The sequence below is a fragment of the Dermacentor andersoni genome, chromosome 2, assembly GCF_023375885.2.
Source record: "Dermacentor andersoni chromosome 2, qqDerAnde1_hic_scaffold, whole genome shotgun sequence".
Classification (NCBI taxonomy): Eukaryota; Metazoa; Arthropoda; class Arachnida; order Ixodida; family Ixodidae; genus Dermacentor; species Dermacentor andersoni.
In genome coordinates this window covers 47,165,446-47,309,624 of record NC_092815.1, presented here as the reverse complement: position 1 = coordinate 47,309,624, position 144,179 = coordinate 47,165,446, and the positions used below count along the sequence as shown (strand labels likewise).

Sequence of the window (144,179 nt, the reverse complement as noted above, 5' to 3'; positions counted from 1 at the left end):
CATTCGTGCTCTGCAACGCCGGCTTGACATTCCACCATTTTGGAACACAGAGATGAGTTTCTCATTTGTGCATCGAAGCAAAGTGACGCAGGCGTAGAGGGACCTGGAATTCGTACCTCGTCTTCTGCTACTTCCATGCGCGGCTGTAACGTGTGCACAGGCACGCATGACTGCACTCGTAAGGTAACAAATCCTAGTTCAACAAACGTTAAACTACTGTGCAGTGTTCGCGTCGCGAGCCCTCAGCTGATCTGCGTGCATATTATTTTATGAAGATAACTGGAAGAATGAAGCGAGCATTGCCGCGGACCCGTAAATATCGGCTATGTATTGCTCAAGACGCGGTAGGACTCACGCAGGATGTAAAACTACCGCAAGACTGTAGCTTGCACAGCACGCATAAAGCGCAATAACCAAATTACAAGGGTGAACGGTTATCGTATTAGCTCGCAAAAGCGGTCAGATATGGTTTTTTGTTTACTTCTCGTGTTCAACATCCAGCTTTGTGAACACAGGCATGGATAACTAGACAAGAAATTTTCGCACACAAATCGCTGCTTTTCACGCCGTCGATGTAAAGGACTTCGGTCGCGCGACACCAGGAAGGTTTCTTTTTTCTCGGCGCGGCGGCTTATTCAAGCGGTCTGAGTAACAACTTGCAGAGAGCACCACATCGTATAAAAGTTCATGGTACCCGTTCAAAGAGGTTAAATTAATAGAATAGCAAATAGAAAGCACGCTCACTTCAATTAATAACACCGTCGCGGCAAAACTGAAACCACAGCTCGTGTGGTTTACTTGGAAGCCGCGAAGTTCGTATGCAAAGGCTTTCAACAGTCACGGACGTCGACGTGCACACTTTTATGCCGCAACACACAGGATCACCAGTGTTTAGGACTTCCTCGCCTTCAAGCAGGCTTCGAATCTTGCGTTCTGCTCGCCCAATATGAGCCATTACGCAGGCTAACGACAACGGGCATGTAAATTGAAGAGAGATTTCAACATGACGACGCGAAACAACATGCCACTGAGCAAGACGACCGCAGCACTGCACCGACTGTTCTAGTTCTTAATCTCTCGGACAGCCATGTTGGATTTAAGGTGGTGCCCCCTATAGGCCGTGAAAGTTGCGAATAGCATATTAGAAGGCTGGATTTGCGCAACATTTCGACAAGACACACAGAATAGAAACACACACCACAGAGCGCTACTTGGAACTATCGTTTTATTCCCTTGTCAGTGGAATAAGTACAGGAAGATATTCAAAGGGGGAGAGCGACAAAAAAAATCAACTTTACAAACAGGGCCTATTTCTAATTATCTAAAAGAATTAGATAATAACATTACTTTGAATGTGCTTGACCACGTACGCGGTTGTAGCAGGCGTACTGCATTTTGTGCATTCTTCGAGCCATAAGCCACCCATGCGCGCTCAGACCTGCCTGCATGAACTGCTTGACAAATATGGGAAATACACTGTGAAGGTGGTCACACGCAGCCGACGTGCTACCCGCCTATCACTGTTCCCAGATATTGAGTTCGACTGCATGGTCATGCATAAATCGATATATATATATATATATATATATATATATATATATATATATATATATATATATATATATATATATATATATCGCGGCTAGTTGCCATGTGAAAAGATGTTTGGCCATTGATGTAAACATAACATGATCTATCAAGACGATATCTGCGCAAGAGATTGACAATTGACGAGTCAACACCAAATTGCGTAAGCTTGATCAGAAGCAGTGAGTGGCTGACTACATCAAACGCTTTGCTGAGGCCACAGTAAATGGTGTCAACTTGCCCCTTTTGTTGTACCGGCGCTAAGATATTTGTCATGAAACTTGCGAGATTTGTTATAGTGGAGAGGCCGGTGAAATCCATGCCAATTCGGGATCAATAAGTACTTCACAGTAAAAGACAATCTGCTGCGAAGAGCATGCTCAAAAACTTTAGTCGTGGCACTGAAAAAAGAAATCGGGGGATAATTCGAGGCATCGGTTCTGCAGCCATGCTTAAGTACAGGAAGAACACGAGCAATTTTCTACATGTGAGGGAAAGTGGAAGTATTCAAAGAGTTAATAAAGTTAAATGCCTATACTGGTGCAAATGTACTGCCGTAAGCTTTTAGAATTGCGGAGAGGATGCCATCAGCGCTGCAGGATAGAGAAAACTGCGAGCGCTTAAGGGATTCGCCGATGAGGTTTTCATCAAACCACACAGCGCTAGATGTAGGAACCGTCGAATGCTGCTGATTATAATGTTGAGAATAAATCATTTAATAATAATAATAATAATAATAATAATAATAATAATAATAATAATAATAATAATAATAATAATAATAATAATAATAATAATAATAATAATTTATTAGTAGTAGTAGTAGTAGTAGTACATATTATACGCAATAAACATAATGAATAGCCCATCTTTGCCGCGATCACTGAATTGGTACTCTCTCTGTTAATATTAATGGCGTGAGTGGCGGCGCTATTTTTTTTTCTTCTCCAATATAAGAAAAAGAGACTCATTTACTCCTAAGCGTTCTTATCACCTTCCGGTAATAACATATTCTTCTTCCTTCTACTACTGAGCTGCCTCGGACCGTCGCACAAAATGCGCACGGAGGATAAAACGTCCCTTCGAACATATCCGCCGCGCCGTGCGCACGGTGGAGACGTTCCGTGCGCTTTCAATCAGGCTGCTCCAATGGCAAACTCGAAGAAGGCAATTTCCACTGTCCGGACGATGGGCCTACATTCTATCAGCGGGAAAGACCACCCGCAAGCTTACGCGGTAATTACCTCGCTACTGTCGCGGCTACCGCTTAAACGTGGCGTCATGGTGTTTGCGCTGCCCATAGTTTCTATTCAGGTGTGAGTGCAACTGCCGCAGGCCAGTGGCTGTAGAGGCCGGTGCGCATCCTTCCAATAGTCTCCACGTGGTCTTTATGCGATTTTCCCTTCTTATTTTTTTTTTCTTTTTCATACACATCTCGAGGAGGTCAACTCTAACGTTGTTGTTGCTTCAAAACTCATTGAATATGGATACTTTTGTAAAGACTTTGGCGATTCCTCCTGATCTGAACACATCGATTATGACAGCAGCAGATTCAATGACGATAATTTCGTCAGCATGACACAAACCCACACGACAGGCCAAGAACCAGGAGGTGTGATGACAGCAAGGAAATATAATTGAAGATACGAATGAATCCGATACTAGCCAAAATAAAATAATGTGCAGTAGATATATAGTCAGCCTTGAAAATGAACACGGGACAAAAATAACTTAAGAAGCAATAATTAAGATTGCGCAAAGGATTGAGATAAAGGACTGTACTCAGAAATACCGAACTAATTTTTGTTTATTTATCCTTTGGCATTTTAATTGCATAATTTCACACCGCCATCTAATCGAGAACAACTCCTTCTATACGATGCGCGCAACCTCGTATTCGTCCGCTGCAGGACTGTGCGCTCTGGCCTCCGAGATACGTGCGGAGACTCTCGGTGTCTGGGTGGCCGAGGCATGTGTTCGATCTCCAGTGGTGTTACTGGGCAAAGTTGCGTTTTTCTTCGACGTGTGGCGAGGCTGGAGCTGAGGACGAGGAGGCGGCCTGACGACGTCGACACGACAACGACACGACGACGACTCAACGGACGGAGGGACGGACACGGCAAACCTGTAGGGCCGAATTCCCAAAGCTTTTCAGTTCGCAAGTGCTCTTTGTCATTGGTCATAGTCGCCTTCGCTGTTATTAAAGGCATAAGGATTGACTGGAACTTGCCCTTGCGAACCGTTCTAGAGTAAGGACCCTTTGTGGATACCAGGACCTAGTTTCAATTCCTCAACTGCTGTCGCAGTAACATTCCGCTACGATGTTCCTTCGGGCTATATTTGGTATGGTCTTCAGTAATAGAACATGTCATCCGCAGAAGACACCACAAGTTGTGGTCCTTTTCGCGTAATAGAAATGATAATAAGAAATATACTGTAAGGCAAGAAACATCATAAGTTCGGAATATTTAGAGCATAGTGTGATCAATGGAGAGTAAATGAAGACCGCCTTCAGGTCGTAGAAACAATGGAACATACGGAGACGCCATACAGCATACACTGAGTTCCGATATACGTATATGTATACGCGTATACTGAGTTCCGAACGCTCTTCATAGTGGTATCCCTTCCGCGCCCAGATTGTTCGATTCTAAAATTGAGTGTTTCGGAGATCATACAAAATAAAGAAGTTGCGTCAGAACTGTCAAGATGACTTCTCCGCAATACCGGAATTCCCGCGCAAGGACGTAGCAGCGTAGTGTTCGAGCGGAAATCAGGTGCGGCATTCATGCGTGGCCGACCAGCTTGATTCGTGTCGCTATGGCTTCCCTCATAGTCAGACCACTTGAAAGGTATGCAACCAAGCACGTCATTAGTTCTCTCAGATACTGCTAAAGAGATACTGTTCTTTCAGCTGTGCGAGCGGCTCTTCCTTTTTCGTACAGCCTCCGCCCGCGATCCGCTGGTGAAATAATTTGAGATAACTCCGCGGTTCTCTGGGCCGAATCGCAGCCACCCTATAGTGAGATCTGAGTACACTGCGTGATATGCGCTTTGTCGATAAGATGCCTGTAGAATGAGATAATGCCATCAACGCCGAAAAGCAATGGCAGCTGCTCTCGTTCGACAAATAAATAGCGCTGCGTTGACTCAATCAGGTGGTTTGAATTATTCACATTGTCCGCGTAAACTATTGTGTCCTAGCAGGTACGTCACGGGGACAACTCCGTGAATATGAATGGTGTACGATTAGTATGCAGTGTGCTCGCCTTACCAGTATGGCGTAAATACTTAACAGGAAAACGCGAAAGCTGTTCATCAATACCGACCGAGTTGCGAGCGCATGCGCAAGCGAAAGCCGACGCTAATTAATAAAGAGATAACTTACAAGCCGTCTCGACAGCAAGCGTTATCTATTTCTACGCGGTACCTTCTTTCTACGTGACCCATTTTAGCCCTCGAAGCTCGTGTCGCTGACAAGCGGTCTATCTCTCACTTCTGAACTCGACCTTAAGGGAACGTGAGAACGGAAACTCACGCGGACGACGGCGGCTGACGCATGCACTCGAGAGAGTCTGAGGAAGCCAGCGAGCGGTGCTCTATGGCTTCCGCGAACCCAGTCTGTTTTCGGGCAAAATTACAACTGTACGAGCTCGCGACGTACTCGGGAACAGCGGCCGGGGCAACCAAATGCCTCGCCACGACTCCTGCAGCCTAAGTGGGCGCAGTTCCTGCAGAGCACACGCTTTTTTTTTTTCCTGGCCGCTCCGTGAAACAGCTGGCGTACGGCAGTGGCCAAGGACCCCCCTCCCCCCTTAGCGGAACGCTTGTACATATAAACGCGTACACACACACACACAAACACTGCGGCGGTTGCTCGCAGTGGGAGTCTGGTCGTTTATAACGCGAAAACCCTTCCACCCCCATCGCCCCCACATCTCCCCGTTTTACTCGGCCTGCGGTTGCTATGGCCGCGCAATGCAACCCTGCTCTTGCTAATGAGCCGTGGTGCCTCCTTCTTGCGACGTGCGGTTTATGTTTTTTGGGGGATAGCCATGGCCTCTCCGCTCACTCGACGACGCAGCAACCTCGCGGGCGAGCTGAACCAGCTGCGTGCGGTCGCCTCTTCCCACGAAGGGAGGCCGCGGCAAAATTTTCCGGCGTCCTCCGGTGAGGGCCCGCGCTTGTGAACCGAGCGCACGGACGGCGTCGCTGTTGAGGCAGCGATTAAACTCCAATAAGCAGGAGGGTAAAGCACAACAGGCACAACACCTTTCAGCGCCAGCATTAGCGACGCGGCAGCGTTCACTGCTGCCGCTGTCGTATGCAGGTCTGGGATCGGGCAGAGCTCAGAGAAGTATATGGACTAGTATTTTCCGCCGTGGCACTGATTTCAGTTAACGGAACACTCCACTGTTAACATTATTTTAAATCTTCGACTTGTGGCGACATTACTCAAGCCCCACACGCCAACGAACGAAGAACAAAAAAAAATGTTTTAATGCTTCCGGTTAGAGCAAATATATAGATTATTTTAAATAAACACGAGGTAGCAGTCAGACGGAACGGTGCCCGACGTGCGAGAAAATAATATTTCAAAAAGCCTGGCTGCGTCATGCCAAAAAAGAAATAATAATAAAGAAAGCTGTCACCTTTTCTTCTCGTGTATTGTAACTTAAACACTGTTTTGCCTTACTACGCGTTAGAAAAATAACCAGGGGAGTGCAAATATTGGAAATTTCGAATAGGAATAGAATAGTATTTGCTGCTTGATTCATGCTCGATTCGAGAATTCAGAATTGGAAGTTGTCGAATATTTGTTTCGTTCGAACAGTACAAGGAACAACAACAGTTTTTGCAGTCTACTGGGAGACTAATGCAAGTGGAGATTCGTTTGAATCATACTGGTTTAGCAGGACCTCAGCTGTTGCGCAGGCGATCGAGTTCCCGAACAAACGGAGGAGGTCGCCTATGCATAATGGTTACCAGCCGTTTAGTAAGCATGCCTCTATTTAGGCAGCCCATGAATTCGCTGTCTCGACTTAGACAAAAGCGTTTTGCCATTTGAACAACCTCGCCATGTTTGAATTACTTCGAAGTGATGCCCAGCGCTGCATAGTGCTGTAGCAGCTCTTTCAATGGGCACTACCGTCTACTACGTGCACTTCCGTAATTATTTATTTATTTATTTATTTATTTATTTATTTATTTATTTATTTATTACTTGTCATCGTGCTCTACACGTGGGCGTAATATATTACATCCGGTGTACATGCATCAAATAATGTAACAGGCCTTTTGTTACCGAAGTTTCAATGGAACTTCTCATTTCACTTTTTTCATTTCTTTTTTTTTTTGAAATTAGGAATATTTTATTCGATATTCCACAGTAGTTTTCTCGAATGTTCTCATTCCAATTGATTCGAAAGTTTCGGTATGCGAACACCCCTGATAATAACCCCAATCTCGCACGCGTGTGAGCGGCGGCGGGGCAAGGGAAGGAGGGAAGTGGATAAGGTGCATGCGCGCCTGCGAAAGCTGCACGAGCCAGATCAAGAATTAACGAATTGCCTCCGACTGCTATGGCGAAAAAGAATGAGACACAATTCGCACCTAATTGCACCGGAACACATCCCGTCTGAGTCACGTCCTTAACACGCTCCTTCGGTCATCTGTCGGGTTCCTCGCTTCGTTATCACGCGCGCGATTCCCGATGAGGTGACGCACTCGGCCGCGCTCTCTGAAAACTCTCCTGCTGGCTTCCTCTTTCGCTTTGCAACCCATACCTTCCGGTCCCACGCGTACACCAATGCGCGTGACCATTCTACCCGCGTTCCTCGTTGAAAGGAAAAAGCAATTTAATGGCGGCGCCGGGAGATTACAGCGGGCTTATGAAACAACGCACGTGCTCACGCCGCGTACAGGTATGCGAATAAACATTCCTTCGTAAGACATAATGTTTCCTAGTCTGTGGGACGTACGTACGCTCGCGTTCTTGGTGTACCGTTCGGGCTCAGAAATGAATAATTAAAGAAAATAATTGAAGTGTGCGCAGGCGGCTCTTGCAGAAAACATATTTTGTTTGCCGATTGGCCGCAGATGTGTCCTTAACATACTAGCACAGGAAACGCTTCACTAGAAGAGGGCTGACTCTGCAACAGCTGCATGGATATACGGGAGATCGACGCAGCTGTTTTCAGATATTCTGTACCTGCACAGCTGTTCGTGCGTTCGGAGAAAGGAAACGAAATGCGTAGCAGTGTTGTAGACTACCATTATTGATTTCTTTAGCACAAATATTAACAGGGTGTTTACGCGATCAGAATGACGTTAAAAACAGCCTTGACTCTATAAGGCTGTTTTTAAAAAGTGCGGATGCCATCAATGAGCGTGATGGATGCCGTGTTCAATTCCGGTGTCGTAACGTCGGCAGGATCTGGATTGACATGTGGCCCAGACACCCAAAGCCGTTTGTCCTAAGCGGTACACCGCGAATACGGGTACCGGCGGGCCTTGGCAGCGACGTAGCTAACGGCGAACCCGCTGCCCAATGACGATAATTTCTCGCGAACTGAAAGCTTCGCGGATTCCGGCCCCTATTCTAACAAAAGCCCTCACAATTTTGTTTTCGTTCTCGTGGTGCTTTGACTGTCTTGTGCTGGGCTGTCTCAGTCGAGCAACAGTAGCGAGCTGTCCAGCGAGGAACTACCCTTATTTGAGTTAAGCTTTGTGAATCTGGCTGCCGTGTTCCATAACGTATACGCATTAAGTCAGTAGAGCAGACAGAACTTGCCTCACGCTGCTATTATTCATTCGCCCAGCGCAGCGAGCACCCTGCGCACGCTTCGGCCGCATGAGCTTTCATCGCTGCATTCACGATCGCCGGGAAATGGCGAAATGATAGCGGCCGCGTGCGAGGGCCACGGGAGCACGCGGGAGGGTACGGATCACAGGGACACGTCAACGGCAACTGACCGTTGGGAAGGGGGGGAAGGTCGTCACCGAAAGGCGAAGAGGCTTTCATCCAGCCGGCCCTGGGAACACAGGGGCAACGCGACGGACATTACTGCCTAAGCTCGCGCGGCACGCCCCCTCTGTGCGCGCGCTGTGACACGAATATGGGCTGCCCCGGACGCGGAGCGGCGGCGGGTACACGCGCGCGGCGCCGTATGGCAGCGACACGCGTGACGCTGATGGATGCGTCTCCAGTGGGCAGCGCTTGCGCGCGCCTGAGCGATGCGCGCCAGCCACTCGCGCCTGAAGGAGGCCCACGTCAAAAAAGAACGGGCAGACGGAGAGCAGCCGGTGACCGCGCAGTATGCGAGAGTGCCAGCCCACCCACCCCTCCCGACGTGTTCCCAAGACGGGACCACCCCCGCCCGCCGGCTAAGAGCACGAAGGATGGCATAGCAGTAGCGGTAACAGCCGAGCCTGCATGCAGCGTATCACACGACCCGCCGTGATGCCGTGATGAATTGCCCGCTCCGCATTGCTCTTTTTCTATTTTGGCAACCCGGCCCTCGGCGCTCGTGGCAACCGGATGGCGCACCAGACCAGCTATGGCCTGTTTTCGGTATTCCCTTATACCGTCACCTGAGCAACTCGCTGCGGAATATTTCGGGTAACGGTTCTCGAGTCAAAGCATGCGCAACCTTCAGCGAATCCAGTAGAGCACAGGAATGGTGCACTGCAGCAGTTAGCTCTGTATTATTTGCGCCATGTGTCCGAGGTAAGTGGATGGAGACAATTCGCCTCTCGACGAGTGGGGCACGAATGGCAAGCCAACGCTATAGACATGATACCCTGTGCGCAGCGAAGCTATAGACAGCCGCTTCGGTTAAGCGACCGGTTGTGCTCGGTCATAAAGCACGTGTTCGCTTGGCCCTTTGGACACCGCTGAGCCTTTCCTTGCGCGGGGCGAAGCCGTTGACAGAAGCGAGCAGTGAAAGTAAATTGCACGGTGATAAGAAGGAAAAGCAGCGAGCTGCCTGCAGGCAGTGCATGACCCAAGCAAGTTATGTCGAATCGCGCGATTTAATCAAATTATTTCCGCGGAAATCTACAAGCTGGGGGGAGATTCACGGAGAGGAAAGTTATGATTGTATCCGTCTGAAGGCAGCGCAAAACCGCAAAGGACATCCATGCTGGTTCCTCAGAATGAAAGCTCTGCGGTTGAAGTAAAAGTTCATTGTTTTCCTAGAGAGAGAAAGAGAGAAACGTGGTGGGAAGTTCAAAGACGTTAACAGAAAGAGATTCTGGTTTGCTGCCCTGCATTGCGGGAAGGGTAAAGGCAAATGAAAGAAGGAAAGAATAGAGGAGAGATGAAGCAAATGCCCGAAAAAAATACAGTAGGTGAGAAACGTCAGTGAGAACTATATAATCTTTCTAATCGGCCACTACAATACAGAAACTTCAAGAGTGTCTTGAGCAACTTGTGAGAACGAGAAGAAAGCGAGTTAACCAAGGGGCCCGATTTTTGTTATTCATATCATGAGAAGCCAACAAACAAAGACATGTGGTGTGATGATTGCATGGGCCGGCGTTCCAGGGCCGGTATTTTGTAGCGATGCCTTTTCCGATTCTATGCTTTTTCACGCTTTTCGCGCTTGGCCAGTGGTCAGAGCGACGGTCTGCCCACATTATCAACGGGATCGGACGGCCGTGTGTGGTGGATGATAAGAATAGCATAGAATAAGGCATAAGGCATCGCTACAATATAGCGCCCCTGGACTGTCTGCTCCGATCGAAAGCGGCCGGTCGTCAAGACGCGCCAGCGCGGTCGCGATTGACTGCCTGTGTGCGCTGTATCGGCGACAACGACAAATACTTCCAACAGTTTCCATTGTGGTACATAGGGTTAATTTCAGGCGGACGGGCGAGTTTTCCTTTTCGTAAAGATTCCTCCGTTCTGAGGATTCTGGATTCTGCTTCTGGTTGTCCATTAATTCGCCGTCGTCCGCCCATCTGCTACCCTCCCGGTTGGCTCGAGCGCGGCTGCTCCGGAAAAGCGGGGTTGTCGAGGTCGTTCTCCAGAGTACAAAAATATAAGCCTCAAAACTGGGTGGGCGGGGGGGGGGGGGGGGGGGACGTTGTGCGGGTTATGAGGGTTAATATATACTGGAGAGCTCCGAATTAATTTTCACCACCTGGGGTCCTTTAACGCGCATTTACGTCTATACACACTCGAGAGTTTTCGCATCCCTGCGGGTCACCGCGGCCACCGCGGCAGCGGCACTCGAACTGGCGACTTCGTGCTCAGCAGAATGCCATGGCTACTCGGCCTCAGCGGCACGTTCTGTTTCCGGAGCGGGACGAGTTCTTCGTCAACTGAAGATTGGTTACGTTTGTGGCATTGCACAATATACGTGTACTTTCTTGTCCCGTGTCAGTGGTATACCGGGTGTTTCAGCGAACACTTTCATATTGTTTTAAAGTTTGCCTGTGGCAGATAGCACAATTCTAGTTCATGAGCTGGTCTACTCGAAGAGGCGAGCATTGCTTGCAAAAAGAAAATTGAAATGCATAATCGACTAATTAACAAAAAATACTAATTATTTTGGTCTAATGACTTTATGGCCCACATTGCAACTTACAAATTCTAGCCATGGAGTTCGCAAGGCGGATCCACTCGGAACGAATTCTCAGGATGGCCCAAGTTTCAAGATATTAATTCCCGAACTTTGCGGAGAAATGCATTGGCGTCCCAGTTACTTTCTTCATGAAACGTCGTTTTATGCATCCAAGCACAAAAGTAAGTAAGCTTCATGGCTTCTGACTTTGTGTGAATTAGCTACGATGACACCACCCCTGTTGTCGTGGGTAATTTCAATGTGGATATGTCGGTGTCAATGGGGATATTCTGTAAAGGTGGTTGTACTCTGTAAAGGTGGATACTATGTAAAGACGGTTGACCAACGAACCTGGTCAACCATCTTCACAAAGTGGAATGGCTAATGATTTTTGGAGGTTATCTTGGTGAATATTTTATATAATACTGGAAGTAAACTAATGGGCTTATAATTTTTCAATTCTTTAACGTTTCCATTTTTGTGAATTAGTATAATGTTGGCATTCTTCCAATTCTCAGGGAACGCTGAAGTCGATAGACAGTTCGTATAAAGGGCCGCTAGTTTTTCAAGCATTATGTCTTCTTCATCTTTGATTAAATCGACTGTTATTCCATCTTCTGCTGCCGCTTTCCCCCGTTTCATGTCTTGCAAGGCGGTTCTAACTTCATCTCTACTCTTAGAAGCAGCCTCTGGAGTCGGATGTCGGATGGAGGTATCGTGGCTTCTCTGGGTAATGTACAGGTCAGTATAGGATTCTTCCGCTGCGTTTACTACATCTTCGAGATTGCTGATGATATTACACTGCTTGTCTTTCAATGTATACATCGTGGTTTGTCCTATGCCAAGTTTCCTTCTCACTGATTTAATGCTGCGTCCATTTTTTACTGCTTCCTCAGTTTTCATCTTGTTGATCAGTTTTGACAGTTCCGCGAATTCTATCTGGTCTCTTGAGTTGGACACTTTCATTCTTTCTCGTTTCTTTATTAGGTCCTTTGTTATTTGGGAGTGCTTGCGTACTGGTTGCCTTGGTGCCTTACCTCCCGCTTCAATTGCTGCTTCTAAAGCCCGCCTAGTTACGGTTTCATTCATTACCTCTATATCATCTTGATATCTGAACTAGCTCATGAACTAGGATTGTGCTATTTCTGCCACGGGCACCCTTTAAAAATGTTTGAAAGTGCTCGCTGAAACACCCGTTATATGATAGACCGCACAAAATGCACTTCTCAGAACGCACCGTTTGCGCGGCCTATTATAGAAAAGTGTGCATATATATAGAATCGCGCCGACGGGCTGCGTTCCTGCCAAAGACCGGAAGAGTTAATGTGAACGATTTCCAAGGATTGCAATACTGACATCTGACTCCAAAAGTACTTCGTATATCCTGTAGTGCAACGCGACTCGAATAAACGCACCGCCGTCTTATAAGGGTTGCTCTGTATATGTGTGTGGCTGCGTGCTCATGCAATTTATTTTTGTTCTTAAATCAGGTATGATACGACAGGGACAAACTTAAGCTGTTTTTTTTTCTCGCTAATTTGTAAAGCGAACAATTTTCACCGCGTTTCCGCTTGTCTTTTATTTTTCTTTCTCACACAAAGCAAGTGGCCCACTGTCCTTGGTGAACTCGTGTCATTAGAAGGTCCGCTCAAGCAGGAGCGAAAAGAAAAGAAAGAAAAAGAGGAGAGAAAGCGGAAAGTTGTGGGCGGGTGAAGCTGCCAACGCCTGTGTGTTTCGAAATTGATCACCGGAAGAACCGTTATAAGCCACACGGGGCAGCGAAAAGAAGAATAGGAATCTGTGAGCCATACCAAAGGTCAAAACGTGGACAAAGGACAGCCCCGCGCACCCTAGATCGCTGTCGAGTCGTTCCTTTCTTTTTTTTTTCGTATTTGCTTTTTTCTTGCGTGATTTCTTTATGTACTTTGTGTCGAGCAGGAGACGGCCGCCGCCGTATTCGTTTCTCGATTTCGTTCTCGGTTTCCTGTGGTTCTGCCTTCTTTCGTTAGTTTGTTTGTCTTTCTATCTCTCCCTCTGTCGGCTATGTCCGGTATTTCGACGGCGTCACCACCTCGTGTTCGCGTGTGAACTCTTTCGTCACGAGAGCTTGCACTGGCAAGCGGAACAAAGCCTCAAAAGCGGCGGCACTTCGGCCTCAAGTCGATTCCAGGTGTCAGTTTCCCCGAGGTGTACTGTGTACAAGGTCGCCCCGCAATGGGGCAACGGGGTGCGTTATTTTGCAGCGTTTGTTCCCCTTTAAAAGTGGGTCCGAGCGCAAGCAATCCGCCGGTCACGCGAACCAGGTGCGGATATGGACCTCTTTAACGAGTCACGACGTGGCGACGTCGATTGTTGCGCACAAAGCCGCGGAGGCGTTGTCCTTTAGCTGTTTACTATGTTCTTTTCCTTCGCCGTTTCGAGGTGCCGCGTGGACCGCACTCCTCCTACACGCGTGCTCTGACCGACCTTCGTCCGACGGAAACGTTCTTGTATACTGATTACACGCTAGGTATACGTGACTGGAAGCAACGATGTGGTTAGTGTTTGCGTGGTGCAGACGTCGCAAAGGAGAATTAGAACATGCGATGCCAGCAGCAGCCGAAACTCGCTTAAAGGGCAACTCCGGCGTTTTTTTAACCATATTAGGATATTGTCCTTTTCAAATGGTATTGTTACGTTTCGCCTACAACGCGCGGTAATGCCGGCGCGGATGCAACGGACGCCGGGGCTTCGTTCAAAGCGGCGGACATTTTGGCCCGTTCGACGCCGCCGCAACGCCTCCCCGCCAAGCGTGTCCAGGCGTGTTTCAGTGCCACGTGTCTTCGTATGTGCGTGTGTGTGTGTGTGTGCCCACGCTTGTCAAAGCGCGGCAGCCGGGGAGCGGAGCTCCCCAAGTGAGGTGCCAGGAGGTCTGTCCGTCGGCGGGTTGGCGATGCGTCACTACACTCGGCTCACCATGTCTCTCGGCTCGACCGTGCGCGCCGTCGTGGGCTCATGCTCCGCCGTCGCGTGGGCTCATCCCGTGACCTTCCTTCTGGCCCGCGACGCCGAGAGTATAAGAGCAGCTGCCCCCGGACGCCAGGAGAGAGGCTCCGATTTGTACTGTTGAGTTACGTGCTCTCCCGTCTCTCCACTTCGGTCGACCTGACCGGCCGCTCTTTGCTATGTTAGAATAAACAAGTTGTTCTGTTACCAGTCTTCTCTTGCTTTGCCGGGACCTTCGGATGCTTCCAGTGCCCCAGGCCGCCAGGCCAACGCTACCCTTGGGGCTTGCGACCCATTGGCAATAACGGGCGTCAGCACCGAGACCCCAACAACTGGTTGCCAGCGGTGAGATCGCGACAACGGAGGCCAGCAGCGAAGAGATGCGGTTGAATGTATGCTGAGCAGCACAACGACCATCCGGGAGCAGTGCAACGAGCCCTGTGTGATGACTGGTTGCCTGCAGCGGAACGACTGCGCTGAATTCTTGGCTGCGAGGTTTGGTGAGTGCGGGACTTTCTTCTTCTGAGTTTTGCCAGGCTTTTCTTAGTGTCAGAAACAGAGCTGGTAATTGTGGTTGTCGTTGCTGCCGGGTTAGTTTGCGGCAAGACAATAGTAGGCAGTAGAGAAAGCAGCATTAAGAGCAGCCATGGATTTGAAGTCGTTGCGCAAACCGAAATTGCTGGAGCTTGCAAGAGAGTTGGGTCTGGATGTCTCAGACAAACTCAGAAAACCAGAACTGCTAAGGGCTATTCTTGAGTTAGAAGCTGAGGATGACGAGCTGTCGGAATGCCTTGAGACCATTGAGGAGAGGGAGACGGCAAAAAGACAGGAGCGCGAACTAAAAGAACAAAAAGAGAAAGAAAAAGAAGAGCGCGACCGTCAACACGCTTTGGAAATGAAGCGTCTCGAGTTAGAGATGGAACGCGCTCGTAATGGAAGTCAGGCACACGGTGCAGGAGAACGAGTATTGTTCAAAATGACTGACCTGATGCGGCCGTTTAAGCTTGGAGAGGACATTGGTTTGTTCCTGGTTAACTTTGAGCGAACGTGCGAGAAGCAGGGGTTCTCTCGGGAAACGTGGCCACAGCGCTTGCTCACTTTGTTACCCGGCGAGGCGGCCGACGTAGTCGCTCGCTTGGAGAGAGAGGAGGCAGAGGATTTCGACAAAGTGAAATCGAGTCTGCTAAAAAAGTACAGGCTGTCAGCGGAGGCGTTCCGTCGGAAGTTTCGGGAAAATGAGAAAGGCAAAAGTGAGTCATATACAGAGTTTGCCTACAGGCTTATGTCAAACATGCAGGAGTGGCTCAAAGAAGAGAAAGCGTTTGGTGACCACGAGAAAGTTCTGCAGTGTTTCGGGCTAGAACAGTTTTATAGTCGGTTACCTGAGAACGTGCGGTACTGGGTCTTGGATAGGCCAGACGTTAGTACGGTGGCTCGAGCCGCTGAGCTAGCCGAGGAGTTTGTGACGCGTCGGGCTCGTGGAGCTAAGGACGGTCAAAAGGGTGAATTTGGCTCCAAGTTTGAGAGGCCGAAGTTCACACCCATGAGAGCAAAGGGGGATACACGTAGTGCGGATGCGAGTGAAAGCAGTCCGACCGAACGTAAGGAGACGGCGGCAACCGAAGCCGAACGCAGAAAGCGGTTCGAGACGAGGCAAGCGCGCGTTTGTTATACGTGCCAGAAGCCGGGTCACTTTTCGGCGCAGTGTCCAGAAACAAAAACAAAAGTCGTGTTTTTGTCTTTATGCAGCACTGACGAGAACATGAAGCTTCTCGAGCCTTACATGCGAGACCTCCTCGTGAACGGGAAAGAGTGCCGAGTGCTTCGCGATTCCGCAGCTACAATGGATGTAGTTCACCCCTCTTACGTAGAACCCGATATGTTCACGGGCGAGTGCGCATGGATCAAGCAAGCAGTGGAAGCTCATAGCGTGTGTCTGCCGGTAGCAAAAGTGCTTATTGAAGGACCTTTCGGAGCACTTGAGACGGAGGCCGCAGTGTCATCTATGCTGCCCCCCCAGTACCCGTACCTATTTTCGAACAGGTCCGATTACCTCCTGCGCGAGAAGGGGCTTTTGTTTGGTGAGGCTAGCGTTCAGGCCTTAACCAGATCGAAGGTTCGGGAGCTCGCTGCAAAGGCGGTAGTTGCGGGGCCGACGTTGTTGAACGATGAAAAAGGGTCAGAGGCGCAGCAAGCTGGTATTCAGAGCACGCCCGAACTGAATAAAATTGAGCCTGTAGCGTTAAAGGCACCAGATACTGGAGAGGAAAATCCCGACACGGGAAGGTTAGAAGAGCTGTCTCCAGATTTGCTCATCGCGCCTACGTCAGACGGACTTAACAGGTTGCTAAAAGTCAGCCGGTCGGCTTTGATAGCCGAGCAAAAGAAGGATGGCAGCCTAGAAAACATACGCTGCATTGTCAAGGAAGGTATCGCCAAGAAAAATGCTCGCTTTGTGGAAAGAGGTGGGGTCCTGTACCGGAAGTATCTAGACCGCAGGGGAGTGGAGTTCGATCAGCTGATCGTGCCTCAATGCTATCGTCAGGATCTGTTGCGCTTGTCGCATGGGGGTTCGTGGTCCGGACACCTAGGAGTTAAGAAAACTAAGGACCGTCTCTTGCAAGAGTACTATTGGCCAGGGTGTTTTCGGGACGCAGACCACTTTGTGAAGACATGCGACACCTGTCAGCGGGTGGGCAAGCCAGGGGACAAATCGAGGGCGCCGTTGAAGTTGGTACCTATCATTACGGAGCCTTTTAGACGGCTCGTTATTGATACAGTGGGACCTCTGCCGGTAACAGCCACGGGGTACCGACACATTTTGACTGTGATCTGCCCAGCGACAAAGTTCCCTGAAGCAGTGCCGCTTAAAGAACTCAGCTCAGTTGAGATAGTCAATGCACTACTGTCCATATTTGCGCGAGTTGGTTTTCCTGCAGAAATCCAGTCAGATCAGGGTACAGTGTTTACTAGCGCTTTGACGACAGCCTTTCTCGAAAGGTGCGGGGTAAGGCTGTTACACAGCTCAGTGCACCACCCCCAGTCGAATTCCGTTGAGAAGCTCCACTCCGTCATGAAGCGCGTGTTGAGAGCATTGTGTTTTGAACATCAAACTGACTGGGAGCTGTGTCTGCCTGGAGTGATGTTTGCATTAAGGACCGCGCCGCATGCGGCTACGGGGTTTTCGCCAGCTGAGCTGGTGTACGGTCGCTCGCTGCGATCTCCGCTTCGCATGCTTCGTGAATCATGGGAAGGCAGGGGCGACGACCCAGTCGTGGTAGAGTACGTGCTTAAGCTCCTCGAACGCTTAAGAAGGGCACAGGAGTTGTCAGGTGAAGCAATGGCAGAGGCCCAGCAGAGGGCCAAGGTTTATTATGATCGGACAGCCAGGGCCCGTCGTTTTGAGGTGGGCGATGAGGTCATGATATTGCGCACATCGCTAAAGAACAAACTCGACGTGCAGTGGGAGGGCCCAGCACGGATTGTTCAAAAACTGTCGGACGTTAACTACGTGGTGAGTCTGCCAGGAAAACGGAAAGCACAGCAAGTTTACCACTGTAATCTGCTCAAACCCTATAAGCAACGGGAAGCAGTGGTGTGCATGATGGTAAACGTTCCCGAAGAGCTTCCGGTCGAGCTTCCGGGACTAGGCTCAGTGACGAACAGGAAAGACACCGATCAAGTCATTAGTGACTTAATAAGTAAAGCATCGCTGTCGCCTGAGCAGAAAACCGAACTACACCAGCTCTTACAAGAGTTTCAAGGTCTGTTCTCTGAGAGGCCTGGTAGGACTTCTGTCCTTACTCATGACATAGAACTTACCTCCCCAGAGCCAGTACGATCCAAGGCGTACCGGGTGTCACCCCGCCAGAGCGATATTATGGAGGCTGAGGTAAAGAAAATGCTACAGCTCGGTGTTATTGAAGCGGGTGAGAGTGATTATACCTCCCCTTTGATTTTAGTTGAGGTACCGGGCAAGGAACCTCGTCCTTGCGTCGACTACCGCAGGCTTAATTCCATCACTAAGGATCAAATTTATCCGATCCCTAACATCGAGGAGCGCCTTGAGAGAGTGAGTAGCGCTCAGTTTATTTCCACCCTAGATCTTGTCAGGGGTTATTGGCAGGTTCCACTTACAGAAGAGGCTAGTAGGTATGCGGCGTTCATTTCACCAATGGGGACATTCCGTCCTAAAGTTTTGAGTTTTGGTTTGAAGAACGCGCCATACTGCTTTTCAAGCCTCATGGATAAAGTGTTGCGGGGACAGCAAGAATTCGCTTTACCGTATCTAGACGACGTAGCGATATTCTCCGCATCCTGGCCTGAGCATATGGCGCACTTGCGGGCAGTGCTAACCCGCCTGCGCGATGCGGGCTTGACAGTCAAGGCTCCCAAGTGCCAGTTAGCACAGGCCGAGGTTGTCTACCTCGGACACGTGATTGGTCGGGGTCGTCGCCGCCCCTCTGAAATAAAGGTGGCCGCTGTGCGAGACTTCCCGCAACCGCGCACGAAGACCGATATTCGGTCGTTCTTAGGTGTCGCCGGCTACTATCAGAGGTACATCCCCAGGTACTCTGATATCGCGGCTCCCCTAACGGATGCTCTAAGAAAGACAGAGCCGCAAACAGTCGTCTGGGACGAGACAAAGGAAAGAGCTTTTAGCGCCCTAAAGAGCGCCTTAACAAGCCAGCCTGTGCTACGATCGCCCGACTACACAAAAGGGTTCGTTGTTCAGTGCGATGCTAGTGAGCGAGGCATGGGCGTTGTACTGTGCCAACGGGAAAATGGAGAAGTAGAACACCCCGTCCTGTATGCTAGTCGTAAGCTGACGAGTCGTGAGCAGGCGTACAGCGCCACCGAGAAAGAGTGTGCGTGTATCGTGTGGGCCGTTCAGAAATTGTCATGTTACCTAGCTGGCTCGAGGTTTATCATTGAGACGGATCACTGCCCTCTCCAATGGCTGCAGACCATCTCTCCCAAAAATGGCCGCCTCCTGCGCTGGAGCCTCGCTTTGCAACAATATTCCTTTGAGGTGCGTTACAAAAAGGGGAGTCTCAACGGTAACGCCGATGGCTTAAGTCGAAGCCCCTAACGTGGGAATCAGCCTCAAAATTGCTTGTTACTGATGTTTTTCTTCCTGAGGCAGGATTTTTAACCTATTGCTTTTGTGTAGTGTTTCAAAGTGATGATGTGCTTTCTAGTGCAATTTTCCGATTTATGGACGCGTTCTGAGTGCTGCTAAACTACTGTAAGGAACTAGGCAGCAGTATAAAAGGGGAAAGAGCCTGGCAGGGCTTAGTGAGGGTTGTGCCGTGCTTGCTGACTGAGCGGTTGACTTTCGGCGTAGTTCTAACGCTTGCCGGAAACGAGAACAAAAATGTCAACTCTCCCGAAGTCACTTTGCAGTGTCCTGTGTGAACGTGAACGTGAGAACGAGGCCTTCTCTGTGCGCTGCGCTCAAGAAATGCCAAAGGACGCCCGACTTCGGTTATGAGCATCATCGAGCGACATCCCTCCGGACAGCGGATGCAGTCCCCTGACCATCGGGATCTCCTTCCCCGGCGGGGCGGTCTGTTACGTTTCGCCTACAACGCGCGGTAATGCCGGCGCGGATGCAACGGACGCCGGGGCTTCGTTCAAAGCGGCGGACATTTTGGCCCGTTCGACGCCGCCGCAACGCCTCCCCGCCAAGCGTGTCCAGGCGTGTTTCAGTGCCACGTGTCTTCGTATGTGCGTGTGTGTGTGTGTGCCCACGCTTGTCAAAGCGCGGCAGCCGGGGAGCGGAGCTCCCCAAGTGAGGTGCCAGGAGGTCTGTCCGTCGGCGGGTTGGCGATGCGTCACTACACTCGGCTCACCATGTCGCTCGGCTCGACCGTGCGCGCCGTCGTGGGCTCATGCTCCGCCGTCGCGTGGGCTCATCCCGTGACCTTCCTTCTGGCCCGCGACGCCGAGAGTATAAGAGCAGCTGCCCCCGGACGCCAGGAGAGAGGCTCCGATTTGTACTGTTGAGTTACGTGCTCTCCCGTCTCTCCACTTCGGTCGACCTGACCGGCCGCTCTTTGCTATGTTAGAATAAACAAGTTGTTCTGTTACCAGTCTTCTCTTGCTTTGCCGGGACCTTCGGATGCTTCCAGTGCCCCAGGCCGCCAGGCCAACGCTACCCTTGGGGCTTGCGACCCATTGGCAATAACGGGCGTCAGCACCGAGACCCCAACAGTATTGACGGTCCTGTCACCTGTAGAGTGGTTCAGTTTGCTTAGAAATTCATCAATAACCTTAAATAACCAATAAACGAGATATCGAGACCGAGACGGGTAGCTGCTTCGTGTGACGCCACGATGAGTCAATGACGTCAGATCCTACACTACCATAATGTAAACACGCAGAACGCGTGCTAAACAGTACACGGGGCGCTAACACCAAAGAAGCGAAGCTGATGATGTCTCCTGACTGCACAGGGAACTTTTAGAGTTTCCAAACTAGACAGCGGCGATTTAGGCGATCATTTCAGCGACAGTGGGGCGTAGTCTCTGACTTCGCAAACACAGGGTGGCCAGTAGAAAGTCATGAGTCGGGAACACAACGAATTCTTAAAATTCATCTTCAGGAAAACTGAATGACTTGCAGCCATATATAGTTTGGCGCAGATAATCAGAATGCAAAAGAGAACATATATTCAAAATTTTCTTAACATCAGCGGACATCGAAAAATGCCGGAGTTGCCCTTAGGGGGAGGATGTGGTTAGGGTTGCAAACGTGAAACTTTTGATAGCGTATTTTCGTCTGAGAAACTTATACAGTAATCGGCCGTCCCCACAGATTTTTTAAAGCTACTCCGCCGCGTATCCTATACATAAGAAAGTTGCGTCGAACACGAAGCGTCAAGATGGACGTTCGGAAACCTAAACTACTTCTAAACGATGCCGTGCACTAATAATAACAATAATAAAAATCTGCACTTCTATATCACTTCAGAGCCAAAGTATCGGCGAACACCGATGGTATGCGTGCAATGACCAGTCCCAGGACACATCGAGATCATTCGAGCGTGCCAGTTAAAACTTAAATAGAGGGAACGGCGACCAGAAGGCGTCTTTTGATGCAACATTCTCAAGTAGGCAACGCGAGGATTTGGAGATTTATGTGGACGGTAGATTACTAGGTGCGTTCGAATATGTATTCTGCCTCCTGCTGAAGTCTCATTTAGACACACAGAATTCTTCATCGAGCGCTGATGTTTAGCAGTACTAGCTTTAATCGTCATCAGTCACTTAATCTAACAACGCTACCCAGCGGGTGGATTTGATTTGGGAGTGCAGGCATCCTATCTCTGTTTCGTCTAATCACCTCGCGTATCTCTCTTGGCAGCGTCATTTAAACGTGGCACGATCATGCCACATATAACTATCTGGCACGTTCATCCCCCCCCCCCCCCCCACCCCACACGCACACACTTCCATACACACAGCATGCTTCAGCATGTCTTTGCAAGGGCAGGTCCGTCTGTAGCTAATACGATCCTCCTCCAATACAGGCGCATGGTAGTGGTGATGCAAGTTTCGCTAACGATATTGACAGGAGCTTCGTGGTGTGCCATAGGGCGAAACGCTTCTAAGTTAGAAGAGAATACTGGGCTCTCTTAGAGAACTGATAGTTGCGCCAAACGTCAACGGCCACGCAAGACATGATGCGAAGGATCATGCTTCTTTCCACTCCCTTGAAAGTGATAGATAGATAGATAGATAGATAGATAGATAGATAGATAGATAGATAGATAGATAGATAGATAGATAGATAGATAGATAGATAGATAGATAGATAGATAGATAGATAGATAGATAGATAGATAGATAGATAGATAGATAGATAGATAGATAGATAGATAGATAGATAGATTGATTGATTGATTGATTGATTGATTGATTGATTGATTGATTGATTGATTGATTGAAGAGGAATAAATGCAAGCTGGAAACAGTTGGCCGAGGGAGAGAGAGAGAGAGAGAGAGAGAGAGAGAGAGAGAGAGAGAGAGGAATATTTAATGAGCTGAAAAGTGAAGAGGTTGGCCGGAGGAGCGTGCCTCTGGCCTTCGATCTACTCCACACAAGGGCAAAAGAGAAGGAGAGAAAACAGGAAATTAGTGCAACTCGAAAACAGCAGCAGAAACAGCATTCAGCACAGCATTGCGTTTCTTTCTTTGGTCTTGCTCACTCAGCTGCGTGCCAGCAGCTACGCGCACGTTCTGTTACACATTCCGACAAAATATTTCTGAGGCCTAGCCACAATGAGCCCTGTTCGCGTTCAAGTCTGTCATGTGCCCTATTCCGCACTGCCATTTGCGCTGTTATAATTCTCATTCAGAGATATATAACTACGAAAGCTGAGACCTCGATGCTTCCACTCGTCTTAGGATCACGATCTCTTCGCGTCGACTCCGCCCCCCCCCCCCCTCGCCCCTGTTATTTTTTCTTTTATTTTCCCCGCCGCAGAGGTATGCAACATGGATTACGAGGCCCTATGCGTGCCCCGAACTGCTCCTGCGCGCGTTCCAACCGTCCTTCTGGAGTATGACGACGCCTGCCGGAAATGTTCGTGCCAAGATTATACGTTTGCTGCGTGTCTGCGGAAACAGCCAAGTGGTTTGCGTTTGCGCAGTAAAAAACCGGGGAAGCAGAAAAAGAAAGACCCGTACGTACATATACGTGAAGCCAAAAGCGGTTAGGAGCTTGCATTCTGTTAAGTTGAAGAAGGAACGTCTTTATTATTCCCTCCAGTGCTGCCCTTGCCCCGGGGCATTCGCCGCGGTGGGAAAAGCGGCTGGACGTCCAATTTCTGTGAGACCAAAAATAGCCGCTGTCGAGCATAATTTATCGTTGATTGCGTTATGGCCTTAATAGCCTAAACGCTGAAGATACCCACCACTGCGCCACGTGGCCACATATAAAGCGAGTTTTAGTCGCACGCGGCTGGCACATATGCAGATGAGACAGAAGCGGCGCATATATGAAAACTATAGACGCCGTGCCATCTGTCGACGACCCTCCGTCTCGCCGTGGCGATGTCCGTGCTCTCGCCAGCTGCAGCTACAGATCCTCGGGCCTGACTATTTGTGGAAGCCTGCTGTAGTGCGCCGATTGCCGCAAGCTTTCACGTTGGTATATAATTGTTGCGGGACAGTCTGCGCCGATAAGCAACTATAGGGAGAACAGGTGTCATCCTGACGACTAAATGGAATTTTTAAGGCTTATACACCGACCAACGTTTTTTTTTTTTCGTTTTTTTTTTCGGTTTTCACACTATGCAGGCACCTTTGCCTGCTTCTTTATCTGCATGCATGTGTATTAAAGCGAAGACTCCTTTCGCTCTTGAGTATATCCTGGAAACAGTGTAATCAAAGCTGGATCAATCCCGAAGACGGTGTGCACATAGTCCAAGCTGGCGACTTGGTGGGCCGATCTCTCGATAACAGTGCACAGTGTGCGTCTTCGAAAAGGTTTCGTCTTGGCTTGTAACAGTTGGGCCGATCCTGGAGGCAGCGCAAGGTCGCACCACTCACACGACTCGTATGACGTTAAGCAATAGGGCTAACCAACAGGTGTGCCCCGCTGCCTATCTCAGTATAGGTCTACCGGGAAGCTATTGCGCCACAATTATCCTGAAACATTCTTTTCTTGGCGAGCTTTCTATAGGTAAACAAGAAAGCTTTCAATCCCCGGCTGGTTTGCTTCGGTTTCCTCCTTGTTACACTTGGTAGGAACTACCTGCATTATGCAACACTATAGAGTCGCATCAGCACGCAACTCGCTATGAAACAACTGTGCACGTGTTAGTTTGCCGTTCGATCGGCTGTTCGGAAAAGCAGTGATTGAGACGGCGTAGCCAGACATTTCCGCGCTCTGACGTATACATTCTCTCCTCCATTCCCACAATCTGCCGTTGCGCGTGCTTAGTTTGCGAGTGGCATATATACAGGCAGACAGAGACGAAAAAGACTATAAATGGATCGGAGCTAGATGCATGGATATGTAATACTATGGGCGATAGATTTTTTCGCGCCTTTATTCCCAGGATTAAAGATGATGGAAAATATAAAGTGTTTTGAGAATCAGTCACCGCCCAACCTTAAATAAATGCACAAGAGGTCAATCTGTGGACGACAAGATTTCCCTTCGTGGAGAATATTATAATGGAACCGAATCTTAAGTTTGGGTTGACAAACTTGCGCTTGTTTCTCGCATCGGGGTTCGCGGTCCCGATCCGGACCGGATTCCTTGATCGCGATCGACAATGGTCGCTGTTACACGGTCCAACGATCCGGATAAAATTTTCGTGAGCTGAAGCGCAACAGTAGTCGTTAGGTGGTCCCAAGCACTTAAATTTGCATAATAGCAGGTGATCAGGAGCTAGTCTACAACGTCACTACCAAAGTTTAACCGCTGAAGGTCGTTCCATCTTGTTTTAAGCTCCTCTTCGTGCATATATAAACTTGGTATTCCTCGTCCAGCGCCATCAATATAGCGTTCGATTCTATCGGTATAATGACCAATTTCTTTTCTGTATTTCTTCAACCACTTCCTACCCTATTACAGCCAGTGGTCGGTCCCCATCAAATTTTGATGGTGTCCCCTCAGCCACCCTAGACAAACTGGACAAGCGCCAGATGTCAGAAAACAAGATCCTTGGAGCGATCAGTACGATCTGTTATGAAGGCGCTGCTGCGATACTTGAAAGACACGGGACTTTCTGACAAATTGTGACTGTACACTGTGTGACGTAGGACTGTACAGTGACACTGCATAAGACTAGGAACGTCTTTGCGGGCGGCGTGACAGTGCCCACAGAAACAGTTCGTGTGTACGTGCGTGTGTGTGTTTAGGTTTTTCTTTTCTTTTTTTTATCCTTCTCTCTCTCACCTATTGCATCCCCTTGCGCCTCCCCCAGTACAGGGTAGCCAACCGGAGATAATCTCGGGTTAACCTCCCTGTCTTTCCTTTGCCTTTCTCTCTCTCTCACCCGCCGTGGTTGCTCAGTGGCTATGTTGTTAGGCTGCTGAGCACGACGACGCGGGATCGAATCCAGGCCACGGCGGCCGCATTTCGATGTGGGCGAAATGCGAAAACACCCGTGTACTTAGGTTTAGGTGCACGTTAAAGAACCCCAGGTGGTCCAAATTTCCAGAGTCCTCCACTACGGCGTGCCTCATAATCAGAAAGTGGTTTTGGCACGTAAAACCCCATAATTTAATTTTTTTCTCTCTCTATCTCTACAGACAAAGCTATAATATGTGCATAAAATATCCACTCACAAAACATTTTCGTAAAACTAAGACTACATGCAGTTACCGCTTCGCGTAGTTGTGTGCGTATGTGTCTTATTGAACAACGCATATACCGTTACTTCATGGATCACTCTCATAAAACGAAGCACCGGGCCGATCCGAAGGCAGTGATCGCTGGTTCTCGTCTTCTTTGTTGTTGTTGCTGTCGTCGTCGTCGTCGTCGTCGTCGTTGTTGTTGTTGTTGTTGTTGTTGTTGTTGGCGGTCACTACGAAGAGGAACGAATAATCCTGCTATCTGGCCAACGCTAGCGAGAAAACAAAATATGCAGCCCTGGATGTTCAAGAGTGGGCGAGTATGTCGTACAGTACTGCAGGTGCCCCAGTGGACCGGATCGAGCGCGTTCGCGATAACGAAAAGATAGTTATCAGAGGGGGCGTAGACGAGCAAGCAGCTACGCATCGGCGACAGGTGTTGCAGAGCGCCTTAGATAACTTTTGTTTTTCTTTGGAAGTGCATCGGGCCGCATGTTGCCGCCTGGCATGTAACAAACCGTTTGTCGGACGTCTGGCCTCGAGCATGTAACGACCGCGTGACGTGACTGTTCAAACATGAAATGAGGGACACACAGGGACGTCGGCCGGCGCGTCGTAAGCGATTTCCGACAAACAGTCCACGGGGGCGAAGATAACTCGCCGAGTACATAGCAATGATGCTGATACGGGCCTCGGAGAATTCCAGCCCTCCACTTGTGACTGCTCTTATAAACAACCCACGCGCGAAGGAGGTCGCACGGGCTAGCAAGTACAGACACGTCTTGAAGACTCATTATTTTCTTCTCCTACATAGCCGTATTAGATAGAGGTTCTGGGACGGTGTCGTTAAACGCATGGCTGCATATCAATTAGGACTGATCCATTGCTGGTCGGGTGCGGCGACGCCGACGGCTTTACACGCTCGGATTCACGCGTTAATTCTATTGGGTCTACTCAAAAGGCATTCAGCCAGAAAGAACGAGCATGGGTGATCGGCGCGGAATTCGGGGAACTGCATGCTAATTTTAACCGTACGCAAACGCAGGGACGAACGCGCTGGCAGCAACCGCACGTATGGAATTAATAGTCGACCCAATCGATTTATTACTGAAGGGCCAATCCTTCCCCGGGCTGCTCGGAGCGCAGGTATGAGCTCATCATCACGTTCTATAAGGCCGGCTCCTCCAAGTTTATGCACGCGCTACAACACGTACATATACAGCGATCTGCGCCGTCGTCGTTCATTGTGCGAAGCCGAGATGCATGTGTTTTCTTGTGCTCTTTAATTTTTAAAGCACTTCCGCTGCTGGAAGTATGCTCCCACGTGCACGAGGACGAGGAGGGGAGGGGGGGGGGTTAGTTCTGAGAAGACACACATATTGAACGCCGCTCCTGCTAGTCGACGCGGATGAGAGAGACAGAGCGAAAGAAAAGGAAATAATGCGGCATGCTGTAGGAATCATGGAGACACTTATGGTGTAATGTGGCCTCCGAGATCGCAAAAGCATGCTTGCAGAATCTTGGAGGCCACGGGTGTGCATGAAACGTATGCACTTTCATGAACAGCAATCCCAGACAGTGTACCCATGAAGGCCGCCATCAGGTATTGCGTGCAGTAACATCTAGAGCCTACATAGGTATACCGTGACGTGAAGTTTTCATTAAGTCACTAATGACTAACCACACATTCATTTTTAAACCAGCGTGACGCAACGCGACACATGAAAGGAAGTGACGCCAGTCGTGTTCTGACGCGCTTGTTTGAGAACTGGTCTAAACGAGCTCGTTGAACTGTTTGTTTTGTCGGGCTCGGGTAAATGCGTTTTTTGCTCCACAGATATTTATTTATTTATTTAATTTATATTCTTTATTTATTCTTTTGTTTGTTTGTTTGTTTGTTTGTTTGTTTGTTTGTTTGTTTGTTTGTTTGTTTGTTTGTTTGTTTGTTTGTTTGTTTGTTTGTTTGTTTGTTTGTTTGTTTGTTTGTTTGTTTGTTTGTTTGTTTGTTTGTAGGAATATGCAGCAAATGTTAACAAGAAACTTGGCGTACCACAGTCTCAGTCTTGACGTTATTGAAATCTGGGATTAAAGCGATGGATGGGGAAAGAAGGTGATTCCAGTCGATGCTTCTTCTAGGGATCAAAGCTTCTCTGAACAGATTCACTTCAAAACATCGTCATTCCCGCTTCCTGTGCCCCAGGCATCGCCACCACCACCAACAACAACAAGAGCCGAGATTCCGTTGCATTACCAAAGATCGTCGTATACACGAATCGACACGAGCTTGGCGTTGTCTGCGTCCCGGAACAAACGTTTATGCGCCCGCACGGCTGAAGGCATGCAGCTATGCGACCAATCCGCCTGACGTTTGTTACAGGCGCAGAGACAGCCGGCGTATTAGGTCCACGCACGTGGAAGGGGGCGCTCTTTTCTTGAGCAGCGGGACCATAGTAATTTCCTCGTCGGCGGCATCAAAGGCGGCCCGGTGTGTCTATCGAGGAATGGCCACAAACCCCCATTCAAATGGGCGACCCCCGCCGTAGCGCGCGCTGCGCCGCGCGCCGCGTACATATAATCTCGCGGCCACGCGAAATAAAGGCCCGTAATGGTCGCCGTCTGATCCGTCTATAGCTCTTAGCATATCCACTGCGGCTTCGTGTGCCCGGCGCGTTTCGGTGTTCCCGCAATGAGGAAGGCCTGCTTACGTGCGCAGCGAAAACACCGCAACGTTTATGGCTGGACGTTCTTTACAGGCGCAATCGAGGATAAATTTGGTCAACAGACGTAGCTCTGTCGGCAAAATTTCGATAAAGTTCGTCGATGAACACGTAGCTGTGTTATAACCTACGAGATGTCACTGGGTGAGTTGGTTGAGCGTGGTGAGCTCGAGATGCGCTTAAAGAACTGCCGGACGATGTAACAGTACGAAATAAGCATTGCGCACGCGCACATATGCGTTATGTATCTCTCTTCCCCCTTTTTTTTATGTTTACTGACATGATGTAATAGGAGAGGGTGGCGCCTTTGTGTCGCACCGGCTGCTCCTCGTCGCCTGGCAAAGAAAAATATTGTCACAAAGTTTATACCAAAATGTGGTCACAAAAGTATCACAAAAACAGTCAGCAATATCACAAAGTTCTGTACATGAGTCCAGAGACCCACAGAAGGTGAACATGTTTACAGTTGCATATGTGAACACGTGTGTTTCGTATTTTCTGAGAACACATAAAGAAGTTCAGTTCAGAAGTACCGACGAGTGCAGCAGACAGTGTAAGTATACCAATACATAACATACCACATAAAACTTTGACGAACTACCAAGTGTAGACTTACATCATACATGTATCTTTCAGCGGACATTAAAATTTAATATATAGATCTAAGATACTTCTGTTTTCTAAGAAAGCTTTTATAGCGACAAGCGCTTTTCTCTGAAGCACAGCTTTTTGGCCATGAGCCAACTATATCTTTAAAGTGAATCGATCTTATTGTCCACTTCTGTTAACCTTGTAATGTCCAACGTATCACAAAGGATATGCTGTTATGGTGCCTAAGGATTCTTGTTTAAGCAAGTGAAGTTAATGCATAGCCTATAGCCATAGAAAAGCTAGAGTGTATCGAAAACGCTCCATCATTTTTGATGCGCTGTAACCATTTTTCACTCGGGGATAATTTAATAAACTAATTATTAATTATTTAGTAACTATGCTAATTAGGTTATATCTCTAATAACATTAGTGGTTTTCTCTCTTCTTTTTAAAGATAAGTACCCTCCATGGCCAGAAATAAGGCTGGACAAGTTGTTCTAATTTTCAGCATGTGGCACTGTGTTTGGGCATTACAGGGTTGGGCGCGTTTTACGCTGATCATGAAGACAAATGTTGCGCCGTGGTCTCAACCTTTTGCTCTGGTCCTCGGAGCTCCGACGGAGAAAAGTTAAGCAAGTCAAATTTGATTGAACGCAAAATATTTGTGATACCACGAATTTTTTACTCGCGTAAAGCTAGCTTTGCACAACACAGCCACCGCTGGCAGCCGCCGGTGCTTTCAGACATTTATGGAGCCAATTCACATGATGTGTGAGAGGAAGACGCAAGGCAGAACGATTTTAAATGACCCGTCAGGGAACGTCTTTACAGCTAGGATCTCCGCTAGCATACATCGCATATATGGTGGAAAGCTTGCGCATGCGACTAGATCTTCAGCAAGGTGTTTAATGCAAGTTATATCCGCTAAACATAACGTCAAACTTTTATTTCAGTTCAATAACAGCGCAATCACCGTGAGATATCACCGGTATAATCTATGCGCCGGACCATCAAAATAAATTACTTTTTGAGATATCACCTCCAGCAGCAGTTCGTACCGCCAGTCGGACAGCGCATAGATTGCACGGGCCAAAAGGGTAAAACAAGAACAACAGGTTCTTATACGTATGTATACCGCCTACGAGGGTGCAACGCATGTGCAAGAGCGTGAGAAACGCAACGAGTATATATATACTGGGCTATATATCTCGGACCATTCACAGGCGACGCAGCAACAGTGCCTCCACGGAAATGCCCAGGCCGCGGGTCCCACGATACGCGTGCTCTTGTCGGCCAGAGGAGCCGCGATCCGCGCTGTCTACGGCAACAGGCCCGCGCAACAGGCTCCTCGCGCAACAACAAAGATCGAGAGAGGGCCCGATAAAGACGTCAAACACGGCGATACTGTCGCCGATGTCGACGAGGCTCTCTCTGGTGAGCGCATATCTGGCTGGTCCGGAAAGCAACGCGAGTGCGTGCCACGGCAAGACGCAGCGTGCGCGCGGTTACCGCTTCGTGCCCACGCAGAGCCGATCAATTATTGCGCGCGCCCGCCGACTCGGCGCCGCGATGTCGACACGCGGACGCCCACGAAGACGCTGCACGCGGCTCGGTTCCTGGCCGCGAACGGACGGCGTGTGTCGGGACTAGCGCGCGATAGAGGCACGAACCCACGCTCTGTGGCATTAAATCCGTGCAGCATTGTGATGGTATATAGTAGGGCTGGCTTCGGCCACTCAGAAGCTTATTCTTTTCTTTTTTAGAGCGCAGCTCTTTGGCGTCCGTTCCTGGGTTTCGCGTCGTCGTCGGCGTTGTCGTCGGCCTCGTAACCAGCTCCGCCCCCCTTTCATCCCCCCAGCGCTAGCAGCGACCGACTGATACCGCTGGATGCCGCTGACGCCGCTAGAGAGTCAAGATAACGCGACTGCATAGAACACCGTCGCCGCCATGCAGAAAGAGGAGGAAAGGGTCCCCCCCCCCCCCCCCCTGTTCTTGTGTGGCGGATAGGGTGCTCTTCAGTTGCCGACGCGCCGGTTATTTCACGTAGGCCCCGGCACGTCGACGAATACGTGACCACCTTCCCACGGCTAGACCTGGTTCTTAGCGCTGCGGAAGCGAGGGTATCATATTGTTTGTGTCGGCATCGGCGGCGTTGTCCCTGAAACCAACTCCGCAGCTGGGGTTGACTCACTATCGGCGTCAGCGGCATCAGTCAGTCGCTGCTATCTCTTCCCTCCTCCCTTTATCGTGTTGTCCGCTTGCTGCGCGCGCTTCTGCCCCCATCGTTTGCCGCTGGGTGTACACGCCGCCCCCCTCCCCCCTCTTCCTGCGAGTCTCCGGTTGTCAAAGCGCCGGCTCGAACTTAATTCCTTTCTTCGCTCCTCCTCCAATGCAACCCCTGTGCGGTGGCAATCAGAGAGCCAGATCGGTGGCGGCGGATGTGTATATGTGCACCGCCCGAGCCGAAATTGCCGCTGCCGTTCGCCCTGTGCGGTGGCAATCAGAGAGCCAGATCGGTGGCGGCGGATCTGTATATGTGCACCGCCCGAGCCGAAATTGCCGCTGCCGTTCGCCACTGCGAAATTATCTTGCTGGTAGTAGCTGCCTACTTCGCCCCTACCGCACTCACGAAAGACGTCGTGCACTTCCTGCAACTCGCATTAACCGTCCATCGATCCACACCGATGTTAGCAGTGGGGGACTTTAATGTTGACATAAAGACAAACAGCAATTTCCTAACACTTATGCGGGAGAACATCCCGTTCCTCTCGCTCGTAACGCGTCCCACGGCTGTGACAACCTCGCGAGGCACTTGTATAGATCTCGTCTTTGAGAATCAAGCATTGGTGTACCAAGTCGAACATATATCAGTCTATTTCTCCGACCACAAAGCTTCCTTCATGACTGTCAAGAACTGTTAGTGGAGTCTTTGTTAAAGGAATACGTGTGAAAAAAAAAAAAAAATTCTGTGATAGCGCATACATGTGTTGCTCGATTTCTTTGCCTCAATCTATCGAAAAGGTGAAACAGCTTATTTGCTGCGCTCAAATTTCGCATTAGGAAGTAACGTAATCGTCGGTACTTTTTTTTGATATAGAAACGATTCGCGAGTAAGACGGTTCGCTTATTGGACGATTACCATGAGTTGACCACTCTCGCTATAAGAGTCATCGGGATCTGGTATATGCCGGAACCATTCATTACAATATTCAAGCAGCCCGATAAGGACGCAATTTAAAGTACATCAACGCTACCGCGGTTACTAATGATGAATGAATTCTGGGTTTTCGCGTGCCAATACCACGATTTTGATTACGAGGCACGCGGTAACGGGGCCCTCCGGATTAATTTTGACCACCAGGGGATCTTTATAACGTGCCCCCAGTGCACGGGACATTGGCGTTCTTGCATTTCGCCCCCATCGAAATGCGGCCGTCGCGGCCGGGATCCGATTCCGCGATCTCGTGCTTGGCAGCGCAACACCATAGCCGCTAAGCAAACCGCGGCCGGTGCGGTTACTAATAAGGATGAGTGAAGGGTTGTATACGTAAGTGGCTATAGAACTGTCGAAAATAGTTTACAAAAATTTGGTATTAGATTAACCACCATAAAACTAGTCGTGACCGGTACAAAGGCCAGTAATTTTTAGTGTTACCCGCCGAAGCTATGTGGAATCACACCCTCTATTTCTGCACTAATTAGGTTACGTTTCCATAGTTGAAAGGTCCCGTTTCCGTATGTGGCCTTTACTTTCATGCAACCCTAGTAGTAACGCTGGTATGCATGTGTGGTATATACAGTCACTATAGCCAGCGAGAGAGAGAGGATAAACGTTCATTGAGCGAGGATGGCTGTCGTTGCCTCAGCAACGGTGCTGTCGAAGAAAGGTGTTGTAAATTTTATCCGCGACTGGCTTATGCCTGCGCTATATCCATGCGGAGCGCATGTTTCGTAACCTCCCTGTGGCAGGTTACAGACATCGAGATCAATAAAAAGAAAGTAAGAAAGCAAAGAAGGAGAGAAAAGAGGAAGATCCAGAATAAACTTTTGATCTTCCGAATAGGCAAGTCGCACCGTAATCTGGGGTTTGGAAAGCCAGAGAAGAAAGCGAAAATGAAGCACATGCTGGCGGCGCCGGCTTGAGTTTCCCAGTCGTCATAGATCTTTAGATCATATATTTCCTAAACTACAAGCCCATTTCCTTGACGTGTACCAGCTGTAAAATACTCGAGCATATTGTCCTCAAATTCATCACAAAGTTTGTCGAAGACAATGATCTGCTACACCCCAACCAGCACGGATTTCGGAGAGGCCTATCGACCGTAACGCAACTCGTCGAGATAATGCACGACTTGGCCCAAAGCATTAACGAACACTCCCAAATTGACATAATTTTTATGGATTTCTCAATGGCGTTTGATCAGGTTTCCCATGAAGAGCTAGTTTTCCAGCTGGTCCGCAAACTTGAGGACGGGCCGATAACTTGATGGACATCAAGCTATTTGTCCGGCCGTCAACAATTTGTGCAATGCAATGAGCACGTTTCTGACACATTAAATGTCACATCCGGTGTGCCCCAGGGATCCCTCTTGACACTGATATTATTTTTGTTGTTTATAAATGATCTGGCAGTCAACATTAACGCAAATATAAGGCTATTCGCAGACGACTGCGTACTGTATAAAGAGGTTAAAAGCTACAGTGACCAAACTGAGCTCAACATTGCCATGAATGTAGTAAGTTGGTGCTCTAACTGGCAAATGGTGAATAATTCAGACAAAACAGTTGCAATGTCAATAACAAAAAAGAAAACAAGCTTAGCGTTTCCTTATGATTTTAATAACGTCACGCTCCGAAATGTAAGCCAGTACAAATATCTTGGCGTAACAATAACTTCTTATCTCAGTTGGGCAGTTCACACGGAAGCTATAACCGCGAAAGGAATGAAAAAATTGTTTTTCCTTAAGCGGACGCTGCGGCACGCTGACCGTGACACTAAGCTTTTAGCGCACACTTGTCCGACCGATTCTAGAATATGCCAATATAATCTGGTTCCCCTTCACAAGTAGCGGTATCAGCATGCTTGGAAACGTGCAGCGCAAAGCGATTAGATTTATTTTTAACCGCTATCGATGCCTTGATTCCCCGACAGAATTGCTACGCCGTGCAGGTTTGCCCTCACTCCGAAGTCACCGCCTGATATATGCTACTGCACAACTATTTTAAGATAGACCACACAAGATACGTCGAAACTAAACAAACAAGGCACCTACGTCATACACATCATCTCACACTACAAGAATATTCGTGCGTCAACAATACATTCTATTATTCTTTTCTCCCTAGATGCATTCGGGAATGGAATACTCTTGACCGACTTGTAGTCGAATAGCAAAGAATTGGTGATTTCCTTGACATGTTAAATAGCTCACTTAATACGTACTCAGCAGCCTGCTATCATTTATTTGTATTCTCCATATAATTATTTGTTTTTTCTATTGGCATGCATGTCAATACCCGTATTCGTACTTACTGTTGTACTATACTTTTTCTTCTTGTTTGTACTTGTTTAGCATACCTGCCCCTGACAATTACTATTATTACTGCTTCTTTCTGTACCCCACTCCTGTTATAACCCTGTCAAGGGGTTGACAGTATGTTGAAATAAGTAAATAAGTAAATAAATAAATAAATAAATAAATAAATAAATAAATAAATAAATCTTGGCAGCGTTTGCTCTGGGGTAGAAATATTTACCAATACAAATTTATTACGTTGGTTTTAAAAGCTACCGATGAATTGGTCGACGTTGACTTTTTGTGAGTAAGGTGGCCTTTGATCAATTTAGTAAAATATCATGAAATCCATGAATCCAAGCTGACGTCGTCGGTGGCGCGCTTTTGGGGACGCGAACTCCAACGAGGGAAGCACGTCTTTATATTGGAGTCCTGAACTCAGGGATTCCACTCAGTCTAATGAGAGACATTAAATAAAATATTCTGTCTCTCTCCTCCAATAATAACAAATTTATCCAAAGAAAAACAAATAGAGTTTTGAGAAAACAAGTAAGTAACCAGTCAAATTTTATTTAGTACGGTTCTCATAGAGTGCCTCTTTAACGACGCAATAAACGAGCTTACTCGGACAGTATACAACAAACGTATAAAGCGTAGCCTCGACGAAGCGCTGTGCTGCTTGACCTGCTCGCTGCTTGGGGCCGTGACAAACGCGGAAATGCGAGGGAGACGTGTCGCTCCAACGTTGAAACGCGCTTGTATTCGTGTTCGCGACGCATAACACATTTTTCTGTGCGCGCACACGCGAAGGGGCAGGCAGGGAGCCTCGGCCGAAGAAGACGTCGCCGCATGCAAATGCGATTGGTGACGGTGGTTCCTAGTCGTCTTCAGCGCTGCAACGAGCCTCGAAACCAAAGCCCGGCGGCTCTAACGTCATGTACTGCACAAAAAAAGAAGTGAAGATGATATCGAGCGACTGGACGTGTGGGCAGCGGCTCCGAGAAAGCCGTCTTCACGGATGGCGCATCTTCGGAATGAGAAGAAAAAGAAAAAAAATGACGCGATGGACAGATAATAAGGGCGCCGGCTGGCTGTTTATTATTTAAGTGCGACGCATCACATCGTTTTCTTTGGCTGCGGACACGTGGTTTAAGCGACACTAAATAGGGATATACACTTAACTATACTAGTGAACCACTCTTGACAGCTATAGACTGAACTCCTTACGAATACTTTCCGCATTTCTTGTCAGAGAAAGCTTTGTTTATTGGGAAAGAGAACGTTTGAAAAAGAAAGAAGGCCAAGCTTAATGAGAATTTCTGAAGCCTTCCCAAGAGGTCATGCGTCCGTCAGATGTATTATGGTATTTTCGCCTACTTGGGTCGTTTTTAGTGCTGGAAAAGTCTACGAAATCTGGCAAGTTCGCGCACGTCGTAGAATTTATAAAGGAATATTTATTTGTTATCATTGATATTTGTAAGCATTCAACTCGGCCAGATGCTGTCGTAATCTGCGACATCGCGGAAAACTGGTGCTGGAATTTCAACTATAGCCGCTCGATGAACGGCCCTTTGTTAATGCGTCCTTTCTGACATGTATGTACACCGACTCCTGTCCCTCTAATATTGACGTATTCGCTACTCCCGGAGTGCAATATATCAATCTATAGCATAACTTAACATTTCGCTTGAGGATTCCTATCAAGGTAATTCACGCGGTCATTACTCATCCTCACAAGAAAAGTACTACGTCACTACCTTATTCATATACGTATATAGTTCGCAATCAGTGTTGTGAATCTCCATTCATAGGTGACATGTTGCAGTATGCTCCCTTATCGAACCTCTCGACTATCTCGGAAAATGGCCGGTTTAGTTTATAGTTAATGCAGAGACTAAAAGTAAACGGTCATTTTCCGAGAACGTCGAGAGGTTCGATATATATATATATATATATATATATATATATATATATATGTGAATTTGAGCCATTGCAAACGACTATTTGTTGGCCGAAAGAAGAATTTCGCTGCGTTGTCCCATTTCACTAATGGCGTGCGTGCGAACGCGGTCGCGCGTGTTATCGCAATCGTGTCGTCATTTCGAATTAAAATAAAATTATTTGCTGCAGTTGAATTTCTGCCATCCACGGTCATCTAAAAATATCTTTTTGCACCACTCGTCCTTAGCAGCTTCACACCTCGTGCGTTTTTTCCCGACTTCCACGTAAGAGAAGTTTTCTCAAGATAATTTCGGTTTCAGACTTTCAGAGACGGGTCTTCGTAATAATATCTGTTATACGTCCTCAGTGGAAGCACCAAGCCCTGCTTCAAGCACGACAAGCATGACAAGCATTGTCATGCTTGTCATGCCAAGCCAAGCACGACAAGCATTGCTTTAGCATGACACTTTCAGCGTAGGCTTCCTAGCTCGACACGTCCACGATGGATATGGTTTATAAGCGATATGACGTTTCCCACCTCGTAAATATCTAAACAAGCTTATAAACAAAAGCGAGAATTCATATACTAATCACACGAAATAACGCCTTCCATGCGCTTAATAAATCCGATAAGGGTGATTCAGCACGCCTCTGCAGCTTCTAGAGAAGGGCGCTCTCTCTCCCGTTTTCATATTGCTGCAATAGGGCACAACATTCAATATATCAGCCGGCGCGCTTGATCGTTTCGCCTCGTTTACACTTGCTCCCCGTTCATAAGAGGAGCCACGACATATCTCCTAAAAGCACTCGGGTTGAATTTCGGGCAGCGCTCTCTTTCCAAGCCCATCTCCCCGCATGGCCATGCCTATATAGGACTCGCTCGAATCCACTCCCGAGCAGCAAAGTTGATTTTCGCACGTCCGTCGCGTGTGACTTCTCCGTCACCAAAAAGGAAGAGGCGAAAATTAAAAGAGAGAAGCAAAGGCCCGGCGTTCCCGTTTCCTCGCATCTCTGTGTGCATGCACGCACGCATGCAAGCACACGCTCATGCAGCAGCAGCTCACATTGAAAAAAAAGAAAGAAAGCACGAAGTTCAGCGGCGTCAGCTCCGAAGTGGAGCGGCAATGCGATTCTGACGTGCCGTGTCGCGTCGACGCCTGCACGCGCCGTTGCTGCGGCTGTCGCCTGAATGAACCGAAAAAGGGGGGAGAGGGAGAATCCACGCTTTTCCCCGCCTCCCGTCCGCTGTCCTTTGCAGGAGCTGCGGCGTCGTCCTCCTCTCTTTGCGATCGCAGCGGCGAAGAGTCCAAGTCGCCCGCATACAGCACCGCCGGCAGCGCTGTATGTGCCACGCGACTAGGTGTTCGTGGGCCGCGTGCAGTATAGCAGAGCCCGCCGCCGCATGCGCGCACACCTCGACGAACCAAGCGGAGCGTCAACCCTGCGAATCGATCAAAAGGCGCGGACGCCCCCGCGCGCTCGAGCTCGGGCACGGGGAAAGAAGTGTCAATCTGGCGCTAAAAAGGGAAGCGGTGGGAGCGAGATTCAGGAAACGGCGCGCGCAGCTGACACGGCGCTGAGGAAAGAAAGTTGTCAGCTTTGTTCACTTCACCGTCCGTTTCACTACGGTTTCGTGGTTTCTTTATTCTTGTTTTCTTTTTTATTGTTTTGTTATTCGTCTCTCAGTCTAGAACGCGAGATTTCAGCTGGCTGACAGGCACGTGCATAAAGTCAAAGCACAGGAAAGACGGCGGACCGGGAGCCCAAATTTGGAAAATAGGAGGCGGAGATTCTCAATCGTTTTCTTTCTTTTCTTTTCTCTCTCTCTTCTTCGGAGGAGAAACCCGCCGTTAGTCTGGGGTTCGCGTAGAAAAGCGCTGACACATCAGCTCACTGCCGCTGACTCTACACGGTTGCGGCCCGTGCCAGGAAGCGCTGCTGCTGAGTAAACGTTTTTTATTCTTCCTCTTCTTCTCCCCTTCCGACAGCGCCTCTCGCCTTCGTTCCCAGTTCTCGCACTGTCGAGAATGTACGACGTCGTAGCCACCAGATGGCGTTGCTTCAGCGATGTTTTGCAAGGCTTGAAAATATATGTGCCCAGCAAAGGAGGCGTTCACGAAGTATTTGGTTGCTACATCTCTCTCTCTCTCTCTCTCTCTCTCTCTCTCTCTCTCTCGAATTCAAGCATTTCGCAGCCGCCAAGGAGGTTAAAGTGTTATACTGAGAAGCATGATTAATGCGGCCTACGTTGATGATGCAAGGCCCACGCACACCGAACTCCGTTCCTGAAGTTGGTTCAAAGGCCCTATAATGTCCCCAATTTTCATTCGTACTCTTCCGCAAAGTAGACTCTCATATCGCGAGATTGAAACGTGTTAGGTAATGACTTGGCCTGAAAAAGCCGGAGGCTTCCTCTTCTGCCTGGCTATATTTGAAATACACGATGAAAAAAAAAACACAATAAGTGAAATTCGCGTGCCTATACCTTCCGTGTTGAGATCAAGAGGAAGAAACGGACTTGGTCAGAACATGTAATGCGTGCAGCAGATAACCGGTGGCCTAATAGAGTTACAGAATGGATGCCAAGGAAAGAAAAACGCAACCGATGACCACCGAGAATTAGGTGATGTGGTGAAATTACTAAAGGTGTGGTGCATAGGATGGAATAAGCTAACCCAATAAAGGATAACTGGAGATCGCTTGGAGACGCCTTCATCCTGGAGCGGACATGAAATAGGCTGATGACGACAGAGTGTGTTATGAAAGTGCGAACGCGACCAGACAGAGTTCCTTGCCTATAAGACCTCGGTTTCGGAACGAAGTCAGGAATACGGACGAAAGCGACTGCGAGTCTGGCGCTTTGTATAGACTTCGCGTATTCCATCATCCCGAAACTTTTTGTGTGACTGTGCTCCATGCAGACGGCCAGGTATCCAAGACCGGCACTCGTTAAAGGAAGGCCGGTGGCTGGGTCTGCCGAAAACGAGAAGCGAGCAGTAAAGCAGCTGGCCGCGGACAGCTGACGATGCCAGCTGCCCAAGAGCAGTGGCCACGTGATCGACGACAGTGACGCTGCTGCTCACGAGACCCGAATAGCCATTCCACAAAAAAGCGACTGCTCAACAAACGACTCCGTCGGAGAGCCCTGTCATGCGGTATGCTAAGAGGCAGACATTTGCATTGCCGGTGTTTGTACGTGATTCGATCGGGATCAACAATTCTAACTGATGTTAAAGGGCCACTAAAGGAAAAATGTTCGGTCGAGCTAGATTGAAATATTAAGCTTCTTTAATGGCCGATTGGTCATTCGTACCGCGAACAGAGCTTTTGAACGCTAGAAAATGACATGGGGAAAACGCAGCGGCGCCACCTGTTGTGGACTATGGTACCTCAAATGTGACGTCAGCACTGGTTGATTCACTGAGAGCGGCATAGAGGGAGACCACGTGGAGACTACGCAAACACGTTCGTTTTGGCACGGGTGGTTCAAATTGAGGAGCAGCAGCGGTACCTTCAGCGGCAATTTTCTACGCAACAGAACGATGTATTGGCACGGAGAAAACTATGACAGACTTCTAGACGAATAATATGTTGATCTAGCTTGACTTCACTTTTTTTTTTTTTAGTGTCCCTTCAAATATGTAGCAGATTCCAATTCATCGTGTCTGCATTTTTCACCCTAATTGCGAAATGTGATGGTTTATTTAATTTACCCTGTCTGTACTGTTCTTACAGGGGGGTGGGAGTGGGGGGGGGGGGGGGGGGGTAGGCGAGGATTTGCCAAAAGGCATATGAGGAACGAAAGAAAGTCAAATAAAAGCTTCCAACTCTGTATCGTGCAGGAACTGCAGCAATGTCTCCGCAAACTTATTGTCCTTCGTTCTGCTGGTGTAGTTTTTAGGTACGTCTGGCTTCAGTGGAGTGGGTATCATGTCTCCATGTACAGGTAGTGCGTCCAATAATGCGTTTTTTTCTTCTCACTCCCTTATGTGATTTGGACATGAAATACATTGAATTGAATTCCATGAAATCGACTCCGCTAACACACTCTGTCACGCGACCAGTAATTCGCATCTCGTGATACCGGAAGCTGCTTGGACACCGCACTAATGCTGACGCCACATCCTTCCAAAGGACTGCTGTGGGATAGAATCATGCTTGCGCACAACTTCAGACGTGTATGCAGGGCTCCAGCTGCTTGCGAATAGGCAAAAAACACTGCCTAGGAGAACTTATGGCTGTGGAGTATTGTACATATCGACGAATTTTTCCTCTGCCTGCGTATAACATAACTCATAGGCACTCTACATTCTATAGAGTATGCGCTAACGCATGCGTCCAGCGCATAAGTCTATAGACAGTCAATAGACAGCCCGCGTACAGATTTCGAACCTCGGTAGGCCATGCGGACGACTGCGCCTGCCTACGGACAGTCTATGGCCTGTGGCATTTCTTTACAGAGTCCATAAACGCAATGCACATAAATGTCTTACTCCTTTTACTGACTAGTAGAATACCATTTTTGAATCGTCGCGAGAATAGGCTTCCGCGTTAAAAGCTCAGCATGACGTCCTTTCCTCGCTTCTATTATAAAGTGGCTCGTAGACATACGCCGCCATGGAGAGATAGTTTCATTGCCAGAATCAAGCATTGCTTCAACTGCAGCCGCTAGATTCCATACACGGCAGCTCATAGAGCAACTGGGTTGGGACGGTGCCTATTTGTTTCGTCCTTTACCGCGAGAAAAGCAGCGGCCCCAGCTGCACTGTCTATAGCGTTTGTCAACGTCGTGGTGCAGCTGCGTAGCGTGCGGTTGCCGCCAACGCGACGCCGGCCGGCAGACGTTCCCGCGACGTTGGTTGCCGTGCAAGCTACTGGCCCGTGTTTCCTTTCTTTTTCTTTTTTTACATGCGGAGCCACGCAGATAGGTATATCTCGTCCTATATAGCCTTTGCACGAGTCACACTTTCATTGTGTCCTTATCACTTGTGGGCGTGGCATCGTTAACTATTTCAGCCTCTGTTGCAAGATGTTTACGAGATGTCGTGCCTCTTTCTAGCTCGTCGCCACGTTTCTGAGAAATGTCGCGAAAGTGTGGCCGCACGTCGCCCTATGCCTTCGTGTACTGAGGCTTATTATGGGGGCATGCGACGTTCCTTTAAAAAACGAACTTATGTTTCTACTTCGTTTCATCTGCCGGCAGGTACGTTGATGGAGAGCGTCAGACAATCTGTGGGCATTATTACATTAGTCTTCAGAAAGCTCGTTCATTCAGTTATCAGAATGTTGAACTTGCTTTCACCGTTAAGCATCCCTATTTCTATGTCGTCGTCATCCCTCATCATACCTTTATGTCCACGTTCCCTCTCCCCCTGTGCAGAGTAGCAGGCTAGAGCGCGTTAGCTCAGGCTGACCTCTCTACCTTCTTTCAAATAAATTCTCTCTCTCTCGCTCTCTCGCTCTCTCTCTCTACATTGGTATTTAATTACTAGTCTTCCGATTCAGTCCGAGTACATGGTGATATACTTTCTCTAACCCTGCTGTTCACATTAGCGTCGAAACAAATTGCCGTGCTCCGCTCTACCGGAAAGCCGAGTGGTCCGCCCGCAGGGTTGGTTCCACATCTCCGAGGGAGCCTGCAGCCGCAGGCCGTCGCTCGAAGCTGCGGGGTGCGCTCCCAGAGTGGTCATCTTGTCTGGAGATCCGTTCGAGGCGCACAGCACGGGTGCACTGCTGCACGCTGCCAGTTGTTGTGCTCTGCACTGAGCATGAACGCCCTCGGAAGAAACCTCTCGGCTCCGGGGGCAGGTGGCGCCGAGAACGCGAGCCCTCCGGAGCCGCCAGCGATCGAGTCCCGCAACACGAAACCCGAACATTCACCGTGGCATTGCCGTTGCCTCGTCAGGCGTGTACGCAGGGCTGGCTATTCTCAGGGTTGTCAGGTTCGGCTACGTTTTAAGGCTGGCGTTGCTGAGAGATTAGCTGAAAAGGACTGCAAACAAGCAACCTCAAATATCACGCTCAAAAGGCACAATTTGTACTACGTCTCGTTTCGCACAAACAATGTCCAACGACCGTTTCCTTTTTATTTATTTATTTATTTATTTATTTATTTATTTATTTATTTATTTATTTATTGAAAGGCCACCAATAACAAACCGTATTGAATATTGAAGGTATAGCGACTACTCTCCTGCATGTAGTCATTATTCAACGTAATCCTGTGCCTTATAACTCAACCTTCTAAGCGAACATTACCTGCTCAGGATTTCGTATACCTTAAGAAAAAAGTTCATTCCAATAGTTTTTGTAGTCACATATCGATATGTTCATGTCCCTTCACTCAGTTTAATTGGGGACCACGGGGAGCGACGGCTTTTATTTGTCCTGTAACAAAACTGGCGTTTTCACGTTGTAGTTTTCTGAGAAATGAACAAAAGGTAACTTGAGACATCATTAACCAGCGCAAAAAAGACAACTGACAGCAGCGATAAGCAGACAGGACAGAACGCTAGCGTTCTGTCCCGTGTGCTGTATTTTAACCGTCTTATATAAAAGGAGACGTGCCACGGACTGAGCCAGAAGGTTTCCTAGTGAATGGACTTTTTCGGCTGCATATTCCAGCTAGAAGAGAGCGAGCAGAGTGTCGCAAAAGACGTTTTTAAACAAATCCAGAAGCGCTAAAACGAACTGTTCCAAATGCAGCAGTTTCGTGCTCGGTCCCCAGCAATGTTTTGCCTTACATGATCTCCCACGTCAGCAGCTTCGGGACATTTCTGGCTACCCTTTAGGTACCTGGAATGAAACGGCTACTTCTTTTGTTACCTTTCGAGATGTCTTGGCCACCTTTCACTTTTTGGACCTGACAACCTTGGCTGGCTTTTATGGAAGGGCGGCGAGGCGTTGCACGACCGAAGTGGCCGCACGTACGTCCGGCGCGCCCTCGGCCTCGCCTTGGTTGAACGCAGCAGACTTGATGGCCCGGTTTCCGACATTACGTAATTTGTGTCAGCGACTATCATGTCGCCGACGCAAAAAGCATGTCGTCAGTGTACGCTTCCAAATTATAGGCGCTTTCGCTCCCGCTGCATTCAGCTTAGTTCACCTATCGCTTGTCTCCTCGCTGGGCGTCGGCTTTCCGGCAGTGCTACGTCATGGCAGTGCCACCATCGCTGAAGCCAGCGTGCGACTACTCCTTGATGCCGAATAAGGAATGCTGCAGCCACCGCTACACTGCATCGATAAATGCAGAGGAGTGGACCCCATATCTCCCTGTTGCAGAGCCAGAAGTTTGCACACTCACTACAGAGCGCCAAGATTACCTTCGGTCTAATTAATGTCATGCTGCAGCGCTGTGAAAGGCGCAGCTGAAGTCATCCAATCAGCGGCGAAACTTGCAGAGCAGTAATAGCACATAAAAAAAAAACGTTTCATGATTAGTCTGAATCCGTGCGCTGAACCCGTGCACGACAGCTAACATCTGTGCATACAAGGTAGCAGCCAGCCGCAGACAAATTTGTGAATTGAGGGGCCATGGTTATAACTGCAATGGGAGCTCACGGCTCCGTTAATACTGCACGGTTTTAGGTTGACAGAGTTATTCTCGTAGAGTCGGAATATCAGCTGCTCGCGTTGCCTGCACGCGCTGCGTCCAGCGACTCGAGCCACGCGTTCACCCGCACTCGTGTCGCGTTTGGCGGCGGCACCTTTGCCGCCGATTATCGAGCGGAAGAGGGGGGCAGTAGAAAGAGAGGGGGGAGTTGAGGGCGTATGTCTGTCCTGCGATGATAACGGGACCACGATGGATGCCTTTTGTGCGTGCCGCTTGACGCCCCAGACGCACTAGCAGTCCACGCGGACAGCGAGTCTTCCTCCTCCTCCTCCTCCTCCTCCTCGTCGTCGTCAACAGATAAACAGGCCATACGCGCACGCGCGCAGCTTAGAGCACGCGCGACGTGTCTGACATTTCTCCCTCCCCCTTTCCCTGCTCGCATCGCTGGACAGGCGCCGCCGAGTCGCGGTCGGCCCCGTACACTGCCATCACGTCAGCGCGTCCAATTAGCAACACGCGCGGCGGCCACTGCTTTTGATGCTGCTTCGGCGATGTCGTACTCGCGCGCGTGTCGCTTGTGTTGCGCGCCAGGGGTGGATGACATCGGCAGGGGCGCCCTCACATCAGGTCCCGACACATTCCTCCATCATCGCCGACTGCGGTCCCCGTTCGCTCATGGCCGGGGTTATGGAGGTCCAATTGGCTCCGTGGGGAACACCGCTGTGTTGAGATCGCGCAAAATGAATGTCTAGGAGAATCTGCGAGTCTATACACCGGATTCACGAATTCAACAGTAGCATGATCGATAGACTGACGCGAGTAAAGCCGGCGGTTTCACGCATGAGAAGGCAATTCGAGAAACCTTGGACCCATACGAAGTATAACAAAAGAAGAAAATAGGCCTGTCCGGTATTGGGGAGTAGATTTGCCAACCGCCTCGAATTTAGAGGGACAGCCTCAGCTTTTGAGTAAATGTCCCGCGACCTGACTTGACCCAGTCGCGAAAGCTAAATGTCCCTAGTTTTGCTTTTTTCTACTGCCATAACAATAATCAAACCAGATTTTCTTTACAATTCCTGGCAGCTCGGTTACAAATTCATGACTTTGTCTTTTGTTGCATTGTCATAAAAATATGGTTTTGTTTTTGTCGTGCTTCCAGTGCCGCTGTAGGCCCTAGCCGTTCACCGCACCTCAATCTGTATTGGCAACCATGTTAGTCAGGCAATTACACTTTCCTCGTTGTAAATCGCGGTAAGGTAGGATTAAAAAATTATGTGCGACCTTGCTACATGTACAGACTGGCGGCTGCTGGCACAAACAACGGCATTCGCCGTAAGCCGACACCTCTACCCCCCCCTGGTCTCTATGCCCCGACGTCGTCCTCTACAGAGTGGGCAACTTTACTGGGTAGTATATATGTCTCAGCAACCATGAAAATAATTTTGGCAATGTTAATATAAGGCTGTCAAGCTACCATTAGACCGGCCAATCAATCGCTTCATCCGAGTCACCTGTAATTATACTCCTTGCGACCCCTGGAGTAAGCACGAAGGCGCAGATTTACCCTTAGAGAAATCAGCTTCAGCTATCCGCACTACACAAGTCATGTACGAAAGTCCAGTCAATGCGCCAGTATCGACGATGTGCGGCAGTGAACAAAAAGATATGTTTCGCGTCTTGGGTCTCCTGAGCTAAACTGCTCAGAAATATAGCGCTGCACTATGCCAGACCTACCTGCGTTCCCTACTGGAGTCGCGACGGTGTGCAGGAAGACGCAGCTGCTGGGTGCACAGGTATACGTCAGGCGGACCTCTGTCACTTTTTTCGCGCAGGCGTGGACTCCCTTGTCGACGACGCGGTGATGCACGAGGGGCTGATCTATATCTTCTTGCTGTCGTCTCAAACTAGAAAAATGACTGCAAGGACTTAGTCCACTGTTATTTGCGTTGCCCTCAAGACTTGCTACCAATTAAGACTTGCTTCTACTCCGGCGGCGGTGGCTGCGTATGGCGCGGCTGAGCGCGGCCGCGATACCCTAATCTTGAAAGTAATCTGCGAAGGGTGCAAAGTCACGGTGCACCGAGGGCTGATAGCTTCGTGTGCGCTGTGTTCCCACCGCTTAGTTCACGTTGAAGAGAGACAGCACAAAGGTCAATTCACTAGCTGCTTCTGCTGCTCTTCCTCACGCCTGCACTTCGACAGCGAGTGAGGTGTTGTTGTTGTTTGCCTGTGCGCGCGTGACACTATGCTTTTTAATTTAATAAAAAGGTTTCAGAGTTAACACCGCCGCTAAATCTACCACCCTTACGTATAACTGTCTATTTGCTATCGTAATCGATGCCTCACCTTTGGGTGAAACTGCGATTTTTTTTATGTTGTCACCTACTATATACGCTTACGCTTATTGAAAAGTGATATACATTGCCTCCTAGGTAAATTCGTACGGCGCAAAGCTCTCGGAGAGACGGTCTCGCTATTTCGGCCGCTGCGTTTCCTAGTGAAATTACCGAAGGGAACTCGAGTGTTGAGATCGTTCGACTAGCATGGGGAAGATGGTTAGCACATGGTTAAAGGATTGCGCTTTACTGTGCCTTTACCGGCCTTGATTTCGAGGCAATCTTATATTCCTAAACGCATAAGAGCCCGCTCCCTACGCGTCCTTCCTCCACTGTGACTCAAGTTATACTGCTCAAAGCAGGTATTCATTGACAGTTCTAGTTTAGGACTTGTGGTGCTTATGTGCCCAGTCCTAGCGCGCAGCAAGAACATGTGTACCAAAGCAGTAATGGCGATTAGAGAGGAAGGGAGCGTGTCAGTGTCTTAACTGCCGTTGTCAGACAGGAAAGCTAGTTTCCTCGAAGAGCCTTGCTAGCTGAAAGGTGTGCTTGCCATGTGTAACTGTAAATTTGCTTTTCTCGTAATAGAGGAGTTTTAAGCAGTGTTTTGGGTTCCCTACACAGCGCTTATTTTCTTACGCTTAAGTCGCTCAAGGTCACCCCCTCCCCAAACCACGCAGTTAACCCAAATGTTCACCTCACGACATTATCTCTCTCTCTCTCTTTTAATGCAGCCATTCATTAACAAACAATCAGGCAACCTACACGGCGGCATCGAGTTGTCACAGTAGGGGCGCCGAGGCCAAGTGCCGTCTATAGGCAGGGCTTTGGAGACGGTGTAGCTTGACCGCGCCAGTCTTTGATTGACCAGAAGGCCTGGAGGTGGCAACGTGTGCCCACACTTAGTGCTCGACGGTGTCCTCGCCGCCGTCATAACCCTCCGGCGGAATTTCCGGTATCGGCGGCACTTCCCCGGGATAGATGTGCTCGAGGTACCAGCGGAAGTTGTGGCAGTTGAGGTCTTCGCGCAGCTTCTTGCGCTCCGTCAGGTCCCCCGCGTCCAGCTCGTTGAAGATGGGCTTATTCTCGTAGAAGATGTACCGGTAATCGTCCATCCACACCTCGGCCGCACGCTTGGTGTTGCGCGCGTGGCTGTCCTTCTCGTTGGGGATCGTGTAAGGACGCAGAGACCGGAACACGTGGCCCACCTTAGCAGGACAGTAGAAGGGAGAGAGAGAGAGAAAACGGTCGGGGCCGTTCACGCGTGACCACGCAGCTCTGATGTACCTCGAAAAATTTAATTCAGAAAGAATCTAAAAGCAACTCGCTCGCAAGCCCACCATACTATAGACGAAACCGTCGCTGATCACGAGCAGCAATTGGTCGGAAGCTGCGCTTGATGTGGCCGAGGCTATCTTGGCCACCATTCGGCCCCTTTCGTGGGACCTTCCCAGCCCATTCACGTCATTGGGAGCTCGCCTTTTCGGCCCTGCTGCCAGATATTCGGAAGTCCTACGCAGTGACGTACCAGCTATATTTCGAGAGGGGGGAGGGGGGGGGGGCAAGCTTCCATCCCTGTTCTCTCTCTCGCTCCAAATATATATATATATATATATATATATATATATTATAAGTAGCCAACAAACAATGATACGAAGGACAGCATAGGGTAAATTATCCGTAGTTCTTAACTGAATGAAAAAAAAAGATAAATAAATGAGAATGAAAGTGGATGAAAGAAACGCCGCCTCCATTCCACCCCGTGAAAGTGGACATACAGTGAAGCTGTTGCCGACGTTAGACAAGTACCACCACCCCAACCGACGTTGGAAGACGTTACACAAGCAACGTCACCACAAGCGACGTACGTCACGTGCGCACGCACGTGAGCGAAAGTGCAGCATACATCCTCATTCTTCTATAGGCCCTCCGCCAAGAGCAAGGGCCTTACTGAACTAACTCAATGTTTAGAAGTAAATCGCGTCAGAGAAATGCGTAAAGTACGACTTGCACACAAGCTGCAGGCATGATAGCTTCGGACTGTAATAATAATATACGAGAAAACATAATTATGTTACGCGGAAACTGAAATTCAAAGCCCTTGTCCAGCTGCCGTTTGAGGTCTGCCTGAGTGGCCTCGAGCGCTAGGTGGCGGCACTGTTTTTGGAGAGAGTTTGCCATAAACGTCGATTACGGTCGCAGCACACGCTGTGTGACAGATGCAACGTGCAGAGCGGCCACGCGTCAAGGACAGATACATTGTGTGCACACATTCGGCACGTGCGCACGCAAGTGTGCGGAAGTGCAGCATACATCCTCATCCTTCTAGGCCTTCGGCCTAGCGCAAGTCAGAATTGCACTAACGGAATTTCTCAAGGTAAAATGCGTCAGGAAATTCGTAACGTACGACTTATACAAAACCTGCACACCTCATGGCATCGGATTGTAATTCGAATATACGAGAAAATAATTCTCTTACGCGTAAACTCACTCACAAGCACTATTTCCAGCTGCAGGTCGCGGTCTGTGAGTGGCCGCGACAGCTTGATTGTGGCACTGTTTATTGGGTGAGCACACAGACCGAAAAATCCCGACCAACCAGAGGATAACAGCTTCGCTTCAAAACAACTGGCCGCAGGTGGGCTACGAACCCACGTCTTCGCGATGCTCTTACCAAATGAGCTACCGCGGCACCGTTTTCCCATCCACTTTCTGAGGCATTTATGTTTATCTGCTAGGGTGGGTTTATTGACCAGTTGCTTTCACACAAAAACTTCACGTCACGTGGACGTGACGGCTGCGGCAGGAACGATGCTCCACCTCTGCCGCTAAGTCCGTGAGTGTTGGCGCTGACTAATTCAGGGTTATAGTTCTAGTAGATAAATATAAATACCCCAGAAACCAGATGTGAAAACGGCGCCGCAGTACCTCATTTGGTAAAAGCATCGCGCGCCTAATGCGAAGACGTGGGTTCGTATCCCACCTGCGGCCAGTTGTTTTTTCACCTACTTTCATTTCCATTTATTTACAATTTGTTTTTTATTCACTTAAGAACTACGGATAATTTCCCCTATGCTGTACTTGTTTGTTGGTTTCTTATATGACTAAGAAAAATAGGGCCCTCGGTTTCCTTCCTTCACAGATATATATATATATATATATATATATATATATATATATATATATATATATATATATATATATATATATATATATATATATATATATATATATATATATATATATATATATATATATATACTGTCATGACTTTAATTGTCATGGACAGATCGCATTATAAATTACACATGAACTATTACAGACAGTGTTCCCAAAATATTTTCAAGCTTCTCGCTGAATTGAGCCAAAAATGACGCTAGAGTTAACGCTAAAGCTGTCAAATAGATTTTAAATAAAGCATGCGTTTTTGAACTATATAAGCTGACGTGAAGTAAATCATTTACCTAGATGCTACGTGCTTGTCTAATGTCCGTGCAGGTGACGAATAAACAGATGAATTTACCAGCAAGGTGTAGAGGGCTTTTACCTTACTGATATGTTAGTATAACGGATGATAGCTGATATTCGGCATGTACGTTCAGATTGCAAGGTTACAAATACAGCACGATTCAAAATAACAAAAATAACCTAGCTTTCACAGCACGAAAAGACGCTTAATTTAAAGATTACCCCTAAATGATCCTGGTTCTCAACGGTTGTGACAGGATACCTGAATTCGTCGCAACGCGCTTGGCCGCGTGTTGTTAAAACGGGGATGACAATTAGCCGAGCTTCACAGAGGTCAAATACCACGCTTCCGCCCTAGTTCTACCTGAAACCCGAACTGAAGTGTTCGATCACGACGCTATTCTGAAAGAAAACTTGGCCTCAGCTGTTGTTTTGTTGTATTTGCCTGTGTGCAGGCGACAATGTCTGCTTTCAAAAGTGGGGGAAGGCAAATGGCCTACTTTGTCCCACTACTTTTGCACTCTTAACAGCGCGGGGGGAATATAACTGAACTTAATAGCTTGTGCCACCTTCGATTGACCATATCCTCTCGGGGCAACGGATCGGAAACGCACTCGCGCTGTTCCATTTCGGTTTCGTCGGTCCTTGCTACAGGTAATCAATGTCTATAGCTCCTCCGCGTAACATGCGCCCTTTCAAGTATTCTCCATCGCTTTCATTGCAGCTTAAACTCGACTTGTGCGCACGGTACATTTTACCAAGAACCACTTGGATCGCCGCCCACCGAGTAAACGCAATGAATATGTCTCACATCTGTCATAATTATCAGACAAAACAGAGGAAGATGGAGAATTGATGTGAATAATGAGGGCAGAACAAAGAATTTCGTTGTAGCCAGCGTTTCGACAAAGGGAGTTGTCTTCATCCGGGCAGCTGGAAATAGTGGCGAAGTTGCTGTCCTGACGAAGACAATTCCCCTTTTTGTTGCTCCAGCAACATTCCTTGTTCAACCGTTGTTTATCACTGGCGGCGCACCTGGTGGCATTATGTTGGTTTTGTTCTCGTGCAAGGAAATTGTGCTTTTTTTTTCTTTTTTTGGCACAGGGGTGTAGAGAGCAGCGAGGTGTCAACGCGAACCACCTTGGTCGACTTATAAATTTCGAGTGCTTCTCCGTCGCTGTTTAGTTTGCGCCCGCTCCCATTTTCTGTGAGCATGACGCCTCTCAGTTCTTTTGCCAGACACACGAGACAGGCGCGATCGCCGTCTGCTGCTGCTGCTGCTGCAGCATCAGTCGCGGGATGCGAATACCGTCTGCGAAAAAAGATATCTCGCAGGTGTCGTTTAGGCTCCGTGGCGCCAGTCGGCGCGCCGCCCGATGAAACAGCGTGAAATTTCAGGCGACGCTCTGGCCAGGACTAGCGCAGGAACAGCCATGGTATGGTGCACGCCGCGAGCAAGTCGAAGAATTGACAGGGTGGCGATTGAATTTAATTGTTTGTTTATGTGCCCAAAAACATACCGCAGTAAGCTTTCTAATTTGATGATTTCTAGTGGCGTAGCCATTAAAAGAAGAAGGGGTGGGGAGGCGGAGGGAGAGGCGTCAGTCATCTAACCTGCTTGAGCTAATAAGTTTTTAGTAAGTATATTGCAGTCTAGCATCGCGCATTTGTGTGCTTCACTTTATATTTCCTCATTAAAACCTGCGCCTCTATGTTATAAAGTTGCCGATACCTATAAGGACCCTGGCTCTCTTCCCTGCTTTTTATTCCCCAATACTCCTAAAGCCTCTTGCTTTCCTCTACCGCTGACCAGTTAACGCTGCCACCAGCTTTGCATCCCAGCGCTTTTGGAAGCGGTCTAGCCGCTTCGTATAACACCCTATCAGCCAATAACAACAACAACAACAATAATAATAATCCTGCTTCATGCGGCAGCAGTGGAACTTGTCTTCGTCAGAGCGCTGACGTTGACAAGTTCGGCTGCCGCCGTCGCCTTATGTCTTCTTTGTCGTAACGTTGGTTTCAGCGGCATTCCTCAGAGGAAAATTTTCGCCCACAACTCCGCCTTCTTTCTCAGACAACTTGGCCTGGCAAGCTTAAATTTACTTCGTTATATCAAATATTCGTTATATGCGTGTATAAGTTACATGCTTGTATTGGCATGAGTTATATTTACCCTTCCTAATTTCGTTATGCCCGTGCACTCTACATCAAACGTTCGAGAAGTCGAGCCGTTTCGACTCTGCGGTTACACGCTATACACCGCAGCGGAACTCGCCTGCGAGCAGGGCACGACTACGAGACGGCCGCCGCACATCCAGATGCGGAAGGAGAGCTCGAGGTTCTCGCCTCCCCACCCGTTCATGCCGGGGTCGTAGCCGCCCATCTGGAAGAAGTAGCGCCTGTCCACGGCGAACAGGCCGCCCGCGATGGTCGGGCTGCGCATCGGTTGGGTCGGGTCCGGGCGGCGCCAGCCCGGCGGCGGAATGATCCACGTGAAGTCGCCGTCCCACTGGAAGCTGCCCAGCTGCAGGAAGAACTCCCCTCCGCCCTGCGTGTAGTATATATGGTCACACCATCGTACGCACAAGCGCCTCCCAGTGATGAAATCTGCGTTCTGGCGCACGCTTTATCGCATACACCTGCTGCGTTCTTACATACATGCTTGTGTTACTCAAGTCACAAGCATGCTAATAGTTTCACAGCAATTGTCCAATTTATTTATTTAGTACTTTACTTTCGGTGTGAGAGCTTCAATGTGTAACGGCTTGGACACAATGCACGTACGACAGAAAGAGAGAAAATGTTTAATGGTATATGGAGAGATACAGCCACACGCGACACGACATATATGTATACGTTGTGGGGATGCGCGACTCGTACGCGTCCCCTGATATGTTGTTTTCTCGCATAGCTTCCGTCTCCTGTAATCCGGCTTCGCCGCGTGGCTTTACTGCGGCGATCGGTATGCTTGCAGGGTAGTACGAGAGATGGCGCGAGTGTTGCTCTGCTAGCGCCACCTAACGGCGGGGTTACTTGGGCGCAAAAAGGAGAAGGCTCTTCCTCTTCGGCTCGGGCTCGGAAAGCAGCGCGGACGTTCTGCGCGTGCGCCGATCCATGTTTCTGCGAGACCGTCTCGCGAAGCCTACCCCGGAATGGACGAACACGATCGTTCGAACGCGCCACCGTTCGCGTGACCGTACGCGCGAACGACCAGGCGCTGGTGTCAGCATGGAGCGAATATATTCGCTTGTTATCCGGTCGCGGTGAGTCGGACTTCCGCTATTTGTCGCGCGCCCATCGGCACGTTTTGTGGATAGCAACTCGGCTAGCAGGCATCAATCTATGAAAGGTGCAATAAATGTCCTTGTGATTGTTTGCACTACTGTGTTGTCGTTCCTTTGTCCCAAGAGCACGGGTGAGAACCCCACAATGTATAGTGTTGCGTGTGCCGAGGTATGAGCGGTCGGCTGGAGATGTGAACACCACATCCGCGATGTCAGATACTAGGAGAGCTTTTCCGGCGAAGAAGATTCTTTGTACAGCAGATTACATAGTGTGGTAGTTTAGGAGATGTTTAACATAACGGCTTCAAGCTGCTAAAGTAGCAGTTTTCGTTACCCAGCAGTCGGTTGCAATGGTGCGCATGCAGGCCAGCGTTCATGGTCCGGCACAGGCCAAAATGAACTGTCAGACATGGCGTTGAAACGCATGTTCCATTCCTTTGCCGCCGTGGAGTCGCCCGTGGTGCAGGCGCTGCCGTATGCAGATGGTGATTCACTGCCACTGGCACGGAGAGAGGCCTAACGTCAGTTCGTGAGCAAGTAGCCGTGTGTACTTTCCGGACGCCGTGATACCGCGAAGAAGCATCAGCTGTGCAAGCAGTCGATGCGTAACGTATACGGCTCGAAGCAGGCACCATCCAGGAAGGAGTGCGGTGTCCACAGTCGCCCCAACTCGATCTCTGTGAGTTCGTGCAAAATGAACGACCCAGGGCACAAACATAACGCTATATAGCGACAGGCTTGGCAACCTATACTCCAGGGGGAGTATTCTGCCAGTATTCACATTTGACTGTCCATTTTGGCCGCCGCCGATTGGCTGGACAGAGCAGCACGAACGGGCTGTACGCGTCCCCTGATATGTTGTTTTCTCGCATAGCTTCCGTCTCCTGTAATCCGGCTTTTCTTTTTTTTTTTTTTTGTCAGATTACGACTGTAAATGTGAAGTCAACATATCCATTCCATGCGGTGGACCTTTCTCGGACTGGCCCTTGCCTTATCTACCGTTAGCTCCGCGACACGGCGCTGCTGTCAGTTGTTGCTGATGGCGGTTGTGCTTCCCACGTCCACGGCGTACGGACAACGAAGTGTGATTCGTTTTCTATGAAGCAACGGGCGAACGTCCATCAAAATCCACAGGGGAAATGCAGCCCACGTATGGGGAAAGGTGTCTCGCTTTGAGAAGAGTGAGGTGGTGGTGTTGTGACTTCCCAAAAGGCCTTGAAGACTTACATGACAGTGACCGTTCGGGAAGGCCGCGTGCGGACGAATTCTACCACAGGGGCACCTCAAATTTAGTGCTGCGATGGGACAAATGTCTGAACCGGTGTGAGGATTGTGCGGAAAAATAGTGTAAGGTACGCATAATAGTAAGTATATTTGTAATTACTTGTACGTACCTAATTTTGGCTAATAAAAAATACGGGCAAAGACTGTCTGATGTGCCCTCGTGTATAGGCAGATAAGTTCACGCTGCTCTGCTTTCACTGAGCGCGTTGGTCACCTAACACTTTGCTAATCTTTCCAGGTATAGGAAGATTCAACGACGACGTTTTCACCACGGAACTTATTATGATGGGAGTCATGAGTCACGCACGCACGGACAGGACGTTGTCAGTAGAGGGTTCCGTAACAAGAAATGGCAGCGGCGATCAAGCAAATAAATTTTTAAATAATGTGCACTCTGGGTAGCGTCGCTGGCGCCTTTCAGCGAAGCGGCGCGGCGCACAACAAATGCCGTGGGAAAGGCTAAGGCAGAGCGCGCAAGAGGCCAAGGCAGCGACGTGCGCGTTCCCGTCCCTTGGGGGCGACCTCCCACGTGTAAGGCGCCTTTTAATGCATTCGGATTCAAGGGTGCGTGCTGGCACGCAACGGAAAAAAAGAAAGAAGAAAAATATTGTAAAAATAAAAAGGGCTACCGCTCTTGACGACAGCCGATTGTTACGACTCTCGCTGAGGTCTCCTCCGCGGTCGTCGGTGCGGGCTGGAAACAACAAACATGGAAATCCTTTTCGGAACGCTGAATCATATGTATACGGCTCGCGTGCGTGCGCGGTTTTCCTTCCTCCCTTTATTTTACGACACCTGGGCCGTTCGCTGCGTCTCGGCTTTGGAAAGTTGCGACCGCAGGAGAATAGGACGAAGAAAACAAAAGAATTGGAAAACGAACAAAAGGAACAAGACGGCAACGAGCGCTCGTGGCACAGGGGACAGTGCCAAGGCCATGGCGTGTGCATAACTCTTCTTCTTCGGCGCCGGCCGGAGGATACATACGCAGAAACTCCGGAAATGGACTACAGCGGATACTTTGTATACTCTCGGCTGTATTATATATATGTGTGTGTGTGTGTATAGATGTTCGCAGCTCGACGGCACAGAGACACCTGCGTGCACTCGAGCGCCGCTTGCGGACATCGTGAAGGCCGCCCGGTGCCGTCGACCACATACGTACGGCCGCCCCTTCGTTCTTTCTTTTTCTTCTTTTTTTTCCTTCGCGCTAGCTGGACACGTAATCAGGGAGGAGTAGTTCTTGCGACTGGCTCGCAGCAGCGATCGAGGAAAGAGGAAGCCGTTGCAGAGAGAGAGAGAGAGAGAAAGAGCGAAGTTTGTCGATCAAGGCTCTTTCATTGATGAAGTGACGGCGCCTTGGCGGCGGCCCAGTTGTTTACACAAGGCCTTTGACGCGGAGGAATGGCCGGTCGGTTCTGCAGATTCCTCGCATATCGCGATTACGCCCCATGGCTGCGCCACTGCCTGCCTCTGGTGCGCTCTACACTACGTCAGCGCTCCGTCACGAAGAGCCGCCCGGCGTTTTGCAGTTTCTGCGCAAATTTGGCTCGTTGACGAAAGCGGTGCGCTTGGAGAAGTAGGTAGCTCACGAGGCCGTTGCTAAGGCAGCTCCGGAGGGAACTCTTGGGCGGCTGGCGAGAGGCGTCCGGCGCCGTCCCGTTTTCCTTGCAGCCTCGTAAAGCTCTTTAAGAGCGCTGACGCATTCCTTTGCGCGTGACTCATTCGTGAGCGAATCTACAAAACACTCGTACGCTAGCGTAGCGGCGTGCCAGCCGACGAGAGAGAGAGGGTAATAAAGAACTGGCAGTGCTTTCGAGCACGTGTTTCTTGCGCAGGGATGACGTAACGTGTTAGAACCGCCAATGCATATGTGTAACCTATGGAGATACTGGTGATTCGGACGCTTCTATGGATAGGTAAACGGCTGTGGGTTTTCAGGTTTCGCGAATTCTTGGCACGTTGTGCATGTTGAGAAATACCGACTAAAACGTTTCCGACGTAAGCATCTTGCAGGGAAGGACACATACAAAACAAGTTTGGCTTGCTTGTAAGAAGAAATGAGGATAAGTGCGCGTATGGGTCCTCTTCGTGCGTATTTTGGACAACGACCAGGAAAATATTTGGAATGTACTAGAAAGTGGAATTGGTATGTCAATTTGTTATTCCATAGCTTCGTACATCGACACAACTCCATCACGGACGTAAGTTGAAGCGAGGAACAAAGCAGGGCTGGGGTCACCTCGATAAATATTCAGAATATTTACGCTCTGAAGCAAACGAGCATACAGCAACAACCGTCAACACAGCCCACGGCAAGCGCTCGCGATTTGGTTACGATTTGATAGTTATGACTACACTTTAGAGCCCTCTCAAGTCAGCACAACCACAGCTGCCACACAAAGCGTTGCTTGTCTAAGTTGTAACCGATGGGCGTGGACTATAACGTACTTCAAGAAGGCGCGCGCCCACGGCATCGGCAAGGCTACTTTCGTTTGCATTCATCAGTTTAAGGTGGCCAACTAGACAAGTACAATATCGATTACGTGCTATAATGTTGGGCTTCGTGACAACGATAAACTGAGTTCTAGAGAAAGTGTGTGTGCATACATATATATAGGAAATTATATTTCTCCGTCATCTTAACCTTATCTTATGTTGACCGCTTGCACTAATTCACGGTGATGTCCAGCCTGTTTATCGATAATCTCCCTCATCATATCCGCAATGAGTGTAGTCCCTCATGCAGGATATTTTTCTTTTTTAGCTGCACCAAATTTTTAAAAGATTGCCTATGGCAGATAGCACAATTCTAACCCTTGATCTAAATTACTCGATGAGGCGGTCATTACTTCTACGAGAAATCAAACTGTTGAATTACATAATTAACGTAATTACGCTAATCAACTTCTTAATTACGTTACGCCACATATTTTAATCTCACGGCGTATACACCTGGAATGATTTCTCTGAACAGCACCGGTTCCGAGATATTAATTTTCAAAGTGTCCGTCGAAATGCATAACTGTTCCAGTTACTTTTATGCTTCAATGCATAAAACGGCGGTTTCTTAAAAAAAGTAACTGGAAGTAACTGTGCGAGGCCGGCTTGACCGGCACGTTATGAACCTGTAGTTTGTCTTTTTGTTTTTTATTTTGTTTTATTTCTTTGTTTATTTTGTGATACCCACCGTTGACCATCACTCCTGCTTAGGCCACTGAGCGATCCTTTTCATTAATGTTGATGTTCTATTGATATCGTAGAATCGTAATTTACCAGCACCGCTCGAAATGTTTTTTCTGTTAATGTCAGTTAAATATTATTTCTCGGCATAGCAATGAAAACCAAAAATTCCAGCAGAACTCTTCTGACGATGAATGCCGACATTAATGCGATTACTATTGAATCAGTGCAACGACACACCGCACTGTGAGCGCCGAACGCGTCATGTACGAGGCGTGTATAGATGCAGCGAGGCTCCTCTCTCGCGCTTTCCTCTGGACACGCTGCGCCATCTAGGGGCGCCACCGTGAAATCCGCACGTAACGCGTGTGCGTATATTCAAACAAGATTGCCTGCAAATATAAGGCTTGGGTCCGATGCCACCCAGCATCGTAGAAATCGTAAAGGATTTTTTTTTCGTGGAAGAGGGGCGCAAACCCAGTTCACAAGTTGGTGTGACATTTGGTTTCTGATATGGTTCCCTATGCGCAGCAGGCCAGTGCTTGTATACGCATTAGACCAGGGTCTACCCAAGGACCCGGGAGGATACATATCACAGAAATATTGTGCATATCCTCCTTGCAAGTGATCCAAGTTGGCGGGAAAACAGTTAAAGGTACAGACAGAGAGACAGATACCAGGAAATGCGTGAAGTATCAACACCGCTAATCACAATAAAGAATTTTGATGTGGCAGTGTGTGCATCAACTTGTTCCAGTTGTATGCAAGTGCGTAGCCCAAAGCTCCGAGCCGAACATCGCGCCCGCCATTGAGCTTCCCCAAAAGTGGTTTTCCGCCTGCTATATACAGATCCTGCTCACGTATACCTGGTGCAGGAACGACCGATCGTTGATGATGGTGATGACTGGGCTGGCTATGGTGGTGGGGTCGTCGCTGACGACCGTGACCAGCGGCTCGAGCCAGCCGTCGAACACCTCGCAGTGGGAGTCCAGGAAGACGACCACGTCGCCGAGCGCAGCCTTGGCGCCGGCCAGCCGAGCCCTGATCAGGCCCTCGCGCTGCGACAGCCTCAGCAGGCGGATGAAGCCTGGCCGGAAGTGGCGCCTCAGGAAGCGGTACAGCTGCGACTTCACCTCCGGCAGGTCGCTGAAGTCGTCCACGAGCACGACCTCGCGCAGGATGCGCGGCGGGCTCCGGTTCACGACGCTGTACACGGTGCGCAGCAGCGCCGACAGGATCTCGTTGTAGAAGGTTATGACCACGCTTACCGATGGCAGGTCCTTCGGGTACGTCAACACCAGGCACTTGCGCGGCCGGTTGTCAAACACCGTCCGGTTCAAGGGTATCCTGTCGCTCAAGTACACGTTGAAGCCAGCCTTGCTGTACTGCTTGTCGGCCGCCACTTTCTCGGGTCCCGAGAGGTACACGCCGCGGCCGTCCCGTCCCCAGTCCTTGCGGAAACGAGCCATGAACTCCCGCTCTTCGGCGTCCTCGCCGGACGTGTCCTCCGGGCCGTCGATGACCGCGTCGGGCGTCGACAGGGCGTCGTAGAAGGAGACCGCGGTGCCCTCGGTGGTCGGCATCCACTTCCAGGCGTTGTTGGCAGACTTCTGGGTGGACCGCCGCGAGCGCCTGGCGCCCGCTTTTCGGGTGGCAGAGGGCGCCGACTTTCCGTGGTGGTACCACGCGTCCTTCCAGATGACGAACAGCGTGAAGGCGATCATGAAGGCGATCGAGATTTTGAGCACGAAGCGGGACCGACGCCGCCGCGAAGGGAACAGCGGCATGTTCGACACGTCGCAGCAGCTTCCAGTGTTCCGTCCTCTTCTTCTTTAGCTCGCCTCGGGAAAATGGGCTACCAGAGAGGGTGAATTTTCGGGCACGAAAAGACGAAGACAAACAAACGAGGACGAAGCGCGCAATAGAGCCTACATATATCTCCAGCGAAATTTTATCGAAGACCACGCGGAGCTCACTTATGCGGAACGATTTCGTTGCTGCACATTCTGCGCATTTGTTCCCGCTGCGCAGTCGCATTCAGCTGGAAGTCACGCATTTTGTAAACGTTCTTTTCATATTTTTTTATTCATTTCTTAGACTCACGTCATGCCAAATGCATGAACTATCCTCAGTAACGGCCGCGCGGCCACGTGCATAGACAATGCGATATAGGGTAAATAAATATCCTTATACAGTACGGAACATGACCCCTTATTTCTTTAGATTACACTAAGGTGTACACTAACAGTCACGCATTGCTCGCCTATCCCGATGGCTCTCGCGTTATCCTTTCAGCTACAACGGTTACGGTGTCTCTTCTCCCGTTCGAAGTGATGCACAATCGCTGGCTTTTTCGAAGGTGATCGCACGAGCACTGCAGCGCCCCCTCGTACGCCTTCTGCCATGGAGGAAGGAAGTAAACTGGGAGGGATCACTGCGAATGAGCGCGCGGTGCGAAGCGCGCGGCAAGGGGTGAAGGGTGAGGCAGGAGTGCGCACGCTCCTTCTTCTATAGCCCGGCCGTGGCTGCGCGTGGCTGTCCATGTGGCTGAGCGCATATGCAGCCCGCGTGCCCTACCTTGGAGGCAATCTTGGGCGGGTAGAAAGGCTGGGCAGGTGAGCTGATGACTGGTATCTTGACGTGCGCTGTCTTCCCGCGTGCCTATATATAGTATACCTGGAGGTCGCGTAATCTCAAGCTTAGGAATCGCGTTGTAGCGAGGTAGGACGAAACAATCGCCCTCCCCTCTGTTTGCGCTCTTCATCACTTCAGCGTTGTGACACCGAGTGTTTGCGATCGTCGAAGGAGTTCTGTTCATGTTTGCCTGTGCGCGCGCGACACCATGCTTGTTAATTTAAAATAACTTACAGCCCATTTTTATGGCACCAATTTTCTTTCTTTTTTTTTATTGCAGCGGAAAGCTTACCGGTCAGAGTGTCCAATCATGCAGTGGTAACGCGGAAGAAGCATTGGAAAATTTTCATCATAATTTTCCTGATAAAATTCATTCTGGAAACAGTGACAGGTGAGCGCGATAGCGATTATGTATGCAGGCATTAGTGGGAAACAGACGACAATTATGTATATTCCTAGTTGTAAGTGTCGTAGCCAGTGAATGTAACAAGCGTTGTGACGTCACATCTGACGTATCGCGAGCAATGTGTGTACATTGCCAAGCAAGACGCTGTCTTATCGATTAAACTTACTCGCCACGAAACGCGCAGAAGCTGCCTTCTTGCCCGGCTACAGCAGTAAGAAAGTAATATTCTATTTATCAAGCAGATGTTTCTGCGGTTTGCTGAAGTGTTGAATTATTTCTACAATGACAGCTATACGTGTTCTCGTGGTTTCCTGTCCATGCCACCGCTTTGGTCACACACAATGGCATTTTTTTTTCCAGCCATGGTCAAGCTAAGTGGTAGGATATGCCAGTAGGGTTAGCGCTGGCGCCCACATCCGGCACATTTAGTCAATGGCATTTCGCATCCCACAGGGAGACCGCATAGTTCGGGGTACTCGCTCTCAACGTCGCGCCCGCCGAAAGCGCACTCGTGGGCGCCGCCATGCATGCAATGCGGGACGCTCTGCCGCTCCACCCGTTGCCGCGAAGTCTTCTATTGTTACTTCATAATGCGCACAAGCTAAAGCGCAAACGTGTACGTAATATAAAAACTGCGATCTTAAACTCTAAATATGCGGCACTTCAAAATAGCCGAGTTACGCGAAGATATAATCTCATTGCTATACACCTCAAATCCTGAGGTTTCACCGTGAGTTCATGCCACTAACAGTTCATTTTTTTTTTTATACTTTCCGTGCCATTTATAATGTCAATTATAATTCCTTCTAAAATCGCGAACAGCATGCTCGATGCTGGTGACACGTTCTCTGGTAGTTGTCGGCCCCTTTTTGATTGGAAAACAAATGTTTACTGCAGTTTATACGGCCGATAAAACTACGAATCTTAATTCGCCTAGTTGTCTATAACACTTTGCTACCGCTATCAATGCTTCGCGTTTCGGCTGAAACTGCGACTTCGTTTTTCTTCTCTTTTTTTTTTTACGTTCACAGACATTTCACCACGCGTTTCCCTTTCGCGAAAATCCGATTTCGATACCTTATATTATGTGTATCGCTATATCTATTCCCACCATGGCTAAATTTTATTTTTGTATTACATAAAGAAACGTTTCATGTTATACTATATCAATGTTCCAGAAACAATTGAATGATCGAAATTATAAGCTGAATGACGCCTAATAATTGCTACTATAATACAAATTTACGACAAATTAGCTTCAAGAGAGCTGTCAGAAGCCAGAAGAAGGATATTTAGAAAATTCCTCGTGCTGCGCAAGAGTCCCGAACCGCACTAGTACCGTATTCTCGTCTACTATTAATAGTAAACCGTCTGCGATAGGAAGCACGTCTCCTCTGTTTTTGAAAACTTCTCGGTACGGCACTGCTCCACAACGACGACGACGCAAGCGATCTTGAAGCGCTCTTCTTCAACACAGCAAGAAGACTCGGGCTTGAATGCGACCACACCGAAAGAGAAGAGGGAGAGAGCCGGGCACGAAGAGAGCCATTCATGAATCCGTGAGGCGTCGGGGCCAGCTGCAGTCAACGAGGAGAAAAGTCAAAGAAAGGAAGCTGGCGAGGCAACGTCCGCCCAAAAAAGGCGGCGCGTCGGACGGCAACGGTCCCAAAAATAGATCTGCGCGCACTCCGCGACCCCAAACAGAGCGAGAACCCTCGCGAGTCGACGCTTCCTAGGCTACGCGAGATTAAGCTAAACGCAGCGTCGCCATTCACAGATATGGTGAATTGGGCCCGGTTTTCGGAGCCTCCGTGGTCTGCAGCCGCACGGATTCACTCGAAAGCAGTAATCAGTATGTCGGGGTCGCTCAAATGATTCAGGAAGTGAAAGTGTAGAGGCTACCACGCAAGACAGAGAGAGAGAAAGAGATAGCTGAGGGGGGGGGGGGGGGGTGAACAGCGAGATTAGCATGCAGTAGAATGAACAAAACAAACCATATAAAACGAACCGATGCGCTGAGCGCATCCAGTGCATCTTTCCTGTTAGTATCACGTCGGCCAAGTCCCGTAGTCTGCGCTGTTCGGCTTGTTGAGCGTGAACTAACTACAGGCCAGCTAGTGCAGCATCTGATACTCCTGAAAAGTGGATAGCTTATCGCTACGCAACATTTCAGTAGAAAAATGAGAGTGCTGTAGCAAGACACGACTTTTTCAGCAATACCATTCCCTCTCTTTTTCAAAGTAATCCTCGAAAATTTTGGCTTGTTATCAACGGTCCCCAAAAACACGAGGTTGTGTTTCGTGATGATCAGGAAAAGGCAATTCCAAGCAACAGGTGCTGTGTCATGATGCTAAGTGTATTCAAATTATCGCTTTCTAATTATATTAGCATCGTCTTGCTTAAGCTTGATTGCCCTGATTTACCTATTATGGGTCACATTATCATCGATGCATTCGGAATCTTTAACATCGTACAAAACCTGAAGAACACTGTACTTGGTGCTGCCGAAATTACCTCCCAAATTGTGAACCGAAGCGCTAAATGTTGTTCAATTATTTCGGCACAACTCTTCAGAGTCTTTTAGAATATGCTGTGTTACCCAGCGATTTTTTTCCAATTATTCTCGTACTTCCAGCGTATCTGCAATGAAGTCTTCCCTTCCTTATTTCTCACGCAAAAGAATTGTTGCCCGTCCCTGTCTTTTTCACAAAATTTTTTTCACTAACCATGATATAGAGTACGCTCTCTTAATGCGCCTTTCATCACGCGTTGATCACCGCTTTAAAGTTCAAGTGCCGAGCTGCCGCACCAACTTGTACTTTCATTCACTCGTTTCAATGACGTCATCGGAACGAAACCACCTCTCCGCCTCTATCGCCAGCAACAAAGAGGAATCCGCATTCAAGACTTACATCCGCAACAACGTACCACAACTGTACCACTCCTCTCTGTAACGCCGCAATGGCGTTGATAGTATTTCAAATAAATAGATAAATAAAATCCTCGTGTAAAGAAGTTAACCAGACAGTCCAGTTTGCTATACCCTTCATGAGGGGAGGAGGTGGGGGGACAGAGAGAGATAGCGAAGGCAAGAACTAAGATAGTACATGTGCACTGGACGAGGCACCGCGTTTCTACAGCCAGGCACTCCTGTCTGTTACTTTCTGGAACTGAATAAACCGTCATGAAACTTTTCTGCGCTGATGAGCGCCGAGGCCTAGCTCCCAGGACCTTAGCTTTAGTAAAAAAGCCGATCGCTCAGTTCAGTTCAAGGCGCACCCCCCCCCCCCCTCCCCCTCAGGAGAGCCTAGCGTTGTTTCTCAAAGCGGGAACAGTGGCATATAGGATTCAGCCGAACATCGTCAATTTATACAGGGGTCAATTGCTGTCACTTGCGCGAAGCTGTTCATTCGCGGGTAAATTTACCCACGGGTAGCTTCGCGCACTGCAGTCCCTGGCTTAGTGCAAGAACAGGCCAGCGCGCAGGGTATCTTATATTTTCTCGACGCAGTGTAATAATTTGAATATTTTTATAGATCTCAAAGAAAGAAAGAAATAAAATACCACAAAATGAGGCGATAACGGTTGTGTGAAAGGGATTGTAACGATCATGAAGTTGTAAGGAACTGTTCATCTATTTCTATGACGAATCCCAGTAAAAGGCAGCACCTCTTGCACACAAGACGAACTTGAAGTCTATCCTCTGGCTGATTGGGGAATAGGCTGCTGTTCTTCGTCCACACGAAGCTCACTTCCCCAGCTTGCCGAGCGCGCAGCTTATGTAACTTGTCAAGCGTGGCGGAATTACAAGGGAAGCGCGACGTGATCAATCAAGTCGAGGGTATAGGCCCCTCGAAAAAGCAGCACTGTGCGACGATCACGCTTGGATGATGAACCGTCTGCGGTCCGGCTTTCGGCAACTCTTTTCTGGCGGAAGATTAATAGACGTCATTAGGACCAGCGCAAATACAAGCAAAAAGGGAGACGGAACTCCATCCTTTCTCCACTCTTGCTTCCCAGAAAACCGCACTTCGCACGTCGTTCGTACACAAAAACCCTTTCCCTGGGGAGAGCCAGCACAATGGACCGAGCGCTAGGGACCTCGAACTTCGCATTGGCAGCCGGACTGGCAGGCTGTGGCGACGGAAACGTCGGCGGCGGTCCGGGCCACCGGATTCGCATCCGGTGCTCGCTTGTTCAGAAGAGGGGTTTGTCCGGCAGCGTCCCGGGCAGATGCGGTCGCGTGTGGTCGCTGCTCAAACCGTTCGTTACTCGACTCTTGCGTATCTCTCCTCCCAGATTCAGCCTATTGCCGCACTGTCGGCAATCTGGCCACGGCTATAGCCCAGAGTCCGAGAGAGCCTGCTTCCAGAATGTCCGGTCCCTTTCGACGCATACGCAAGAGAGAACGAACGCTTTCTCCCCTTTTTCCCACATCGTCCCCGCTGCTTTTTCCCACATGCCACTTGCTCGCGCAGCTCTGCGGTTTCCGAGGTACGGAACGGCGAAAAACAAGGAGCACGCGGCATAGTAGCACCATTCATACAGCGCTGATGTCTGTGCGCGAAGCGCGCGACAGCTGCCAAGTGGAGGGTCGCTCCAGAATGAGAAATCACTTTGTCCACGGCGCACGCAAATGACAGAAGAATGGGGTACAGTCCAAACTCTCTTTCTCTCTCTCCTTCTACTCCTTTTTCATTCTTCGGACCCCTCGTTGACAAATGAATTCCCGCCCCGGTCCAAGTGGCCAGCGCTAAAGCCAGAAAGGCGCCCGTCCTCAGGGTCCGCAGCTACACGGCTCGGCCAATCCACGGAGTGGTCAAGCAGAGCCCAGCCTGCGGAGCCCGTCGGCTTCTCGTCGAGCTGCCGTCCGGCCAGTGGGGGACACAGAGGCCGCTCATCAAGACTAAAGAGCGGGCGGATCGAGCGTCCCTCTCCCCCCCTTTTCTTGCAGGTCCTTGCATCAGGCAGGTGAGCTAGGCGACCCATTGTGTCAGGCCGTTGCTCGTCCTGCTCGCCGCAGAAAGGGTTTGACCGAGAGCAGCGAGGCAAGCAGGCCGAAGCAAAAGGTGGTGGGGGACCTCGTTGCGTGGAACACAATGGCCGCAGCGACGGAAAGAGAAAGGCCTCCCGTGGCCTGATCATGGTGCCGGCATGCAAGCCCGGACTTGTCTTCCACCATGACCTGACTCGTGAAATGACGGGGCTGTGCGCGATCATATCTCACGGCGTTCAACGCAATGGTGTGCCGCCATGGTTGAGTGAACTGTGCCGCACGGCACTGGAATGTTTCTTTGAACGTAATGCAAGGGGCTCTCCTTATGCATTCAAACGGCTCCACAGAACGCCCGAGGAAGAAGAGACGGGACGACAAAGGGGCAAAGGGAAGCGCGTATTAGGGGTGATCATTTTGAAGTGTTCTGTAATTTTTTCACTAATTTCAGTAATTGTAGCCGCTAAGTTTGCAAGACATATCTGCTTGAAATGAATTTTCAGGATAACACCAGCTTCGAGATATTATTCCATCAAGTGTGGATCGAAATGCATGAGCGAACGTTCCACTTACTGTTGCACTTAAAGTAAATGGAACAGCAGTGGATACATACGGCGAGTTTGATGGCGCATACCTCAAATTGGTTTCTAGTCCGCGCTCGTATCGCGTTTCTTTCTCGTCCCTTGTATTTCGCGCTGTTCTTTGTCAGTACAAGAAAATAGACAGCATTGCCCAAGTAGTCGTTCTATGAACTTAATTCTCTTATTGTTATGCGTGCATGTGCGAACACGCATAAGAAAAAATGCTACCCAATTTTTACCATGAAGAGAAACTTTAAGTTAAGTTACCTTTAACTTCGTAAATTATAGGGAAATATAATGCCTGAACCGAGGATCGTAAGCGCTGTTTTGTATTTTTTCCTAATTCTATTTAAAGAATGTCTTAGCCATTGAACTAACGTCGCTATAAACAAGGTGATTTATGGTGACTAATGATACTCCTCGGTAATGATCAGAACAAAAATGTACGTAAAAACGCATCATGGAAAGAAAGGAGTTCACTGCGACGTGGCCAACAAAGCATATATACTTATGATATACTTGAAATGCACTCGGTCTGCAAACTTATTTAGCATTTTCTGGCTATTCGCGATGTATACGTCTTGTTGGCTATATAGTACTCTTGAGTAAAACTTACCTTACTAAGAATAGTTTCGAGGTGACAAATAGCTACCGACAAATCTATTTGCCAATTAAGGCCTCTACTGGTAGTTTTACTGACCGTGTCCTGTCTTCTCTTGTGCCTTAGCTTGTGTCCCAGTATAGTTCGCGCTCTGAATTTAGCCATGCTTCCATACCAACTCGGCCATTTCTCACTTTTGGACTAAAGCAAGTTTTTGCCATTCGCTTGGTTCCTTTAACTCCAGTGACGGTGTTAATTGTTAGCTCCGCAACAAACACTACAAATAAACGACCGGGCGGATGTAAAAGGAAATTCCAAATACCACGACTCATCTGGCCCTCGGCGTTAGAACCGGAAAGCAGGAGATAACTTCAAGCGCCACGTTTTAGCATATTTTAGGCACCACGAAACGCCAAACCACGCGTGAGGCAGTTCTCCTTCGCGGCACTCACACTGGAACGTTGCTTTCACCAGCCGGACTTCACACCTCATAAATCCACAAGCCTATTCTAGCCACCACTGTCCGGCTTGTCCGGCTATATAAGAATGAACGAACATCTATGCGTCGTGTCCGGCATTTGGAGTTGTTCGGGAGAGGACGCTTCGTTTCCTCGGAGCGCTACGACCTCGGACACTACGTCACTGGACCGATCCTCCCTCGGACCTCAGACGCACTTGCTTCTGGGAACCAGAAATACCTGGCCGGTTCCTCGCCGAGAGGACGTCAAGGCCATCGGACATCAATGAAGACAGTGGTACCTCTCCCAGACTTCCCTGGGAGACTTCACACACACACACACACACACACACACACACACACACACACACACACACACACACACACACACACACACACACACACACACACACACACACACACACACACACACACACACACACGCGCGCGCGCGCGCGCGCACGCACGCACACACACACACACACACACACGCACGCACACGCACGCACGCACGCACGCACACGCGCGTGCATGTATGCTTTACAAAGACAACAATAACACGTCGCACAGGCAGTCACATATTACCCGGCATTTATGTCCCCATTCCTTGTATACTATATTGCGCATTGCCTTCATTATTTCTTCAAGATCAACAAGGCAGCGATTACATAAGATGTTCATGCCGGGTCTCGAGTCAGCTGCATGCGAAACTAATTGGAAGTAATTTAATCCTATTCTTGCGTAAGCTTTTGAGAAAATTGAAACTAGTTTATCTAATTTATTCTAGATCGCTGTGTCGGCACAGATGACGAAAAGCACCCGTGATGTGCGTTTCGAGGGACGCGACGTACGACATGACAATACGGTACTCAGCACCAACATGCAAATACACCGCACGATTTTGCACCTCGAACTCTCTGTTTTGGCAAAGAAAAAGCGATTCTTATTTAAGAGAACGCGACAAAATGCTTAATATATTGACGTACATGGAAACATTACTTTCAGCGTGTAACCGTGTAAAAGACATTGCTTTTTAATGCGCTTAGCACTCTGGGAATTTCACCCACTTTGCGGTATGTATGTTTGTGTCTAACCTCTTTCACACCAATTTGGGTCACTTTGTATGTTGCGCTGTTCAATGCAATATATATATATATATATATATATATATATATATATATATATATATATATATATATATATATATATATATATATATATATATATATATATCTGCGAATGCACGCGGTCAACGAGAGAAGTCTTCAGCGTGCACACGCACCGGCGCGCCGCCGATGCACATCTCGAAGGTCATGCGGAGGAGTAATTCGCGCGTACTTCGCGGCTGCGCCGCTAGATGGCTCACCATGTCTAGAGGGAATCGTAATAGAGACGCCCGGCTGCAGTAAACCTCCTCATACAAAACGCGTTCCGGCGAAGGCAATGCGGTGTGACGCTACATTGCTTCAATGCTAACCGCGTGACTGTCGACTGTTATCCTGAGATGGATACAGCCGGCATTTTTTTTTTAATGCCAGTCAGCAATAAGAGCCACTCTGTTAAGCGACTATGTCCCTGAGCTGTCTTCGGGTCTCCGGAGGTCAAGAACCAGAGAGCCTGAAAGTAAAAAAGACGTCTTTTAGCGTTTCTTCGTATGCGGTGCCCAGGAAACAGGTTGACATTTTTAAATGTACAACCTTCTTCGAAACATGTGAAGCCATTGAACGCATGCCCGGTGCTCTCGTCAGGCACGGCTCCTTGGCAGATACTGAGATTTAGCTGCCCCACAGCCTCAGAGGTTAGGAAGACCAGTGCTTCTCTGCTTGGAATCGGAGTGACGGGCGTGCTATAGAAGCAATACAACAGGCTTCTGATACGCGGGAGACGTGGCTTCGAAACTTTTAGCAGAAGTGGTCACTAGAAGAACTTGGCCACACGAGGTAGATTCACACGAGAGACCAAATTGCCGAATCATAGCGCGGATAGAGCATGACGTAACTCACCGTCATCGCCGCATCTTCTGGCGGCGCGATTCGGTGCCGCTGCTCGGTCCGCGGTCTGAATAAGCGCTCGGACACGTCGTATGACTGTAAGAGCATGCTTCTCAGTTCTCAACGATTCGCGAAAATCCCGAAAACAGGTCCAGGCAATGCATGTGATGTGGAAACAAAACGTGACGCATCGCAGTGTCACTGCATCGTGGCTGTCGTTGATCCTGGGACGGACGTCTCACCTGACCGACTCATCATTCTGGCTTAGTGCAGCGGAGTATACAAAAGGATAGTGCCCAGCACCTTGTTCGTATAATCAGCCGAGTCGGGCGTGTTTGGTCAGGCTGTTGCGCAGAGGACCCAAATGGAAGTTTAACGAGAATGACGAGGCTGTGTACTCAGCTTCGCTGTCTGCCTCTATAGTTTTTTATTTCATTTTATTTTAGTTTATTGAATTGTGGGGCGCGGAAGCTTTTCATTTATGCAGCCATGGTCTCCGACCGACAATGCGCGCATACAAAGGCGCATGAAAAAGTGCGCTAACCTCTTTCTTTTCTGTTTTGGTCACCTTTGTTACACACGTGAACAAAGACATAAAAAGATGCCGTGCGTCAAGTGTTCGTGGGGCAATCTGCTCACTTGGAAATAAATGTCGCTCGCCTTTCCACTTTTCCTTTGCTACTGATCTAAACAGCAGATGTTAATACGTTAGAAATACAGTAAGTCTGCGTTTCAGGCAAGAGGTACAACCCGCATTTAACTTGCATGCCGTCGCAGAAGGCTTTGGCTTCATAATTTCAACTTCCATTTCTTCCGTTTGCTTGCTTGTTCGCAGCGACAAACTGAGCTGCTAGTCTTGTAGCACAATGCCAGATTCCAGGAATCTATTTGTAAAACGGAGGTTGTTATATATCATGGCCGCCTGGAAATTGAATCGTTGAACAACGATTCGGTTATTAAAAAAAAAAAAAAAGCGAACATTCGCTTTTCTTCGGGCACGGTCGCCGTGCCCTTAGATACGTATAGATAGCGTTATAAGAAAAACGCGAAGGGCGTCTGCGCTTCGTTGAAAACACTTACGCAGTACTCACAGTCAAGAATATGAAAGGGAACACCTCAACTTTTTCAAACTCCTGTAAAGGTTAGATACACATGCCCTCCATAAGTGTGTTCAATGAACCTAAAAGCTAAACAGAAAAAAAAAACTTATTGTTGAGCATCAAGTTTTTAGATTTGAAGCCATGCATCAGGATTTATCGTCAATAATTAAATAGAAGAGAGAGAGAATGGAAAAAAAATAAAGAGAGATTCGCCGTTTCCTTTTAAATTGATGCCTGTGCATTCACATGCACAAGTACGTGCATGCGCTTTGCAAGACTGTTATTGCAAATTAATCTCTCCAAGCATCCTGCAGGTGTTTTGCATGCCGTGTTTAATACACAATAAATTTTCCTTAGTTAACTATGGCCCTGACTATTGCGACTCTTGATGAAGTGCAAAATGGGCAGCCGGAGTAAAAACTTTACGGACCGCAGGATTTGAGAACAAGCTGAACATTCGCTCACACGCAGCCTGGTTTGCCTATATATACATATATATATATATATATATATATATATATATATATATATATATATATATATATATATATATATATATATATATATATATATATATATATGTATTGTGCGGTTTGACTGGCTACGCTCACGAACTGCCCGGAAATTTGATGTTTTTCAGATCCCGCCAACTTTTGACGATGACTGTACTTCGCCACTTGTGTTCCCCTGTCACTCGAGATGAAGACCTGAATATTAGTCACGGAAAACCGGTAAAGCGCTTTGTATGGGGGAGCATCTGCAGTCGTCAAAGGTTTGCACTTTTGCAGTGCTTTGACCCGTTCCTGCTTCGAAAGTTTGAAGCCACTGTTGATGCGCGGCAAAGAGCAGGGGATGATTTATAGGGGATGATTTATAGCCCTCGACGAACAGTAAAAACAGGGATGACTAACCAGCGAGGACGAAATGAGAACGCGTGAGTATACGTACAGCTTCACCGCGCGCACTATAACAGAGGCCTGGTGTTGAATAGATCTGACCACAATAAATTGTACGAATTTCTCGCAAATGTATTTCTCATATCTAGAACTGACTATCAAGCTGAACACTTATTACGCGTTCCTATTTTTGTTTTCCCCGTTCTATGTACAGGATGTGCTCGATGTTTGCCTTGTAAGCCTTACGGCTAGGCAGGCAAACATGTTATATGCTATACGAGGTGATGATTTCAAAGTTCTACGGTATTTTCAAAAACCGCATGTTGCAGATAACATAATTCTAGTGCTTGAGCGCGATTATTCAGAGAGGCGGACGTGCACGAAAAATCGAAACACGTATTTAACTAATTACCAAATATTTACGAATTAACTTTATGATTACTCTACGCCATATATGGCAATTAACGAACTGCAGCCAGCGAGTTTGCGAGGCATGACCTTTTCGAACGAATTTCGAATATGACACCAGTTCGGAGATATGCACCTTCAAACTCACCGTAAAAACGCACTGTTGCTCCACTTTAGAAACGCTGATTTATGGATTGAAGCACAAAGGTAACTGGAGCGGCGATATGTATTCCGTGGCACGCTTCAGCAAATATCTCGAAACCGGTGTCCTAGCAATTCCTTTCATATGCATACGTCTCGCAAACTCACCGGCTACAATTCGTAAATTTCGAATATGTGCCGTAAAGTAATTAAGAAGTTAATTAGTTGAATATGTGTTTCGGTTTATCGCGCTAGCAATGTCCGCCTCTACGAATAATACAGGAAGAATAATTCATCCCGGTCTGGCATTCCAATCCGGGACCAACGCCTTACCGAGGCGGCAGCTCGCTCTACCATCTAAGCTAACCTTGATGCCGACAGATCAAATGGCGAGGGCCTATTATCAACAGCTCGAACTACTTGCACACCGACTATGGCAAATCAGTGCTGGAGAAGCACAGAAGGTAGAGCATCGAAAGTTCACGAAAGGGACAAATTGCAGTCAACAACGACTGTATCCTCCTGAGACCTCGCTATGGGGATTTGTCCAATATATTGGACATTCAGAAATGAGACAGTACTCCTGTGACAAGGCTTTCATCCTCATAAAACCGCGCTGTCCAACTTATTAGACACCTTCTTGCGCCATCTATGCAGCATTGATGAAAATACGTCGTTCAAATTCCCGCCGAAACAGTACCACAATGGCGACATTCAGCGGCGCGGCGTTTTACGGCAGCTGCCTGAGAAGTAAGCACTGTTTCTCGTATTTCTACCTGCTTTCAGGGCATATCTTTGATTTTATATTAACGTTAATACAACAGCGTACGCGCAGAATACAAAATATAAACTGTTCGCGCGCTTACTTTTTTTTACGCTTCCTTTGATGTCGCGTGTCCATTACGTTGGACGCTAGGACTCAACCCGGTTATTTTGACCGCGCTTTTGTGATGGCCTTGTTATGAACAGCAGGCGAGTACTGTTGGCATTTAGCAGCTTGTGGGCGAAATCGCGCCTTTTTTTTTTCTTTAGGGGACTGGCCTCGCATGTCTAATGAATTAAGCCGGTAACTTTTCTTTTTTCATTCCATGGCTAGGACCCGCAAGACACCTGTCGCAGGTGGTCTCGTAAGGGAAAAAAACATATCGATATCCCTCTACCAGATATTTTGCGCATGTACAACGTCAACATGGGCGGTGTTGACAAGTCAGACCGAATGATAAGTTACTACAGGATAAAAGCACACGTCAACAAGTGGACGATCAGAGCCATCTTTCACCTCTTCGACATTGCCCTCAGCAACTCATGGGTGCAGTACACGCGGGACATACGCTCCATAAAGAAACAGCGGAAAGAAATACTCAAATATATGCAGTTCCGCCAGTTTGTTGCTGAGACTCTCATGGCTCAAGGGAAGGAGGATGCAACGGAGAGTGAGAACGAAGCCGAGTGGCATCCGCCATCAAAAGCAGGCTCGACTGTCTCCTCGAGAACCCCAAAGAAATATCACTACCCACTGCTCAATGCTGGCAGACACTGCAAACGCTGCCCGTTGCAGGCTACAGGGCTGCGACATGAAAACAAAGTTCTTTTGCACCAAATGTCGGCTCTTCTTCATCACGTAGGACAAAAAGGTGTTTTGAAATTGCCCACAGGAAGTGAACACAAGAGCAAAACTTTTGTTGAGCGGAGGAAGGCTCTTTTTATGTACTTTATTCACTATTTTGCCTTTTAAGTTATTAAAATATTTTTGCACACGAGTTTGAGCGCAATATCTGCGGTACGTCATTACGTGCGCGCAGGGTGAATAAAGACCGGGAAGCATCCCAGTGTCCAATATATTGGACATCGCGCTGAGCTGAAACTATCAGGGCTGTTGAAAAAATATTCAACAATTTTCACCTTCATAATCCTACTGAATTATTCTGAAAGTTTGGGAAAAATCTCTGCACCCAAATGCATCCCGGGTCTCAGGAGGGTATATAGCACGAAGCTAGAGAAAATTTACCCACACGCGATTCCCACCACCCGGTGAATGACAATTTATCCCTTTCATAGACAGATACATGGAGATATAATGAACTTCATGCACAACAAGCACGCGAACGAAGGTAGCTCCTCTGCACTGCAGTAGGTGGTCCGCCGAGTCCACGGCCTTAGCTGCCCAGCTCGCCCGGTCCAGTAGTGCGAGCAGGTCGGTCCGTCGATTGAGCTGGATAGCGCTGCCTCCCACTGCCGTGTGGAGGGAGGCGTTACAGATGTGAGCTCTGGTGTGCTTGCGCATGGCCTTACCACGTTGTAAGGCGTTGTGCATTTGTAGCACAGTAGGAATTTATAAAAGTGCACCAACTCAGGGCTGTCCAGAGGGCCCGTGTGACGGCAGAGGGGCTCGGCCTCTCAGTACCGACGTGGGAGCGGCCCGCATCAGTCCCAGACTGGCCCCTCAGGACCTAAATAAAGTTCTTCATACCATGCCGCAAGGTGTATGGCGTGATACAGACTCAAGGATGGACGTGTGTTTGTTGGGTGCGCAGTGTACAGGCTCCCCCCCAAAGATTGTAAGCCAATGTCTCAGCGCTATGCCCGACGCAGTGTGACTGCTCCGTCACAAGGGCAGTTGCAGAAAGAGGAGTCTCACGCAGTAATGTACAGCATAACGTGCTTTTTATTTAGTACCTCAATAATTTTATCCTCTTTAGGTTCCAAAAAAGAAAAGCACAAGATATGTACAGTACAGTACGACAAATGAACGAACGCGAACAATCAGAACTGTTGCTGTTTGAACACAGGAACATAGATTCATCATCACGGGGAAGAACTCGGGTCACACTAATTAAACACGAGAACCGAACAGGATGAGCGGATATTCGAAGTAACTCTGTATAAAAGCTTGCCGCCGAATACAAAAGAACATGCGTGTTCGACAAGTGATACCTGCTCGCGTACACAAGCATCAATTAGTGCAGATCCCTAAGACAAAACTCCTTTACGAAGGGGTAGGGGGTGGGGGACTTGTGCGGCTTGCTCCGCGATTTGAACAAAAGCGCGGCTCCCTAGAAACAATACACGACTGACGATAGGAGAATTGGCCACAGGGAAAAAAAACTTCGCACACAGCACAGACAGACCAAGACGAACGATGCTATTCCATGCCATTCGTTTTGTCCAGTACTGCATCCATTCTCACCATAAAAGAAACATTCGTTACAAGGTACTCCTAAGGTTGACAGGGGATGAAACACGCACAACCGGCGCGAATTAGATAAATTATAAATACGGCGGCGCATTCGTAGCGTGCGTACGTACAGGATCGCGCATGCCACTGCACATGTGATAAACCTAAGGTAAGCGAAGGCCCTCGACCCAGGAGAATAGCCGTCCCGAGGGCAATGGTCATGTCGATTAGAGAATAAAAAAAAGCTGCCGGAGAAAACGGCACAAACCGGGCCTGCGCATGTGTGAAATACTGCTAGCTCGCGCAAATGTAGATAACTTTTACACCATCTATGTATGAGAAAACAAAAGCAGGTTACTGTATCACACGGTCGCAGCAATTGTGCTGCGCATCGCCGGGAGACTCACATAAGCATGCACTTGACATACACTGCAGGGATGCAGAACTTCCGAGGGTCGGGGGCCTTCGAACGAATAACGCGAGATAATACTCTGCAAATGCTCACACTCGTTTGCAATCAGCTACCTTTCACGCGTTAGCGAAGTAATCGACAGTACTATAAGAAAAGGTGACCACGACTTTCTTCCATCACCGCTTCAGGACATTGGTAGCCACGAGTACACGAAATAACGAAACGAAGGACTGCAACATTGAACAGAAACATGCTCGGAGCGCCGTCGGGTTGAACCGCGCAGCGATGGAGGGCTTAATCAACCGCGGAAGGAATTAAGATTTATATTCGCGAAGGGAAGTGCCAGACCAGCAACTAATTGGCGGTGTAAGGCTGTTCCAGCGAGATTTTGCGAGAGCTCGTGCGAACAGGCCCCATTTTCCCTATAGTCACCGCAACATCGACCTGAAAAGGCACCGCTGAAAATAGGAGGCCTCGTTAGACATTGCTGAAATTTAAAGCAAAGCCTTAGGTATTGAAACAAAGCTACCTTCGTCGTCCCGGGCATGTTTTGCGGCTAGGCAACTACAGCTCCCGAGCCTATAGGGACGTCACGCGAACACTTCACGTAGAACGTTGCGAACTATAGTTTGAAGGAAGCAGTGATAGAAACTCGTTCACGTCATCGATTTAGGAACTCGAATCATTCGTCCGCGAAAAGATACGGGTGCGTGGTTTCCTACAGGAAAGGCAGTGAAGAACCGTTCCGCCTTGCGAACCCGGTGCACTTCGAAGCAAAGACGACAGGCAGCAACGGCGAGAGGCTGACTAAACTACGCCTAACCTTCTATTGATCTCATGATTTCGAGTTCGAAAAAATTCGCAACAAGCGAGACTTTTCCAGCTGATCCGAGTACATACCTACAGTGCATGCCGTGAACTAGGGCCAACGTATTCTGCGCACTGACCAATCACGCATGGAATACCACGCATCGTACGCCAGCGACGCCTGGATTGGATTGAATGCTTTTGCATGCTGGTGAAAATACCTGCGCTGCACTGTCCTGAAACGCGCGCTCCTTGGGGAATCGGCTGTGTATTTTGGCAGTGCTTCATGAATCGACAAGATCGGCATGACAATGATGCTGTAAAGCGACATTAAGAACATTAAATAATGGACATGAAGGATGGGCGCGTATAAAATGACATGGAACAGTCTTTTCGCTGCACTGTTGAGTTCTGCCTACGAAGAGAACAGACCCCCCGCGTATAATAAGTGTGCCCAAGTGGTTTCGATAAACTTTTTCCTTTTCGAAAACGGCTGTAATCACTTTTATTCAAAGGGCAGCGTCGGACTAGCTGGCGTTGCTGACAGTATGCGGTTTCCGGCAGCGGAAGTAAGAGCATTCGAACACCAAAGTAACCAAAAGAACAAAAAAACGCAATCAGAAAAGAAAACGACAAACAGTCAACTACAGGCAAGACTCTCGCACACTGAACACGTTCACACAAGTCCACAGCGTTAAGGTGGAACGAGAAAGAAAATTTCACACAACTACGCAACTAGCACTGCTGTTTTTAAAATTGACAAAGAACGCGACCGAAGCGCGACGCGTACACAGTAAAGCGACGCTCATCTCGGCAGGTGATTGCGTTCGGTATACGGAAAGTCCGCAAGTAAAAGTAGCAAAAAGTACCGACAATTTTTTTTTCTTCTTTCGGGTGAACGACACACATCGGCACTGTAGTAGGCGCTCGCTTTACACACGGGCGAATTCACCGCGGCGGAGGACACTTCCCCCTCACCGCTGCGCCATCACACATTTCGTTCTGGAAGTCCTGCTGGCGAGCGGGCTGTATAAGAGACGACGAAGCAAACGCCGTCGTTTGAACTCTCGTAGAAGGAGGGGTCGCTCGTCCACCGATCGGGTTAAGCATTGTCCGTACGTCCGTACCACCGCTTTCCGCGAGCACCACACCAACATGCAGCCGGCCACCGACCGGCCGGCCCGTCTTGACAAATGCCGCGCGCCGCACCACAAACGAGGAGGCGCCGCCACGACAGCGACGAGAAACGCGAAAGAGTCCGAACCACAGAAGACTCGCCCACTTGACCGCGCACTGCTGCCGCTGTACTCTTTGTCCACCGCCACAGTCGCGAGAGGCACCCTGGCGTTGAGGCACAAGTCCGAGAGTGTCCTCGGCCTGTGCTGGAAGAACGCGAGTTCCTCGGCAATGACAGCGTCGGTCAGGGACGCAGTGGTAGAGAAAGGGCGGCCGGCTGGTCGCCTTTCTCGTGCAGGTACACGTGAAGCGAGTGTACTGGGTGGAGCTTGCGTGTCCAGGCCAGCCGCGGCGCGAAGAATCCGGGGGCGCGGCGGGCCGGGCGGCTGGTTATCGTCCGGCGCCTGCGCGGCGACCTACGACTTGGACGTGAGGAAGGCGCCGAGCGTGAGGGCACCGAGCGCCGTGACGGCCACCCCGCACACCACGTTCTTGAAGATTGGCCAGGGAGACTCGGCAGCGCCGGTGTCGTCGCGCTCCTCGCTGAACACGACCAGGCCGTCCTGCGCAGATGGGAAAGAAGTTCGTGTTTAGCGGTACGCACAAACAGAACCGTTATTTCACGAGCGCTGCAGTGAAACATCGCGAATGCAAACAGTTTAGCCGCCCGAATCGATGCCAGGGAAAGTGGACGGGACTCTATGAAGTCATGCACACCACTACAAGATATAATTGGCTGCGGCGAGTCTTGTATACCATTCCGTGATATCACAGAATTGCATGATGCAAACTCATGCGCCTTATTCCACCGATTCGCGTTTTGTTTCAGGAGGCAGCATTAGATAACAGTCTGACGTCTACAGGAAACAGTTTCAAGAAACCAATGATAAGGGCGTAATCGTCAACGAAATCGTAACCAACATCAGTTACAGTAATGGTATAGACTAAGTAACTCAACTCGCTACGAGACTTGCAACGACACTTGAGCAGCCTTTATAACGATTTAGTCCCATGATGCCAGTTCAAGGCGTGCCCGCATAAGAAGCAATGAACAAGGAGAGTATGCAGCGTTAAAAAAAAAAAAAAAGAAAAAGCCTCGTATTCTTATGACGCGTGGAAGTTATGCACACACGTGTCGTGAGCTACGCAGGCGGACACAGGAAGGACGCGAAACATGTGACGCCGACTTGCACGCGGCTTGCGCAAGGAGAAGCAAGGAAAAACAGAAGGCAGAGGCGTTGGCGCTTAGGCAGCTAACGCGTCCGCAAAAACCTCGATGTGTTGGTGTCATCGATTTTGCGATACGCCGCGGCCCGTTTTATCGATTCGTCGGCGCCCTTCCACCGAGAGACTGCTATTGCCGCGCGAGGGGTCGCGGGGGCCGCTCACCCGATGGCCTCGGGTCACGCAGGGGAAAAATGGGGGAAGCGGAGCGGTACCAGCGGTGCCACAATGACGCTGGCACGACGTCGCTTGACGATGGTGACAAAAACAGGAGAGACCCCTCTAGGCAGTTTGAGCAACGGCATCGAAACTGGAAAGGCGGGGATAGTAAAGCGCTCAAGCAGCGTGTATACTTTGCAAGGCGCGCCGGTAATCTAACCCAACGTCAGCATTCTAGACACGCGGCTATACTTCTATAGATCAGCGGGAAACGCAATGCGCCATTGTGCTTCTAAGTAAAGGAAGCGAATGCATGCTTGCTTGGTACGCTGCGAGGAAGCAGCGGTGGCGACGGAAGCATGACTGCCCGGAAGTGAAGAAAAATTTGAGCTTTATAACGAAACGAAGGGGGCAAACACACTCGACGTGTACCGCACTTGCAAACACGGATGAAGCATTAGCGAGAAAAACCGAGGCGTGAAGATGGTCCCATTGAAAAGCGAGAACGTAAGCGCGAGCTTCGGCCATCATTGCGCAGCGCTGTGGTTACGACGCTAGCGTGAAGTACTCACTTAACCCAATAGGCGACACCAATTTTATCTTGGACAGGCCTGTCAGCGAATGCCTCTCGCGTCAACGTGGAGACGGTACGGCGCATCCCTTAGCGGCGAGAGAAACGGCAAGACTCCGCATGGCGACAAGCAAGGCTACACAGCCGACATATGCAAGAGCGCGCGTCCTCGGAAAGGCCGCACTACTGGCGCAGACAGGCGCGCTTATTGCGCTCGCTGCGGGCGCGCGCAATCGCTGCCTCATCCGCCAGCAGGAACGAGTCGAACTGTAACACAACAATGGCAGCAGATTCTGTAGCCATTTACAGGCCCTGCGCACCGCTAACCTCGACACTGTTCTGACAACCGCAAAACATATCGAAATTTGTACGCTTTGCAGAAAGGCATCCGCGAAAGATGAACTGTGCGCGCCATGCGAGCTGAAAGCTGCAGACAGGGTCAACGCTGGCTGTATAGAGGCCTTCGAAAACAGTAAGTGGTTCAATATAAACATTTGCAGGCTTGAAAGAGGCAAGCACGTCCAGCGATGAAAATGTCGGAGGTTTCCTTATACATGAGCAGCACGCGCAATACGCGAATGAACAGATGGACCCGCTTCATGTTTTGGTATTGATGTGTAAGCGCAAACTCCTTGCGAAGGCTCAAAACCGTAAACAGCGGTCATCTCGCAAACTTATCTGAGCAATATCCACACGCCCTCTTCGCCAGAGGGTCGTTCCCAAGTGCGGTACGGGAGACCACGCATAATAAAGAAAAGATTGGAAGCCCATCCGGGCCGAGGCAGAGGAGCGCCATCAACGTCAGGAAGAAATGAGGAGGCGAGGTGGAGGAAGCGGGAAGAAGAGACCCGCGCAGTTTATGCAAATGCTTCAAACTCGCACGCGCTTCCCTAAACGGGCGTGACATGTCCCCCGCCCCGACAGCATATTAGCGCGCGCTTTGAGGACACATCACGCGAGGCCGCGGGCCAGGGCGGCGGCTGCAGGCTGGTGACAGCGCGAAAGGCGTCAACGCGCGTTCGTTTCCGAGCGGGAAATCGGGGGAGCCGTTCGCACGCACTTGACATACGTCACGGCTGTGAAGAGTTGAGAGGAGATCCTGCAGGACGGGGGCGCCAGTGATGAGAGGCAAATAGGGCCGGAGGTGCGTCAGTTTGCTTATTCCTGCGGTCAGGCAGATGAAACGGATTGTCCACGCATAGCGGTCATATTGCACAACACCTTCACGGGCACATATACGCTGACAAGCCTGCGAAAGTACACAGCCGCGCCCATAGGGTGGCGCAGCTGTGGAAAGCGGGAGCGCTTGCTCCTCAAGAACCCTTTCTTTTCTATACGACGCGTGACGTGACGTGAATGCGTCGCTGAGCAGCACTGAAAGGCGCGTGTATGTGTACACAGACGACCGGCGACGCGTCGCAAGGTGCGACCCTCGAGGATCCCACGAACGCATAACGTGTGTTCTACACGTGCGCGCGCTGCGGCGCTCTACAATGACGTAGACAATAGGACGGCGGCGCTTAGCACGTTTCTCACAACGGTTCTGCTTCGTGCACCGTTTTGCCGAGGCATACGTGGCTACAACGGGCGAAGCATATGCGCTGAAAGGTTGCTTGGCGGTGTGATCTTTCCGGGGCACACGACGATTTGCAAAAAACCGATTACGCAAGCCTCCTTGCTGCGTTCAGTACACGGTCTGTTCGCTCAGGGATATTCCGTGCGCGCAGGATGAGCGAGACAGGGAAATTGTGGTTTTGTCGATGGCAGAGAAGACGGCGTGTGTTCTTAGCGTTGTGATGCGAGCCGTGCGAACGGAGCAAACATACGCGGCCGCCGATAGGGGGCCGGAAGACGGGGCGGGGGAAAGGGCGTGAAAGGGAGTGTATACGCTATGATGCGGAGAGTTGAGCGTGCGCGCCGTTGTCGGTTTATTAATTCTTTCTCCACCTCCTTGCAGTTTTTTTTTTTTTTTTGACAACGATTGTTTTGATGCGCCTCGCGTTCCGCCTCGTTTCACACTCGGAGTAGTGTGTCAACATCACGAGATGTTCGGGCTCGCCCGAGGTGACGGCGTCAAGACAGCAGACGGAGCTCGCTTCGTTCTCGTGCAAGTTGGAAGAGGAGGCGAGAAGTCAGCGCGCTTTCGAGTAACAGCCTCCGTGGCCCGTAGTAGAGTAGGTGCTGTAGGTGGTGGGCGACACCAGCGCTTTTGGGAACCGAACACAAAAAGGCAACCGCCTTGTCGACCAGCATCCCTCAGGCCACAGCGGGTTCAATATTGCGCAAACCTCCTGCACGAAAAGGGCTGATGTTCAGTAATGTCAGCAACTTGCGGCTCATCGCGGCAGACGTAGTAGCAAACTACGCAACAGAGCTTGGCTGCGACCACTGGGAACGCAAGAACTTGAACAGCTCAAGGATTCCGCTTAAGATTGCACAGACGCCTGCTCTAGTCGTAAGAAAAGGAGCGATCGCCCTCTGGCGCTGAGCCTTGTCAGATGGAAGAAAGTGTTTAGAGTCCTGCTACGGGGCTCAGCACCCTAAGCAACAATATTTCGCAGCAGTTAGTAGTGCAGTCATGTTTATTCCTCCCCAACCATATGCCGTTAGTGTGGACTAAAAAGTCCATATTGCCGCTTATGGGTGGTAGCGCGGCCCTCGCAATGAGGAGGCATGAGAGAGAGAGTAAAGTAACGGGGCGGTGACGCCTCTGAGGACCACCAAGCGAGCCAATGGGGAAAAAAAGCGAGGCGCCGGCCAAGACCCACACACACGCGAGCTCGCACGCGCATCGGGAGCGCCACGGCAAGGCAGGAACGGCGGTGGTGGCGCCTCTTTATGACAGCGACAACGTGTCCGCCACACGCTCCTCCGTCCGCGCCGCCGTGAGAACGACCTTGGGGAAATTAACCGCGCAACACAAACACAATCGGACTGCCGCACGCGCGCGAGGCCGCCGCCGCCGCAAAGGCGGAATGACGTCTGCACCGGGCGTGGGATCGCAGACAGCCAAGGAAAGAGCTCCTCCCTCGACACGTAGGTCTTCGCGAGGGGAGGAGGGCCGCCTCGCCGCCGCACGTGTGACCGGCGCCGATGCTCGTCTCGCAGTGCAGGGCGTAGCCAGAATGCCTTCACTCCGCATCTGCCGTCGGCATTCGAATGCGGAGACGGGGAGTGGGATCCTGCTAGCAAAAGTGCAAACATCTCGACGACGACAGGCAAGAACGCCGCTTATGTACTCTGCGCTATTCACCGGAATGCGCGCACAAATGCACACGCGTTCTCTGCATGCATTTTCGAACGCCACTGATGCGCGCACACGCTATGGTATACACGTCAAGTATCGCGGAGGGATCCGCCACACCCAGGACTGCACGACCAGGGCAAAAGCTGCAACGGATCTTCGGAAGCCTTGATGGGAGCGGCGCAGAGAAAAGGGTCAGAGAAAAAAAAAAAAGTGCTGGTACGCCTCCTCCCGCGCCAAGAACAAAGCGTCCCCGTCCCTTTCACTCCCGGATGTTGCGTATAGCAATGCGGGGCACAACGACGAGTATCCGCACAATGCGGGCGTCACCCAGAAACAAAAGCCTTTTGTTTGCTACCGCGCGCCATTAGAGAGGAGCACCGCTGGCTTCGAGCACGAGACAAAGTACTTTCCCCGCACGACGCGCCAAGGTGTACCGGTGAAGAGCGCCGTCTCCTCCAGTCCCGGCGTGCGCTCAGCGGAAAGGCGAGGGCTCGGTGACTACGGCACCTCACGTGCCTCTGCCAGCGAACGTGTCGTTCCGTTTGCCTCGTTGACCGGGGCGCGCAGGCGGACACGAGGCGAGAAAACTCCCAAGCAGCGGTCGAACTGTATAACGCCGCGGCAAGCGAGCCAGCCGAAGCAGAAATAAAGACCCCCGGCGGCTGACGTCGCCGCAGCAGGCGGAGTGCTCGGTCTCCCCGGCCGAACGTAAATCACAGCCTCGATCAGAGCGCGAGGCACGCCGAGAAGATAGCCGGAAGGAAGCCTCGCGGGCGAAACGAAAAGATGCCGGCGTTTTGTCTTTCGGGACCGCCGACGAGCCGCTATAGCCAAACGCACGCACACAGTTCCCATTAGGAGAAGACCAGCCAATCCTCCCCTCCACTGGTCACACAGCCAACCAGCGTGCGTGCCCCACCGCTTGGTCCGAAGCGCAGGCGATCTATCTCTCGAGTATTGGCGAACGACGTCGAAAAGGCGCCGCCTTTTGGCCGTGGGAAGCCCCGCTTGACGGACTGCCGAGACTGGACCCTCATTTTTCACTGCCTCGCGGCGCGCTCCTCAGGAATGCGGCGGTGGCCGCCGACCATCGTCCTCTTTCCCTGCCTCTGCCTCCTCGCCTAGCTCTATCGGCCGGCCGGCATCTCCAGGGTATGGCCGGTGGTCATTCGCGTCAAACACCGGGTGCTTCCTAGACGAGCGTCACAGAAGGTCGAAGCGGCGAAGGGATTGATCCGCAAAACCAGTCATCGTCGCTGGCGAAGTGCGCGAGATTGCGCTTTTGGCAGGAGACCTTTTTATAACAGCCACCCTGTGACCACCGGGAAGTCGTCAGCTGCGCGGTGGTTGGAAGAGATAGGAACTTCGAAGCGCATACTTCCCACGCCGGCTTTGGCGGGTCGGGAGCTGCCATTTTTGAAGACTAGGCTTACAGGCAAACGTGTCCATTCGGTTGCATTTGTTTTTCCGCGCAAAACCCTCTGCGCAAGGCTGCAGGCAGGGTAAACGAGAATCCCGTTAATGTCCGCGCTCCACGCTGCCAAATATACACTTTTGAACGCAGCAATGAAGTGCAAAAGGGCTCAAAATAATGAGGTTTACCCTCGGGAGAAAACAGTTCGTGCAGACAGCACCAGTGAGCACCGCCAATCTCCCTCTCGCGGCATTCGTGACCGCACTACAAACAGTCGAGCAAGGGCAGGGCGTGGGGGGGCAAAGCCGCAAAAACAAGCGCGCGCGTCCCGAAGCAACAAAACAGTCACAAAGTGAAGGACAGAGGAGTAGCAAGCTGCCGCCGCCGCAGCAGCAGCAGCAGCAGCACACGAGAGAGATTCAAAAACAAACAAAAACAGGACTTACGCGAAAGAAAGAACGAGACAAATGGCGTTTCACAGATGGGATCGCCCAAGGCCCCCGGATTTCACGCATCGTAGGTCACGGCGTCAGCACGCGCGTGATGCAGAGAATCGGGGGGGGGGGGGGGGGGGGGGGGGGGGCAGCCCTCTGTCTCAATGCTTGTGCACTTCTTCCCTGCCTACCTCAGCACCCGCCAGCCAGCATAAAGACAGGAGAGTGGGCAAGGTTGCCCGGGGAATGCAGACGAACACGCGATGAACCCTTCATCTCCCGGAACGTGCTGGTTGGTCTGTGCTCACGGAGGACCTTCGCCCTGAGACTTACGGGGAATCGCCGGCAGTGCTCGTGGTGCAGTTGCAGAGGGATGCCTGTGTTCGTGGCTAGCATTGTTTCTTTGCGAACAGGAGTTGGTGTACGTATGCAATCGCACAGCCTTCTCGGTGAGCACATGAACACGCGACGGATTGGACGTGTGTTCCGTGCTTTTGGGCGACTTTTGCGGATTAACAAGTATCAGCTGGAACGCGGATTACGGCTCTGCAAAGCATTACTCGGTCGTCGCCCTATCATCGTAACGTTTTTCAGGATGGACAGAATGTCAAGGAGTGAAGTGAAACACGTCCTACAGCGACAACAGCATTCAAACGCGAAAGCACGGCTGCGGTTGTCGCCCCGGCACCCTCGAGGCGATGACGCAGCCCTTTCCCAGGAGGGCCTGAATAGCCTCCCAAGGTCGCATCGTCATGACTACCCCGAACCCCGTCTATGGCTCAAAGAATACAGAGTGCACGCCCCCCCCCCCCCCCCCCAACCACCCCAACTCCGGCAGCCGCAAGAACGTGTAGACCCCCATGCCGCCTACATCCGCCCCCGCGGCCCCGTTTCCCGTACCCACCAATAAATAGACATCGTCTGCAGTAGTGATTGATAGCTTTACTAATTTAACTGAACTCATTGCGATAAATGAGCGCTGCAAGGCTAAACGTTCGGGCAGAGTTCTATTTCAAGCCCTTGCCCGTAGAACGCAGCGAGTAGCTGTCCCGCGACAATGGTCACTACAGAGGTATTCGAGCGCGCAATAGCACGTGACCCTAACTTTCACCCTGAAATTGGAGCTAGTGGAGACGCCGTATCCCGTTATCGAACTGAGGCAGCAATGACGGTATAAGCCCCCCTAATGAGACTGTCAAAGCAAATACGAATGAGCACAGTAAGACCGTTTGCAGGACAACCGCGCGCTTCGCATCGCAGCAGGGTCTTCACTAGAGATTGGCTCTGTGGACGAAAAAACCGCGAATGCCTTGCACGAAGCCAGAACGCTCGTCAGTATGACCCCTACACCTTACCTCCTCTTCGAGGCGATATTGTTATACTGCAACGAAGGCATATTATGTTGGAATTTGGAATCACGCCGCCCGTGGGGTATGTAGAATGCCAGCGGCTCCGCGGTGGCGCCTACAGAACAGCAGCTCCGTCACGACATTAGTCGCGATCACGAACGAAAAGATGCGCAGCACATTTTCCAGGGCGACCGACGCCACGTATGAGGCCACCACCGCCCGCCCGCCCGCCCCAGGAGCCTGTAGAGGACTTCACGGGCCAAGATGAAAATAAGAGAACTGCAGGCGCCACACACGTCGAGGCGCGGCGCACTTTGTGGCTTTGCCTTTCACGCGAGGCGTATACGCGGAGCGAAGAGACGACGAAGGGCGCGCCTGCGGCTAAGCCTCGGCGCCCTCTGTATATATACGCAGCGCGATCCAGGAAGTGACCGGCCTAGACGGCTCTTTTTCCTTACGTCGCCGAGAGACTGAGCGAAGATGCCGCACGCTGGAAGAGTTACGAAAGTTCATGTGTTCACGCTTCGCGAACACCGCGGGCTCTGGCAGAAGGACACGGAAAGAGACCATACGACACTTCGAAGCGCCGCGATTATATTCTGTAGGTGGAATGCAGTTGACGCCACTTTTGCCTGTCATGCGCAATAACTATTTCGGAAGTTCCACTTTACGGCGTGGACGCGTTAGGCAGCAGCCCTTTCGCGACATAGATGACAGCTCTGCTCTGGTTGCGCAGGTAATAAATCTTGCCTTCTCACTTCTAAATACGCGTGGACAACCGCACAGCTCCAGCAGCATTAGACGCGCTTGAGGTGGTGGATGAGCGGGCGCCGACTGAACACGACGTGATAGCGGCATACTCATAAAATCGACCGTGCACGTTGCGCAGTAACCGCAGGCGACGTTCCGGCCCACACGCAGCGGCACGTCCAATCAACCGGAACCGCAGTGACATCGACAGGTACCACGAGCGACTCCAGCCAGTGCACGCGCAGCAAGACTACCAGGGTCGTTTCGTCTCGCCGTGAAACGCATCCCCCCGATGCACGAATTGGCTGACTGCACTACAGCATGCAAGCGGTCAAGCCGAACAGAAGCAGAGATCAGTCCATGACAAATCCCGTTCCAAGTCGCCAGTCGGCTCGGCTACGCCCCCCTCTGTCGGCACACAGCGTGGGAGCACTAGAGAGCCGAGAGAGGAGGGTCGACGGCAAAGACCGCGCGTCCCGAGAGCCGTGATGGCCCGCTCAGAATGCCGAGCGCCGGCCGTCTCCTACTGGAATTGACAGGAACAACGGCCCGCTTCATTCCTACCGCTTCTGTTGCAGCGGCGCGCATCCTGTTCAAGGTGGCGGCGGACGGGAAGACAGGGAGGGAGGGGAGGCACGACCGTGAAAACGGACGCAAGGAGAGGTCCCGGCAAAGGAGCAGCGCTGGCTGCAGGCATGCGGGGCGTGGTGCGCGTGGGCTACCGCGGCCCGCGGGTCATTAGGAAGACCTCGAGGCTCGAAGCAGTAGCGAATTGTACGGTCGCTGCACCTCGCAGACCAGAAAGTGCCCCTGCTTCTCTACGCACGACCGCGGCGAGATCCTTGGACTGCATCGCGCGGTGTATTCCGAATGCCAGCGGAGACTCCATGCGGCGACTTTAAAGGGACGCAACGGTACTGCGGTGCGGCTTGCTGTCAGCGAATTACGTGGCATTGAAGCAAAGTGAAATTTGAAATTTCTGCAACTGGTGTTCACAGTAAATGAATTGAACCTGAAGATCTGGGATCGTTTGAAAAAGACTTCAGTATTCTTGCAGCTAAATGTGTGTCACTGTATATAACGCGCGCTCAGCACGAGCTACAACGCGAATGAGCGTGGCAATGCCGTCATGCGTTGTAGCTCGTAGTGAGCGCGATAGTATACGCGCCCGAAAGAGGGCCAACTTACCCAACTTTTCACAGCCATGACCGCTTCTCTGCGAGGCTCTAAAAACGGAGCCCCGGGGCTGCAGAACGACGACATTCCAAAGGGGGCACGCCTACACAAGAGGCCCCCGTAGCAGTCACGTTCCTCTCAGACAAAAGGCACCACACGGCGAGGGCCCCAAACTAGCGGCAGCGCCTTCGACGCCTCGCGCGCAGGATTTGCACGCCTTCGCTTGCATCCTCCTCCTCAACTGTCACAAAGGCAGCAACGGTAATCGATACGCAAACCGCTCAAAGGGGGCTACAGGCAGTCCTCGGCCGGCCGGTTCTCCTGGGGGCCTGCCGTGGGGCGAAGCCGTATCTCAGGAGCGAGCGAGCGTCCGCTTCTTAACGAGGACAACAACGTCTTCGCCCGTGATCACTGACACGGGGCGGAGCGCTCGGAACAAGCGCCGTTAAAAAGGCACGCCGTGATGGATTCGACGGGAAGTCGCGCGAGTGCGGTCGAGCGGGAAATGAAATTGGCTTTTGTGTTGCTGCTGCTGTTGCAGTTCGCCAGCCGAAAACAATCGAGGAGCTCTCTGTGAGGAACGCGCTACTGCGTGTTTAAACGCTGCGCCCCTGCGGCACTAGCGACTTATTACCTATAGAAGGGAACGAGCACAACAAGACGGGGAAGTGACAATAGAGCAAGATTCAATCATACATATGGCGGAGTTGTAGAGCCCTATCCCGGTGAAGTCCGTTGCGCTGGAAAGCATGTAACCAGACCCGACTGCTTACGGTAGAGAGTGGACGAAGTTACCGGCACCAGGCGACATCTGAAGTGGCACCTTATAAAGCACTAACAAGCTAAAGCGCCTATCCCATGTTGCGTGGAAGCATTAAAGCATTCGCCCAAAGCAAGCAAGAGGCCAGCAGATGGAATGCGGAAAGAGCTTCGCTGTATATATGTGCTGCTTCAGGCCCAATTGCTCTTCCGACCCGGGAGCTGTTTGCCCACTAAACGCAATTACTGGCAAGAGCCACATGCAAAGTTACCCAAGTTCACACTCCCCCGTCATGACAGACAAGTCAGAACGCACACAAAGGAAATAAAGCTTGCAAAAGCAGTCTTCAAAGAGCACCGTGACAACACCTAAGACACGACCCCAGGAGCAGGAGGCACTCCTCCGCGACAAGCCGAGTCCGGTCCGTGAACTCGACTGCAGAGGACCGTACGACTGCGGCAGGCAGGCCGACTCGCATTCTTCGCGTTCGGGATTCACGGCCCACGAGCGGCGGCGGCGGCGGCTGTTCGACGGCTCGTCAAAAGCGATGCGGCCGCGGCGCCGCCGCCGCCCATGAACCGCATTCCAAGACCGCCGGTGGTGTCGCGTCTCGCTGCTGCCGCCGCCGAGAAGGAGGGAGCGAAGGAGGGGAGAGAGACTGACACACCGCGCGCGAGCCTGTCTCGTATACAAAAAAATGCAAACGTCAGGACGAGGTAAGGACTGAGAAGGAAGAGGGTAGACAGGCAAAGAAGCCACCAAGCAGCGGCGGGGCGAATCTAAGGCGATCGCTGAGCCGGGGTCGCAGGGGCCCCCACCGAGCCTCTCCCCCGAAGACGACGTCGGCTGCGACGGCACGAGAGGGAGGAGGGCCTTAGCAACGGCGCGGTTGTTCGAGGCGGTTTCGGGGGCCATGGGAAAAAACAGCCGAGCCACTGTCGAGTCATCGGGACATGGGAACACGCGCTGAGAAACTAAATGCATCACACGCACCAGCGAACGAATAGCCACGCCGCCTGCTACCGCGCACACACTGGGGGTGCGAGGCCGCGCAGGAAGCGAGAGAACTGCGGAGGAGTGCTCCGTATCAGCCACGAAGAAGGGACGGCAACCAGTTCACTGGGGACGGGTTCGTCGCAGCTTCGCCTGCGATCAACCGTCGATGCGCGAGCCAGTACACTCGATAAGAGGGCGTCCAGCGGTCCGCATTGAAGAGGAGACGGGAATTCCGCCACAGAGTACGAGAGGTATCACGTGCACTTCGAGCACCGGCTCGAGCTGGCAAACCGGCCATCACGAGATACTGCAAGGAATTAAAGAAAAGTTAAAGTATAGATAACGCGCGAATGTATCGACTTGGTATCGACGTGGCCACGGAGAAAGAAGATGCACGGGATGCTCGAGATGAATGGTCATACTGTGGAGAAACCACTCGCACAACAAGGCACCGCAGATAGGCTGTTCGACGTTCCAGACAAGATAATAACGAGCTTGGAGGGGGGATCAAATGCAGCGGCCAACTGTGCTACAAGGCTCGGAGTATATATATATATACCAGCCGACATCGGCGTACACGTCGATTTGGTTGTGCCGACATGAGGACGCTACCAACTGGCAACCAGAATGTCTGCCAACCGCGTAACAGAAACGTGAGGAAGATCGGCAATGCGAACTTGCAGCTGGCGACCAAATCAGCTCCGGAAGCGCAGAGAAGCAAAACCGCGAAAAAAAAAAAACACACAAGACGAGCCGGGCGAGGCGTCGCAACGACGAGGGGTGGCGACACGGAGGCGCCCGTTTAATAAGTGCCTCCAAGCGCCAGCCTGGTGACAGCGGAATAACGCCAAAGTGGCCGTAAACGCGCCGGCGCTCGGGGCGCAAGAGGGAAACAGGGCCGCGGCCCTTTCCGGCCGCGTGAATCAGTCAGCGGCTTCGATCGGCCGCCAATAGAGAAGCGGGCTCACACCTCGAGGCGTTTTCCCATCGCGTCAGCCGGATAAACTAGGGTCGACGGCCAACAACACAGCTGGAGAACCTGTAGTGGAGGACTGCAAAAACAATGGCTAACGAAGTGACTGCATACACTCAAGAGTCGCATTTGGGGCGTTAAAGCGCGCATGGAAGATGATCATAACGACGGTGCGCTGGTCCCGCGGGGCTGCTAAGTAAACGCACTCTGGCGAGAAGGAAAAGTGCGTGCGAACCGGCAACCCAGGCGGCAATCGCTCATTAAGGCGTTGGTTGACTCCGACCAATCTGGTACGTTCCACTGCGGAAAAAAAGCGTCTCGCCCATCTGTGCATTGCGCTGTTGTCCACAAAAGCGTTGTTGAGCGTCTTTTGAGTGTTCGAGGAAAGGAATAGAAAGAGAATAAGAACATAACCAGTCTCCAAGCGCGTGGCAGAAATCTGTTTCATGCTACCGAGGGCTCTGGCTATAGCTGTCACGCGGCTCCTATACTGATATGACAGCGTCCGGTATGTAGAGCGAGACACTCGATGCAACAGTGCCGCGGCGCCAGACGGAGCTCCGGCAGCCGTCAAGCTGGAAGTGATGAGGTCACCGCTCCGCGTGCGTCATAAGCGAAGCAAACACGGAAGCCAACGTAAATCAGACAGAGCCACGTGGTCGAACGGCTCCGAGATAGAACACGAAATAAAGTTAATCCGAGTTATGCTATGCCGTACAGCTGGGGCAACTTCCGCCACACTTCCCGTGTTGCATAAACGCGCTCAACTGAATGCTCCCAGTGAACTATATGTGAGACGGGAAAGCGAGAATAGAGGTACTTCTTTTTCACGGTCACGTCAACGGCAGGACAAATCCCGCTAAATCAAGCGCGGTTAAGAAGTGCAGAAACGAAGAAAAAAAAAAGAATTATCGCCATTTTCAGATCAACACTAGCTCCTCGGCTCCCTATTACTGCCCGCCCTCTATTGCCATCTTTCAGACGCCGCTTCGTGTGTGTACACAACGGACAAAAACAGGCCCGTCTCTATGCGAGGAGATCGAACAAGAGGACTCAGAGGACGGCGCGAACCGGCTAGAGGCCGAGTCAATAAAGTTGCGTCACGAAAAAAGGTCCGCCTGCGTGCAAACACGATAGAGCTCGAATCAACACGGCCGCCAAAGCTACGGGTAGCATCAAAAAGAAACACTGGGAACAGGGAGAGAAGGCGAGCTCAGGTCGCCAGCAAAGAGGAAGACGAAGAGGCACCAGTAGAGTAGTAGCGGGAAGGAGAAGAAAGACTAAAGACGGCGAGCCGTAAGCAGCGACCGAAGGCGACGTTCCCACGCCGCCGCGGAGTGCCGATGGCCTCTTCCCCTTCTTGCCCACGCTTTTTCAAACTCTCCTCCTACCACCGGCATCGCCACTCGTCGGCAACGGAGCTCAAGCTCGCTCGCTCTTCCGCCTCCTCTAGGCACGACGACAGATGCGTCAGAGCGCTTCTCTTCGACGCCGGGCGCAATTGCACGCACGTCGGCGCGTAGCGGTGGCGCCTCTTCTCCAGGCAGTGGATGAGAGTCCTCAGTCACCGCGCTGGAAACGAACGACGGGCGAAACGTGAAGCCACTTGTTTTGCAGTGGCAGCTTGCTGGATGTGTTGCGCACTGGGCCACACATTCTGCGAGAAACGCAGCGCCCCGGGAAAAGGCGAGAGACCTGGCAAGTGCCGAGAAGACGCTGTGACGTGAATGATCGAAGGGGACGAACGGGCTGCGCTAGTAGGCGCGCTTGAGACTGGAACTAACAGCTGTTAAAAAAGAAAGGACAAGCTGCACGTACTTCAACTCGATCTTGTCGTGCGACCGAAACGAACTCCACTTAATCGGCCATCTTGAGTCGAATGCGGTGGCACATTATGACATCAGGCAACAAATGCGCGAAGGCAAATCTGCAAGACTCGAGTCATCATTGCCGAGCGGCGATGCGACAGTGATGTTTTCACAGATCGTGCGACGGGGCCACTAATGGGCACAGCTCACAAGCGAGTACTTGTATGTCGTAAGCGAACGTTCCCAACGCGCCGCCGCAGCATGACGACTCATCCAGCGTTCTTGGATTCTGCGAGCTGGATTCACGAAGGCTGAATCGACACTTATAAACAAAACGGAATACAGAAACAGGCGAGGCGCCGTAAATGCTGCGCACACTAACTGCAACATGTCGGCACAGCAACAGCGCAGCGAAACTAATCTCCAGGGCGGCTACCTTGCACAAGCATAGCGTCGCAAACAAGACGCGTGTGAGCATTGCTCACCGCCAACGAGGTTGAGAGGAAGACGAGACAAGCACGCCGAAAGTCTCAAGGAGAGGCGAAGGAAGCCGGAGAGGGCAGAGTTCGCGCACCCTAGGCGGCGGCGCTGCTTCAGCAGAAACGGGGGCCATCGGCAGAGCGACGCCGGAGACTGCGGCAACTGCGGCCGCGGTGCAGCCGCACTTGACGCAATCCGGAGGGAGCGAACACGTCGCGGGCGGTCCACCGGATAGCGTGGACGCGCGGCAGAAAGTCTGTATAAAAGGCTCCTCCCCCACACAGGCTGCCTTGAGGAAACGCCGCAGAGACAAGCTCCCTCGCCCCTCCCCCGTCAGCGGCGCCAAGGATTATACGACTCCGCATAACTCGGCAGGGTGGTTCACGTCGGGCGCGAAGTACGCACAGTTGTCAGCCGCCGCTCGCGAACGCGGCCGGCGAGTTGTGGAATATTATAGCTACGGTGGGTCCCAAGAGTCAACTTGCGTGAGGATGTCAGCGCTCAATGTACAGAAGCAACAAGCCGCAAATGAATGCACGGCAGTCGCGGAAACGTCGCCAGAAAAAGCACACATCGACTGGTTGCAAGCTGCAGCAAGAGCACTGTATAGGCTGTGATAAGGGGAATCGCAACAGTCGACGCCGAAGACGTTAACGTGTAACCGTGGAAGATTCAACTTTCCCAACAAAAGGGTATGGGCACCGTTGCACCGTCCAAACGTCGAGAGGGGGCAAGCTGCATCTGCGGATACGGCTTCGGCCATGGCCTCCGCATCAGCGTTGTTCCCGCGCCGACGTATAACTAGCAAAGGGAGCGCAGTTCCCGCGCTAAGGGAAGGGCGGCCGGGCAACCACTCCTAATTTTTCCAGTCGACGCCAGCACAAAGGAACAGTGCTCCGAATCCCCGCCCCCTTAATGACCGGTTCCCGAAAGCGTCCAGTACGGCACGTGCATCAGGGTCAGCCCTGCACCCGAGTTTGCTCACTCAAAAGTTGACCGTGAAATTCGAGGGGCTGGGCACATGACGCCTCTTCATTGCGAACGCTTCCCACCCAGGAAACTGCACCCGCATCTTTAAAAAAGGGACAGAGTAGAGCGCGACGCGTCTTAATCGCTTAACAAGACTTTCCTGCGGGTCGGGGAAAGCTGTTCGTCCAGTGCGTTTATCCGCTAAGAGCGATGCTTATAAACAATGACAAGAACGAAAGAAAAGCGGAATAGTGCATCGTATGTTGACGGAAGCCGTTTCAACAATGCAATGCAAAGTATCAACCGTTTACTGGCGACAACATAATTAGCAGATACACAGGCTGCATCACAGGAGCCGAATGCATGAAGCTTAGAGCGCAGGATGAGGTTTGCGCGGAAGGAACGGCTCGCAATGCGAACGACGGTTCACAGGAGTGCGCCTGCTGAACTACGTGCCCCGAAGAGTTCGACACAGACTCAGCATGCGGATTCCGAACTCCGGTGGTGTACTAAAGCTTAAATGTTAAGATCTGGATTTCCTTTAAATCACAAATTATAGACCCCGAATCCAAAATGAATGGTCTCGGCCATGCAAGGGCGTCCACTGCGGCACCGATACCCCTTTAGCCGGTATCCATAAGAGCCAAAACGGCGGCATAAGTAACAAATGCGAAGTGAGGCGCCGGCAACAAGAACAAGGCCGGGAGAAAGGGCGAACCGTTGGTTGCCATTAGGATCCCCGGTAATGAACTCCCGATATCGGGGGCGCCCATCAATGAAGGTCGTCACGGCGTAGAATGCATTTGAGGCCGGTTTTCCGCTCGCCTGCTGCAGCGCCTAGAAAGGAGCTAGCGTTTACGGCCTGCGTCGGTGCCGTGAATCATGCCTCGGCGGCGACGGCGCTGGAGAGCGACGGACGCCGTTCCTCGCTCCGCTTGGCAGCAGCGGCGGCGGCGGCGGCGGCAGACTCCGTCGTGCGATCGGCTCGCACGAGTGCACTGCCTGACGCGCGCGTGCTGCTCCGAAGGTCGAAAAACAACAGTGCGGCGCCGCCGGCAACAGCCAGCCACTGCTGTTGCTGCTGTTGCCAGAGTCGTTGCGAGAGCGGCTTCGAACTGCACGCCGAGAATACTTCGAAGCTGCTTGAAAGAAGCTCGCCTCGAAGACGGAGTTTTGCGGCGTCACCGCGACGAATTCGCTGCAAAACAGGCGTGCTAACACCAGAGTGCGCTCGCGCTAAGCATTTTGCCTTGCAATTAGGGATGAACGCGCAAGCTACCCGTAAGTTTGTGGAAGTGACGAAGGTTAATTATCGGAAGTGTTGCTTGTAGTCGACTTGAGGCGAGAGCTTTTCTACCACAGGTCGAAGCGATCGGTTCAAAACTGAAAACTCTCCTAAATGGCCAGTTCTTACACAGCCGTGGTAACGACGTCACAGCAGAAGAATCAAACATTCGCGGTCCGCAAGGTTTGGTGTGCTGTGTGCGCTTGAGGGTGAACCGAGTGGACAGATACATTCCTGTCGTGTCTTTCAGGACGCCTGCACTCACTCGCGGACAACTTGTCCGAACCCCATCGTGTATGCGTACTGGCGGAAGCGTGTCATCTAGTGCCCCGTAGAAAGCAGAATAAATACTATAGCTCTCCAGGACGATGGATTGAAATGACAGACGGAACACAGGAAAACCCGAAACCACCTCTTAGTATGCTAAGCTGAGAATAGCTTGCTCTGTCAGCATTAGAACCAGTGCTACTGCTTCGGGCATTGTAACGTTTTTATGGTCTTTGAACTGCAGGGATACTTGAGATCAGAAGTACCTCAAGTAGCTAATACGTCTGTCAAGTACTATTCTCGAATATGCGGCTGTGTATACTCAACCGGCACGACTAGACGGATATGATGTTGGAATACCGACCGAAAAAAATTCATTTCGCCCACCGGAGAGCCATTACACCAGTCAGGCGTACAACCATCAACAAAAGTATACGGACCACGAAATGCGCCATAAAACGAATTTTCCCCGTTGTCTGTGAATGCAACTTGAAAGTAAAGACTGCAGTCCAAACTTAGCATTACGAATTTACTAGTGCACTCGTCAGTTTTCCGTTTACGTGTGTTAATTACGAAGACATCCCGTTTTTGAGGTGATCCTGATCCTGTGGTCCCTGTACTTTTGATCACGGGTGTACGTGACAAGCGCGCCACGCAGCAGAAATGTTACGAATGCCTGATTAAAGGAAACGTGAGGGACCAGCGCTATTTAGCTAACACGCGCGAAGGACTCCACCCAAGCAGGCGAAGTGACAACACAGTGGCCTTCAAGACACGCTCTAAGCAATACGCGCCGACGACTGGCAAGTGGCTAATCCCATCTCCGCGACCTTACACTTTGACGGCAAGCCAGTTCCTCCAACCCACGGAGAAGGTATGTTTTAAAACACAAACACATGCCACGACAAAGACTTCCTTCGCGGCGAGTTTCCGCCGAAGGCTTGAGGACGTGCCGTCGCTTTGGCCTGCCAACGTCAATCGCTTCCCGGTCCGTTTCTCATGCGTTCCACGGCCTTTCTCGGAAAGAAAACGAAGAATGACACGCTTGAGATCCTACGTTCCAGCTGAGAAGGGCGTTGCATGCGTTCCGCGCATATATAGGAGTCGCAGATCGCGAAGCTGCATGGTTATAAGGGTGCGTGCATCTGGTTAGGCTTCAGTGAGCTTCGAGGGTACATATGGCAGGTTCCGAAGCAGGCGTATACTGTATGGGCATCTGCCACGTCATCGAGAAATTGCGACTGGGCACGCAAGCAAGACGACGGCACTACAGCGATCGAGTTTGCCGACTCTCAACGAGGGACTGTAAGCTTACGACGAAAGTGAGCGAGGGGTAACATGTGGCGGGGCTATAACAACGAATTTAAGGTAGAATATTGTGAAACACAATGCGTTGAAAACGCGCGTCCAACCGCAGTGGCAAATTGCGCAGCTGTATAGTCTGCATTAGGAGCATGCGCTCGAGCGATCACCGAAACAGTACATGCGGTTTGAAAACTTGTATAAACGGCCACGTCAGTTCGCAACCAGTAGGAACTGCGCGTACCGACGCATTTTCCGTTTCATCAGTGCGCTCACTTGGGGGCGGTTCCAGCCTCTACGGAGGCTGAATGCGCCGAATGTTATCCATGGCCATAGACAGCGGGAAGTCAGTGCAAATCGAACAGAAGGAACACTAAAGTTCCCTTAAGTTTTGTTGGCGGAAAATGATCAAGTAAAATGGCGCACCCTAATCAACCGCGAGGGGAGGGAGCACCATCCTGTCTCCACGCTGTCGTTTATGCTGCCCCTTATCCCCAAATATTTTTGGAGCCAACGAATGCGAGGGCCCATAAGCACAGGCCAGCAACGAACTGGCTAAACATTGCTTTTTATTGTATACCGATAGCGCTCATGAGCGCACACGTCATAGACCGGGCAAGTGAATGGCGCTATAGCAACATGAGCACGTTCCTCAGTTCCACAGCGAACGAAGGCAATAGCGGCGTCCCTCGAGAGTACCGTTACGCAACCTACACCTGCGGCTGGCTTGCCAGCGATGCGCGCATACGAAGACGGAAGACAGGCCGGCCGGACGTTCACCTTCGGGCGCGCCGCACGTTTTCTGCGCGTGCATTTATTCCGTTACGGCAGCTGGCAGCGGTCAATCGGGCCGCCGCCGCCATCGACCGCGCGCGGCCCGGCATTTTGCGGGCATGCATGACTGACGCGGTCAAGCTTCGACTCGCGGTCGCGCCTCGAGTCATCCTCGGCCGACGCATCACATCTGCATGACCGAGCGGCGAGCACCGCACGGGTTGTCGAGAAGTGCGAGTAAAGAAAGAAGCCCCGGTCGGTCGGCGCGCACGGCACCCGCTCGGAATTACTGTGCTCAGTGGTCGCAGTCGCCCACCCTCGCCCAACCGGATCACAAGCGGGCATGCACGCAAAGCCAGCACCACGAGATTTGGAATGCGCAAAAGCAGCTCTTGCGTGCCCTTCGTCGGCGGGCCGCGGCTTATTCTTCCACGCTCCAAAGCGCCAGCAACGGAAAGGATACGCTGCCGTGCAATCGCACAGTCCGACAGTCTGTCGTACCCGGGACACAGGGGTAATGGCGCCTCGCTGCTGCCTTGTGTTGAAAGAGAGGTAACGCGTATGCGAATCCTACGACAGCAAATTCGCTGCCGGTGTCCTGGACGACATCCAGATCCAACGAATAAAAACAACTACATCCAGATCTGACGAATACAATTCCCCCCCCCCCCGCCCCCAACCTTTCGGGTTAAACTGGGCCCAGGCGACGCGAGTACAAGTCACCGATTATAAAATCAGCGGCTGAAAACGAAACCGCGGGTGAATACGAACACATACATACGCAGCTGCGCATGACCGCATCAAGCTTCATTTACACAAAACAGTGCACCGCGGAGCGTCATCAAACAGCAAGACTTATCTGCCTTACCACATGGCCACGCCTTTCACAGCGTGGGGCAACCACGCAAACATTTGCGGTACAAAGCCGTCGGACGTTTGCTACTCGGAGATGAGAAAAGGACGAAAAATAGTAGAAACTACACCAATAAGGTATAAAAATGATGTTTCCATCTTGTCAAGCCGCAGTTGCCGGCAAAGACGAAGTCCGCGACTCCCGCTGCTGTAACTTGACCCCCGAGACGAGAGTCGAAGGTTCTCCGGATCAAAGGAAAGCCGAAGGAGCGCCAATTTCCGCTAGCAGGAGGTGGGTCCGGGAAAGAGCAACGTCCAGATGTCTCAACGAGCGGAAAAGAACGACGAGAGTCGAACGTACGCGGCAGCGGGAAGCCTGCTGCACCAACGCTGAGGGCACCCTCCTCGAGTACGGTTTCGAACGTTCGTGTGTTCGTGCCGCCTATGTATACAACACAGGGCCGAGCGAGCGCCCATAAGGCTTGGATACCGCGTGCCGTGCTCATAGGGCCGAGTGAGGGCACATCGTGGAGCGAGAGAGGGAAGACAAAGAAGAACGCCGGGCGCACACGTTCTACGGAGGCGCACCACCGCTGCACGGCAACAGCCGTTTTCTCCCGCAGCGAGCCAGGCGATCGGTCGGCCGACCAAGATAGAAGATGCCTCGCCGCCGGGTCTCATCTGCGCCTCCAATCTCGAGGCGGCGCGAAAAGGAGGAGCTCCCAGGAGAAGGAACGCCAGTGCACGCAGCACTAGCTATGTGAGGAGGGGAGTGGTGCTGTGGACGCCATCATTTTCGAGGCCTGGCCGGCCCGCTCCTGAGCGCGCTAGGCCGGATGGGCGCCGCGCCAAGAGCAACAATGGCCGGAGCGGTCACGTGCCGCTGCCGCTCCACGGCCCACATCCGGGTTGCCTCGGCACATCCACCTCGGGCGAGGCGCCAGTGCTGCTCTCGTTCTTGACCGTGCCGCGGCGATACGTATATATCTTGCCTCGATCGCCGCTGCCACACGGACTCAGCCCTGAGCGACGTTACATACGGGCGCCGCCTGGACCGCCCACTTCAGAGACGCCCAGTTGAGAAATGCGACGCTAATGAGCTCGCCAACAACTCGAGCAGCAAGGACAACCTTGCTTGGGATATATTGTTGCTGGAAGGTTTACGAACGGCGCGGTCAAACCGTTACAGATATATACAACGCCAAACGTCCTGGCGACAAAACGAGGCCGTGACAAGAGCTGACCTGGTGTATTATCTAGGTCTGCCGTAGAAGGCTAGCCGTTTCGGATCTTCGCTAAGGGGACAAGAATGCGTCAAACTGCAAGCAGAAAAATATGATTCGAGAAGACTGATCCAGCTGAATAAGTTGGCCTCAGAAAGGCAAACCTGTGATGCATGCAAGTTGGTTTGTTGTGCCGCGCGTTTGATCGCACTCGCCATTAGGCCGCTTTTCCTAGGGACAAGCAGCCCAAGAGCTACTGCGTCCTCACACACAAGATGGGCAGACATACAGGCGAGTAGCGTGACTTGTCCTACACAGTAAGCAAAGCAGGCGTGCCCCGAAGAAAGCCGCAGTTCCAGAAGAGAGGGCAGAAGTGTCTCGAAAGAAAAACAAGGGAGGCGTGCGGTCGCGGAAAGTTTTAAAAGCTCGGCAAACCGACGAGGGAGACTCTGTGCGGCTCAGCCGGCCGACACGAGAAGCCAGGCAGACGCCCCAACGGCGACGACGAGTGCGAAGCCACGTTCCCACGGAGGAGAACACCGCCGAGATGCGGCAGCGAGGAAGAGGAGGAACCGCGGCGACGAATGTGGGAAGAAGGAACGAAGATGGTGATGAACGCCGTGGAGGGAGCGAACGAAGGAGCCAGAGAAGGACGCACGTGACTGGCCCCTCTCCGCCATTCCCCACCCCTCACGTGACGGGCGCAGAGAGAAAGAGGGGGAAAAGTTCATTGAGGAGGCGAGAAAATTCCTGGAACGCGGCCCCTACAACTTATGTATACTCTGGCGGAGAAGCCGCGCAGCGCTAGCGCGCCGCAAAGAACGCACGCACTCGGCGGCAGACCAACAGCCACGGGGAAGGCAGGAGAGAGGAGATTCGTTGAAGGGACGTAGGAGAGAGGAACGGCCGAGAATCCGAGAACGAAAGAAGGAACAAGGATGCGAGAAAGCAGTACGCAGCAGGAGTGCCGGCGGCGCGTGCAAAAAAGAACAAAGTCCAAAGGAGGAGAGAGAACGAAGCCCGAGTTGTACTTTCCCCTCCACGCGCGCTCTCTCCAGAGCGAAGAAAAAGGATGCCTTTTATGTTTGCCGTCGTTTCTATGCACGCCGCGGCGCTCTCCCTCGCAACTCCCCTCTCCGCATATAGAACGGCAGGGCGAGGGAAGCAATGGAGGAGGGCCAAGCGCATGCACTTTCCCGCGAGGGCCGTCGTTTACGTCCCGTAGATGTCTTCAAGTGATTACGCGTACACATGGAGCGGCGTCCAGCGGAGGCGCACTGCAAGTGGGGATCTCGAAGCTCATGCACAGTGCATGGTATGAACGCAGCAATGAATTACTTGCTATTTCAGTTATCTGCACGTCGGTTGAGATATTTGCCTTTCACGCTACTGTAATAGGGCCACTAATTGATTCAAACACACAGAGGACAGAAAAGAGCCTTTCACCCTCCTAGACGAACACACGAAGTACTCCAACGAAGAAAATGAGCATACGGACTGTCGAAAGCCAGTACGGAGATGTGACAACACACGGTAGCGACAGCGGGTTAAAGCTCGGGGTATTCGTGAACTGAATAATACCGACAGCAAAAGGATAGGTGCACTCCGTCATTATGCAGTCTTTTAGCGTGTACATCAGCAGAGCTGCGAACTGCTTGCTACGGAGGTATACGTGGGACATGGGTTGTCGAACCCCGTATCATAGCCAGTAAACTACAACATTTGTGGCACGATTCAACTGCGGAACTCTGCGTGCAGGCATTTTCGCACAACAGGCCACGAGGAAATTGCACGGTTCGGAATAGCGCGCCCCTTGAAAAGCTCGGTGCGCAAGCTTCACACGGGCGACCGAGCGTCGGATGAACCGTGATGAGACCCACGCGAGACCAACTGCGCCCGAGAACACCACTCGAGGCAGACAAAAGCTGTTCTCGAGGAGCAGCTCCTCGCGAAATTTAATTAGGAGCCGGGCGAACCGTGCGTGTACACACGTCGCCGCCGCCGCGCGCGCGCGGTCGCCACAGGGGATGGCGCGAAGCCCAGCTGATGCCTGACGCAGGAGCATCGATCGCTAGCGTAACCGTTTCCAGAGGCGCGGGCGATAGCCGGTCCTCTTGTCCTCCACGCTGAGCGCGCTCTGCTTTCGCTGGCACGACACTTACGAATGCTCGCCCCTCGCGGACGTGGCGACGGAGGGCACCGTCCGGAGAAAGTGCGGCTTCAACGGTTCCTTCACTGTACTGCACACCGCGTTATGGCTTTTCAGGAAACGCAACTGGCGATTCGCGAAATTGAATCGGAGTCCTTCGCCCCGCTCCGCTTACAGGGTTGTCTAGAGGAAGATAAATCAGAGTAGCGGCCACAATAGCGATTCATCGTCAAGATATAGTAGCTTATCCCGCTCTAATCGTAAGGCGACAAGCCTTGGGGTGTGCTGTGCGAACTAAATGGGCAAGTGGGAGCGCGCAAGGATGGCTGTGTCAGAAATTGCACGTTCGGCAAGAGTAATTTCGCAAAGTAATTACTGTAAGCACTTTCGCAGAGGAATGTCTTGAGAGGCTGATTGGCTCCCCAGAAGGGAACCTAGCTACTAAATCTGACCTACAGAATGAAGTCCCCCTGTCTTGTTCAATGGTTTAAGATAATGGTTAACAGAGCCAAATAAACTTGAAATCGAGGCGCAAGTTTCGAAACTTGCAACACTGAACAACGAGCATTCCCAAACGAGAGACTGTGCGCGCCCACAGTGCAAAACCAGCGTGCAACGGCGACGGCCAGTCTGTGGCGGGGGGCCCCTCCGAAAATTTTCGGCCAGGCCCTGGCGGTGGCGAGCGACGAGCCAGCCATCACGGAGAAACGGCGAGAGACCCTCCCAGCGGCGAAGGTCGTGGGACCGCACGCTTCCCATTGAGTTCCTGTTCCTGGGCACGATGGAATGCGGCCCTCCTCCTCCGCCCCATACGTTTTTTGTTTGTCTTCCCTCCCGTTCTTCGCCGTCACAGGGGTCGGGCGGAGGGCGGCGGTGGCCCCTCTGGGGCCCCCTTCCTGCGTGTTACCTCCCCTCCTCCCATCCACCCCTCCCCCCACTGGTACCGAAGGAGAAGGATCCCCCCTTCAACCGTCAGTAAAAAGGCCGCCGCCGGCTCTACGAGCTGCTTGCTGCTGCCACACACTGATGCGGCGGCTCCTTCCACCGCCGCCACCGCTGCTGGGACACGTCTCTCGCCCGAGGAATTCGCAGGGCCGTCGAACTGTTGCGCCGATGGTGCCAAAGCGGTCCGCCGGCCGTCACAGTTGCTGTGCGCGAAGAGAGCTATGCTTTGCACCGAGAACGGCTATTTCATTGAGCTGCGCGCGCGGACATATGTCGGCAAATACTGCGCGTCTGCTTCAATAGGAGAAACGCACCAACGAAAAAATTCTTTCGTAAATACCTGGCACTAAGCAACGTTCAGTGAGAAAGTACGAGTACTACAGGGTTATTTCGACAGCCCCGGTAGGAGCCATCCATCGTAGCACTACAAGAGCGACCCGTCAGCGGCGCATGAGAGGAGGATAATTGAAGGAGCTGCCTCCACATCCAGCAGACCGCGTGGCCTTCTTCGCGGCTCCAAACCGACCGACGCCTAATCCTGATAAGGGCAACGCGCGAGTGTAAATGACGTCGAGGACGCAAAGCGGCGCCACTGGATATGCACCTGGCTTACTGATGCGCCCGTACGCGCTTCTGAGTGCGAAGGACAACTGGCCAGGGCACAGCGACGTGAAGGGGGGTAGTCTGCGAGAAGACGCGGACCTCCCTAGACGAAGAGAGACAGCGCGCCTGAAGATGAGAGACGTGACCGAGTGGCTAGACAGCGCCCCGCAGCCGCCGTGTTTACGAGCGTCTCGGCCGCGAACACTCCACTCCGGTTTCTAACAGCAGCCATGCTCGGCTCCGAAGGTCGTCGAAATCGACACTTGACGCCCTGCTGCTCACTGCTCGACCGTCGCGATTCTTGCTGCAGGGCCTAGGATCCATCTGCACAAACACAACCCCCCCCCCCCCCCCTCCCAGTGGAAGCAGCGGGATAACGCAAGCGCACGTTTAACTATGGACTACCACAGCTCCACACAAACGCAAGATACTTGACATGCAGCAGTCACATCGAAGCTTAGCCGCTTAAAGGGAGGGCTATGAGGGGTTGCGCAATAGGAAGGGCGGAGTAATAACGAAATCAGTTAACATTCGTCTGAAGTATTTCGCAATACACAGCCGTCAGGACGCTGTTGCCGCGCTTCGAAATTTAACCCGGGATCTAAGGAACAGAAGGCGAGAACATCGACGCTACCGCCACGTGTGCCGCATCTGAAACGAAGCACCACTTGCAAAATTAATCTCACCCAGAGGGCTACCGCGAGTAACCTAAACACCAACGGGAAATCTAAACGCCACCAGAGAAACGCCAAACAAACAGGTCAACGAGCTTCCTTCGCGAGTCAAGTCACCTGTCCCACTGCGAAAGCACATTCGTTCAATGAAAGCGAAGGAATGTCCTGTACATCTCCAGGGGCCAAGTAATCCTTTCGTCCACTTGTTGGACCCCTTTCTTTTGATGACAACAAGGGCACCCCAAACCACGACAAAAGGGAAGCGGAGCTTCTCCGCTCAACACGCAGCTGGCTGCGTCCGGGCTGCGTTGCTAACCGCTCGCGGAGAATGTCTGCTACCTCTGAAAGGAACGCGGAGATTGGGAAAGAGACGCGGGGAAGGGGCGAGGTACGGGAAGGTTTTCCAACGTCCTTCACGAATACCACTGCGCATCGAAGACGTCTCGAACCGCTCTGCGCTTTTTCCCCTACCCGGCTTGGACGGGTTGTTTTCACGTTTGCTTGCTCCCAGCCATTACAACGCAATTCTCGGCGGCACACACTTTTCTCCACGGAGAAGGCCACCAGAGGCAGCGGATGCCCTTTGCTCGCCCCCCTCTCTTGTGAAAGCGGGCGTCCACCCCCCCCCCCCCATCGCCTCTGGCGTGAACTCTCCTCCTCCCCCAAGTGAAATCTTCCCTGGAATGCGTTCCGAGAAGCGCCACCCAGCTGGACTCGTTCTTCTCCGGTCAGGCAGGCGCAAATATAAACAACTAACACAGCGCTGCTCGTGACGGGGGCAGACGAAGAGTAGAGAGAGAAAGAACTACGCCTCCTTGCCTGCAGTACACCGAAGATGCCTGCTTCGGTGATCGTTCTGCGAAAAAGCCGGTTCGACGGGAAAGCACCGCCAATGCCGGAAAGCAACAAAGAAGGCGCAGGAATCTTCCACTGTCAGAGGGGCGCACTGCAGCAAGCCAAGCTGCGTACGTTGCGAAAGTGCACTAAGCCGGTAAAACGGGGCATGTGCACTCGTCACCCGCACAGAAGTAGCAGATGCGAGCAAAAATGGTTTAGGCATGTTTACGTATGACCCACAAGCCAATAGGGTAATTCTCGGGATTTTTGCCGGAAGGAAAGCTTTAGTCAGGCGTTTTTACGCGCAGTCAGGCGGCCTGGCCCACACGAACGCCGTAGCAAAACGACGGGCGTGGCACTTCGCAATTAATTTCTGCACCGAAAAATGGCTCGGACGGAACAGCTACATGTATGGCGAGAAATCGCAGAACTGCAGCGCTCCAGAACGCTTCGAGTGAGGCGAGTGACGTGGTTAGAAAGGAAGCAAACAAAAAAACAGGCCAGGCTGACTCTGGCGCTCTCCCTCCCCTTTTTGCTGAGACAAGATGGATCCAACCAACACCACTTAAAAGCTAGGTGGTGTTGCTCCCGCGGGAGAGAAGGAGAAAGCCACCAAGGTACAGTGAGCTGGAATGCACCACCACGCTTCGCCTCGACGGTGGTCGTCGCTATTACAGCGCACGCCTGCAATCCGAAACCGCAGGGAAAACGCGACGGATAGACGCCGCCCCCTCCCCGAGAGCGACGGAGTTCCAACTGACGGACAAGGGACAGCGTTTATCGTTTCTCGTGACAGACGTCACCGAAGGGCGGCACTCTCCCCCCTTGTCGGGTAAGGGACAGATCGATGCCAGAGAGCTCTTCCCCCACTGAGGTCTATAAGAAGGAAACGATCTGTACTGTACATTCGGTAAAAGCTTAAGTTTACACGTACTGGTGCCGCCATGAAAGAGGGTGAACGAAAAAAAAAAAACGCCCTGTATTATTTGCATGCTCGGACTGCCGTACCTGTAGGTTAAAACGCCGCTGTAACAAGCTGGGCGTGCTGGTTGGTAAAGAGCAACTAAGTATGTTAAAAAGCCCGTTTCACAGTAACAGATCAACTCCGACCAATCGTAACCGTTGAATGGCGGGGAAATATAATCACTTCCAAGTGACACTGGTCCAGGCAAGCTGTCTACTGAATTGTCACACGTGTACATGGCCCAGAATCAATGCGGGTACTGAAAGATCGTGCAAACTACAAGAATAATCTACTCGCCAAGAAAATACCCACCGGCATCCAAGCGGGTCACGACGTCGAGGGGCCCGCCCAGTCACGGCGCAGATCGGCTCGCGCCTCGGCAGAGAGCACGGCTGCTCCGTGAGGGCGCCGCAGTGACCGTGAAAGCGCGCAAATTAATAGCGAAGGCCCAACGCGACGCGACTTGGCCCGACTCCGCCTCGGTATGGAGAAACGAGGGGCGGGCGGCCACTTTTCCCTTCCGACAAGAGTAGTAGTGAGCGGACAGACGCACGAATGGCTTCCGCCAGCCGCGCTGCTGATCCGACTGGGCCGACTATCATGCCGCGCCAAGCCAAGTGTCGTTAACCAGCTGGAACTAACCTTGACCGACGAGACGACGGGGCCTTGAGTGGTGCGGGTGCGGCTGCACTCGGCTGACCCCAGAGACGCGCTACGGCCGGCCCCTCGGCAGCGTACGTTTCCGCGTCCCTTTCTCGGCGACCGCACTTTCCCGGAGCGCCTCGTCTCGCTTACTGAGCTATGCGCAGGAACACAAAGAGCCCCGGATCGTATATGAACGCAGAATGGACTATTCGGCAACACAGGCGCGCAAGAACCTGTGCCCCAGAGAGGCGCACGAATGCAACAGTTCAACGGAAGGCCACGGTGCAATAGGACCGCGTCATGTTTGCATTGACCGCCAGCGGACGTCCCTGTATTGCATGCATTGGACACTGCACATCTGCCAGCAATCAATACAGACAGGCTGTAACCACTGGGCAGCTCAATACAAAATTAAGTAACAGTCTGCGAGCAGCACAGACTGCCTAGGCATACTAAACCGGCAGTGTAGAGTGAACAGAACGCACAGCTTCGAATTTCGCTTGTCTCGACGGTTCAAGGACAGTGGGCTCGGTAAATGTCGCCGCGGCCACTGGCACTACGACGGAGAGGGAGAGGCCCTCGGTCCCCTCGCCGCCGCTATGCCGGCGGCCCATTCTTGGGCGGTGAGTCAGCCGCCGAGCATCAGGGGGGGACTCGCAAGACGACAGCCGTATCGCCATCCGGAGGCGCCCGCTTTGCCAAGTCCACACGGCGGGACTGCGCCGCGCCAGCTGTCTTCTAGACGGCCAGCACGATAAAGAGGCGCATTTCCGGCAGTGGTGAACAGAGATTAATTTCAGTGCCCTTTCTCCGACACTCTAGACAGATCAATCGCTAAGGACATTTTTATTTCCTTCTTTGACGTCCGCTCTAATTACATCTGATCAGAAGACTTGATCAAGACTTGCATCTCAACAGTAGACCGATGACCCCGACTAAACGGTGACACTGCATTTTTGGTGTGCAGCCTGCGGCGCGCCAATATTTGCGCATCTGGATGAATCGAAACACCTAAATGTTGCCACAATTGCAGTTTGCAAACCTTCTATTCACCAGACACTAAGTCGCCTAAGCAAGCATGAGACAGCTGAGAGACGTTTACGACAAACAGTGCGCCAGAAAGAATGGGGACAAGGTCTGATAAACCGTGCAATGTGCGGTGTGTCCCACAAGGGAGTAAAACTTGAATGTGCAGAAGCTAACGTCAAGCGAATTTGTTTCCAGACGGACAAGAGGGCAGCCGACAGAATGCCAGCGATGCCCTGAACCGAGAACAGCAAGCGCGGAAGGGCTGAAGCGCGAGAACACGACGCCGGGGCGACGAAGACTGCTCCTGCGGTTTCTGGAATGCTTGCTTGCTCACGTGCGTAAACATGGCGGGAATTCAAACCTCCACAAAAGAAGAAGCTCCAGACCCCAGGAGGAGAGCTAGGAAGGCATGTCAAGTCTGAGCAGGGACTGTGGACAGCAGAGTGCACACAAGAGAGCACAGCCACACACCGGCCACAACCACTGGGACGAGCGAAGCCTACTCCGGGTTAGTACTGAGACGCGCTTCCAGAAAAGATCCACCGAAGCACCAGGAAAGGAAGAAAAAAAAAACAAGCAAAGTGATAAACAGCCCCGCGGTTATGGGACCCTAGGGGAACCTTCGGAAAAAAACGAAGGGGGAAACACGAAGCGTGCACGTACGCACCACGACGCGGTGGCACTGGAAAGTAGCGACAGCACCACCCGCGCATACCACAACGCTACCTTGCCCTTTTCCACTGGCTGCATTTCAGCAAGCACGGCAGCTGAGAGGAAGAAGGGGAACAGGCGGCCGAAGAGCAATGAAGGGAAGGGAGTCCTTGCGGGCGGCCTCCGCAACAGCCTCGCTTCCAGGCCAGGTTCTGGCTCGACGGCTCTTTGCACGCGCGGCGGCGGCGAGCAAAGCAAAACAAGAGTGGTCGAGCCCGCTTTCGCGCTGCTACATCCGCGTTCCTCAGAGACGGCGGCCGGCCAGGCCTGCCAAGCAACAGCGGCCTGCGCGCAGGGGTGCGTATATTGCCGGACTGCACAGCAGCAGCAGGGAGACGAGGAAGGCTCTGGGAGAGCGTGCGAGGCAGGCAAGAGGAGCGGCGGCCGCCGGAGCTAATCACAGAGTCTGGCGCGCCGTCAGTGCGTCGACGGGTAATGGTCAACGATCGCCCCGGGACCGATCCAAAGAGGAGCCGACAAATTGGGCGGTCAAGGGGGCACGCAACGCGCCGGCTCCCGTGGGCCGCGTTGTGCGGCGGAAGGACTCCCTACGAAGGGGGGCGGCGGAAGGCGCGAGGCTGCGCCAGCGGTGCACGACGGGCAGCAGCGCATACGGGTGCGCGCACCACGCGTGGTGCCTGCGGCTTGTACGCGTGCCACGCAAGGGGGAGGCGCGGACACGGACTACTTCTACAGCGGTATACGAGGCATGCCTCCGCCTTCCGCTTAGAACGGTAGCAATGCGCGAAAGGACGTCTCGCTCCCAACTTTAGAGACCAGAAACAGCAAGATGTTACGTTAGCTGTCCGCAGAACTCCTTCCCCGGTGTTTTGCTAGCCAACAGACACTGCGGTGAAATACGATGCGAGGACTAAAGCACTGCAGGACATCAAGCTTCAACAAAAGGAACCACCCAAACGGCACAACAACATAAAATTGTTTACGCGCATTCAGCTCCGCCCTGCTAGATTCCGTGTTTTACCACACCTAAACTAATTGCTGCTGCCCACGCCTTATACAGTAAGCGAAGACGGTGTAGCACATAATGACGTTACGGGCGTCGCTGCTTCAGACATACAAACTCAAGAGGCGCGTCACAATCTAGGCACGTTTTAATACTAACAGCAGAGCATGACGGGCGCTGGTCATCAGCTAAGAAACCGGCTTGTCCCGCCCACATTCGCACCAAGAGGTTACCTGCAACGCGAGGGAAACAGCGTTACGCGAAACGTCCACGGGAAATATGCGCTAAAGTTTCGGCCACGCCTGCACCGCGCAAGCACATCATCGCCTTCGGGAGCGCACGCACATGTTTCCACGCAATTTGCTCTCTTATCGAGACAACCATGCCGGTGCGCCGGCGATGATAGAACGCAGGGGTAGGGGAAACAGGGCCGCGAAAAAAAGCAAGCTTTTTTTTTTCTTTCGTTAAGCGCAAAGCTTCTGTCCCGCGTTTTTCCGCACCCAGCCAGGCACAAAGGAGCCGCCAATGCGTAGAGATAGGAGAGAATGCGACGAGAGAACGCAAAACGCGAAAACAAAAGGGCGAACGTAAACTCCCAAGTTAAAGCCGCCACACTGACGAGAAACCAGAGAGCACGCCGCAGGGCCGCGCAAAAAAAAAGTGCTCGACACTTTTCGCCGGGCTCCTTCCTTACCATCACTCGCACGAGACGGAAAAAAAGCAAATACCGACAAAGTGCGGGAAGCCCCAGGAAGAGCAGGCGCGCATGCGCCAAAGCAGAGCCCGCTGTCCTTTTCGCACTACCCCAGAGCGCATCCGCTTTTCTCCCCCTCGCATCCTCTTCCTGCGCGGGCAATGGTGAGCAGCACGCTCCCCATCCTCCCTGGGGCTTCGCAGAGCGGGGAAAGCCCCGCAATCGATAATGGAACGCGGAGGAGCCGCGCAGCAACGCCTCCTCGCCACCGCCACTGCCCTCCCCCACATCCCAAAGTTGTTCCTGCCGCGCGGGAGTGCAAGTCCGCAATACACAGTGCCGCGCCGCTGTCACAAAGGACAGTACGCGAAATGCGTTTTGTGCGCTCTTTCCCAGCAATCGACGCGGTGCCCTGCACGTTTCCTTCTCCTCCGGCAGGATTCCAGGAATCGCTGGACACGCCTGCGACCTGCGAAACCCGTACGTTAGCCGCAGAAGAGCGAAATTGTATTCGAGAAACGAGTGAGAAGAAGCGCAGAGATTGTACGATAGTGAGAGCTGCCGGTGCCGGTATGCGCCGGCGCTCAACTGACAACCACCCGATGCGGCTTTTGTAGCAGCTCTGAACACTTTCAGAAGGAGCAGGCAGTAAAAGTTGACCAAGTCACAATGCGTACGCAGAAAGTGCGCGTTCGTAGTCGACTTCTAACCAATCGCGACAGTCCGCGACCATATTTACGAGGGACTGTGTATAATGGCCGCCAACGTTGGAAAGAAAGCAAAATTTATTCGACAGCGGTCGCGAGAGACACGGCCCGTTGAGAGTTGTAACAGTCGGTAGTCTAGGCCTCACAATCGGTGGCATTTAGTTATCAGTGATATATCTCGTAAAGAAACTACAAACAGAACAGCAGACATTTCGTTGAGCTCAATCTGAAGCCACCCTACGAAAGTATAGTAGGTACCTGCAAAAGTACGACAGACAGCCCAGCGACCAACAGACCAAATACCAATGAAAGTAGGTATGGAATGTGCTCGAGAAACTAAGTTTCCCGAAGAAAAATTGAAAAGGATATGCAGGCAAGGTATACGCCTGGTGGCCTGAGTGAGGTTCGCTCAGCGAGGTATACAGGGGCAGCAGCAGATTCTGCGCGCATCGCCGGGTGGCAACCATTCACACGCAGGTCTCGCGCAGTCCGTTATATATACAGTCGACGAGCGCGCCCAATAAGCGGCGTGGGGCTGCGTCGGGCCCGAGCCCCGACCGCGGGCGCCGAGCCGAGGGCAATTCCGGGAAAAAAGGAGGGCAGGGTGAGGAGGCGCGCAAAGGAAACGGAGCGCGCTTAAAACCCGTAATCTGGGGCGGCGCAGGCCTCCAAACTCCGGGGCTCGGTTACGCGAGGCTCGCGAGCCCCCCCAATTCACCCTCGTGACGACGAGACCCCGTGATGCGAGCGGGCACGCGCCAACTTTACATTCCCGGGAAAGCACCCTGCGTTCTCGGCTCTGGGACTGACGAGGCAGCCTCGGGGTCTCTCTCTCCCGACGCAGCGTGAATGAGACGGGTGATCGAGTCCGCGGCGCATCTCGCCACCCACGTCGCGGACTATCGGTGCGCAGGAATTTAAATTACGAAAGTTGGCGGACAGGCGCGCGCAGATGTCGCGGCAAAAGTCGCGTGCTTTGCAGTACAAACAGTGCGAAATAAGGAAGAGAAACAAATAACCCCGAAATATTCACCGCTCTCAAAAGTTCACAAGCAGCGCACTACAGAGCCGCTTGACTCGCTATTAATAGAACTAAGGTCTTATAGAACAGAAAGGACAAGCAAGACCCACGCAGTTGCGTCGCTTTAATAGGGGCGCGGCCTCGTTGGACTGCGTCCTAGCCCGAGTTGCTAGTTTGGATGTTGGCGTTTCGAGCCTAGCCAGAGAGGCCGCAGCGGATAACCCTGTAACCAATAAGAACTGAAAAGATGGCGAGTTTGACTATATCGCGGTATATGAAGGCGTAAAATCGCACATCGTATGAAAAGTGGCGCGCATAGAAGATACGGAACTCGATGTCGTGCCAGTGCTCAGGCGCAACCTATTCCCGGAAAGCTAGGTTCTGGGAAGCCCGATTCAATCACACTGAGCGACCTGCTGCCGCGTCATGAGCACGCGCTGGGTCGGGCGGTACGCTGCTTCATTTCAGAGTTCAGTACGATGGCAGGCAGTTCGGTATTCGTGGCGGGCGACACTAACGCTGCCTACATTCCCCCCCCCCCCCCCCCCCTCCCCACTCCTTTTTCCAGAGAGGGGCAAGAAGCACCACGGCTAGACATGCCTATACCACGGGCACCCGACCAGGGATCCCAGCACCGCCTAGCGCGGCGGCAGCAATTAGCCCAGATGCCAGGCGAAGGTGACGCTAATGCCTCGCACGGAACCGAGCATCCACTGCGCAGCGCGTCGATCTGTGAGAGGGTGTCTGCGAGGGAGGGTGGGTTGCGCGGGATGGCGAGCGAGCCTTGATGGGATCCGAACTCATTTAGGCGAAAACGATCCTCGCTGGAAGCCAAGCGGAGGTAAACGCGGCGGCAGCCGGGCGCGCCCCCCCTGCATTACGCGAGCTCGTTATCGAATTTTCAAAAGGTTCATCGCATCACGCGCTGTCTTATGGCAGATTATACCGGCGTCGGAAAAAGGCTGGGCACGGTGCGGGACAGCCGCTCAAGCGAGGGCGGCAGTTTGTGCGAACAAGTTCATTTCCACCCTAGCGCTTCCTTATTTCCTTCGCAGACTACTCGAGCGCGAATGCGAGGGTCTCAGCGACTGCACATTTACAGACAGAAGAATTATAGCTTTAACGCAAAAAAGAGTGCACTTTATAAGCAACAGTGTATGGAATGCTTAAGGTATTGATAGATGAATAAAACGGAATTGAGTGAGTAAAATTCAGTGCTTGAGAGCGCCACTGACACGAATAATAAAAGAAATTTCGAGCAATGACGTTAAGATACCGAAACATAACGGACGCGCACAAAGGAAGAGAAAATGAACGCAGCGTGATGGACTGCCACTTAAAATGGGCCGACGCGGGGCCCGAGCCGCGGTTCCCTCGTCTCGCACCGATACTTTCCGCCGCGCGCGCTGCTCACGAACAGCACTTGAACATGATGGATGCGAAGGCGCCTGCGCAGAGATTGCAGGGCGCCAGCAGCGTGGAAACACGGCGTAGGCGGCTTAAGAGCCGCTGCTTGATGCTGCGGACCCGTGCACGGCCGGCCCCGCCCCGCTCTGCTTGCGCGCTTCGTTTTTCGCTTCATTAAAAAAATGAAGGAAGACGCAGCTGTCCGCCCGATATTTGAAGAACCGTGCACGCGGTTTTCCGCTTCCAGTCCTTTAACGGGGATTACTATGCTTCAATGCTGCGCAGCGGGAGTGCATGCTTCGAAAATTGCGAGGCACGCAATCTCGGAAGGAAAGTTTAAAACGCTGAAGCGGACAAAGGCCGGGGGAGGTAATGTACGTGTTCAGCAATTTCACCGGGGAAATGGACAACGTGTGCGAATGGCGGGAGGGGATTTCGACGCAAATTTATGATGCAGTAACGCGTGGGTTGAAAAAAAAGAAAGTGAGGGAGTTTCGGGGAAGCACGGTTACAGAGCGAGAGATAAGCGCAAATACTTACTACAGTACGTGGCTAATATAGCGCCAGCGCGTACCCTGTCGGCGTTGAGAAAACGCAGGCGGAACGACATGTGTGCCACGCGCAAACTCGATCTGCACGCGAATAGAGGGGCATATCTGCGTTAAAGGGTCCACTGTATGGTGTACGCACAGCCCTTACTGTACAGAAGAAAAGTAGAGGCTCCGCACGCAGATCGCTGCAAAAGCGCGTCGAAAACTTGTAAGGAAAAAGAATGTGCCCGAAACAATTGGGGTCCCTGACACACAAGACAATCGACACTGATCAACGAGCGAGAGCCCTCTTGCGCAAAATATCCACGTTCCCACGGTGCGCACCCAAGGAACTGTCAGCCCGTTCAGTGTGACGAAGGGACGCAACCGTAAGACAAAAGCGTCGTCACGCGCGCCAACTTGCGACGTAGGAAACAAGGAAAACGGGGCCTCGGCTTTCCCGACACGCATCACAAAGTCTCGCCGCACGGATCGTGGAGGAGGGGCACGGCAAAAGAATGACGCGCGCGCACGCATCGCCGTATAACCGAAGCCCTGCCCGCGCACGCTGCTGCTTCAGAGGAACGGCCCGAGTTTTCCATTTCCGTTTCGTCCCGCAGCTTCTTTTCCTCGGCAAGCTTACGCCGCGGATTCGGAGCCCGCATCGACAAGGAAGCAGCGCGAGAGCAAAGCATGCGTACATGATGGATTCGGTCGCCAGCAGAAGGGACCCGCATCCACAAGCGCGCGCTCTCTCTGGGGGCTTCCGAGGCAACAGAGGAGATCCCCACCGCACACCCCGAGGATGCCGCAAAAACGCCGAGCGCAAGTGCGCGCGCGTGTGTGTGTGTGTCGACGGGAAGCGCATGCAAGCGGCCATTCTTGAGGGATGCGCCTCTCGGCTGAATTTGCTGGGTGATGGATGGCTCGGCGCAGCCGATTTCGGGCCGAGGCCCTCGGCAACGCCGGAGAGAAATCACGGTGCCACCGAGGAAAACAAGCAGGAAATAACTAAACGAAATTCGTGCGAGGAATATCACTTGGCTCAAACCACCTCAAATGGCGCACCGTACACGAGATTCGTCTGTGTCCCGTACCGACTCTCTGCAGCGTACACTGTATAGCGGGGAGGAGAGTGGCGACCGATTCGAGAAAATCTTATCCGATTGATACTTTGCGCGTTGTCGCAAAGATAACAGATGGCGTACTTCTATGACAAAAAAAATTAAAATGCTGCATTAAGACTAAACGGCTTGAGTACGTGACGCAACTACTGTCTCTGCACACATAACTGGAATGCCTAAGCAACAGTACTTCAGGGTAAACTCGGCACTCGGACCACTCCCAAGAAAGCTGGACAGTTTTCTGTATTTTGTTGAACCGCAGGTGCGCAAACTAGTATTGCGAGCTATCCGCACACGTTTGCAGGTGCACTATTACAGGCGAAGCTGCGAAACTGCACGTATGCCTTTATCCGCTAGGGCTTCGTTCATGTCTCACTTTCAAAAGAAAAGAAAAAGAAAAGAAAGAACGTCAACCGGAGAACATCGCAGATTCTAACGATGAGAGTCAGTCCAGCGTGCACGATGAACTCAACTGCGTCCGCAGAGCGTCTTGTGCGAAATCGTAGCAGACGTCAGACGGAAGATGCCAAGGGCTGGCCAACGGAAAGCAGCAGCAGCTGACGCTCGCATAATGGCTACCATCAACCAGGGTGGCGCGAGCGCGCACCGCAGCTGTCGCACCGCAGCGCCGACCAAGCGGAGCGAACACATCTCGGAGCCGTGACTCACGCCCGGCACGTGCTCGGCCGAAATGATACGGGCTCGAGGCGAAGGACGATCCGCAGCAAGGAAAGAAACGATGACCACCACCTCCGGACCTATTACACCAGGCGAGAGAGAGAGCGGGGATTACACGCCTACATCCTCCGCAGGTGTTTGTTGCGCCCTCCCTGCGTACAGAGAAGTGCGCACGTACGCCTACATTTTGGCGGCGGGGCTCGGACGAGAAAGGAACGCCGACGACTGGCGCAACACGGAGGACGCCGGAGGATATATATGGCCATCCATCTCCGCTCGCGCGGATAGGTATGCATGCACCTGCCCCGTCCCTTACGTGTGACCGTGCCAAGCGCGCGCGCACGGAGACAAAAGGCATGCGCGCCGATCGCGTAAGTGTGCGCATTTACCAGCGTGCGCGCCGCGATTCCGCGCGACCTTCCAACCTCGACAGTCGCCTCGTCGATCCTCGTTGCTCTTTCCCCCCTTTCGTCTGAGAAATTACGCCCCCGTCAGCAAGACGCACACCTTCGCAGAAGACCACACGGCGCCCGCGGCTCTGGTGGTTGTCGTCCAAGAGTTGCGCGCTCGAGCTGCAAGCGAACATGCGCGCATACCGCACGGTCCCGTCGCAGAAGATTAAATAATGCCCGGGTGGTGAGGTACAAAAGGCGCTCCGGAAGGCATACCAGGCATGGATCTCGGCCGTCAAGGCCGCGTGATGTCACGTGATTGAAGAGTTTGGCGCACGCGAGCGACAAAGTAAGGGGCCCGCACGAAAAACACCAATTTGCGGTCCGTTGCGTATGCAGGGGGGAGGGGGACAAGCAAATCGGCACGTGCGACAGCGGAGCTTGCCACATGGGCTAACCGAATGCGGCATACGTCTTTGGTCAAGGCGAACAGAGAGCGACTATATGACGCCCTTGCTGTGAAGTACGGCAGATTATGTGTGTGGAAATGGAAGCATGTTATAACATACATGAAGCTAGCTGCAGGCGACGTGGAGCGTTTTTGAGGACCACTGAGAGACAAAACAAGCATAACATGGACCCAGTACACAGCCGGCAGGACTCGTCTAAGCCTCCCACGCTATTAAGCAGCTACTTTCGCCACTCATTCTTGAGGGACTGGCTTCGACATAAGAATCGGCGAACGATGCGACTAGTCAGGTTTTCCCCTTTCAAAGGCTTTCGAAATGGTACGGTCGAACTCTGCTCACAAGAAATTGACAATGAGGCTACTAAGTCCACACATTCAACGCGTACAAAGCCGCCAGGACAAACAATGCTAGAGAGCCAACGAAAAAAAGAAGAAAAAATGCAACGCGGCTTATCACTTAGGGCTGACTCGGTGCGCTACCCACACAACAAATCGCAAAACGCCTCCGCAGTAGTACAACGCGGTACACCGTTGGCACCGCCTTGATAAACGAGGTGCCCATTCGCACAAACGCGGATTGCTGCTTATTTTCTTTTCGTACTTGCACGGGCCCCATTGATATGCAAGGGACGTAGCGGTACAAAGCGCCGTCAATGTCAGCAACGTACCGCACCTTCACGTACGTTACAACAGCCTCAACACGAGCTGTTTTTTTTAATCAACACATTGCAAACTAAGGTCTACTATTCAGCTAGCTACAATGATAGCGCTGAAAATATCTACAAGTGTTGCCTTACATATCCTTACATGGCGGATGAGCAATGGTATAGGAGGGCACGGGCTCTAAAGGACAACCATGGCTGAAAACCATCTTCGTTCTTATGACACGGCCCTCGACTGTCGCACAAAATCACCTGACGTCTGGCGAAACAGCTCACGACCATACCCGTACCTTTCGCGCACGTATTGGCTGCAAGTCGAGACAATGGCGAAGACTAATTCCAGATTACGCCCCGCCACGAACATCCGGGGCCTATATGCTCGAAAAGACGGCATGCGCAGGGCGGCCCTGCGGCCACCTAATGGGTCGTCATTACGGGTCCCCCCGAGCGACACAGCCTTGATGACTAGCGGCGCCGGTAGGTACCGCTGCTGCTGCGGCCGCAGCTTTTCGCGTTGGCCTTAATGCGCATGTATTCACGACAGTCGCCTAGGGGAGCACGTCTACGCAGCGGCGCGGGTGCCCTGCGCAAACACTTTGGACAAACTGCGCGCTATCGCGAGCAGCAAGAACAGTGTGCAGCCGGCAGAAGCAAGTGGAGGGAGGTCGCAATACATCCCTGCACCCGAGCGCCTTAATAAATGTGTGTGCGTCGAAGATTAGGGAGGGTAACGAATTAGCCAACGACGCGAGATATAGTTATGATCGCCGGTGGGTAGGGTGCTGCGAAAATGAGTGATGAACGTACACTCCAAGTGTGTACACGCAGTGCTGCTGCATCCGCCTACTGTAGGCGACAGAGATGCGCTTAGCTGCGTTAATAGACAGCAAGAAGCGCGATGAGATTTATGATTGAGCATATAAGCAATAGCAAAACGAAGGCAACGCACGCGTTAACGTTCAGTACTCTTACGAGCTGTGCACGTAAATTACAGACCCTTCGCGCGCGAACTTAACACACACCCGCTGCCAACAGACTACACCAGCGCCTGCGGACAGCTCGCACTCGCGTGGCAACACGACCTCCGCGCACCCGATGCCACCGTCGCAGCGACGCACACAACGCGCGCGCGCACAACAGCGCCTCTCGGCATAACCGTCGAGCGGCGGCGCATCGGGTGCCCGACAATGACGCGTCCAAGGCCTCCGGCACGGCCGGACAATAGGAAGAGGAGGCCGACAACAAAAGGCGCGCACGGGAAGCGGCATTCCGCGCCGGTGGCTTCGCACGCCGCGCTCCGGAGCGACACGACGCGCGCATGGGAGCACGGACGCGCGAACGTGCGCACGAACGAGGGGCATGCGCGCGCGACGACGACGAGACAAAGAATGCCCTCCGGGCCTCGACGGCGCAGAGCGGACTTCTGACGGGAACGCATGAATGGGCGGCAAGCGCCGCGACCACTTCAGCGCCAGCCAAACGGTACGCACGTTGCTAACGAAATGTCTACTGCAAGGGCGAAGCAGCGCCGCTTTTAGTTAAGCGCGCGGCCTTCGATCATCCCTCAAAATTCTGTTCTTAACAAACGTCAGTGAACTGACTATCCCAAGTGGCGGGAAAAGGGTGCTTGCTCCTCTCAATACGGTAAGGTTGCAAGACGTGCTAGGAGCGTAAGTTCGTTTCGACCTACGTTGCTGAAAAGAGCGCTACAAAAGGACTACAGATGCCAGACTTAACCGAGAGAAATGAACGTGTACCGACTCGCCCGAGAGCTTGCGGAGCGCATATTGCCTCACGAAATGAGGCTTTCGATCGTGCGAAGCAGTGTGCCGGAGGGCAAAAGAAGCGCCACGTGGAGCTGCGGCCTCTGCGGCCATTCTCCGGGTTTTTCCCCGAAAGCGTCAGACTCGTGAGAGAGCGCTCTCGCTGCTGCCCTGGGAAAACGTAGCAGGGGAGGAAAGGGGGGACCGCGGTCGATGCTCGTATCCCTGGCGGGCCGAGCTCCCGACCTGGCGGCCGCCAACGCCACGCGCAAGGTATTTTTGGGCAGCGCAAGGCGGGTGCTACTTCGCGGTGCGTGTCACCCCGCGCGATGCTCCCATCCTGGAAATGGCACCGTTGGGGCTAGCGACCGCGAGGTGCGCGAACACCGATTCAGAGCGTCAGAGTGAGACCGTTGTTTCGGGCAGGAGGTGCGCGAGGTTCCCGCTCCTGATGGGTGCGTCGTCGTGCGCTGGCGGACCGAGCGGCGGCGCTTCTGCACGGCGCAGCGCACTGCCACTTCGCGCGTGCTGCACACGGCGGGACGTCGCTCTGAATCTTTCCGCAAACGCTATTATCATGTATGTCAGATATATACAAATATATAAGCGCTAATATATATGGCGCATAACGAAGCGCACGAGTTTTGCTACATTAGAGCGAGTGAAAACTAGGAATCAGTTAAGTGCGTTAAAAGGCACCTTGCGTGCGGAGCCACAGTTGTAGCCATCAAACAACGCGCTTCCTCCTCCCGCTGCCACGCGATGCGCCGATATATTTCCCGCGCAAAAAAGAACGGCCATTGGTTCTTATACGCGAGAGGGCGAGGGGGTGGAAGCAGTGAAGCGCGCGGAGACCCGAGGGCCACGGTGAACGCCGCAATGATAATCAAGGAAGTGGGGGGACCCCACAGGTGAACGGGAGGAGGAAACCGAAACACCTGCCGCCGTCGTCGCCTCCGAGAAAAACGAGCCGCCGTCGCCGACCAATCGCGCGGGCGGGCGCGAGTGTGGCAACGCCGGCCAAAGCGAGCGGGCGAGTCAAATCGTCGCGCACGAGGAACCGGCGAAAGCAGCCAGCCTTCTGCTTCGCCAGCCGTTTCGCGAGGAAGAAAAAAAAAAAGACACCTGCGCTTGCTTGCATAATACGCGGGCCAAGGGGGAAAAGGCTTTCTTTCAAGGAGACCCTTTTGTCTCTTCCCGCTGTGCCCAACGTCGCCTTGCGAGTGGAAGGAGCCGCGCACACGCATAGTCTTCCGCTCAAGCGACGAGTACTCGCTTGGAGCTGACCGTCGTGCGAGAGGAACTATGGGAGGAGGCGCAGTTGTTCCTCCTCGAGAAGCTTCGTTAACCGCCGGAAGTGGACGTCCGTTGTCGACCCATAATCGCCGCAATCTGTTGCCCTGTCCTGTCCTGTCACCGAGGCCACCACCGGCCATTAGGAGGCGCCGTCGCAACTACCTCCGTCGAAGTGCTGACGCGCAGACCCTACGACCCTGGGCAGGCCAAGGGAGGAACGGACACGCCGCGAAAACAAAAGCGCTGATCCATTGAACCTTCAAGGCCATGGTGTTCAATTATTGTGAAATCCGTGCCTCGACTCGAGGTCACCACCGACCAAGCCAATTGGATGTTTTCATCGATTTGTGATTTCTCCGGCTGCACCGTGCAAATGCGGCCTGCTCGCGCTTTCTGCTGAAGCCGACAATGGCAACTTGCCCTCGGCGCTCGTGTCGCCAACCCTTATGTCGTACTGGACGTATATACAAGTAGAGCTACAAAGCTGTACATCTGGAGAGCGTGAGAAGCAGTGTATATTGAAAGAACCGTGAAATCGTGGAAGTTCAAACAATACTCCTAGGCGTCTAGAGGTAGATATGGAGAGCACTAATTAACGGAACGCATACGCAATCCTGGCTAGGTATATAGCTAGCTATAGGATGGACAGGAACCACACTGAGCCACGCAAGGATCCGACCCAAGAGCAGAGAGACAAGCACGGTACAGTCGAACTGCTCGTCACTGCAGCAGCCGCACGGGCGCACGGCGCGTGCAGTTTCGGAGTCTGGTATATCGTGCGCAGAGATCTGCCGTGACTTCTGTCTGCGGTATCTGCAACGTTGCGAAGTAAGCCGTAATGTGGAGCGTACCTTAAATGCACGGGGGAAGAACGATGCGTAACGCAGTCAACATCTCTTGCCATCGTTCACGCTTCTGTAATGCTCCGCCTCGATTAATGTCGGGGAACCGAAATACCAAAGCAAACCAGAATCTGCCAGTCAGCTTGGAGGAATGCTGGGGCAAAGTTCGCGGCAGCGAAGAGCGGTCACGAGGGCTTCAAGAACTGCGTGCAGTGCAGCCAAAGCTACGGGCTGCGCCAACCTACTAAGGACAGCCAGAAGGGCTCGACCAGTGCCAGTCGCTCAATTAACTACGCTAAATGAAAACCATGGATCGATTGGTGGAGTACAGAACTGGCACGCCCTCAGTTCTGGCACCGGAAGCGAGTTACCGTTTTCCAGTGGTCGACACATAACCGCAACTTTTGCAGCAATGCACAGAGTTAGCGAAACCGGGGTGCAGGTCGTGTTAGAGTGATCCCAACCTTTGTTGCCAAATACAGGCACCAAGCGTCGTGGCTCGTGGGGTCCTATACGGCGTGAGCGTTCCGTGCCGCCTTCATCAAGCCGCAAGATCTTGCACGTACACCCCCGCGCAACCCTCACGACTTCGTCGGGAACCCTCCTACCGCACGTGCTATTTTTTCTCTCCTTTTCGGCGTCGCTTCCGGCGCGGCTGTTGTCGGTTGCACCTGGCGCCCGGAAGATGCCGGGCCATCGAGGGGGAAAAAAGGGGCGTATATTTGGAAAGACTGTGCTGCGCAAAAGACAGACGAGACAGCCTACGCCTCTTCTCAGCCATTTCCGCGAAGGGCTTCGAACGACAAGCTGTCGCTATGTGAAAGCGCGATTCGATAGACGAAGTGCAAGCTCTAGAGCTCGCATTCGCTGTCGGGAAAGTCTGCACGAGAGATTAAACCTGATTAGGAAGGTCACGAACCAGACGAAGATGCGTCGATTATAGCGTACGACAGCCTTACATAGGCCAGTTGGTATGCGTTGATTTAGCGTTCAAGCGAAAAACGGCGGAGGCGAAGTGGAAGACGAAATATGCGATTTCAAGGCAAGATCGATCTTGAATTACAATTGAGAGCAGTCCTGAATATGTAGGCCCGCAGTATCAGCATACTTTTTTTTCACATATTAACGCCTTTTCTATCCTGGATTCTGCTCCGGATCAACGTTCTTGCTCCCCGATTATCAGGGCAAGTGTGCCAGCGCCTCTGAAATATGAAGTGCACGCAGAAACGCGCCGGCTAATCAGGCAACTTGACACAGGCGCGCGCGCATCTTCGCTTCCACAGCAACCCTAGCAACAGCACCCCCCTTCTCCCCCTCTAAAAAAAAAAAAAAAAGTTGCAGGGCGTTTCCTTTCGGCGAACGACGAGTCCGAACTCGCCAGAGAAGACGTCAACAAAGGCGCCGCATTGAGCAATTCGCCGCTCGTAGTGGGAGGTCCGGCGCGCGACCCTAGTGGAAACAGGGGAGGGGAGGGGGGCATGCTTTTTTACGAGCGAACACGTACGGGCACACAGAACGAAAGAGGCTCCGAGAGACAGAAAAACACGCACGCTCTTCCTTCCGGGAGGCGATCCTATAGCACAAGCGGCGGATTACACGCGAAGCACTGCGCAACGGCGAAGAAGCCGGCCGCTGCGCCGACTTTGAGCAAAGAGCAAGCAGCATTAATAAATTTCCAGGCTCCCTCCCATAAGCGTCTCGTAGGCGCCGCAGTTCCGCAATGATGCTGCGATCCGTGTGACTCAGCTCTTTCGACCCACGAGTGGAGAGAGAGAGAGGTGGAGCGCATACACACGCAAGCGGGCGCCTCTTCAACGCGGCACGTATTTCTGGAAGTGACGCAACGGGGAGGGCGCGCGAGCGTGTGTGCGGAGGAGGGATGCGGAGGCGGCGCCGTCGCAGCATCTCTCGCTAACCTTGCTCCGCTCGTCATCCCGAGCCCTCCGCGCGCCCCCGAGAAAGCACAACTCACGGCAGTTTCTCAAAACCGATGCGCAACGGTGCCTTGGAACCGATCTTGGCGAGGTCGCATGTTTTTAGCATCGAAGGGGTAAAACTGCATTGAAGAAGCTGCAGATAAAATAGGGCGCGCAAAGAAACAGCGTCGCGTATATAGGGCCGAGTTAAAAGGGGGTCTACGTGAACAGGAATCGCTGGTCATATCGTTTATCTACAAATGATTATGTCATTGCTTGTTGTCCCCGTCTGCGCACACCTTGGTATTACACCTACGATCACCTCCCTGCACCGGCTAAGCAAACTAGAAGCGCACTACCATGCACCGGAACACCGTAAAGGAACACACATTAGAAGAAACATTAGAAACACAGAAAACGACTCCCGAGAAGAAAATGTCATTAAGCGTATACGTGGCGGCACCATTTGCGTAGTAAATGTCGAAGATAAGCGTATACCCGGCGCCCATTCACCGGCGAATGCCACTACATCCCCAAGCAAGGAAAAAAAGAACTACGGAGCGCGTAGTGCACTGTGCGTCCGTGTTACGAAAGGCGACGTTGATACACATCGCTGCAGGACGGCACCACCGATTCACGAACTACCGACGGGCGCAACGAGGCGCGGGGGGCAGAGCAAAACAAACAACAAAGCTGGCGACGTCGCTCGCCGGCGCCCGTGAGTGGGACGTCCCTTGCTTACACGAACAACGATGCGAAAGAAAAGAAAGCGAGCTCTCGCTATTACGTTCGCGCTATAGCCGTACGCAGCAGGGCTACACCACTGTTCCTCCGGTGTCATCACGCAGAGGCGCACACAGTCCTCGTAACGCAAGAATGAACACGAGTGAGACGGAGAGAAGGGAAAATGCCGGGCTGAACAAAAAGAAGAAGAAAAAGAAAGGAATTCTGGACAAGTGTTTTTTCGCATGGCGGAGAAAACGATCTCCAAGACAAGCAGCCTCTGAACGAACGCCGCAAGCACGACGTCCGTTCACACGCACGCTCGCCAAGGACCAGGGCACGGAAGGGAAGCGCCCAGCTGCGAGGCACCAGAGAAGCAGGCTTTCACCAGTACGCAGGGATGACGGAGAGAAAGTGCACACACGCGCACAGACGAAGGCATGGAAGGAGGAGCAACGGCGCGGAACGAAGACAATGCTGCAGGCAGTAATCTCTCCTGCCCTCCTCTCCCGAACTGTAAGCGCCGCGCTCAGGCCTCGGCCTTTAGCGACCGAGCGAGAAGTTCGGGACACTAATTTCTAACGAGCGCGCCTGCACGGTGGAGAGCACAAAACAATGGGCTCCGCGACGCCAGATGGGAGATCGCGCGCGCGCATGGGAGACTGTGCGCACGCTAAGGGGGAGAGGGAGAGGATGGCAGAGGGTTGAACACGGGTTGAAGCGCAGAGCCGCATCGTCATTCGTGGAGTAGGGCTCGCCAAGAATTGCTCGTCGAATTAGGCCGCGCTTTCGGAGAACGGCGGGAGAGAGGAGAAAAGGAGCGGGGGACATAGAAGATTCGGGCAAAATCAAGATGAAAGGCGCTAAAGAAAAAAAAAAAAAACGAAAGGAACAACGTCTGAAAACCAGAAGACGAAATGACATCCCCAGCTGATACGGTTCAAGGAGAACGGGGCAGAGGGAAAGGCCCAGCGACACGATTAAGATTAACCTGTCCTCCTCCCACCTACAGCGGCCATCTCCTTGGGCCCATTCAAGAAAAGACAATAAGAATGCACCGTCGCTTATTAGGGCCATTAAAGCGGGCGGAGAGAAAAGAGGCAACGGCTGTAGCGGGGGACCCTAAGACAAAGGGACTGCGCGTGGTCTGAGAGAAAAAAAAAGCACATATGAAAGCAAAACAAGCAGTTTATAATGACGACGGACGTGAACGTAAATTCACGTCGCGCTCCACGCACACACTGACCGTGCGGGTCTTGTGGCGGTGCACGCACGGCAGTGCTCTCGCGTCTTTCACGTCTCTCCATTGAAGGAAGTGCGGCACTGTATACGGTCGTGTAGAGCAGCGGCTGACTGTGCCATTCATGCAAGAGTTCCTTCGGTTTACAGGGAACGCGGTACGGACGTCGGAAAGTACATGTGTATATACGTTGTTCAAGTTGCCACTGCTTACAGCTAGGACACGGTTCACTACGCGTCGAAGGCCACATCAAGCGTGATGGTAGCCGTTGCAACGGCGATTGGTTGAAGCTCCCTGTAGTACTATACGTGACGTATACAAAGTTCTAGATAGTGAAGACATTCTATCGGGAGTCACATTTTAGTAAGAAGTTTGCCGCGAGTTACATTAGGGCCCCTACACTCGCCAGCGACACCATCAGACTACAGAGGTTTACTACAGTGGTCACTTTGGCAATGAGTGAAAGTCCCTTATTGAGCAAGAAGATACTATTAATGGAACTGTTTGCGCGCCGCCTACCGAGGCATTGCTTGGCAAGTTCAAAGCTTGCTTCGCCCGAAAGATCTCAGGCGGTAATTGGGACGGAAGGGACCACAAGTCATTCAAACGAAAGTTCCCGAGCACATGCATGCAGGTGAAAGCTCCATGCTGCCCTAACGAGGAGTCTGGCAGAATTGACTTCAGGGACCACGCGCAGCAGCAGCAGTACTAAAACGCATAATTTCGGGGAAAGCCATGCAGTTGCTCGCCTCAAAACGAGCAGGAACGCTGCAGGGGAGAAAAAGGATTCATCTGCCGAACTCCCGCGGCTTGCAGGCAAGGCTCGAGCCAAGGCGTGAATTATAAATGGGGAGGGGGGGGGGGAGGAGAGCGCGGGCGCCGAGGAACGAGATAACGGGCGCGCAGGCGACGATGGTGTCTGCGCACTCTTTTCTTACCTGCCTCACGCAGGCGAGAAGCTATAACGAGAGCAACGGTGGGATGATGAGACGGGCCGCGGCTGAGCATACGCAAGTAGGCGTCGTCGGTTGAGCGAGTGGTGCGAGATGGCGGGGGGGGGGGAGGGGGAGAGAACGCGAGCCAGCCGGCAAGCACCCGCGAGAGAGAGCGCGGCGCTTATGCGGCTGCGGTTGGCCCCGTAATTTGATTTGGGCTCCCAGCGCAGTGGCGACTTCGTTTTCGGCATCGCTTCGTCGACGGAGCTTTCTGGGGCCGCGAGTGATACGTGCGCGGCGCGAAAACGCTTGCGCCCCGGGGCGCTGTGCATAAGGAGGCGGTGCTGAAAAGAGGACGAGGAGGGGACGCTGTAGTGAAGGTGTTCAGATTAGCACGAAGCCACGCAATGAATTGGCGCCGGAAATGAATTGCGTCGACAGAGGAGATCCGCGCGAAGCCCCCGGCTAATGCCAATATCTCCCACCGCGTTTCTTCGCACGTTGGCGTTCGAAGACGATCTTGCGGGGAGATGACAAGAAGCGATGACGGATGACTTTGGCATACGGAAAGCGAGTTAGAGGGTTTTGCCACGCGATGCGCGTAAATTGAATAAATAAAATTCCACAGAATTCAACGCGCTGAGACATTATAGACGTCCAAACGCGAAGGCAAATTCAAGTGCGGCCGACCTGCGCATGTAAAAGACATCGTGGTAGCAGTGTCGCAAGATTAGCAACGGCTGCATTTAAGTTAGAAATACGCAGGGACGCTGGTGAACAGAACGACACGTTTTTGTTTCTGAAAGGGACAGACAGCCGTCGGTGATCATAGTTGCACTGACGTGCTATGCATCGGCCACGAGATGCTTGCGAAGTATACACGTGCCCCAGGGAACTCACTGACGTGCTTACATATCTGTATAATTCGTTTTAATTGGACCACAATAGAATCCCTTATCTATGGAACGCAACGGGTTGGTGAAGGTGAAGACGGGGCCACGAGGTAACTCAATTTGCGTAGCCACTCGATCACAATCAGAGTTAAGGGCATTCGTTAAGTTGAATCCCGGAACTGTCGGTGCTGTGGTACACAGCACCGACAGTTTACTCGAGAAATAAACAATATCAGCCCTAGCTAATATGGCGAGGCTGAGACACGAGGCACCCGAGTTTAGAACTATGACAGCGAGTGCATAAAATATCAATGTAAATGAGCAATGCATAAACGCACTATTCGCGTAGCGGTGTATTTACCATGTAATCAACACAGAACCCAGTGGCTGTCGCAATGTTCGCGCGATAAGAGGCCTAGAACGTTCTCGAAGTCGCTTCCCGAGGTACTCCCTAAACAAAGCCTCGTTCACTTCGCCAGCCCGAACGTTCACGCAGAGAACGACACAACGAGTCGTATAGACTTCCAAGAGCGGGGCGCGATGTAAAGGAGGCGGACTCGAGCTTTCATTCACGCCTCAGAGCGGAGGCTAATTGTGTCCCTAATAACTAATAAGGCAAGATTTAATGCCGCATTATGAATGCGTATACGGCCGCGAAGGAGCCCGCCCGACGCCTATACGAACGTCGCTCATCCGAACCAGCTAATGGCGTCCGTGTCTCGCATCGGCGTTCGCCTGACCTCACTCTGGACACAGACGCCGCGGCAGGATCAAGGGGGAACCCACACAAGATGAAGGAAGGCGCCACGCCCTGGAATACACAACGCTGCCGACACAAGCGCGCCGAAGAGAAACGCTCCGCAACCCACGGCGACGCACAATAGTCCCGTGAAGCCGACCGCGCCAGGGATACGGACGACTGGCGCGCGCCACAACGGCCGCGCCGCGGTTGACCACGCCGACACTGGCAAGAAAAAAACGCGCGCGCAGCCTTTTTGGAATCGGAAAAGCGCGTGTTAGCAATTTAATTTCTAGTGACGACTTTACGGGCCACAACAGGCTAAGCTGGGATCGTGTAGGTTAAATCCCGAACTACACCGGACCACAGAGTAGACACTACGGTCGCAACGAAGCGTATAGTGTTTCGTGCCCTATAGCGTGCACTCGAGGTGGAGCACCGCGTATAAGGTTTAGGCGAACTTTGGGAACCTGTTTGAAGGCTCTAGAGTGCCATGCGGCCAGCTTCCTTGAAACCACCGGTATCGAGCTCTTGCTCTGCGCATGAAGGCCGTTTTCTCTTTGCAACACCGAACCCCACCGGCTTATACAGGCGCGTCTCCAGGACGACCAATTAGCAGTGACAGGGCGTTATATAGAACGAATGCGGCGGTTCATATCTTGGAAGTCAGCTAGCAAAAACCCGGCGCGCCGAAAATCTGTGATGCGGGTTGGAGCCAGCTCGAAAAAAGCCTCAGGCGGGTACGTTATAGAAACAGGGACGACGTTTCCCGGAGCACCGACGCCAGCTCCCCGTAGGCACCGGTGCATATACGCACGTAAACAGAAACCTCCGGAGAGACTGACGCGGCACAGCAGCAGCTGGACGACGCGCTCGCGAGCAGCTCTCACAAGCCAGGGGTGGAAAGAAAAACAGGGCGAGGAAAAAAAGAAAAGACCGAGAAGAGAACGCGGAAGCGCGCGCACCGCAGGAGATGCAGCTGCCGCTGCTGGCCCCGTCACGGACTGCTCGGTCAGCTACGATCCTGGCAAGCGAAGATGGCGGAGGCTCGCTCCATCGCCAGAACTCTACGTCCACACACAAGTTCGAACCTAGACGGCTGGCGCGTTGCACGCGCAGCACCGTCAGTAGCAAAAATTGACGGACTACACCGCGTATAAATCAACCTTAAGAGGAAGCTGTAGCTCGGGTGTTCCTATCTAAATACATGTAAAAGGAGAATTTGTTTTCCTCGGCAAACACTGCGCGACATTTGACCAGGTTTGTTGCATTTAAAACATCTTAAAGTCTAGCGACTTTTCGTTTCAAATTTTTTATTTAGGTTGTCATTTTTTTATTAGAAGAAATTGGCAAAAATCGATAATTTTAAGAAAACTAAACTCAATTTTATAACTGACTCAGCAATGAAAAATCATCACAATTATGTGAATTCCATTTAATAATACATCTAATGATGACAAAATTGATATGTTACACAACAATCTAAAAAAAAATTGCAATACGGAATTACAGCTTTTGCACAACCTTTGTACAAACCTAACGAATTCACAGAAGATATAAATTTCCAAGTTGCCTTCTTTGAATGATCTAATGGGTGCCGTTTACAGAACCGCGATATCTGTTCTTGATGCAGAGCTATTAATTTGTAAAATTTGTTCTTTCTCGCGCTTCCGAATTTGACATTTTTTACAAAATTCGGACCCTAAATCGAAATTCCGCTTGCAACAGTCACTACAATTTACCTTTGTCTCTCAAATGCAACAAATTCCATTAAAATCGATCCAGGGGTTACCTCAGAAAAGCGTTTCTGCATTTTGCATGCATTTGAATAGGCGGCGTCGGAGTTGGGCCCGAGCTAAAGCTTCCTCTTAACAGTTTCTAGTGTATGCTACGCCAGTTGCGACGGCGATGTTTCCCCGAAGTACATTCTTGTTTTCTAATATTTCCTTCGGTGGGCTAGGCCTAGCGTGGCTTGATCGCTAGTTAGAACATAAAGGCGTTGTAAGCTTCACGATAAGGGCCCAAACACTAATGCGTAGCACTGGCTGAGCAAATCTGAATTACCAGGACCCAGACGCATGGTGCAAAACAGCAGAAATGGCATTAACACCGAGTCAGCTATACCACCGGCGGAAGCGTTCGTAACGCGGAATGAAGAAATTATTCACGTCGCGAAACAGTCGGCGGCTTTGCGCGCTGCGTTGGCACGGGGAACCTGCGGCTGAAACTCCGCTGAGCAGCGCATCTCCCGCTGAGGCTTGTGCGTTCCGAACATGGCGCCTGAACGTCAACGCACCCCGAGCGCTTTTCGTGGAGCCCAGAAATACGTATGTTTGCTTCTGATATTTCCCTCGATATCGACTATTCGGGAATAAACGCACAAAAAAACCTGGCCGAGGTCGTAGTTTCCGCCGCGCGAGCCACGCTGGCGGCGGCAGAAGCATTACCGAAGAAATGCTCGGAAAAGAGACGACCTCCGCACGTATTACCGTCGCGCGATAAAAGCGGCGTTCGCGGTACAGTATATCTGCGCTAAGACCAGTTGTCGGTCCAACATCCAAGGTCTGAGAATCGCGTATACGGTTTCTCGCAGCATCTATTCGCCGCTGGGAATGAACGTGACACGGGGAGGACATTCTCATCACGTAGATGCCAGTGGAGAAGCCACACCGAAGCCAAAGAAAAGCGAAGAAAAAAAAGGAACAGCAATGGCTGTTAATGGCTTCTGAACACGGGCGCTTGTTCTGGACCACAAAGGCACGAAAGTAAAGGAACTATACGGACAAAAACTGTTTGCTGCGGTCTTCCTATACCACGTCATCGAAGACAAATGTATCGTGGTTATCTTCGTTAAGTCCGCCGGCCCGTTAATATAAGCGCCCGCAAAAAGTAAAAAAAAAAAAAAAAAAAACAAGAAAGAAAAAGAAACGAACACATGGCACAGGCACTCCACCCCGGTGGGGGTCAGCCAAGAGTTCACGTCTAACCGCTCACACGCAGTTTTTTTTTTTTTTTCGGAGGGAGGCGTTGTTTCATGAAAGAAACACTGAAACAGCAACGACAAACGCACATACGAAAACGGACGAAACGAAAGAAAAAACGTGGAACCCGCATCCGCGCAGGGTCCACGGCGCCATATTCCACCACCCTGCGCCCTCATTTTCCGGCGTCCCTCCTCGCCGCCGTTTCTATTTCCACGCCGGGGCCGTCACGCCCGTCGGAAGCAGCGCGCTTCCTGTTTCCGGTCCGCGCAAGGGACCAGCGTACAAGTCTCGCCCCAACAGCGACGGTCGGCTGGTCGGTCGGTCCAGAGCGGCCGGAGATTCGCAAGTCGGCGCATAATAAGGCATACGCAACGCTCAATAACACATATTCGAACAAGCCCGGTATTCTGCCCGCGCCGAGAACGCAAATAACTCGCGAATCGGACTTGAGAATATAACGTATGTCCAGTAGTAGTAGTAGTAGTACTTGAAAATTGACACGGTGACTTCACAGCGTACCAATAATTAGTTTTCCAAGTACCGCACCGAAGGCTAAGATTTTACACAAAATTAGCGCAAGCCATCAGCGCAGTCAATATTCGCAGTACCCAACGTAAGGCACTATTGTACGGGGTGGGAGGGTTCAGCAAAGTTAGTCAAATGCAATGTGAAAGTGGCCAGGTCAAATGCCCTTTTCCTGTCCACTTTTACATTGCGTTTCTGATTAAATTTGCCGATTACTCCCAACCGGCACGATGAACCGACTCGCTGCGCAAACTAATAAATTCGGGTCCACTGCTACGCCGAGCGGATATATAGCGCTCGCTCGCTATAGCGTATTTTCGCTATAGACGAATTTTTAACTTTGAAGCTTTGCGACAAACCCGTGCTGGATTCCTTCGTAGCTTCGTGTTATAGTCGGGCGGATGACAATTTATACTTTCGATAAACTGCCTATGTTGGTCGCAGAGCCAGTACGAGAGAACACGGCCAGTAACTGAAAAGCTACTTCAGAATGGTCACCTCGCAAACTGTTTTACGTGTTAATAAAGGTAAAGCTTTTATGACCCTGCAGAATTTGGCAGCTCATACAGAGATACAGGATATAGGCTCATACAGGGGCGCAGAATTCATGGCATGAAGGAAAATAACGAACAGCGCAAGAAAAAAAGAAGATGATAGGAAATAGCAAGAAAAGCGATCGGAAATAGCAACAACGTCCGGAGGATAGAAGCCAGATGACCCGACGCTGCCCGTACAGTTGAAAAATTCATCGGTGCAACCTGGAGGCGCATGAGCACGGGAAAGGAAGGAAATAGACTGAAGAAAGCATGCGCACTAAGGCTCGGCGGCCTATAGCTACACGCAGGAACCAACAAGCAAAAGCAAGCCACGGGGTCTGCGTCCCCAGGGGATGGCAGCTGCTCGGTGTGGGAGGGGTCCGGAGTCGACCACAAGCGCGAACACCGGAGCGGAAGGAAGAGATCCGGCTTTTTTTACGACCGCTGCGGCAGGACCGCATCGCGCCTGCCCGCTGGCGATGACCTGCGCCCATCGACGTTACGACCGGTCACCGGAAGAACTTCGCCGAAGGAACGGTCGGGTACCCCGCGGTGCCAGACCATCGCGGTGCGCCAAGGCGCGGCCTGGCAGGGGCAAGCAGGCTGCGTGCTGCCCAGCAATGCTTCGAAGGTGTGATTCAGTGCAAGCACAGTTAATGGCTTCAACTGTCACACTGCCTAGACTAAAGATAATTTTACAGGTCCAGCATACTTGTCGGAGTCTACATCAAGCAAAGCTTCGTTGAAACGTTTCGTTTCAATTAAATGCTACGCAGAGAGAAAGCATGCGCGTAATATTTTCAACGGACGAAAGTCGGTACGTGGCATTTTCGGCTATAGCGTGGCAACTTCCAAGGTTTTCGACAGCTAGTTGGCGGGAGCAGCTCAAGTGCCGAGTGCTAACGATACGTGCTCTGTACACTAAAGCACAGAGCGTGGGAGACGCTATGATGTGGAGCGTGATAGGATATAAAGTTTCTTGGCATTCGCCAACCCTATATATACCGAGACTGTTGCGTAAAATAATGCTCAAATCCCCGCTTTTGAGACAACTGTCGTGAAGAGGTTTCGAGCTTGCCCACTGTAAATAAGCGGTACCGTATGCATAACACATCGCGGGGTCTCGCAAAGTAAGAAAACGGCAAGGGTAGCTCGGAAAAATACGCGATCCCGAAGAGTGTCGACAACGCTTTACGCCAGGACAAACCGGCGGACGGTAAGGGCAGGGTTTTAGATCTACCACACAGAATACGCGGCGCTGCATTACGACGCATTCGCGATAGAACATATATCGCGGTACAAATCGCATCCGCAATCCATATTCGAGAGCAAACTAAACGCCGGGACGAGTGTTCGCCTGGCCGCTTGTTTCAAACGCCGCGTACACACCACAGAGCGGAAGAGCGACGGGGGGGTGGGGGTGAAGGGGGAGGCGAGAGTGCCAGGGAGAATGAGCATTTGCATCGCGAAGCCTCCGTATGCAAATGACGCTTCCACTTAGCCCCTGCTCATGATTAAACAAGCGATGCACCCCGCCGACGCAGCGAGCACTGCAGGACGCCGCGGAGCAAGAGGACGAGAAAGAGTCACGGGCCGTTATATCCGCTACGAGCCGGGACAGAATGCGAGAGGAAGAGGAAGGGGGTTGCAGTATGCACACGCAGGATTGAACGGAAGAGGAGAGGAAAAGACGTGCATCATTCTCTGCTTTCTATGTTTCAATTGCGTTCGTCTAGAAGACTGGGCCAGAGAGGAACGAAAAGGGGAGGAAGAGCAATGCGTCTGACTACCGCGCGCGCGACGAAGACAGCCGCCGCGACGACGAGAAGGCAAAGAAAAAACGATGCGATCATCCGGAATAAGGAGCGAGGCAGAGGAGGAAGGAGGCTGCGGAAACACGACACCGAGAAAGAGGATGCAAATTGCGGGAGGGCATCTCCCGCACTGCGCAACGCTGCAGCGTCCGCCACCAGACACTTCGCTCTGCCTGCCTACACGGCGTTCTCGTCGGTCGGGGTTCGCGGGGAGCTCCGAAACCCGGGAAGACCACGCGCCCGCGCACGGCAATGGCCGAGAGAGACGCTCCGCGGCCGTGACTCCGCAAACTGACGCTGCAGGAACGAAACTATACGGAGCGCAGAAAAAAGAAAACGCGCGCCAACCGCGAGCGCGAACGCCACACGAGCTCGGCGATTACGTTCCGGTGATTTACGGACCTCCCCTGCCGAGTTTATGGCTCGCACTGCATGCGTCGTGCCCTTGCCCGCCTCCTCCTCCGAATCGTTCTGCCTCCTCCGCCCGCTGATCGCTGTGCCTCCGCACAGTCCGGGCCCAGTATACAGCCTGCGAGTTTCATGCGTGCGCGCGGCAGTGCACCAAACAAGACGCACACTTGTGTCAGCTTGTTAAGCTCTGCAGGGATCACATCTGCAAGACAGCGAACGCCGTGCACCGCATATGTTAACTCTGCCAACAAAGAAAGCACATGGGGGGGGGGGGGGGGGGGAGTAGAGAGTCCGCAATTCCCGTTCGCACGGCGCGCAGTTCTGCGCGCCGTGCCATGCTGTGCGAGGCGCTTTGAAGTCCTTGCGACACACCATGCCCGCCGAGGGTCTTCTGAATTGTGAAGCGAGCAAGTGACAGGCATCTTATACCTTGAGAAAGCACGTTTCTCGACAAGTCCCTTCAGCAACTGAACACAATGTAAAGAGGAGCGCGCGGTGAGGCCTACACCCCAAGACAACGAACCCTGTACGATAAGTTCAAGTCCCCGGGAAAACAATGGCACAAACAATGAGCTGACCAGCGCTACGAACGTCTGCAAGCACTGGCCAGTGATGTAAGAGAAGCGGCGCTGCTCTCGTGCGACACAACCCGCGCGTTCCTTTATTGTGCAGGCCGTTACGATGGCCGTCGTACCCTGCGCTTCGTGGGCGTCATCGCCCTGGGAATCTGCCTCATCCTGGGAAAGCCGCGGCGACCGAATTCTCAAACCATTAAGGGCGTGAGCGCTCCGCGGCGAACCGCAGAGCCGCGCACATCACAGGCGAGAGGAATGTGCTGCGCGCGCGCGCTTCTGGCGCAGGCTGCGCGGCTCTGGGTTGCCTGCTCGCAGGGCGCCGCGCGTGAACGATCGACATGCCAGCCTCCCCCGTGAACGCACGGGACAGCAGCAGGACGGGTTGCAGCTCGCCTGCAGCTGGGTCACGTGAGCAGGAATTCTTAGAAGGCGCAGGCACCCATCGCTGACCGCCGTAATAAGGGATCACGCGGATGTATATGGTGGGAAAGGACCTGCGGTCGCTGCGCTGCCGCCAGGCCCGGTGGGGTAATGGGGGTTGCGGCGAGAAATGCGCGTGCACAACACACCAGCAGCACTCCCAAAGTGAACTTATGCTATCCGTATAAACGTGCGCAAATAGTTAACATGGAGCTTTAGTTTTTGCGCACACAAAAGGAAGCCAACCGCCGGGTTGAAAAAAGAAAGAACACGAAAAGTTACACGAGAACGCAAGCCTGCAGGGCGTGGCGGTTTGAGTACGCAACGACGCTTGGGTACGCAATTTCTAACAGTCGCAACGCGATCCCCAAGGAGCTCAAGACCCCACGGGAACCAGATGTAAACCACCGCTTGTATGTATGCGAGTACGATTGTTGCCTAAAACATATCAACCATCCTTATGTTAGATCAATGTATAACAAACCAGGCACACATTACTGCGCAAGACGCATTCCCACGGCATGAACGCATGCGCAACAACGTCCGTTTCGAGATTGGTAGCCAGGGGCGGGGAGAGGTCCCTCTAAGCGTGACGAGGACAAACGAGGCGCAACGGGCGGCGAAACCAGAGCTCGCAGCATTTCGCACATGTCAAGCTCTACACACGCGTTACGCACATACGCGAAAGGTGCGTTGCACCGTCGGGGTCGGGACACGAGCGAAAAAAAAAAAAATCCCTAGCCACGCTTAACCACGCCCGTAAACACGAACTGACACGCGATCACGACAAACAGCTGTGCGAAAAACGCACTCGCGTCGCATGCAAGCTGGGGAAATAGGCTCGGCGGCTGCGTACACATCCGAACCGCGCAGTTGGCGGCTATACGCGGGATACAGCAGGAGCAAGCAGCCGCCGCGTGTAGCCGAGCACAGTTTTTCGCCAAATATAGGCTGTCCTATACGCAAGAGAATGGGAGGAAACAGCGGAACCGCTGCGCCCCCGATACGAAAGGTCACGTGTGTGATTACGGGTTGTGCTCGTTAAGTTTCAGTGGGTCATCGCCGACCACCTGAGAGATGGATAATGGTACGATCGGGGTGAACTTGCTGCGGTGTGTTCAATTTCAGTCTTTAGATGAACCGTGTACAGGGATTTGGCGACGCGTTCGTAGTAAACATACGGCGAAATCTTATATAAAAAGAGCTGAACATTTGCGCACCCTGGAATTGGGAATTCCAGCTTGCGCTACCTATGCGAACAACGCGGCATTGTACGGCTTTATTGGCTACGGCCACAAAACTTGTGAAATGTAACGTTCTCTCAGATCGCGCGGACCGTAAGCTTCTTGGCTCCGACTGTACTGCTTCAGCGCCGGAGACGCTCGCACAGGCCGTTAACAAATGCTAGAAGGTTGCGTGCGGCATTGCCAGAAGCATGGAATCTCACGCGACAAGGAAAGCTGAACCACGCCGGTTACCGTTTTCGTCTCGTCAGCGAGGCACACAATGAGACGCTGTCAGGAAACGCGTTGCTCAAAAAGAGAAAAAGACTCAAGGCGCGGCCGCCGAAGTGCGGCAGATTTGCGCTGCCGCCAACACAGGGACGCTACGCCAACCGGATGTGCGACTGACATCGCCGCAGATTTCCAGCCGGCTCTTGCAGTGTAAATGCGAGTGAGCAGGGCGCTGCGCAACATACAAATGAAAAGCAGCACTGCACATACGCACAGTTAGGAGACTTCCGTCGATGAATCAGTGCCTACGGTGAACTCTTATGTCCGATGTATGGCGCGGTCGCATGCCCCAGTTGGGGAATTGCTTGACCGCGAGTTCAAAGGCACCTGCGGAAGCTTAAGCTGTAAGTTGCGCAACGCGCCCGACCTGCTGCATCAAACAGGTCGACAGAGTGGTGACCGAACGTAGTACGTAGACGGAAATGATAGCTAATGGCTCTAATACCGAGTGATAGCTTCGGTGGCAAAAAGCAAACGTAGAAGAGAAACAGGAACCCGTAGTAAGCTTAGAACAGCGCTTTCTGAAGCGCGCAAGTCCAGCACGAATGTGCCAAGGAGCTACGTAGTTTAAGTTCGATGCGTTCCATAAGGAGTAAAGCGGGGGGGGGGGGGGGGGGGAGGGGAGGAGGAAGATATAGACAAATGGTAAATTTACATGAGATAAAATGAATAGCTGCGAATTTTCACTCCGAAAGGTGAAGTGCAGAGTTGCGAAACTACCGCTGCAACACAGTAATGGCTTAAGAAAAAGAAAATGACTCATGGATACAAGCTGCTGCACGAAGAAGGAATGCACCTGCGTGCAGAACGGTCACTTCCCCTGGGAGCATCATCTCGCCCGAGGGTCGGGAGTTGAACGACCGTGCGTGAAGCTGCGAACCTGCCAACGGCTGAATTACAACAGCGCCGCTGAGTTGCAATACGAATAGGCGAGCAGAGACCGAGGAAACTGGAGAACCTGAAACCAAGCTTTCGCCACCCCACTTTGCTGTGACAGCGACAAGCGAAAAAAACTAATGACGGTGACGACGAGGCAAGGAGATCTCGCTCTATCTGGTCGGCCTTCGTTCCTAAGCAACCCGCGATGCCACCTACGCTTTACCACGCTTTTTTTCCGAACGCATATCCCAGCGCTTGTGACGCAACTAGCACAACGACGGCAAGACAGGCGCTCGCGATTCTGTGCGTCCCAACGAGGTTACAGCAACTTTCACATATAGCTGCCATATTGAAGGCACGCACTAAGCTATAGCACTCAGGCACAGGCTCAAGAAACAAGCAATGTTTCGGACGATTTCTTCCCTGCTTAGGAAGTCCCACGTTTCCCGACTTCAGCCAAGAGAGCCCCCATCGGATAATTGTCAGTCGCACTCGCATAAGAAAAACCTCAAGACAAAAACTGCCGCTAAGGGCCTACTTATCACTCGCGCCAAACACGGCGGCTACATCCGGAGCTGCCGTCGCAACAGAGCAAGCGCGACAGGCTTGCCGTGCAATTCACCTTGAAGGCAGCCAGCCGCAGCGCCGGCACGAAAACTGCCCTGCAGCAACGCCAGCTAAACCTGCTCGGTAAACGAACCGCGCGAGCATTGGAAAGCCACCGCACATAGATATGAGCTCCACTATACGTCTCCGCACGCAGGACTTCCGAGATATCCGATCGGAGCCGCCAAGTTCGTTGGGCAAAGCTCTCAGAATCGAGAACCGAAGGTCTCCCGCGCCACCCGAACACTGCCCTCGGGCCCTTTCGCACGGCCTTCTTTCGGCCTGTACTCGATCGAGCCCAACGCAGCTTTTTTGCTACGATTACCGAGCTTTTCATTCGCATAACCAGGCAACGCGCCAGCGGTTCCGGACACGCCAGGTCAGCGGTATAGACAACGGCTAAAGAAAACGCTTCGAGCTGGCTTTCGCCATTACACAGTGGGCACAAGACGAGCGTGTGGAGCGCCTAAACGAAGTGCCGACTTTATAGGCACTATATCGATGTCGACGCACGGAGAAACACTCCAGGAGCCAAGACTGGCTTTGCCACGCCTCGTCAAAGCGATGCCGCGCTCTCGAATTCAGTTAGCGACAACGGCGGCGGCTCTAATCGCTACGCTTACGCAACAGCGCCGTAAGTGGAGGTAAGCAAAACGAATATGTATTTGCACGACAATTAGGTTACAGCGCACGTGTACGTTGAGCGAAGCATGAACCGACCAGTGCGTTTCGAACGACTCCTGCGGAAGCCTGCTTCGGTGTGAACTCCGAGAACGAAATGTTGGGTTGGCTAGCCGATACAGGTGGTGGTCTCGTTTGTAAACCACGTGTCTCAGAAAAAAAAATTGACTGCGCTGTAGGGAGGTGCGTTTTAAGGACGTTCGCGATCCCGCGGACAGAGTGAACGATACGTGCTAATCAACAGTTAAACCATCCTAAATCACCAAACTCCCTTTAAAGAACACGTTGCAACTGCCTCAGAATTTCATGCCAACCACACCTAAAATCATTTCCGCTTTCCAGAAATCGTGCACAAGTCCCGAGTTCTGCCTGCAAAACAAGCAACGCACTGTAATCGGGGCCTCAAATACTTGCGAAATTGTTCAGGGCGCACCTTGGGGTGAAACTACATGGAACCTTTGACTAAAACGTTTAACAGCTGTCTTTGTTGAAACCACATAAACATACCTATTTTATCGCCCAGTTTCAACGCAAACAGGGCGCTATGAAACGTCACAAATTGAGTAAGCTAGTTGTTAAAATTCTAAAAGAAAAAGTTTCCGCCCCCAGGAAGTGGGTCTATAAGGGCGGGAGATAGAGGAGGGGTGGTGAAAGCACATCTGTGAGCAGCACCACAAGGGACACCGGAACAAACGTATAAGAGACCAAAGCTGGTTGCCGAACACGAATGAGTTTTCTGACACCATGCGTTCAGAGCTGCTAGTCACATTCACATGCGAGCTACAAATCCGAACACCAGGACAGTAAGTGCTCAAAAGAGACCTGCCGATGGACTACAATAAAAACTTAAAGCACCAGAAACAAAAGATGAAGAAACACACCACACGCGTGTGCGGTATGTTTCTTCTACGTACTTTGTATTTTTAGTGCTCCAAGTTTTTATTATAATGCAATACGAACTAGCTCACCTATCCATCCTTTTGCCGATGGATGACGAATGATTATACCTAAGGTCGCGAGAACATCCGGCACTTTTGGTGTAGATGAGGAACATGTCCCAAGATTATCTCGGAAAGCACAGGAAGTAACTTTTTTGCTCGACGACGTCGATTGTGAAACAAGCCCGACAGACAAGCGCCGGGGAAACAACGCTTTATCCCGCAAAATAACGTAACATAAATGTGCAGAGACGATAAGGGGGGGGGGGGGGGAGGCAAGATTGGCCGCGATAAACAGTTGCTAGGAGTAAAAGTGCGGTGCGTCGCCCATTATCAAGCAAGCGAGTTGACGCGCTACGGAGACAGACGCTTGAACAGCAGTGGTCGGCAGCGCGTTGCTGACACGGCACTCGAAGACTCGATTACACGGCCGTTTCGGAAGTTCAAGCAAGACAGCGCTGCCGTCATGAGCAGGAGCTCTTCGACGAAGCGCCTGGCATTGAAGAGCAGGCCAACTCGCCTAATCGAACGCGCCGCTTAATTGGGCTGGAACGCCACGAGCGGCGACGACGAGACATCGCTCGCCGTTCCAAGAAGCGCCGGCCTCAGCGCGAACCATTTCGGAGCTGGCCGGCCGGGCGACCTCGCCAAGCTCTGGAAAAAAACAGGCCGTTCGCTGCGTAGTAGGGCGACACGGCGTGCGGCGCACTAGTACCCGAGGAACGGTCACGCTCCGAGGTCGTGAGCGTCGGTTGCGCGCCAAGACGGGAGAAAATACCAAGCCAGCTGGAGCCGAAGGCACAAAGTAACGAAGCACGCAGGTCTTCACTGTCACTCGTTGCCTACAGTACAGTCGACATAACTGCTGCTGCTTCTCCAAATACCAGGTTCATGAATAACTTCCCCGAGAACGTCGAGGAAAAACCGAACGCTGGCATAGCCGTGCCAGAGAGGACGAGAAGCAGCAGCCGGCATCCGCTAGATAGGCTCCTGAAGAAAACGCCGGAGGGATGGAGCGGGGCACTGCCTGGGGATGCGATAAGGACTCGGAGCCGGAAGTGGCTCAGAGGCGACACTCCCATTGACTGCTGGGCACAGTTGCTGCCCCCGCGAGCCTTCCAAAGAGTGCGTGCACACATGGGTGCAACCGCTCGCCGCTACTATCGCGAGAATGCGCTGCTAACACCGGCGCTACTACAACTCGTGCAGACTCATGGCTAGCCAACAGTCGCATATCCGCTAGCAGAAACAGAAGCTTGATGTGGGCGAGTTGGTTGAGCATACTTGATGAAAAAAGAGCGCTACGAAGACGAGGACGAAAGAACAACATGTACATACGACATGTCAGCGCCTTGTCTGTCGTACATGTTCTTTCGTCCTCGTTTTCGTAGCGCTCTCTTTTTTTCATCAAACCGCTCGCAGAAAGCACTGAACCCGCCTGAACAGCGGACTAGACGGCAAACTGGTAGATTACGTGGTGGCGGAAACGTAATGGCGACGAATGCTCTTTTTCGTCAGCACCAGCATGGGTACCTACTGCACATATAAAATATAACGTGGGTACAGTCACGCTGCGCAGTACGGTTCTCTTTGTGAGCAACGTGGCCGCCGTTACAGCGCGCTAGGCTTGCGACGTGTTCTGACGCACCCACGCATAATCGTGGAATGAGCTACAGAAGCGAGTGAATTAACAGCAGAGACGTAATACCAATGCTTTTAATATGAGCTGCGCACAACGTAGAATTGATTGAGGTTACCTTAGTAGATCATAGCGCAGCTGAAATGACTTTATAAGCCACTTCGACGAAGCGGCAAGTTTCCAGAACTTCAGCGCCACCGAAAAGGAGTGCGACATTAATTTGATACTTTACCGATTCGCAGTGCTCACTACGTCGATAACAATGAAGTTATTCGCGAGAAGCACTAAAAATTTGTGCGCTAATCACTTTTCACTGCGCTGCGAGCAGCCATCTTGTGGCACACTTCTGGTTGAACGCCAACGAATTTAATTACCTGAGCGAAGATACTGGCACTGATGCGAGTGCAGCAGCGGTGGACTAGCGCTATTGTCTCACGCAAATTACAAACTGATAATAGGCTAGTATTAACTGCGGCGGCTTATGAACAGCCGGCGGCATCTGGGCGAGGATTTGAAAATGCCGGCTCGCGCCTATAGCACGAAACGGGGTCGTCTGGTCCCCAAAGCGTACTCACCCATCCTTGGTGGTCCCTTATCCAGGGAAGAAGCCTCGTACAGACGTACGAAGACAACCAGGATGCGATGCTGTCCACCAGCTCCGACCAGTTCTTCTCGACGCAGAGCGCCGACAGCTCCACACTGAATGCGAAGGCACCCACGATGCGTGCCCACGTAATCCCTTCGCTGAAGAGCTCGTTCAGGACGTCCATGTACGCTGTCTGGGCCACAGAGGGAGTCATGTCGAGTCGGCCACACATCTGAGTGAACTCCTCGCGGTATTTGGTGATGAATTCATCCCCCAGCGTCCGCAGTACGAGAGCCACTTTGGAAGGTCGCGGCAATGGCGGGCACGTATTCCACTGAAGGCCGCGCCGGTTTAGCTGGTAACGCATGAAGTCGTTCACCATTTCGTTCACCTGAGACTTCTCAGCCTCGTTGACGGCCATGGTGGCGACGCCGGCGGCTACAGACACAGGAACGAGACAAAACTGCACCGAGCCTTCAACCGCTCACTCGCCGCTCACCGGCTACACGATTCGTTGACTGCCGGCTCCCTCGACGCCGGCTTGAAAGTAGCTTTGCCGACTGCTCCCTCTGCGTGTACGAGGCACGCCGCCGAGTTGGACGCAGTTCGCCGTCTGGCGGTCGCTAGGCGAAACACGCTCGCGCTGAAAAGGGGGCGTATAGCAACGATCAAGATGGCGACGCCGACGGAGCGGTGCTATCTAGGCCGCGTTTGTAGCGTGCTCTAGTCGCGTTCTCGCCCTGCCTGCACCTTTTCATCCACAGCAAAGCGCTACGCAGTAAACGCTTGTGGCTGAAAGCCAATCAGCTGCGATTCCTGGTCCGTTATCTCTGTTATGGTACTTATCTTGTCCTGTGAGTGCAAGAAGACCAAAATTAACGCAGATCAGTGAGCTGTCGTTTTCAGAACTTAGTTTTCCTTCTATTGACAGCACCTTTTTAATACCTTATCCCGCAGTTTGACAACGGATTGTATAAACTTCGTGCTATGTGCAGTGAATAATCAGCGAGGATGTCGAATTTTTCTCGCTGCCTATGAACGGTTGAAGGGGCACTAAAGAGAAAAGTTATTTGTTGTGTATCAGTAAATTACTCTTCCGGAATACCAGAAACGCCACTCTTACCCCGACTTGGTAAGCGAGAAAAAAACGAAAAACACAATAGACAGGTGGCGACTCCGCCTTGAAGTTCTCATGCCGTCATGGATTTTGACAGCGCTTGCTAGGGCCCAGTTAATTCTTTAGCGGTAAAGATTGACTACATTGTGTTCTAATGGAGTCAAAGACTGAATATGGCAAGTTTCGTAGTAAAACTTTCACTGAGTGAAATGCCAAATACGAAAAAAATAAATACTTTGAAATCCGTGACGTCATGCTGACGTGCCGATTCTGGGGCATCGGCGTGAACTTCAAAAAGAAAATGATACTCTGAGCTTAATTTTCTCTTCTAATAAGCGACATATTATTGGGTAAATAGCAACATACTTTTCAAAGAATTCTTTGTCAGACTAAATTGATTTATTGTTTTACTTTAGTGGTCCCTTTAACTTGAAATTGAAGGGTGCAGAAAAGTCCAGTTCGATCTTATTCCTAAGCTCACTACCACAAAGGGCAAATTAACTTGTTTAGCGGAAGGCACACGTTCTGTCGGCGTTAGAGCACGAGCGTAAGTTATATATTGCTTGATATGCCAGAATCAACTGCGGTGGGAATCACGACAGGCTCAGAAAGGCGTCGAAATGTTGGCGGCCGGCATCAACTCTGAAATGGCATTTGTTTTTCTTTTACGAAAAAAAACAACAGTGGAGAGTGAGGGGGGGAAGGAAGGAAGAAAAGAAAAGCAGCGCATTCATCCTTATTTGGAGATAACTGACGACGCTGATGGCTGTTAGAAATCGTTCTTGTGATGTGTGTGTAAATAGTGATGATGCGTTCATGTTGTGATGGTTATTGTTATGATTAATATATCCCCCATGCCACCCGTGAATCACGAAACCTTACGGGGGCGTCAGCAGGCATACCGAGTGGAAATCTCGCTGCCAAGTACAATGCCGAATGACACCACGACGCAGTATATCTTGTAACCACTACGCACCAGTTGAAACGTCTTAGCATGTAGTTGCGTCCTTCTGCGCCGGGTTTCGGGTACCCTGGCCAGACTTTTTAGGGCTTCGGGTGAAACGCGCCCTTTCGCGAAATTTCGTACGGCTGTCTTTGAGTCACTGACTACGAATTTGGCTGCGGAGGAGGCGTACCCCAAGACGACTGCGACTTGCACCCCGACCTTCGGCGAGGCTGTAATGATTGAGCTTGCAGCGATGGTTTGATTTTGTTGATCTAGTACAGCCGCTGTCATGGCGTCTCGATCACGAACTCGGACGCGTCTACATAGGCCACGTCCTTAGAGTTTGCAAAGCGTTTTTGTAAGGATTTGGCTATTTCCCGCCTGTGCTCTTGGTTGTGCAGAGGGTGGGTGTTCTTAAGTAGTAGTAGGACGTGCAGGTGTTTTCTGAACTCTCTTGGAGTGCCCCACTTTCGTCCGCATTGGAGAATGATTGGAGAATGTGCTGCACCGTCGGGGACGGCGAGAGCCTCTCCAGTTGGGCAATTCTTTGGGCTTCCATGAGATCGTCAAGAGTGTGTGTTCCTAGAACCTCTAACTTTTCGTTGGCGGTCGTAATTGGGAGGTGTAGAACCTGCTTGTAGGCGCTCTGAGTCATGAGTTTAATTTTGGTGCGTTCAGCACTCTTCAGTTGCAAGAATGGCGTAGCGTAGGCTATTCTGCTTATTACAAAAGCCTCCACGATATTAAAGAAACTTCCGCGGTAAAAAACATAATTATTATAATCATTATAATAATTATTAATAATTATTATATTATTGGTAGGAGTTATACCGATATAATAGGAACTCTTCTGCTATCGAAAATTAGCGGAATGGTTACCGCTAAAGTTCCAGCAAATATCCCATGAGTCAGCATCCATTTCCTATGGGTTATTATACTTTACAGGTTCGGGCAATATGATTTCCACCATAGCTTTATTTATTTATTTATTTATTTATTTATTTATTTATTTATTTATTTATTTATTTATTTATTTAGTTGTATGCAGAACTCAAGTGGGGCATAGAGCAAGTGATACCATGCGTAAAAGATATTACATAGTAACCATGAGAGGAAACACCAAGGGAAGAACAATGTAAATACATAAGCACGTTACTGTTCCAGTCCTTCTTATTTCCATACCTTATTTTACGTGCTCCATGCTCGTGTTATCGCGAGCAAATATGTATCGCAGCAAGGAAATTTTGTTATTTCTTCTGGCAAAGCCGTACCGCCCAGGGTTTGGCTGCATTGGTTGAATGCGTGCGCGTTCATTGTGCCATGAGCATAACACAAAGCAT

General features: G+C 51.6%; 2 protein-coding genes across 2 annotated transcripts; both read right to left on the bottom strand.

The window, feature by feature from the left end:
- Window positions 1–46,819: 46,819 nt before the first annotated feature.
- On the bottom strand, window positions 46,820–59,200 carry LOC126542620 (polypeptide N-acetylgalactosaminyltransferase 5-like). Its single transcript, XM_072286399.1, has 3 exons — window positions 58,192–59,200; window positions 51,853–52,125; window positions 46,820–47,314 (listed from the first exon to the last, which is right to left on the bottom strand). Exons 1-3 carry the CDS (start codon window positions 59,110–59,112, stop codon window positions 47,009–47,011), a joined length of 1,500 nt encoding a protein of 499 aa, XP_072142500.1. The 5' UTR covers window positions 59,113–59,200; the 3' UTR covers window positions 46,820–47,008.
- A 14,980-nt stretch (window positions 59,201–74,180) lies between these two features.
- Window positions 74,181–141,395, bottom strand: LOC126542670 (apoptosis regulator Bcl-2-like). The gene is made up of 2 exons (XM_050189812.3): window positions 140,766–141,395; window positions 74,181–77,666 (listed from the first exon to the last, which is right to left on the bottom strand). Exons 1-2 carry the CDS (start codon window positions 141,195–141,197, stop codon window positions 77,520–77,522), a joined length of 579 nt encoding a protein of 192 aa, XP_050045769.1. The 5' UTR covers window positions 141,198–141,395; the 3' UTR covers window positions 74,181–77,519.
- Window positions 141,396–144,179: the final 2,784 nt, after the last annotated feature.

Coding starts and splice junctions, on each gene's coding strand:
- LOC126542620 (XM_072286399.1), bottom strand. CDS start 59,112: ATGCCGCTGTTCCCTTCGCGGCGGCGTCGGTCCCGCTTCGTGCTCAAA. Junction 52,126..58,191: donor ATCGGTCGTTCCTGCACCAG/GTATACGTGAGC, acceptor TACTACACGCAG/GGCGGAGGGGAGTTCTTCCT. Junction 47,315..51,852: donor TAGTCGTGCCCTGCTCGCAG/GCGAGTTCCGCT, acceptor TGTCCTGCTAAG/GTGGGCCACGTGTTCCGGTC.
- LOC126542670 (XM_050189812.3), bottom strand. CDS start 141,197: ATGGCCGTCAACGAGGCTGAGAAGTCTCAGGTGAACGAAATGGTGAAC. Junction 77,667..140,765: donor TAAGGGACCACCAAGGATGG/GTGAGTACGCTT, acceptor CCATCTGCGCAG/GACGGCCTGGTCGTGTTCAG.